The 144179-nt window shown below is 41.1% G+C and overlaps 2 protein-coding genes across 2 annotated transcripts in view; one reads left to right on the plus strand and one right to left on the minus strand.

The window, feature by feature from the left end:
• GALNT2 (polypeptide N-acetylgalactosaminyltransferase 2) overlaps positions 1-15178 on the plus strand; it is a 90238-nt gene extending 75060 nt beyond the window's left edge. Inside the window, exons 11-16 of the mRNA XM_041468830.1 lie at positions 3282-3408; positions 6846-6938; positions 7138-7221; positions 8961-9087; positions 12717-12836; positions 14059-15178. Of these exons, the coding sequence (XP_041324764.1) occupies positions 3282-3408; positions 6846-6938; positions 7138-7221; positions 8961-9087; positions 12717-12836; positions 14059-14214 (707 nt within the window). The 3' untranslated portion in view covers positions 14215-15178. The remainder of the gene's footprint in view (positions 1-3281; positions 3409-6845; positions 6939-7137; positions 7222-8960; positions 9088-12716; positions 12837-14058) is intronic.
• A 14111-nt stretch (positions 15179-29289) lies between these two features.
• On the minus strand, positions 29290-98121 carry PGBD5 (piggyBac transposable element derived 5). The gene is made up of 7 exons (XM_041468865.1): positions 97410-98121; positions 70915-71342; positions 62914-63048; positions 51831-52011; positions 44908-45105; positions 38654-38759; positions 29290-37182 (listed from the first exon to the last, which is right to left on the minus strand). Exons 1-7 carry the CDS (start codon positions 98095-98097, stop codon positions 36987-36989), a joined length of 1932 nt encoding a protein of 643 aa, XP_041324799.1. The 5' UTR covers positions 98098-98121; the 3' UTR covers positions 29290-36986.
• Positions 98122-144179: the final 46058 nt, after the last annotated feature.

The raw sequence follows: 144179 nt of genomic DNA on the forward strand, positions 1-144179 counted from the left end.
ACTAATGGTTGAGAAGGCATTTTTTCTGTAAGTCCTTATTTTCAGATGTTGACATGAGTGAGATTTAGGCAGGAGGGAGGATGCACAGAGAGAAGTTGTGCTTTAGCCATTCTCCTTTGACCTGGTGGTTCAATCTGGCATTAGTAGGTTTTTCTGGCTATTTGCATTACTGCATTATACAAAGGTTTTTTCCAATTAAGGCCAGTACATTTGTTTTAAAACAAGAAATATTTGAAAGGAATGGAATTTTACACCGCCTCAAGTAATTAATTTAGTTTTTTGGGGTAGAGATATATCTCAGACATTCCAAATAGTGTGTTTTAGGAATGCTTCTAAGCATAGAAGCTTCTCTACTGCACATGCTAGCTGCAAAATCCTGAAATACCTTGAACTTGTAAAAACCCACGAGTATTCTGAGTTACTGAAATCTGCATATGCATTAAGCATATGCTTGGCCTACAAAGAAATGTCTGCTGTGTGGAGACATGGTAACCAAATGTTTAATGTTGCTGTAACACACTAAAAAGTTGGAAGTGGCGTTCCTACAGTCCTGTCTCTGACCGTCCTATGCAGTACTCAAAGAAACCCTATGGGTATTTTGAGCAGTTACATTGCATGTTTCTGTGGTCTTGCTATTTTGGCTGTGTATTGCTAAATTATATTTATGCAAACATAATAATTTTTTAAATGTCCTGGAAAGTGATTGGATAAATTTAATGCAGCAATACTCTTTTCACTTTGAAAACCACTTTTGCCACTCAAGCACTTAAATATTTGATTAGTTACAAGTGTGTTCTTGAGCTACTGATTTTTTTTCTGAACACTTAGCAACTACTTTTATGCTTTGGTAATTGAAGCCTTGATAGCAGGAAAGGGCACAAGCAACAGCTCCTCTCTCAAGGATGCCAAGAGATGTTTGTTGTTCCTGCTGTATTCAGTTCCTCCCCCTCCATGGGAAGAAAAAGACGGAGACTTAGGGGTGCCTGAAAAGCAGGCAGAAGGCAGCTAATGGTTTCTTCCTAGCTGTCGGACTAATTGAAGATGAGTAAAAATCACATGGCATATGATTTAATTGGCAATAAATGACACATGCACCAGATAACTGGAAATCTGTGATGTGCAGTTTAAAATTCAATGTGCATACTTGTTGGGCCTTTTTACTCTCAAGTATAGCTCTACATCAGGGGCTTGGTGTTGCATGCAAATAAATGCTAAATGGACTAGCAAAATAATTCTGCACATCATATTCATTTATAAAAGCTAGATTTTTTTCCTTCAAGCATGTACAGAGCAGCTGTTATGAGGTTTTGTTCACATGTCAGCATGAATTTGACAAATTTTGAGATGAGCCTGCAGTATTTTCTCTAAATTGCCCAAATTACCATGAAGATAGGTACATTCTCAGCCTGCTCCTAAATGTAACTGGTAATGCATGTGTGCTGTACAAAAAGTGGAATGAGATTAGTTCAATCTCTTCTCCAACTCAGAAACTTCAATTCTCAGTATGTTTATGATGCTTTCTGATAAGCTTAGGAGAATTGGAGTACACCAGAGAACTGGTGGACCATGAAAAGGTTTGGGTATAATTTGAAAACCTAGGCTTTTCTTACTAGTTTTCCTAAAATCAGGGAATAAGTAAGACATTCCTTGTCTTCTATATTGATGACACACTCTAATAAAAAAGAACAAATCTGTTACAGGAATGTAACTTGATCTCGTAAAGAATTTTTGATGTGCTGCTTATGCCTTTTTGTTTAAAAACTATGTCCATTGAACTTGCTTCTGGTAGTAACATTTCCTGCTGTTTGAGTATAACAAAAGAGATGTCTTAAAGCCGTTTGTGGGATTGTTTTGAGTTTTAGTTGCTGTATATTTTTTTTTTCCATGCAGGCTTTAGAAGCCATGTTGGTGCAAATAATTAGTTTGCTCCTTCCTATATTCTAGTCCTTTGCTCTGTTTCCCACTGAGCTATTTTGTATAATGTTCACTTTTTTTGAGATTCTTCACAATCTAAGGTGCTGGAAGGTGTACAAAAATTAAAACTTAGTTTTGCCTGTTGTCTTACATGAATACTGTCAAAGACAATGTTATCATTCATGTTTTTGGAGTATGATCTATCTATATCTTGAACTGTGTTGACTGTCTAGGATTCATGAATATGGCCATCAAGAAGAAAGGCAGTTGACTTCCACTGTCAACAGCTGAAATCACAGCATCTCTTTTTATTTACTTTTAATTTTTTCTAAATTTTCCCTGGATGTACAATGAAGATGACTTCTTCTCTAACTTGTGGTTGTGGGGTTTTATGTTTGTTCTGGTTTTTTAATATTTAATTTTTCAAGTAATTCTGCTATTATTACTTCTATGTATGAGGAGGGGGGCTTCTGAGGGAAGAAGGCATGCCACTTAGTTTGTCATAAGAAATAGACACTGACTGTAATTTAGAGCTGCCTCTTTTTTTTTTTTTTTTTAACCTATGTAAAGACACTGAATGGTTATGAAGAGGCTTGAAATTAAGGTTATCTGGTAGCAGCCATTGGACTAAAGGGGGAATCATCAAAATTCAAATAGTGCTGCTGGAAGCACCCTTCTTATTGCAGTGATTTGGAATTAATGTGGAAAAGTTATCTCTCCAGGTGACTTCTGCCATCAGAAGTTGAGAAAAGTTTTAGACCTTTGTGTCATCACTAGCTGGCTCAGATCATTAGTTTGGCTTAGAGGTGTACTGTCCATAACCTTTAATTTGCAGAAGTTATGTTTTTATTTGTCTATCCTCAAGTCAACATTGACTTGATATAATTCCTCCCACTGTTTGGGAGTGTTTGCTTACCTGCTGTAATAAGTTAACAGCTCAAATCTATTGGTTATTTTAGTTTGCCTTGATTTCACTTATCTTCAGTTATTCTATTTTCAGCTGAAAATTTTTGTTATAAACTAGGTCATTGATTTATTTGTTAAATGTACTTACTATTGTTTGCTGCTCAGATAAAGCAGATATACCTAACCCATTGGCAAATTGCAGCAGGATTTATGGATTTGGACAACACTGGTAACTTCAGATAAGGGAAGATACACATTTTGCTTCCAAGATAGTATGTTTATTTCTGCTGAGCTTGCAGAATCACAATTGCTTAGATAGGTCTTTGTTTATGCTAGAATTTATTTTAAAAACTGTCCTGCTTGATCTTCTCAACAACAATCACTAAAAGTCTTCTCTGTAAATATAATACAAGATAACAGTATTTTATGATGTTGGTCTTTTGTTCCTGTTTTTATTTCAGAGATCTCATTCAGAGTTTGGCAATGTGGTGGGAGCCTAGAAATCATCCCTTGCAGCAGAGTGGGTCATGTGTTCCGCAAACAGCATCCTTACACGTTTCCTGGCGGGAGTGGTACTGTGTTTGCAAGGTGAGTGCTGAATAGCAATGGTTTGGATTTCCTCAGATGGTCAGCAGGTGGCAGTAATTTCATTTTAGGGATCTCGTCTTTAGAAAAATTTGCAATATTATCTATCATGGTAAAATATTGATTAAAGAGAAACTGATGACTGAGTCAGAGATGTAGGTTGAGAGAAGAACCTGTGAGCTGAAAGAGGGAAACTTCTGGTGGACACGGACTGAAAATCTGGAAAATAAGGAAGTGCTTATCTTGACATTTCATTAATATTGTATATTTGATTTTAAAGAAGGCTTTATTTTTAAAACTGTCATAAAACTTCATTGTGTAGAAACAGTTTCATTGTTCACTAAAAGCCAGAATACACTAAGTTATGAATATGCTTTGCTTGCTTTTCATTAATACATGATCAGCATGTGAGACACAAATGATTATAGAGACTGATTTCAGTATTTATGCCACTCTGTTGGCAGCTTGGTTCTCTATAATATTTGCTTTTCCTATGCTATGTTTAAAAGTGCATTTTCTGTAGACCTAAGAAATTGCAGTTTTAAAAGCTTAGATTAATATGCCTGTTAATTTTCCTGTTGGTACCCATGCATAGCAGTAGCTGAAATACTGAGCTGTCTTCTCAGTTTGTCTTCTATAAAGTGCTATGAACAGCATGTTCATAAGTGGTTTTGACTTAATATAGATGAAAGTATTGCATGAATGTACTGAGGGCATTTTGATCAAGGCTGTATCAGTTGTAGCTGAAGAATCACTGTAGATTTTGGTTTAGAGACTTGAACTTGATGCTCAGGGGGCTGGAGAAGTGCAAGTCTTGGCTAAAGGTTCTGTGGGCTAAGAGCTGGAAATAAAATTGTTAATTTACACTTGAAGGGATATGGAGCCCAAACTCTGTTTAACACAAAGCAACACAGAGTGCAGCTGTACTTAAATTCGTAAGAATGTACTAAGCTGCTGATATTTTTGGACTCATGATTCACTTCAGACTGAGGAATCTCCTTAGGGTGTAGTTCTTCCCTTCCATGATGGTTATGCCACCAAGGTGACGTTAATGAATTTAATATCTGCTAAAATAGTCACTGTCCTGTTTTTTTCAGTATAGTAAGTACTCTAGTATTTTTTTCCCATTCTTAGAGATGTATATTTTATGCTACAGTGAAAAATGAATAATAGTACTTATGTGAAAACAAAAGCTAGCAATGAAATGTACTCAGTACATCACATCTCTGTTCAAACATTTATAGTGTGCATCAGGAGGGTTGAAAGCTTTACCTTTTCAACTGCATTATGTATGCTTAGGATGCAACTGGTGTAGTTTAATGAGGTTTTGAAATGGCAGTGTCATAACAAGGAGCATGGTTAATAAAAGCAAATAAATGCATGAATATACTGCACAGTTTTCCCACTCCTGCAGCTTTTCCATCTTTGGGGTGTTGCCAAGATACAGCTTTTCTTGTGCTGTAAATTGCTTTCTTGGATGTCAAACCAATATAATGGGATGCCTTAAAATCAATTCTAGTAATGAGAGAATGAGAAACCTTAGGTAGTAGGATATCCTTGTAATACAGGTGTTATAATACACGTGTGTGGGACCATGGTGCCAAGAAGCTTGGTGCATGGAATCTGTGCTGGTGGTGCAGTTGGGACGCGTTGGCTTATGCCATCGTCTGTCTCTTGGCTGTAGGCAGCTTGTTCTGGACTCCTCTATTTTAGCTGGCTAGTCAGTATGCACTGCCTTTTGGCAGCCCAGACAGGTTGGTAATTTTGGGTGAGAGACTGGGAGCCCTGTTTCGTGGGAGGGGAGACCACATCACCATGTCCTGGCTGTGTGATGTGGGCAGGGACAGCTTGTGGCCAGCAGGATTTGTGTGACCAGAGCTGCCTTAACACAGCACTCCAGCAAGCCTTGCAAGCCCCAGTCTGCTACAAGCAAAGCTGCCTCTGATCTGTCAGTGCTCTGTTTCATTAACTGGCTCAACATTAAGTGCACCCCATACTGTGTTCCTCAGCACCCTGAGTTCTTTGGGGCCTTAGCAGTTCAGGCAGTTCTCAGCATCCACACAGTGCCCATATTCATGTCACAGAAAGCCCGAGATGTTCTTCATCCATGAGTATGGGCCAGAGGGATACAGGCAGGCATTCTGGCCTTGAAAGTGCCTTTGGAGTCATTAAACCCTGGCAAACCAAGTAGTTCCTTTCTCACCACCAAAATCTATTTGGCCTGTGGGCAGCCAAGCTGGTTGCTGAGCAGACAGGAGGGGCTGAGTGACTGACACACAGGCCTGAGAGACTGCAGGTGAAGATACATTCACATAGCTTCTAATCTGAATCTAGTAGGATTTTACTTACAAAAAATTAAAGGAATCTTTGCAAGAAAAAAATCAGTCCTCAAACAAAAAAATTATTCAGGTCTGTCTTGTGAAATTTTTATTCTCCACATCCTTTTTTCTCAGCAACCTGCAAGCCTCCTCACTTAATCCTGATTACATTTTGCCTTTTGAATTGGAAAATCGTATTAAAGAAGTTTTTGGCTTACTGAGTTCACTCCAGTTGCTTTAGGTGAACTTTCTGCCAAACGTAAAATAAGCTTCAGAGCATGGCAGTTGCAAGTGAAATAAGACTTACTTTTCAAAGCATTGAAAAATTGTGAACAGTACAAGTAAATGAGCTCTACATGTAAGCCAGGGGAGGGAAAAAGCCATTGGACCATGTAGCAATCCAAAAGGAAATTTGAAGACACCCATTATATAAATACAGGAATTTTAGTTAGAGATGTGTTTGATTACAAGTAAAATGTTTGGCTTAGGGGTTTTTCCACATGTATTAGAATAATCGATCTCTCTCAAATTTTAAAACATTTCCTCTTACCTCAGCTACAGAAGACTTGTTTCATAGCCTAAAGTATTTTGACAGCTTGTGTCTTTTTGGAACTTTGAATGCTTTACTGGTAGAAATACGGTGAAGAGTGAAAATATCTTGCCTGTGTTAGCATATTTGTTTTAAAAATGTAAAAGACATTTTTAAAATATTGCTAGTTGTTAAGGTTTTTGTTTTCAATTAGCTTCCTTTATCCAGGTGAACACTCACTGAATTTGCCTTCTGTCAACTCACTCTTGTAAAAAGATCAACCAAACATCAACCTAATAAATTCCATGAAGTTTGCGGAAAGAACTGAAAGATGTGTGTTAAATTCTGGATGAAAACCTGAAGCAGTGATGAGTGTGGAAAAGATACAAATTTCATTATAAATGCATTGATTTCAGTTATTTTACTCTAATGGTTTTCTATTACTTGGGTCTTTTATAAGGAGTCTGCTGACTGACTTGAGGCCGCTGACTGTGTAGTACTGGGAAGGATTAAAATCAATCTGAAGAAAAATTGCATGGTTTAATTGCACCTAGAGAAAATATAACCCATGTGTTTCATATGCTTGTCCCTAGAAATACACGCAGAGCAGCAGAAGTCTGGATGGATGAGTATAAAAATTTCTATTATGCAGCAGTGCCTTCAGCCAGGAATGTACCTTACGGCAAGTAAGTCACAAGTGCTTCTTTGCCCTATTTGTTTATTCTTCATGACATAGCACCTTCCGAGGCGAAAACGATACTTAATCTGATGTTGTCTCTTTAACATATATTCCTACAGTTCTACTGTTCTTGAGTTTTCTATGTATTCCATAAAATATATGTAGACAACAGCCTGACTCTGAAAACTCCTTTTTTTCTTCTCTAGTATTCAAAGCCGAATGGAGCTCAGAAAGAGACTTAGCTGCAAACCCTTTAAGTGGTATCTTGAAAATGTTTATCCTGAGTTACGGTGAGTTTTGGCTGATACAGAGTTCATATGGAGTTTTCTTTTTTGCCCTCCCCAGAAATAATTGGTTTCTCTTCCTCCATCCTTGGATGTGAAGGATGTGTTTTACTTTTTCTGTGAATGAAATGCCTCATTCAGGTTTATTTGCTTTTTTTATTAGTTCTGTTCCTAAAAAGTAATTTTTCCATAGTTAGCTGCTTTTTCTACTCGTGGCAACTACAGCTGCAATATTTGAGAACGGTGTCCAAAGGACTGAACTTACCTGAGCCTGAAGCTAGTCTCCTACAGAAGTCATTTGCTCAAAAGCACATATTCTGTGTCCTGTTGTCATACCGTTAAAGCTTTTGCCTATGCCTAAGCCCATGTCTAGTTAAGTGAGGAGACTGAACCTTCTTGCAGTACAAATGATGACATTCAGGAGACAAAAGGGCCTTGTGTGTTTGGCAGACAAGGGTAGATGTCTAAGGCTCTGAGAAGCTGAGTCTCCTTTTCCTTCTTGTCACTGAATAATCACTGACTTCTGGGAAGGGCTGAGAAGGGGGAAGTCAGGGATGACACTGCAAACAGTTTTTGTAACATGAACATTCTAGCTAGTGAGAAATCCTTGAAAAGAAATACTTTTTGAAAGGATAGAAAGATTTTGGTTAAATAATCCATTAAGAAGTATGTTGGTCAGATCTGAGGCCACTAACTAGCCTGTCAACCTAATACTGGTGGTGTAGTGGTGCAAGATAACTGTGTGTATCATGTAAGAATACTTGAGGTTTTTTTCCTGGAGCCACCTCATGTCAGTGGTGCTAGGTAACTGCTAGTGACATACAGGCTTGAGATGCAAAAGCAGCACCAGCTATTACAGCCCCAGTGCAACATGTGCAGAACCATACGTACTAATGAGTCTCATAAACCAGGATGATACTGAGGAAGTAAGTTTTCCTTTATTTTCTCTTAAGAGTGCCAGAGGATATTTGGTTTTGTTTAATCTGTGAGAAAAAATGTCTCTCCTGGAAAGTGTGCTGCTTATAAGCATTACTTACATGTAGTGTTGTCTTGTTCTGTCATCCCTCATGTGCTCATTCTGCTGGGTTGAATTATTATACTCATATTATAGTCTGAAGTTCTTAAAGGCTCTGATATGCCCTTGTTTTACTGTTCAATGTGAACTCATGGGCTCTACCCACAACTGTACTGTGCTGAATGGACTTGCCTAGGTGCTTCCATGCTAGGAGTGTACTTTATGTGCAACCATTAGAAAATGGATATCAGAAAAACTTTGATTTTTTTTTTTTCCAAATTCCTAACCCCGTTTTTAACGTTTCAGTGAAAACAGTGTAAGAAACAGGTAGTGTCCTATTTCTGCCACAAGCTATGTTGCCTGAAAAGACAAAAGGTCTTGATGAGCTAATTGATGACATTAAGCTTTGAGTCACTTTAAATGATAAATCTTTAATTTGATTTTTGTGCCAAGTTTCTATGTTCACCCTCCTTCTCTGGTACAAGTCTTCTGGTACTGTGTGTGTGGTAAGCTTGCAAGTTTACTCATGCTTGATCAATTCATGATTAGATAATTGCCTCCCCTCAAAAGATGATTGAGATTTTCAGATGATAGTCATCACTCATCCTTAACCTCTCATCTTAAAAATACTCTGAGTATTTTTACAAACAAGGAGTTAAAAAAAAAATAAGAAAAACCTGCCAAATAAACCCTGAACTGAATCAAGCAGATATTTCTGGTTTTGTTTTAGGGTACCTGATCATCAAGATATAGCCTTTGGGGCTTTGCAGCAGGGTACCAATTGCCTTGACACTTTGGGCCATTTTGCAGATGGTGTTGTTGGAGTTTATGAATGTCATAATGCCGGGGGAAACCAGGTCTGTATGCCATTAATTTTGCTTTCTACAGTAAGTCTTAAACAAAAGAAAGAAAGTGAAGCTAAACTTTTAAACTCAAGCAGTTACTGTGTATTGATGAGAGAGAGATGAATCTGAACCAGCACATCAGTTGTTACAGATGGACTAAAAAGCTTATCCCTCAAATATAATTTTGCGTTTTCAGGATTAGAATCTGAGCCCAGAGATTCATTCAGTGAGCATCACATTATCCTCTTGCTTTGGCACTATTAGTATGTGCTTTTGCACTAGAGGCCATAGCTTCCTTCCCAGGGGTTTTGTACTTGCATAGAAAGATTTTTTCAATGAAATGGTGTGTTTGATTTTTTGGGGGTGATTTTTACTTAAGAAAATATTTAGGTTGCATTAAGCATATGGCCTAAGATCACCAAAATAAAAGAATGCTTTGCTGTATTGCACTGTTAGTCGTTTACAGTTTGCAGTAGTGGAGTATAAAAAAATCTGTCATAAATCCCCATTTGGCTCTTCTAGAAAACAGTAGTGCCTAAATGTTCACTCACAGTAAGGGGGAGTATTTTAACAAATCCTTTCTAATCCTACTCCTAAACTAATTGTAAATGTGTCAGATCTTTAAATGAGAGCATTAATTATTTCAAGGAATCTATTTATGCAGTTGTGACTTAGTTATCATTCATGAAATACACACAGAGGTTCTCACTGCTTGGTGTGCTGCTTTGTCGCTAAATCCTTGTCAGATTAAACCTGACTTTAAATCAAATATAATATTAATGTGTCAAGTACAGCTGTTAAAATGGAAGGCTGACCAATTAAAAAATACTCTTGAATGAGTGTCAGAAGTTTGCTCTAATTTAAATTAGAAGGGGAAAAACCTAAAATAAGATGAAACCTAAAATGAAGTAATTTCCTGGAAGATGTATGATGGCAATTCATTCAAATCAACATGTGAGAAATGCCTCCTTTCCCTATCATTAAAGAGAATTTATCAGGGGAGGCTTTTCCCGTTACCTTTATGAAAGTACCCTCATCATTTCAGAAACCACAGTGGGGTTTTTGGGAGAAAGGGCAGACGTGTCACAAGTGCCTTGGAGCAGAAATCTTAGAATTTTCTGCTGATGTTGTGTATACTTTGTAGACACACAGTTATCTTTCTCTTCCAAACTCCCTTCCCCTGAATCTGACACTCTTCTTTCTATGTTGTTTTTTCTGTGGTATCGACCTTGACAAACCACAATGCATTTGCTCTGAACAAATACCTTTGAGAGGACATTCAGACAGGTTAAGAGGCAGAATGGGTCAAAACCAGGTTTTATGTCCAAGTAGAACTTGTATTGGGTTGAAAAGAAATAACAGCATGGGAGGAGAGGGATAAAGACCACAGTCTTTAGGTCTGTACTTTGTGTTTGCACCTTATTCTTATCAGGAGGTTTTTCAGGGAGTTAAGGGCATTATAGGCTGTGGCAATGTTCTATAGCTTGAAGAGTGTACTCTGTCCTATGTTCAACACAACTTAAAATGCAAAACCTAAGTAAAAATGGGATTTCTGCCCCCCTGTTCCCCCCTCCTCCAGGTTGGTAGAACTCAGTGGTAGTTGTGTACCTCCAGAGGGCTGAATAGCTTGTGGCGTGCTTGACAATATGCAAATATGCAGGGTTGTGATAAAGAGCTAAAGGTAAAATAAAATACACTTAAGTTCAAGGGGAAGGTTTCAGGTTAGTTTGTTTACTAACTTTTAATTTCTGATTTGACACAGATTTTCTCAGATATTCTGAGTTTTGCATAAAGCTATCCAATTTCCAGCCTGTGCCCTGAGCATATACACTGCTTGCAATTTTTCTTCTCTGGTGTAGTGGAACTTGTTCCATCTCATCTCCATTACAGTCATAGTTACTGATCTGTGGAGGAAAGTATCTATACACTGAGTCTTGTAACATGGGAGGCCATAATGTAGATGTTTCCAGCAACAGAGCTTGGAGCTTTCATGAAGCATCTGTACTTTGGCTTTTAAAAGTGTTAACTTCTTGCATAATTTCTGTTGTGGCTGGGGCTCATACAGCCTTTTGATGGAAGGGTGAAGATGTATAACGCAGTAGTTTTCAAGGCTCTAACTCTGACTGCAGAGTTCTCAGATGCAAGTTTTGCTACATCTCTGGTAGTATTTTCTGCTATAAATCTTAATGCCAGGGAAGAGTTTGGGGCCATTTGTAATTCCTGATAAGCTCTGAAAAGAACTTGCTTCATTCCTTTAGGCTAAAAAAAGTGGCTATTAATATTTTATTATACATTAATGGTTCTTGTTGACATCTTACAAACTGGACAGAACTGAGAAGGCAAGTAATTTTGCTGTCCTCTGAGTTTAACATGCTGAGAGTAAAAGGAGAAGTTATCAGCTAAAGAGTTCGGAGGACAAATAAAAGGATACACAGATTTGTCCTGGCTTTGCTTTGTTTTCCACAGTTGTCATCATTCTGGCATTTGCAGAATACAGTATTGATCCAGTGGCTTGGGACCTGTATGATTGTGATTACTTGTAATCTTTTGGGTTGGAAATTCTGTCAGGGTTCTGAGCATCTCTTCCCGAAGAGATTTAATAATTGTTAAATCTGCTGAGTTTCAAAGTAATTATGTTTATTTTATTTCTGAAATATTTATTACATGCAAAATAACATTTAAATGTTATTTAACATCCAGGCTTGGCCCTGTATGTCTAAGGTTTTGTATTATACAACTCCAAATCCTCTTAAGTTGCTTGAGAGAAGCTAATCATGCCATTTTAAGTAGTTTATAAGCATGATTTGGATCATTAGCCTGGCTTTAATCAAGTGGCTTCTTTCCTCAAAGGATAGTTACACAAATGGAGACCAGTGTGGATGCTGGAGACCAAACTTGAAATGAGAGAGGCATATGGAGAGAGTCTGAACATCAGTGCAAGATCAGGCTCTGTGTGAAAAGATGCTGAGGTCAAACAAGCTGGGCAGCAGTACACAGAGAACAGCTTCTCTTTGCTCTCTGTTTAAGAATTGCATATTTAAGTACATTTAGCAGAGATTCTGTTGTACATCATGCCTTGGATGGGAGGGAACATTCTCTCTATCCGTTTTGTGTACTGCTTTCTGGTGGTCTTTATTGTATTAAGAACTGCTGTTTCCTTGCTGTGGTCCATGTGCTTTGTTCAGTGTGTGGGCAGGGTGGCCAGTGGTGTTGCAGACCAAGCTTTTAGGGATTTTATGTATATAATTATATATATATATATTTACAAATGTAGAAGTCCTTCCGCATAGAAGAAAGGGAAAGGTGAAATACAAACACACACACACACACACAAAAATAAACATCTGACTAAGCATTTGGAGGAATATCTCCCGCGGGCCCTGTGTGACTGCCCGCAGCGGCTGTGTAAAGCCAGCAGAGGGAGCAAACAGCAAGCGCAGCCCTGAGCTGATGTGGGGACACTGAAGCAATTGGAATTACTGGTTGAAGTGGACTTTTCATCTCCTGCTCTGTGGGAAGCAATGAACTGTTCTAATGCCCGTACATAGCTATTTGCAGGATTTTAAGTTGGGCTGTATAGGCAGAGGTAGCATGTGTTAACATACACAATTTTGTACATTTTTGTTTCTTCCTTTTTGTAGGAATGGGCCTTAACAAAGGACAAGTCAGTGAAACACATGGATTTGTGCCTTACTGTTGTGGACAGAGCTCCTGGTTCACTAATAAAACTTCAGGGCTGTAGAGAAAACGACAGCAGACAGGTTAGTATGTCATAATTGCACTGTGCAAACAGTGGGGAAAACAAGGATGGTGAATAAATAATGCACTGGTGACCTCTCATATCTTCTATAGGCTCTACTTGTACTGTTTTGTGTTTGTGAAGCTAGGATTCTTGATGTCATAAGGGCAGAATAAGCTTTATCCCAACAGGGCCTTACGTAAAGGTTTTACCCGCTGATGTGTAACAGTGTTTAACTGCCTCCTCTGTCTTCTGAAACAGTTTGTATATTCCACAATGTCTTTTTGAAAGGCCTTACTCGGTGAAGTTTGAATATTATGTATGCTGTTTCTCAGAAGAATGTGGTTTGGCTCTCCTCCTTTTCAGTTGTGGCCTGCTTATAGCAGACTAGAAGTCCTTAAATTTATTTTTATCAATGCAGCATTGCAACTTCATCTATTTCCCATGCCTGAGGAAATTCACATTTGCACACTCATACCATCTTTTTGATCTAGTCATAAAACAAATCATCTCTTTCTGCTCATGAGTCATGAGTTCTGATCATCTGCCAGCTTCCTTGCTTCTATATCTGTTTTTGCAGACAGGTAACTGAAACACTGTTTAGTGATGAAGGAAGGAATATTCTTGCCACTCTTTGGAGGAGGAAACTAAGGAAGCAAGATTTTCTTAATAAGGTTTACAGGCATAATATGGTAGACATACAAGACAAATCACCCCCCCCATCTTTTTTTTTTTTTTTAATTCTATATTTGGGATTTATTCTGTCCTTGACATCATCTTGGAAAAGAACTTTTGACAGCACAGATTGCTTATCTTCTGTAGAATTGAAAGATGTATGACAAATTCTGGATTTCTGTAGAGCTGTGTATAGTCAATGTACTTCTTGCTTCTTTATGTTCAGTATTGTAGTGGTATGTGAATGGATTTTTCTCTTTTTTTTCTTCAGACCAAAGGTGTCACACAGGTAACAGGGTGAGACAGTGTATTTGAGAAGTTCTGAACTAGAGGGAAATGTGTTGGTGTATTCTGTGTCTTGCAGAGTGTTAGCAGAAAGAACAGCTGTTCTGGCAAGGCTTGCCGAACTTAGACTCGTGCTCAAGAATCATCTAAACTGCTCCTATTATTGCAGGTTGGACACATTTCCAGGCACAAGCCAGGGAAGCTTATGAAGACTTCAAAGGACATGATGTAGAATTCTTCCTTTTCTTACTTTTCCAGGTTAATAACTGTATTTTCTCTTCCAGAAATGGGAGCAAATTGAAAGCAATTCTAAACTGAGGCACGTTGGCAGCAACCTCTGTCTAGACAGCCGAAATGCCAAAAATGGTGGTCTCACCGTTGAGATCTGCAATCCTTCTTTGTCACAGCAGTGGAAATTCACACTTAATCTGCAGCAGTAGAAGGACTTATAAGCAAAATGCTGTTTCAACAGAAAAACATTGGGCAAAGTTTTGATTGAATTACTGATGTATTTCTTAAAACTTTCCACGGAACTTATATACCTCAGTATTCCACCTTTATCTGAAAGTAGAGTGCTGAAGCAGACACCAGGGATCCAGGGGACTCGGAGCACTGCAAAGATGTCACTGAGCATTACTTCACAGGAAGAAGGAATTGTGCTGCAGACTTCAGCTGTTCCTTTCTGTCTTCAGCTACTACTTGCACAACAGATAATTAACTGTAGGAACAACTGACGTATTGTAAACAAAAGGATCTGAAGAAACATCTGTGGGGAACAGTGTGGGAGGGAGGGTGGGCAAAATTACTAGGAGAAGGTCATTTGAAAACTCCATTGGAATAGAAGTCATGATTTGTCATTTCCAGAACCAGAAGTGTCATTTTGAAGTTCCTTTTTTCTCTCCTGTGTGTACTTGGTAATTTGAATATGAACTTTTCTATGATGGACTCTAAATATAATTATATGAAAGTATATATATTGTCCCAATGATTTGTATCAGTTTTCATCATCCTATAATTATCAACAAAGTGATTGACATATGTATAACCAGAAATTGGATCGGAGTGCTAGGAGAGAGAAACTCTGAGGGTGCGGATTTTGTGCTGCTGGGTATGATGTCCGTGCTAACACTGGATGCTTTTGCTTTGCAAACTGGATCTACTTCTTAACACTTCACCCTTGCTGGAGATCATGAAACTAAGGAGGAGAAAGAAAATAGCAGAGGAAGTAAATGCATCTGCCCAGATGATTGCTTGGATTGTTTATTCCAGCTTGGGAATTCATCACCTGTGCTCTGGATAACTTTAAACCTGTACTTTATATTTGTGTTAATCATTTCTGTAGTACTTTGTCTTTAAAATATTTCTTCCTTTGTTACAAAATTATATAAACTGCACAGAACTTTTGTGCAGGTGTATTGATTCAGCAGAGTTTTATTCTGGGCCCTAATGAGGAAAAAATTGTCTCAAACTCCCCTTTTGAGTTGCAGAAACAAGTTAGAATTGAAACACCACTGACAACAGCACAAGATCTGAATTTTAATTTGCAAGGATGAGCAGCTATGTAATATCTCTGAATTGCACTTGCTTAATTTATACACCTACTACTGGGGAATTTTCTTCCATTTTGTTTCTTTAAATATAGATTTTGAATTAATTCAGGCTTGACTCTGGGAATCAGCCTGGATACCTGCATAGCCTATGTGTTTTTAACCATAGAGCTTGTGCATTTTGCAGCTTTGGTCCAGCTGATGTCATTTTTATAAATGCTGTCAAAGGTAACCCCAACTTTGACCTGTCCTTTCTTATGTTTGCATAGACTATATACTTTTTATTAAAACAAATGCTTCAATGAGCTTTTAAAATGAGAAGGAAGGTAAAAAAGTATTAATAAGTGAGACAGCATTGACAAAAATTGGTGCAGACATGGAATGCCAGGAAGTGGTTTTGGAAAGATGGATCTTGGGAAAATATAAGGGTTGATCATAAGGAGATGAAAAACATCTGTTGTACTGTAGTATGCTGGTACAGTTCCCCTCTTTCTTTGTCCTGGAAGTAGAGTAGTTCCTGATTTTTTTTTTATTTTCCCTTGTCTGTACCTATGCATCAGGTGTAGAGATGGTACTCTCATGGGCAAGGTGGCTTCACTCACTGTGCCCATAGATACCTTGTGTGTCTCAAGTTATGACCTGCAGTTACCTGCTTACCTTTTGGATGGGGCCCTTAAATCCAGTTTTACCCATCCATCATCATCTGACTTTTTTTATAAATAAATAATACTTTTTCTCTGCTTATCCACAATCCACTTTCTCCAAAACTTGCCTGTTTTAAAGGCCAGTGGATAAACTTTCAGTCTCTCCCTGTAGCCTTTTAACCCAGCTGAGAACTTGAAGAACGTATTTCATAAACATAGCAATAGATGCCTTCATGTTTTGGAAAACCAATGCTGAAATATGAGCTTAGCAGCAAACCATTTGTTTGAGGCTTTGGAAAACAGAATTTAAAAGGAAGTTTAAAAAACCCAACCACTCAGCTTCAGCTGTGGAGGTATTTCCATTCACAGCTTTCATCTGATTGAGGGTGGTACTAACTGAAATCAGAAGCTGCAAATCTGAATATTGACCTGCCTCTTATCTCTGAATCAGAATTGCTAGTAAAAAGAAAATTTTAAAAATCCATATTCCATTGTGTTAGTTTATAATGACTACAATATTCAAAAGTAGGAACATCTTTTCAGTAATTCCCCATGGATGTTGTGCATAGGGGTTTTAATATAGGAGCTGTATGCTTTTCTTTGAGAGAACAGACAAGAAGTAGTATCCTTTTGTTATGTTTACATGACAGTGTGCCAAAGTTACTTACTGTGATTTTAGGGGTTTTTAATGCTGAAGAAATTAATCCATTTGAAAGATAAATTAAGAGCCCTTGAAGCAAATTGTGATGGAGTCTCCTGAGAACTTTTCTTATGTCTTCAGAACAAGAATGGTGATACTGTTTATTTTGCAGATTTTCAAAACATAGTTTGGAAACTGTTTTTTTCAGTTGGTTTGAAAAGTCTGCTGTACAGAGCTTGTACTTGTTCATTTTATAGATGGAAACCATCCTTGAAAATTTGTTTAACTTAAATAAAGAAGAACGCTTTATAGATAAGTGTGTGCTGGTTAATAGAACTGAGTAAAGGCAGTAAAAGTCTGCCTGGAGCTTGTAGGCTGAAGTAGTTTTCAAACACTTCATTTCACTTGGTTGCTTCATAAAGTTCCTGTTCTGTAAGTGTGTATATGTGGGTGTATATTTGTGTTTATGAAAAGAGATTTTGTTTGTGTTTAATACTATAATTCTGAGGAAATTGTCATATTTTAGGAGCTGTGTTACACTGAGGAGAGGGCTAATGCTGAGTGTATAGTCACCTGAAAATATGTTGTCAAGGCACTCCCGCTCCTGTCCCTCTGAGTCTGAGCTTCTGGAGATTCCCACTGTGCCCCTCCTTTGCTCCCAGCAATCCCTGTGCCAGGGCCTTGTGCAGCTGCAGCGCTCAGCCCCTCAGGGTGCCTGTGCTCATGGGCTCCTGTGGTCTCCCTCCTCTCTCTTGTGCAGGGTGGGCACTCAGGTGCTGCATGAGATGATCTGATGTAAATATGAAAACCAAAAAATACTTTTTTTTTTTTTAAATAAAGTTTTTTAGGGGCAAACCCTCCAACAGTCTAGTTTAGAGAGCTTGCAAATGAACCTGCACCAGGATAGCTGCGTAGGGAGCAAATTCCGCTTAGGAGTTGTGAAAGGAGAATTTTCCTGCTGCCTTTAGAGGAAATGAGGATGCCAACAGGGCAAGGCCTGGCATCCCCTTGGCAGAGCTGGGGTGCAAGCTAAGTGGGCTGGAGATGGGACCAAAAATTTCATCTGCAACCTTCTGTGCAGCCTCAGAAATGCCCCAGCTTTTGGGGCACATCATTCTTTCCCACTCCATGGCATACAGGGCTAGGTTCTTTGTTCCTGGTCTAAGAAACTCAGCTTTGCAGTCAGCCTCAAGGGCAGGATCAGCCAGCAGAACCTGCAGAAGCATCAATAGGAAGGAATGAAACATTTCCACTCTTAATTGTACTGACAGGAAGAGTTTTGCCTAGCAGCCTGGGCTACTGGGAAGGGAGAAGTCATGGATGCAAACTTCCTCTGTGGAGCAGAAGTCAGTGACTTTCAAAATCTAAATTAAATCAAGGAAATAGGTCTTTAATATTAATGGCTGACAAAAATAAAAAGGCCTTGTCAAGCTGCAGTAAACAAAAGGAACAGTTTTCCATCTGCTGATTGTATTTGAGAATTCAAATGAGGATTCTCTATCTTAAATGCCCTTTAACACCTGGAAGCTGGCAGGTGATACCTAAATATAATTACAATAGGCTTCTGGCAATAGAAGCTTTTAATCTAATCCAGTGTTAAATGTAGGAGTCTGTTATGTCTCTGCCTAGAGTCTTCCATGTTTCCTGTGTGTACAGTTCTCAGTTCACTTCTCAGTGTAAGTAGCAGGACTGAATGAACCATCCAGCAAATTTTTGCATTGCTGCTGACCAAGAACTCCCTTATTGCCATGTTACCTGAGTACATAGATTTGAAAAAAAGTTTCCTGTTCATTTTCTGAAAATTCAGGTCATGCTTTTTGGCAGTTTTTTATGCATGGGTTTACTCTGCTTGCTTGTCGCTGTGCATAAAAGCAGATATCTTTGTACTGGTTTTATAAGGGAATGCTTAAGCTTTACTCTTTTTGGATTTAAAAAAGCATTTGAAATCCTGATTTTTCAAAAAGATGCCTTTCTGTATTTAGAAAGGAAGCTGAATTTTGGAAGAGATAAAAATGCTGCTACCTGCTTGAGGTAAAGACTGTTGTCTTGTTTGAAGTGGATCCTGTAGAGCATTGCCCAGTTCCATTCTGGGGTATTACTGCCATAACCTTAGTTGTTTTAAGATGTTTAAATTTTGTACACAAATACCAACATCTCCTTTGCCTTAGGTTTATTTTAAATGTAGATGCTGTATGAATTTACATGGCCACAAGTGGGACACAGGCATCACCTGTGTCCTCCTTCAAGCATGAAACACAGTGAATAATTTCATAGCAATAGCTTCTTACAGATTGCTCTAGCAAGAGGCTTGTTCCTCTACAGAATCATTTCAAGTGAATGAAGCCACTGAAAAAAACTCTGGGATAATAAGCAATGATTACAGAATGAGCACAAATATCAGGGTTGCAGCTTTTGTTAGTCTGCACATTTTATTTACAGCTTAGCATCCACTAGCTATTTTAAGATCTGCTAGTAATCAAGCTTAAAAATTGGGAATAAACTCAGTCCACAGATGTTCTCTCTACAGCCCTCCAAGAGGTCTGAATGAGTGCAAAATCGCCTTTTGATTTGGTTTGATTTCTTGCAGCACAGCAGCAGGTTGCTCTCTGTATGCAGGATCTGTTTGATTTCAAGTTCCTGTTTCTACCCAGAAGATGTTTTTAATCCAAGGACTTTTTGAGGTACTTTTTTTAATTAAAAATGTTCTGGAAGTAGCAAATAGCTTTCTGTCAAAACTGTATTCATTAAAGGTCACCTTGGTAGTCTGGTAAAAACAAGGTTAGAAGATTACAACCGAGGGTCTGTTGTGCTCTGGTAATGTGATCAGCACCACTTCTGTAAAATACTTTTCTCAACTTTTGTGCCACCTCTCTCCCTGTGCAGCAGGTTGTTTTTGAAGTGGCCAGGGGTAGATTCCTGGTGGCTGCTCCATGCTCAGCTGAGCCAGCCATTTGTTGCTGCTGACAGGGAAAGGAATGCAGATCCTGCCTCTCCTCCCTTGGGATAGTGTTTCTGCCCATTCCGTAAGACAATATAGGGAAGGCTGGCAAAAACAAACAAAGAAAATAACCAACAACCCAAGCATAGAAAGTGTTGTCACTCTTGGCAACTGAAAGCTCTTTGAGCTTGGCTTAACTAGACCATAAAATCAAGCATTATATTTTTGTAAGAGAGACTGAGGTGAGGGATGTTCTGGTTTGCCTTCCAGTTGAGATGCCTATTATAACAATAATAATAATAATGACTTATGCCAAAACAGCCTTATTGCTATATCTAAAGCCAGCAGCACCTGTAGGATCAAGAGAGGAGGAACAGGGGTGAGAGAGACAAAAAGATTTTAAGGTTTGCATCAAGGTCTTGGTTTCAACATAAAGCCAATGTTTGACAGGGAGTTTCCTACTAGAAAGGGTTATAACACTTTGGTCTAAACAGTCTGGAGCAATAAAATGCTGCAGTTTGTGCTTTGTGTGGCATGGAGCACACCATACTGGTGTTAGGCTCTCTCTCAACTGGTTTGAGAGTTGTATGAAGACATTGCTTTTACTTTTCCTGTTGAATGAGTTATTTGACAGAGGGGGGCATCTTCAGGTCACTGATGAGGATCAGAGCTTCTGTCATGGGAGGAGCTTTAAAAGAAAATTACACTCTCACTCTCTTCTTGGTGTCTCAGTAGAGAAGCTTAAAAAAAGTGAAGTGGAAGAGAAAGGGGTGCAAAGTGGGAGGGTGTGGAGAAGGAAATGAAGAGCTGCAGCTTAGAATCTATTTCCAAGTCAGTAATTCATAGTTTAAGGAAAAATGAGATCAAGCTATCCTGTGCTCTACAGCATCAGCTGTAACATCTTCAGCAGTGGTATCTGTGCCAAGTGCTCAGCTTCTGTCTGGATGTGACCTCTGGGAAGAGCTCAGATGTAAAAGACTGGCTGAATTTTCAGAAGTTTTTAGGACAGTTAGTTTTTAAAAATAAAATTTAGGAAGTTTAAACATCTTGAGAAACAGATTAATTTGAGAATTAGGAAATCTTCATCTGATCTAATTCTCCTTTTGCCAGCTCTTCCAATATAAGTTTGTTAAAATGAATAATTGCTTCCAGGCTGAATGTCTGGCTTCAACTGCCAGCCATTTCTCTGCTGATTATGTTTAACTCCTTAAACCATTTTTTCATAGAATCAGAGTTCCAGGAATATGATTCTCTCATTTCTTTACTTTTGTCCATACAGACTGAGCCCTTAAACTAGGTGAGAAGCAGGTGTTTCAGGTCACACTTCGCTACAGCTCTTCCCTGAGCTGTCCTCAAGGCTGACAGAGGGCTGATGAGGGCTGAAGGTCCTCCTCTCAACTCCAGAAAAATAGGATGGGACCCCTGTGGTTGTTACTTGTGTCAAATTCCCACTGGTGCTTCTCACTCACATTGTTCTTGGGGTTTTGTTAGAAGGAGAGCCAGGCAGTGCTCTGAATGATCCTGAGGGCTGTTACATCTTCCTCAGCTTCCAGCAAATCCAGTGTGGCAAGGCAAATCAGTGTTGGGCCTATAGCTGTTTATTTTTCTGGATGAAATCAGAGAAGAGAACACTGCTAGATGTCCACGAGCAGTGCTTGTAGGCAGCTGGTCAGAACTGATACTCTTGAGGGCCTGTCAGTTCGCTCAGGGAACATCCCAAAAATTGATTGTGCACCTGGGAATCTCTGTGGTTCCCATTTTACAAAGCAGGATTAGATGCTGGAATGGATCAAAGTATTAGCACATCATACTCATTAAATCTTAAGAGGGGAAAATGGAATAAGGAAGATAGGCAGCTCAATTATAAGCCAAGTGGCACAGAGTGGATGCCAGGGACCATTTCTTTCCCTGCTAAATCTGAAGTCCTTTATTAGCAAGGAGAAGGAATTGTCCCATTTTGAGCTAAAAAGGCAGGGTGCCTGTACGAGAAGAAGTTAGATCATGAACAGTAAGTAGTATATGGATAGGGAGTTAACTCATGCCTGTTCTTTACAAATAGTGAGTGGGAAGACCAAAAAAGAAAAAAAAAGAAAAAAAAAAAAAGTTTCCAGGTACAGGTTTAGGACAAAAGCTCTTCATATTGTTGAAAATTACTCCATGGATGTGACAGCCCTTTCAGTGGAAACCAGGGCTGTAAAACATGTAAATGTATAAACATGCACTGGGAAGTCTCTATGCCTGAGATTGATGGGAGCTTGAGGGGCAGGTGGAGGTAATACTGTTTGGTTTTAATTCCATTCCTTTGGTCTTTCCTTAGGCAATTGGCTACTGGGTTATTAAATCCTTTGGTCCATGCTGGTTCACGTTTTCCACCTGAAGTGTCCTGAGGCTGGACAAACACATGGATGCACTGAGCACCTTTGGAGCACAGCAGGCAAGAGAAGAGAGTGCACCAGGAACGTGCCAAGGGATGGTGCCAGGTGAGCACACGCAGAAGGAGTGAGCCAGCAGCTGGTATTTCATGTGCAGGGTAGAGAATCCCACCTCCAGCTCTCATCTCAAACTTCATTACTTTCCTTGCTACTTAAAAAATGGCGTCCTCATCCTCTCACAGAAAATGTGAAGAAGTTTCTGGCTGTTTTTTTATGTTATAATGGAAAATGGCTGCAGACAGTTTTTTAATTTCATACTTTCACATTGAGGAAATATGGGGAAGAAATGAGTCTGGAAAGAATTAGTAAAAAAAATTAATATTGTATTTTATTGTGAATAGCATTTTAGTACCTTTGGGGACCAAATTCTACATGATTTTAAGAATATTATTTCTATCCATAACTGCTACAGAAGTCTGCCTGTAAAATTTGCATTTTCAATAGTCTCTTAGGTAGAGGATGGCATCTTTGACATTCTGGTGTCTTTTCATTGCATGAGTCCCTAAGGACAGTCTTTAAGAGTTTCTGAGGAAAACAGGTTATATAGAGTTCCGAAAGCATGTCATGGGATTCACAACTAGCCTGGATGCAAAGATCTTTGTGCTGCATTTGAATTTTGATCTTTGTTAGCAGTGCCTGGGAAAGGCTTATATGAGCTTCTGGAAATCCTCACTTGGCACAAAGGAGGTCCTGGTTCAAAGTGGGGCACCCTGGGCTCCATTACTAGAGAAATTATGACAGAAAGGGCAGGTGGCTTTTGCCCCTGGGAACCCCTGCACTGTGGGATTGGTTGAAACCAGCCCTGCTGTTTTGGCTCATGCCAGTACTCTGGTACTTCTGTGATCCATTTTGTATGGATTAAACACTTCTGGTAATGAAGCTGAAGATGTGCCCAGCCTGTGTGAGGCAGAGCTGAGCCTGGCAGGAGTGAGCAATGCCCCTGTAGCAATGACCATCACATGACTTTCCAGAAAGAATAAAAAAAAAAACCATAGGAAAAAATTTCACTTATATAGATTTGGCCAAATAAAAAATAAAAAGTCATTTCATGGGGGACACAAAGGGTAAGCCCAAATCTGTGTGAGTGAAAGGTGACCCTTCAGCCTGCTTGCTTCAATTCTGCCTTTGCCTGAATACCTGTATTGGCAGAGGCATCGAGTCAGCCTGGCTCCCTGTGCCCGCCCAGGCTGGAGCAGGAGTAGTCACAAACAGTGCTACTGCTCCTCCAGAGCTCTCTCTGTTATTGTGCTGGTGCTCTCTGGTGGGGCAGGGGAGGTTCCCTGCCCCTCACAGGAAAGATTTTGGGAGAGGAGTTGTGCATACAAAAGAAGCAGTCTGAGCCTAAGGTATTCCCAGAGAAAATGCTTGTCTGTGCAGGATGGATATTTCTGTGTCCACCTAAGCATCCCACCTCACTGCCATTTTATCTCTGGGAAATGTCTTTCCCTTTCCCAGCAGATGGACTTGGCTTCCCTTGTGGGTAGGATCAGAGTCATGCATCCTGTTGGCAGCTCTGCTTTCTTAGACTGAGTGCCCTGGAGCATGAATTTCCTTAGGAAAGCCAGAGATGGCAGCAAGACAAGTTTTCTGCCGGTTCCCTTGTTCCAGTTTTCTCCTTTTGGCAGAACAGGATTGGATTTTCTTTCTCACTGTTATTATGGGCTGCAAAGAACAGCTCTTAAATTAGCCCTGAGGAGGTGGAAAAGTAGAGGAATCACAGTGGGGAGTTTGGTCTGACACATGTAATAATACCTGATTCCACTGATGAACCCTGTCATAGGCACAGCCCTCTCCCCAGTTTGTTTTTGTTGTTTTAATTAACTTTTGGCAGCCATGCCAAATGCAACTCCTGCACCTTTTCCCAACCACTGCTGCAATGTTACAGTGAAGTTCTTTGGCCACAGCTTGCCTTGGGAGGATTGGTTCCATCCAAGGAGCCTCTGGTGAAACTCAAGGCCTGGTGGAAAGGTGCCTAAATATCCCCCAATAGTGACCCTTTATCCCCCTTTCCTAAAACACTCCTGGCTCCATCTTCTCCCCACTGCTTTGAGCAGCTCAGAGTGCTGTTCTTCCCACTTCTTTGGGACACTCATGCACTGTTTGGCTAGAGATGCTCCTGCTGAGAGGGCAGAGTTGGGCTCTTCAGCCATCCAGTGTGGATGTGCACCCAGGGGACACAGATCCGGCATGTGTGACACTGGCCCTGTCACCAGAGCCTCTGAAGGCTGTCTGTCTCCAGGCGAGACTTCTCGTCAGCCCCAGGGACTGTGGAGCGGTTGCACTGCTCCAGCTTGAGGGGACAGACACCCCGGAGCACCTAAGCTGGTGGGGAGGGGAGGGAAGGCAGCACACAAACCCCATCAGTGCCCTGCAGCATCCTTGGGCAAAGCAGGATTCAGGTCACCTGCCTAGGGAGCAGTTTGTGCTCTGCTGACTGCCTCTACCACACAGATAGAAGTGCTGACAGGAGAGAAGGGCAACTTTTGAACCTCAAGTATACTTAACTTCCCTTAACTTCAGATAAAGTGTTATGGTTTGCTTTCAGTGAGGGAAGGGAGCCTTGCAACCACCCATCTTTACAGAAATCTGCCCTAAGAAGGTGCAGCTGCTCATACATTCCTGGCTGCTTCAGCCTTTGCATAGAGCCGCAGAGAACAGCAGCCACATCAAATCTCATCCACTGCGGATTTTCATTATCCACATGAAAAACTGGGTTAAGCTACCTCAGGCAAAAAGAAATCCTGCAGGCTATAGTGAGGCTGTCATTGCTAGAGAGGCTCTGTCAGCTGGGAAAGGGCACTGCTTTCGTGCAACAGTGAACCTCACTGCATTATAAATAGCTCCTCGTTGTTCCGAAAGAAACAGAGGAAATGCTTTCTCACTCCCTTTCTTTTGCATTTTCTCCTTTCAGGTAGCATAAAGGCCATTTGGTTATTTGCAGCACAGAAGCAGAGCTGGCTGGGACCAGGGCCATAAAACCAATGAGACAACAGGTAGGGTGAGCACATGGGGAGAAGAGTAGGGTCTGGCACGTCTGGTGGTTAAACCTGATGCACAGGCATGAGGCAGGGTCCCACCCACAGGAATGCAAGACAGCATTTCCAGCTCTCTGGGGTTTGGGCTGTGGCAGGCCAGCTCCCTTGCAGCCCAGTTGTGTTTGGCATCTGCTCTCCCTTGCTCAGAGGGAGCCTGGTCATCAGCCCTGCAGGCTGCTCTTTGGGAAAGCAATCAGGGAAGAGTCCCTCCCAGTGCCTGCAAGCTGTTCATAACCCATGATTTACCACTGGCCTGCTGAACCACCAATCTATATTGAAATTTGGTGGTGATGCTACTGGAAAAATCACGAGAAACAGATCATATATGCTGGCATGTGGGAAAAAGTTCCTGAATTTGTTTTGCTTCTCACACATGAGCAACAGAAAGTTGTTGCTGGCAGCCAGAGTCGACTTGAACGTCTGTGCTTGGTGTGGGTTTGTGTGTACTTGCCCCAGGCCAGGGGAGTTTTTTTTGTTCAAAAAAGCAGCTTCTAAAATCACTGTATTGCACCATGCATTGAAATTGGCTGCTGTCATCTCAGGCAAGAGAGTGCTGCTGTGTATGGGTGATTGGTTTAAACTGTTTATGGCCAGTTTGTTGCACTGGCCAAGAAAGGGCCACAGATGTTTAACAGCTGGTCTGAGTCCTCCTGAAGTACCTTTCAGATCCTCCAGGGTCACCTCAAGCTCCTGGCTGCAGTAACAGGTTTTCTTCATTAAACGTGCAAGTATTTCTTCTATTTTAGTAAGTTTATTAAACCTGACTTGCAGTATTTAATAGCACTGCTTGCTCAGCCTGGCTGCAAACTGTGGGTGATCATCCATGACCAATTTCATAAATACTTGACATTACCTGGTGTCTGAAAAGACAAACTGTGGAACTCTGCAGTGGCACTTTGCAAATTGCTTTACTGAACAGAGCAATGCTCTACCTGTTCAATATTAATTACAGGACAGGAGTGAAAAAAATTGTGATTACCTGAACACAGAAACAAACTGCTGATGTTATGCCGAGCTACTTGTTGGGATGCCTCTCTTCCACCCAGTATCAGAAGTAGCTATGGGTTTTAGGTGGTGGTGAGTTGTTGGGCACCATAATGGAGAGGACTGAAAAAAGATGAATTGGGATGTCAAGGAGAAGAGCAGCACACATATTCTGGAGGAGCGCCAGCAGGTACAGAATTACAATTTTCTTTGCAAGTGTTGGATGGGGCCTTTCCTCTGTGGCTGGGTGCAAATACAATTGCTTATGCTTGCCAGTGCATATGTCCAAGATATAACTATGCTTATTAATTCATGTGTTTGTCTTTGTCTCCAACAGTTTCAGTCCGAAAAGGCTGGGATACTGATAGACTAGCAGGCAATGAACTTTTCCAGTTCCTGAGAGTGATTTGCAATTTTTTCTAGCGTGGCTGCCAGCAGATGCTAGTCTTATTCCCAGCAAATAAATGTCTCTCCCCTCCCTGCTTTCCCTCAAAATTTTCAGTTTTTGGGGGGATTATTATTTGGCATCATTTTAGCTGACTCTTTCTAAATTTTGTGTATCCAGGAGAGATGGGTTTGCTGTGCTGTTTCCTCAAGGTTTGCAACAATGTTGCCTTTAAATCCTGCCTTGTTGCCCCTGGGGAGTCTGAATCTGGCAGCAGGAATATCTAGTGTGTCTTTTAAGGTTGCAGTCCAGCCCTGAGCCATAGAAGTAGAAAAAGGAGCATGTTTTGGCTTATTGCACCTCGGTGTGTTCATGGAGGTGCAGTTGGTACCAGCTGCCTCCAGGCCAGTCTGCTCAGGGGAGCTGATTCTCATCCAAGTTTGTGGATTGCCAATTCCCCAAGAATCTGACAACCTCTACTGCTGCTGCTCTTGCTTCTTTGATGAAGGACAGACTGCAGATTCCCAGGCAAAACCTGTGACAGGAAACATAATCTGCAAAAAAAGCCCTGGTAAAATACATGAATCCCATGCCAGTATCACTGGTGCAGGTGCTCCTGAAGAATCCTGCCCAAGCCCTCACCTGGGGAAGTGGGAATATCAGAGAAGTGAGAGAGGTTTCTGGTTTCTCAATTCCCATCATCGTTTGTATATTGATTTCTTAAACTCTCATTCCCAAGACAAAACTGTGACTGTGCTGTAATCTAAGGGAACTGCTGCATGGAGACTGTCTCTGAAGAGAGAGGAGATGGCTTTGCTTTGCAGGGGTCAGATGAGATGCCATTCATTACTGCCTCTGAAGTGCTTTTCCAAATCTCGGGTGGGGGTGCTTTAGGAGAGTCTGTGCTTTGACTTGGTGCCAGCTGGGGGTGCCCTTCTCTGCAGTGTCTGTGAGGCAGCAGTTTTATTCTCTCTGTTCCTCTCTGGAGACTGAGGGACAAGTGGAATAGGATATTGGAAAACACTGCAAAAGGGCATGTTAAGTTTGGCTTAATTAATAAAGACCAGGTTTTTGGAATTAATTGTGAATTCTCCTGAGAATAATCTCACAGGAGATTAAGTTACTGTAGGCCCTGGCCTGATCTGAATGGATGGCAATGTTGTAAATGACAGCGCCAAGGTAACGTGTGTGTCTGTGTCAATCAGATCCTGGGTTTCATAATTTCATAAATTAAATTCCTTCTTTTATTCAATTAGTTTGCTAAAGATGATTTGCATTGCTTATTGTACCTCTGATGGTGTGGCCTGATCAGACACAGTGTTAGCTCTGGTCGTGGCACATCCAGGGAACAAAGTGCTGTGCTGCTGGGGGCGACTCTCCAGCCATGACAGGGAAAAAGGAGAAATCCTCCTTTGGTTTATGCCCCAGCTGCAGTCTCATCTGGTGTGTAGCTGGTCTCGCTGCAGGGGCAGTAATCCTCTCCTTAGGTGCCTCCTGCTGTGTGTGCCTGGGGAGCGATGCAGGGAGGCACCCGTGCGTGGCTGTTCCCGTCTCGGGGGAGCCCTGCCCTGAGCCAGGGCGTGGTCATGCCGATCCATCACCCTGATGATGCACCGACACATTTCCAGCCTCTGCACTCCTTTGGGATGAGCCAGTCTCCACTCTGAGCTGCAAGCACGCACGGTGGTTTGATCGCTTCTTGAGCATGGATGTGATGTCTCAGAGTAGAAACCCGTGAGTTCCTCCCCTGCTGCTCAGCAGTGACTGCTGTAGTGCAAAAACACACAGCAAGGAAGAAAAGGAGTCTTGTTTCTTGTGTGAAGGGGACAGACGTCTTTCAAACCAGCATTAAGGGCTGCCAATGCAGCTACTTACATGTTGCAAAGATTTCTGAGATCTTGGCTGTGTTGAACAGCCAGAATCTCTTGCCTCTTCTTTTGTGATACTAAGCAACTTCAGAAAAATAGTCTCCTAGGGACGGGGTCCATAAAGACATCAAATAGGTCAAGGGTCTTGTTGCTGCTTGCTTCTGTTAATGTTTTGTTTTCCCTGTAATTCTGGCTTTTTCCTGGCACAGCTTAGGTGCAAACTAAATTCCTTCATGTGGAAAACACAAGATGCTATGAAGAAACACCCTGAGCAAATCAGACATGGCAGCCCCACAGATCCTGGCCAGAGGTCAGTATTGAGCCACACACACACCTGGAATGCTGGGCAGCCCAGTCCCAGTGGAGCCTTTGCAGCCACGGAGAAATGAGGGACACAGCCCAAGGCATGGGGAACATCTTGGCTGTTGGCAAGACTGACTGTAACTTGTGTGTTCTCCTGCAAGGCTTCTGCTACCTTGGTAGGGTAAGGTTTAAACCAGGTCCTAGCAACCTGCTGGCTTGGAGCTGTGAAACAGCAGCCATCTGCAGATCACACGTGTCTGGTTTTGCCTGCAAATGCCACTCATTTGGCGTGCAGGTCATGGGTTTGGTGGGCACCACTGGTGGTACAGTCAATGCTCGCCAGGAGCCGGAGCAGTGGGGACAAAAGGCTAGTTCTGTTCAGCGTAGATATTCCAGAGCTGGGACAGCTCTCCCTGTCCTTGTGTCCACCCTGCTCTGCGGTGTCTGGGAAGCGTTGCTTGTCGGAGTCAGAATGGCATGGCAGGGGGAGGCAGTGGTTCCCTTTCCTATGTCTGTGTGCCAATTACACTGAAAGGCTTTTTCAAGTCAATTTTAAAGAAAATGTCTCTGTCCCCAAAGGCTGGACAGAGATGGTAGGTTTATGATTCTAATGGTCTTAGAGTGTGAACCTGTAACTTATCTTGCAGTATATTCTCTACATCCTTTCACTTAGGCACTCAGAGCATGACCAAACATCTTCCCCACGTATTTCAGAAAACAACAAGACAGGAAAAGCAACGGGTAATATATCTGACTGTATTTCAAAGTTGTTGATTGTAAACAAACTTTGTTGAAGAAATAAAATCACATGACAAGATATCAGAGTGATACTATAAATAAATTTTGTTATTGTTGCCACACTTCACATTTTTGGAACTCGGAATTCAGCTTATGGTGTATAAAATTTGTAAAAATTTATTGCAAGCGTGCCTTTGTGTAGAACAAAACTGGTGTCACAAAAGTAGTTCCCTGTCCCATGCAGAAACACAGCTGTGTGTCTCTTACTGTGAAGAGGTCACACACCTGCATTTCCTGAAAGACTTGGCTGTTATAAAATTGGTCTGAGAAGGTTTTTAAAAAGAAAAAAAAAAAAAAGTAATTTGCAGTGTATATTTTACCTCTGTAATTTATGCTTTCAACAGAAATCTTTAGAATTATAAAGAATATGGAACTTTGCAACAGAACCACAGTTGCTGATGGTGTGAGCACAGCCCAGTGGTCTTGAAAGCACTCAGCCAGCTAAGGCCCATCTTCGCAATTGGAACTGTCACTGCATTTTATGGAATGTAAGTTGCACACATTGAAAAATAAATGAAAACAAAATGTCAATGGGGAGACTCCTTCTCTGGAATCCCCATTGTTCCTGTTTCTACTGTGGTGCTTCCACAGTCTGTAGCTTCCATGCTGCGCTGACATGCAGCAGTGCTGTGACTCCAAGGCTGATGACTACTGAACACATATAGCCTAAGGAAAGGCATGGAGTGAGGCCAGGGATGTAGCTAAAGCAGGGTTTGTGTTACTCAATCAGCTGTGCAGACTGCTTATGTTAAACATCAGCCTTTTCTTTTAATTCAAAGGCAGCAGGAGAGGGGGGTATACATGCTGGAATGACGAGAGTTAGAAGGGATCACCTGGCTCCTCTCTCTCCATCCTCTGAACTTTCCTCTGCCTTCTCAAACTCATTGTCACCTTGTGTCTGTGTCTACATCCCTCCATGCTGATTAGCCACACCTTCACAGGACCAGATTAATTGCTGGCATAAACCTGAATTTTGTTATCTCTGATATTACCCCCAGACCCCATGGGATCAAGCTTTTTTTTATTATTATTTCAGTACTGAAATGCCAGGCAAATATTTGGTTCATATCTAGAAGAAAAATCCAGGTTGCAAAATAAGTCGGAGAGACCTGCAAACAGTTTTCCATCAAATGAGCAACTATGTTTCACAGAGACATGCAAATTGTTCAGCAGTCATGTTTTGCAAATGCCTTGACACAGATTATTTGAGAACAAGACCACAAAGTTACTTTGACGCAAGTGGGTTGGGGCTCTGGACAGCTGAACCTAGTGCACTGTGCTTTGCTTTTAAATTTCTAGGCTTTTTGGGGGGAACTAGTGGAAATAGGTCAAAATGCTCTGAAGGCCAGAGCACACTGTAAATATTTGAAGTGTGAAAGCATTTGCCAGAGTGTTTATTTTAGAAACAGTGTTGCAAGGGCTGGGAGCAAACTGCATAGGCCTGGAATTTTCCCTTTCCTAGAAAAACTTCTGAGACCATGAAGTTGGTCTATTGACTATGAAGTCTGCTTGTCCAAGGAGCTTGGATTACAAATTGTGATCTTGTGTCTCCCCAGGATTTTTCCCCAGTCAGGTCCTACACATCATGGTCCTACAGCACAGCACAACAGTCATCCAAGGTTGGGTGCTTTCCTGGGTCAGGTTTTTGCACTACATCTCATATGACCACCCTGACATCCCATACAAGCAATTATTACTTCAAAAGAGTGATACAAAAGGGATTTACCACTTAAGGCCTTTTAGTGATACCTAACAGCTGTTCACCAAACCCATCAGAGTGAAAGGGCTTCAAAAACAAAGCAAAACACAAAGAAAATCCCCAGACCCTGTCAAAGGTCTCTCTATGACAGCAATGCAGAGCTGAGGAATATTACAGCCATGCCAGTTGGAGCAGTGGGTGTGGGGCTGCTGAAACCTCTTTGGGGTCCACCCAGACCTGCTGGGACAGCACTAATGGGGCAAAGCAGACAACACCTTCACAGTGATTGCAATAGGAACAGCCTGCAGAAACAATACCCTGTTTAATCTGAGATCTGCAAAATAGCAGAAAGGACCAGCAGAGCAAGGCTACAGAAGTAAACTGAAGGGCCAGCTCTGTGTTGTCAACCCTTCCAGACTGACCAAGAACCTGCAGGATGCTTTGGATGTGCTCTAAAAGCAAGGAATGAGGGAAGCAAAGCAAAGTATGAGGCAGAAAGCTTCTCCAGGGTTAGACTTCCAGAGAGGCAAAGCTGTCACTGAGAAGAGGAAGAAATCCTTTTTACAAAGCACAGCTGTTCTCAGCTGTTTCCCAACAGTGAGGTGATGATATGAAAGTGTTTCCAGTTCATGGTGCTTCTGGAAACAAAGGTAAGTTTAGGAAGAATTGTGACAAGAATGAATACATATCAAGTAGCACTGATGACAGGCTTGCTTTAGAGTAGATCATGTGATGTGTTGGTACAAGTATCCTATTTAACAGCAGGCCAAATATATACCTGTTTTGAGTTTAGAGTTCCTTGCCCTTGTGAAACTGTGAACAGGTCTTCAACACTTCAATATTTTTCTCAGCCAGACTGACATGAGCTTGTTTTACAAACAACCAATCTTACATCAATCTGAGTGCAAAGGAAGTGCCATGGCAAACTCCGTAACAGAGGTGGATGGAAGGTTTCATATTCTATCTAAGCCTCAGTGACTTTTCTTAACTCAGTAATTATTTGTCTGAATTTCACACTGTTTACTGGACAATTGCAGAGCTTCAGATTTTCCATATATCTCTTCTAAGTTCCTCAGGGCTTGTTGGGCTCCTAAGTTTTACCAAATTTTCTCTTACCTTTAGTGCAATTTAGTTTTAACTCATGCCAGCCTGTATGAAGGAAGTTCTGCTGAGTCCCACAGCCCTTACTTAACTTAGGGGGGAAATGATATTTGGCATCCTTCCATTTCTAGTTAGGAAAAGTGCTTTTGAACAAGAACCAAGCCACTGAAGACACAGAACATGGCCTTAATCAGCAGGAGTGCAAACTTCACTTTACATTTCATCACCCCCCTTATCTGTGCTGTGCCTTGGCGTCTGGTAGGAAAGGAAAAGCTTTGATAAGCTAATGATGTCTCATGAGTGCTGAGGTTGTTATAGCACTTTGCAATCCTTGCTTGGAAAGTACCAGAGATGCACAGAATTATCAGAGCAGCATAATCTCCCAATCCCCCCCTTCAGTGGAATCAGCTCTACCACAAGGGGACTAAGGCATGGAAGAATGAGATACTGGAGGCTTCTTTCACTACTCACTAGCTCAAGACAGACTTCTAAATAACTGTTAGAAAGAAAGTAACATCTTTGGGGGAAAAAAAAGGCCACAGAAATAGATCTGGAGGTAAAGAACAGGAATGCTATTTTTGAGTTGCTAAATTCAATTTTCTCTAGAAATTACCTGAAGAAAACAAAGTTGTACTTCTATAAATTATGATTCCTAGACTACTTGTATATAGAAAGGTTGGGGACAGAGAATAGAAACAAAAAATGGAGATGAGATTTCTTGAAATTGTGCCCTATTGTCAAGTGTACAGATGGGCTGAAGTGAAAAGTGGCAGAATTCCTGCAAGCCCTTGAAGCATTTTGCAATGGAGACAACAGTGGAAACCACTTCCCAGTGGCTTCTAAGCTCTGGTAAGTGTGGTATTACACACTGGGAAAAGAAATGTTTTCCAGGAATGGATTGTGGCAAAACAGACATTTCCTGAAAGTACTGTGCATAGAAGGTGGTCGGTATGTCTTACTGATAGTCTCAGTTCTTTGAAATAAAGTTTGCATACCATGAACAAGTAATTATCAGTTTTTAGAAGTACAGTTCTAAACAAGTAAGTATCAGTTTTTAGAATGTCAGTGAAAATTCAATTCAGCAGGAGAGAAAAGAGCTGTGCTGTGCTCCCTTCATTACTTCAGTGTAGAATTTCTTTTTTTCTGAAAAAGTTTAGTGACATTCTTCTGTGACTTGGTTGGCATTTTGACTGCATTTTACCTACTGCTAAGTTCTCAGATCTCTTACCCAGATTGTCTTAAGGCTACAAACTATAATTTCACAAGCTATTGCACAATTAGACACACACACACACACTATAACGAGCATCCTTGCACTACTTTGAGACTTTTTCCCCCCTTTAATCAGGGAGAGGCTTTAATGTTACAAGCAGGTGGGGAACCAAATCTGAGTAAGCCAGTTTACAGTAAAGGAATTAATCCTGTATAGGCTGAGCTGCAGTTGACAAACTTTAGCCATTTAAAAATTATCCTATATCTTCCTTAATTACTTTGCCTTGGTTGTAGTAACAGAAAAAGTGCAAGATGCTTTTTCAACAAGGAGAAATCTTAACTTTCCCCAACCCTATCCACTTCCAGTCAATAAAAGGAAAAGATGAGGGGGAAGAGTAATCTGTACATATAGACTACACTTTGGTGGCTTTTGCTTGTTGGCTTTGAGAGCCAAAATTCAGGCATTTTGTACATACAAATATATATTAATATTTTTGCTTACTTATGGAATGTTTGTGCATGATAAGAACAACAGTTCCAAATGATGAGGGATGTTTAAGGCTAAGAAAATGAAATTCATTGCAAAGCTATAATTTTGTTTTCATTTTTCTCCTTTACAAAGGAGACTAAAGCATCTTCCCTGTAATAGTCAGCCACTGTGTAATCCCCCATCAAAACCAATTCTAGGGAAAACTACTCAGGACCTAGTCCCTGAGGCAAAAAGCTAGGATCTCATGATTTGAGCTCAAGTAATCCGCATAATTAACTGCATACATTGGTGAAAAATTAAGTATTTCAAGGCCTCAGGCCTACAGTCATCCAAAAAAAGAAAAGGCATTGTCTGTATGGGATGGCCTAGCTCCAGGCCTTTAAGCATACATAGTTATGTAACAATTGGCCAAGGGCTCCAGATTTATCCCAGGGGCTTACAGTGTAGCTGGAAAGTGGTCTGCCTACTCCTCAGAAATGTCAAGTGGCTCCAAGGTGGTCTTGGAAACCATCCCATGTCTGCTGGGGGCATGGGTATGCTGCACATAGCTCAGCATGGCATGGGAGTGTAAGGAAGCTGGACTTTTCATTTAAGCCATCCCATCAGTAAAGTTCCAGCCAAACTTTTCCTTACTGCCCCAGTTTCAACTACCATACAGATTTATGGGATATAATGATCTAGTAGCTACACTTCCTGATCCAATATAGGCTGGCATTGTCTGAAGTAGGGAGCAATAAGAACACTATGTGAAATTTCCTGAAAAAAAAGAAAAATATAGGTTTATATTGCTGAACATTTATCATGCTTCAGGCTAGCTGCTGTCTCCCTTTGAATACTTACAAGACTGACAATAATCAGCTGTCAACCACACTCAGTCTGAAGAGGGGTGGTCTCAGTTCTCTGCAGGGTCAAGAAATTTTGAACTCATCCTTGGGTTCCTGTGCAGCTTGACATTGTCAAGGGCTAGAGTGGTTCAAACCCACCCCCTTCTTTTGTGGTTAGGAGGCCTCAGTGCACAAAGTTTTGTCCTTTCTCCCATGTTTCCTGGGTGGAGACCTTATGGACTGAGAAGTGAAAAAGATGCTTAGGAATCCCACTGCTGTTCATTGTGCAGCTGGCAGGCAGAGCAGGATGTGTGGGGCAGGCTCCAGGCTGTAGCACAAGCAGAACCACCATGAAGTCAGCCATGGCCATCCCCTTCTCTCCTTGCAACCAGGTGAGATCTGCCTCTAGGTCTATGCCAAACAGTAAGACTTTGGTGGAAACAGAAAGGTGTCAGTGCAAGGACACTCCATAGGCTTGTCATTCACTTACTAACCCCTGCTGGATTCTTCTTCTGTTATTATTTACATGCTATGCACTTGCATGTCACAGAATGATGAAATCTGAGGCGTTTCCAAATTCATGTTGGTTACCCTCTACTGCCTCTTGTCAGACAGATGCATGTAACCTGGTAAGATTTACACTGATAAATCAGTCATTCACCCCCAGATTCCTCTTGAATCAACTTGAGGCATTCTTTGGGAGTAAAACTTTTCAGGCTTGGGGTCCTCTAATCAACATGGTTTTCTGCCCTGTAAGTTAATGCAATTCTGTTTGTGCCCATCACTGCTAACCTCCAGAATACAGAGTTTTTTGATGATTGAGTTGTGGACTAAAATCAATAAAGTGTAAGAGGGCAGGGTAGTAGTTCCCCTCAGTATTGATTCCCACGTTTCAATCATACCTCTCTCTCTCGGCGCTGTTTTGTGAAACTCCAGTGGCTTTCAGATTCCACGAGCACTAAAACATGGCTTTGACCACCAGCCATGGCTTTGACCAGCTCACAATGATGCTTGTCCTCTACAATGTCACTCAGAACAGGAGAACTCTTTGGGCTTGCTCTGTTTTAGCAAGGTTTAAGGTTGGTTGAAACTGGACTTCTTTCCTTTTCTAAGACACAATGCTACGTTATTTTGCTACACATGTAATCTGCTTAATTACAACTACTGTGACAAGCCCTGAACTCTACCAAAAAGAATTCCTACAGAACACCCCACAGTGATAATGGGAAACACTTGGTTATTAGTGACTTTGTTTTTCCTGTCAACTGTGTGCCAAACAAAATTCTAAAGTTGACCAAAAAGGTCTTGACAGTTACCAAAGAAAAAGCAATAAATTATTGTTCTTAAAACTTTAACAGTCCATTACATTAGCTTTTTAAGCAACATTTAAGATACAGTTGAAATCAAGAAAAAATATAGTTGGTATATTTTGATTTCTCACCTGTACACTGACCGTGGCAGTTAAGATGTGAGGCAGTATTACTTACTGGTTTACTCACTGTTAATTACAGTAATTAACAGTAATTAATACTTACAGTATTAATCACTGTTTGTGTAAAAAAATGTTTCATCGTGGTTAAAAAAGAAAATCAGTATTTGTAATTTGTAATTTTAAATTAACTAATGTACTTGGTTTCTCCTACTTTTCCTGTGTTCTAACTGGGATCAAATTGTTTTATGTTACATTAATAAAAACAAAGGGGGGAAAAAAAAAACCCACAGAAAGATGATATCATGAGTGGTTCTCATTTCCTGGCTGCCTGCCTGTGAAAGTGGTGTTTGTCCAGATGCCTGCTGCAGTGTCCCTGCGCTGGGCTGCTGTGCCTGTCCCGGTGCAGGACAGCAGCGACGTCTGGCGGGATGGCAGCCGCGCTCAGCCCACGGTGCAGCCGCACAGGGACAACTTAGTAACTCCAAGGAAGGGGCAGAGTTTCCTGTAACGCCCGTCTAGGACTGCTGAGCTGTGCCAGTTTCTGACAAGCTCTTGGCCCAAGAGGAACTTTACAAGATGACCCTGTTCAACAAATAGCATTGAGATGATGCTAATTTAAGTCTGTTTTCAGTGTACAGATTCCCACAGGGCATTCGCATTCACATATGCAATTTTGTGTCAGCTTTTCCAGTGGCACTTTCTGCACGAGATGTTTACATCCAGCTGATACTAGGAACAAAGTTTGCACCTCTCTAGTGGCATCGCTTGGCATTTTTGGATGACAGCACTGGTGGTGTCACAAGTTCCTTGCTTTGCTGCTCCAGGTGTGGTATCTTCTGCTTTCCCGCCAGCCCCTGCCTACGCCACCAAGAGCAAAGCATCAATGGGTGGGTGAGGTGTCCTCCAAGCCCAGAAGCTCCTTTACAAGTCTTTCACCAAACTGTGCACGGCTGTACCTTGTCACATGGTAGGCCTCTGACATTTTGTAGAGGATGTAGGCATTATTTATAGCGATGCTGATGGCAAACCAGAACACTTGTTGCCAGGTCTTGTTTGGTTTGTGAGAAATGAAATACCTAAAAGCCAAGAAAGGAGGGAAAAACACTGTTCAGCCAAACAATTGCAGCTGGGATGCAAGAAATCACCCCAGACAAAGATCCTGCAGTCCCAAAGGAGAAGCAGACATGGGACTTCATGCCTGGTTCATTTAAAGAAATTTTGTACAATGTATCTGACAGACAGTAACGGCAAATTTGCACAATTTTGGACATTTCTGGTAGTATGTAAAAGAGCAGACCTCCTTGCTCTCAGAAGCAAACTTTAGCAATAATCTCACCTCTGTATTGCTCCATGTAAATAAGAGTACTGATACATATTCCTTGAGCTCACCCATGACAAATATCCTTGTGATAGGAGATGTAGGGCTGAATCCCTTCAATTTGTAACTAAAAAAAAAGCCTCAGTCACATTACATTGCAGTTTTGGGAAGCTTGCTGATGCTTCTCCTCAGGTTTATTGTGAGCAAAGGATGATTGCTGCTGCTGTCAACAGTAGGTAGGAGGATGTGGGGGTAGAGCGAGAGCGTACACTGCTGGTAGGTGGACCACAAGGCAGAACCAGAAAGGACTGACATCTTTATATTTAGGTTCTGACTAATTCTAGGACTGCCAGAATATTCTCTCTTCTGTCACAAAATTTCCCATTCTCCCATTTTCCTATTTTCATTTTTTAAGTAACCATTTAAATCTACTACCCCAGCTTTTTTCCGCATTGATTTCCTCAGACCAGATCCCAACATCATTCTCCAGCGATGAACTCCTCTTCTTTCATATATTCTACTGAATTCTTGCTGCCTTGCCTAGAGCTGGCTTGAAAAATCTCTGCTGCTTTTTCTCTCTTCTCAATTTCTAGTTCTTGAAATCTCCTGTACCTCATTGCTATTCCCACAGCCAAGCTTCACCACTGCCATTCTTACTCCCTGCTGTTCTTCCCAGCTACATTAAGAGCTAACACTGAGGACACCAACTGGAATTCAGGAGCCAGAAGTTCTACATTCTGCTCTTTCATCATGTAGATCAGCTTTACATGCAGAACTGAATGTCTTTTTCCTTCTGGCTCCAGGTGACACAAATATCACCAGGACAGATTATCAACTAAACATCAGCTACTGCTAGAGGTGGAGAGCTGAGCTAGCCTGAGAGACTTGTGGGGCTGGTAGACCCTTGTTGAATTCTCTATCAGTCTGCTGGCTCATCCTCTCATCACGTCTTAAAAGTAAATTTATAAGATGCAAAGGACCTGTGTCTCAAAACTTCTTTTTTTTTTTTTGTCTGATGTATGGGTAGATAGAGCCAAACCATCACCAGCAATGCAGTTCTTGCTTTGTGCAGAGCCAGCATCTGATCTTTGATTTAAACAGAAGTTCTGTCAGAGATTCAGTGAAAGCAGCATTGGGCCCTCAGATGCAGCTCAACATGAACAACTCAAACCTTGCAGCAACAGAGAAGGTGTGAAAGAAGAACACACAAACATGCACATCTTACTTACTTGCTGTATTTATCATCATATTTGCAGATATAGCTAAGGTGAGCAGCAAAGGCTTCAACTGCCAGTGGGCATGGAATTTCTCCACTTTTTCTCTTAATTATAACTCCTGCATCAATTAGAAACATAACAGTTTTAAACTGACATCATAATTCTAGCAATTGAAAAATATGTTTTCTACATATGTCTTATAAAATAAACATTATTGACAGTTTTCCCCCTAAAGCTGGAAAGTTTTCTGTAACAGAGACGCTAATTTGATTTCTTTTCCCACAGGTAGTACATTGAACAAGTAGAAGGCGAAGAAGAGGGATCATTTTTCAGTTGGAAATGAAAAGGTGTTAGACACAAACATCTTTACCATATATTCAAAGGAACCCACACATTCCTGTAGTCCCATAGTAGCCCCCTACAGACAGTTTCTCCTTTTTTGGGCCACAAGAAGTTGTGGTCACCTCTGGAGCAGTAACTTGCTGTTATATGCTTTGAATTCTGGAGGTCCCAAATTAGTCCCGTGAAATTAAATCCTTTGCTTATCTCCACCCACGGGGCCAAGAGCAACATCACCTTCTCTTCACTGGGTGCCAATTGACACAGAGAAGAAAATACAGTAAGAAGGAGCCAACTGGCTGAACTCAGTAAAGACAGAAGTGAAGCTGGCGGGTGATTGCGATCTCTCAGAAATGAAAAGCAGCCTGGTTCCTGCTGTGGGGAGCCAGCACTTAGAAGTACTCATAGGTTGCTCACTGGAGCTGAGCACACATTTCTCTGCCTGCAAGTGCTGCTTCCTGTCCTGCCTGGTCAGCTGGCTTGCTAATTCAGCTCATCATGGGGGATGGCCATCCTGCCTACTGCAGAAGTCTGTGGAAAGTCAACAGGCATCACCCTGCAGCCTTCTACCAACCACTCTTTGCACAGACAGGTGCTAGAGCAGGTTACTCCAGAAATGGGCCCCATTCCTACATGTGGTCTATCTTTGACCTGGCCTTATCCAACATTACAGCACTATTTGTAAGTCCAATGTCCTTCTAAAAAACTCCCCTAGCTCTTTTCTGATGTATTGCTCCCTGTAGGAAGGAAGGGTGGGTAAAACAAACTTAGAGCTTAGGAGTCTGCTCCCTAACTTTTGACCTTATGCCCCCACAGGTTTCAGTTGTGGGCTCTCCGGGAGCCCACATCTGGAGCACCACTTACTCCATGGCTGTGGCACACTGCCTAGCAAGGCTCCCTTCTCTCAGGTAACAACACTGTTTTGTCCAGGTCTAGAGAAGCACAGGCTTGGTTGCATCCTTTCTCAGCATCGTTTCAGTACTGGTACAATCCTCAGCTTTCTCATTTCTCAAGATCTCCAGAAAACTTTCTTCACCTTCCTTCTGCCAACTCTTTTACAATCAGCCTTAAATGCTACTCACGTTTTGATTACAGACTTCACCATTTCATTTCTCCAGCTGGAAGTCTCATTCCATCCATTATCTCTGTCAAGCCCCCTGTGCTGTCCTAGCTTGCAGGCTCTATTTTGAAGCTAGTATGCAACATACTAAATGTCTGTTACAGCTGAACCATGCAGAAATTTATTTGGGGTGTTTAAAGTCTGAGTTTTCAAGAGTCCAAAGTCATATTACCTCTGAATTGTTCAATACACTTTCCTTTCACCTCTGCCTCCACAAGCGGGGTGTAAATGTAGCCCAAGAAGTGGGGGGGAAAACCAATCAAACAAAAAAAAAATTCTTCATTACATTCATGTAATTATTGTAGTGTGGTTTTGGTTCTTTTAATGAGTCCTACATATATCTGGCTAGCATGAGGTAAAAAGAACTGATACACCACCAGCCTGCTGCATTAGTGCTGCAAAATCACTTGCAATCTCATCAGGGCAAGTCAGGGAAGGGTAAGTATGTTCCTGGTACAAGTGTCATACAAAAAAAAAAAAAAATCACCTTCTTTCTCCTCTTGCTCTCTTCTCTGTCTTCCCCTTCTCTTCCTCTGGAGAATTTGTGTTTTCTTTGCCATTTGCTTTGTATTCATAATCTTTAAAAGAATGCATTGCAGTGGCAGAACCATATACTCTCTATCACTTTCTGTTATATTCCCCATAACAGTCCCCTGTTTTGAGAACGTAAATAGCTTTATAGGCACACTATTTTTAGCCTTTCCTAGGCTCGTTTCACAGCCACAGCCCACCTTCCATGGGAAGACAACAGCCAGATCTTGGTCATTCCTAGCTGCAGGTCTCTGTGGCACGTGGTCCTGAGCCAGCTGACTCATCAGCACATCCGATGAGCCATTTCCCCTCCTGGTCCTCCCACATCATTGCTCTGTTCCCATCCCTGGCTGCACTCCAGGGAACACACCACCTGCACTGCAGCCACAGCCTGCCTTTGCTTCCACGCTGGAAAGGGTGCCGACTGCCAGCCTCTATCCTGTCGCCATAGAAAGGCATCGCCTTTTGGGTTTGGCAGTCTTTCAACTCTTTTTTCTTTTTAATTTAAATAATTAAGCTGTATGCTTGTGAAGCAAAGCTTGAGAAATACTGTTGCCCTGTTCTTCTAAATTCTTCTAAGCCTTCTGATGTTTACATTTTTGTAATGGAGTTTCTCATGCACTTTTCATGTAAATAATGATTGTTTTGCATTCCTTTCTGAAGGAGGAAAGAACTGATAGACTGTTGGTTTGACCAGTGTGGTTGGAGAGGGTGCAATTTCATCCTCCAATCCATGGTCACTTTTGGAATTCTATAAATATCGAGGTCCGGAAAGAGATGTGCCTTCTTTTACCTTGGACATCTCAGCATAGTGAGTATCATTCATTTAATGTTATATTGTGACAAAATACTACCTCAAATGAAACAAGCCAAAAGACAAAGGTTTACATATGTGTGTTTCCTGAAAACACTTATCCTAAGCCTATCTAGAATCATGTTTTTTTAAAAATGGGAGTCCCACTAATACCAGCACTTGCATCCATCTTGTCAAACCCTGAGATTTCATAACAGTATAGAAGAAGGGGCATTGCATGATCCAAGTGCTATCTCGCTTTTTATCAGGACTTTGATTTCTTACAGTTCTTTATTGGAATTGCCGACATTCAGTGTTGTACAAGGTCTGATGATTGATGTCTTCCCATTGGGGTCCTCTAGCCCCATCCCCAGTCTCACCATACTTGGACACAACCTCCTGACTGTAGCCTCACAAATGACACATAGAAATGGTAAGTTGAAACCCTAAGCTTATCCATTCTGAAACACACTTTTTAACATCATGCTTATTTCCCCAGATTTTCCCATTCTGGGCCAGTATCACAAGCTGATTTTTTCAGGAAACTGGACTGTCACCAGTCACCTGTCACTCCAGCTTCTTCCGGAGTGAGAACCACACAGAGACTCAAACAACTGCTTTATACAATTGTGATGGCTCCACAACATCTCCCATCTTCTCACAAATCACTTCTGAGATCCTAACACACCATCTGCAGCTCTTTATTCCTTGCATATATGGCCCAAACTCTGTTTTCTATGCTTAGTTATTGACTCTTTAGCTTTTAAGTAGAGCTAGTTGGTGAAGAGCACCTGTGAAAGTTCTTCTCAGAAAGAAGCTACTTAAAAAGATCTTGGGTTCAACAGTTTTTTGCTGAAGATGTTATTCTGGGCATCCTACTGTGCAGCTAGTGAGGTTGCTGCCTGCTCCATCCTGCTACATATGAAAGGTAGAAAAAAATTGCATTTATTTCTGGAACACAATAATGGAGATGCTAGGAAAGTGGGCATCAGATCTAGAGTGAAAAACCAAAATGCAGCTTTGTTCCACAGATGGGGAGATTTGGACCAGTGCAAGATGACTTGCTTTAGCTTTTTAATCTCTGGGGGTCCCATTCTCTTTTGAATTCTCACTTCTTCTGTAATACAAGCACAAGGAAAAAATAAAAGCTTAAGAGCAATTAAAAATCTGACTGGATTTTGTTCTAGGCAGAAACTACATACTCGATACCAGAGTAAGCAGGATATGTTTGCAAGACCAAAGGAATTAGATCCATCCTCGAGTATCTGAGATGATGTATTATGACATGCTGGTTTAAAACATCCATAATAAATAACCCGCTGCATCTAAGAATAGTATTCATAGATCTGCTCTGACAAGTGTACTGCCCTCCTGGTGCCTCTGGCTTGGGTGGGATTTGCACTCCAAGTACAGGCAAGATTTACCTTCTTGACTTTTTAAAAATTGCAATAAATAGTTAATTATTAGCTATGTCCACCTCTTTTCTCATCCTAAGTGTTCTGTTGACCATCTCTTGACTACTGTTTTTAAGGTTTCTCTTCATGGTCTTCTCCAGCCCACACACATTTACACTCAGCCAAGTCCAAATGCACTGTGCATCACCAGACAATCAATCCCACTGGCACCAGGCTCTGTCAACTACCCTGTGTGGCTTTTAACCCTATTTAAACACCTCCTCTCCCATGTAACATAGGCTGAGCATGTCTGTGCTACAGGCCTGTCTCAAACAGCACAGATTTCTCCTCTTCCTCCTCTATATTTACATACCTTAGAGGAGACTGGTGGTCCAGCTTCTCTTGAGTTGGTTTAAACTGTCTTTGCTGCACTGACTTTAGCAATGCCAAATCAGAGGCAAGCAATCTGGTCTCTTGCCTTCCCACCAAGCTTCCATCTGTTCCCATGTCCCTGCTAGAGACTCTTTGCCTAGCATCACACTCTAAAAAACCAGTCTCTGTTTTCTGCTCTGATTCACAGTGAACTATGTCAACTGTGCCTGCCAGCATTTGGTGAGCAATGAGTTGGGAAAGCCTTGTCCATCACACATAAAGGTCATAATCATAAATACCTTACACACAGCACCTACAATCCCATCTATGCCAAAACAGACCCAAGGTCAATTACAAGCACAAAAGCTCACACCTCCATGTCCTGCTTTTAAAGGATGCTGCCAGCACAGTCTGCTTTTGCTCCTCTTTTTAACAGGGCAATTAACACTGATGTTTACAAACAGAGTATTTTCCTAATATTTATGAATTATAACCAAATGCTCCATGCTAGTCTATAAAAAACAAGTAGTAGTTTGCAGCAATAAGTCTTGTCCAGTTAGTGCTGCCAAATTACCTAAATCCAGCAAAAAACACAAGGAAAACAGCACAAATCCTGATGGTGAAAGTCCCTCATGGGAGATATATTGCTCCAGAGACTGGCTTCAGCAGGGTGTCATACTTCCTTGTCACAAATATTTTCAGCATTTGTGCTCAGACATCAGTCCATCTGAATCACCAAGTCCTCACTCTGCTACGATGCCCAGCACAATTCCTCGGGATCAGCCATGCTTTGCTAAGGCAATGAGCCTTCAGGCAAGGCACTGAACAACACACTAAGTTAGCTTTCTCAGCTTACCATACAGTAATTCCAGGCCTTAGCGTTTTCTAATCTCTACACACATGTGAGAGTTGCTTGGGATTCAGAAAATTAGTGTAGAAGATGCCTTTGAACTGGTGGCTTTGTATTTAAATGCTTATGTTATACTCATTTGCCTCTGGCAGCTACACATGAATCTCAATTATAAAAATTCTAAGAAACTGAAACAACTTTCTCATTGAAAAACTAATTTCAAGAAGTTTTAGTCACTGCATTTTAAAGAAGTTTTCCAATGTTCTTCAAACCATCTTATACTTTCAAAAAGAAAAATATTTCAGTAGCAAGAAGCTCTCTGTAATTATCTGAACTATCCAAATTATCTGTTTTGGTTTCTTTTTATTGACTGCCAAAATCAGTTTAACATACAGCAGGAAACCTTAATCATATCCACTTCTGGCAAAAAAGATACTTGTTTGTGACTAAGTTTTTACTAGATAAGAAAAATTAATTGTAGGATCTGCTCGGAGTTCAAAGTACCTCCTGACGTTTATTAATTTTTCTGTTGCAGCAATCCTACAAGATGCTTTGCAAATGGGGCTAATATTGTCTCATACAGTAATCATCTTCCTTTCTCTGACCATCAGCAAAGATATAATCTTTATACCTTAAAGGATAGTGCCTCGACCAGCCCAGGCAAGGAGGCTGCATGGGAAAGAAAGAAAGAATAGCTGTATGAAGATACAAAAGGGAAGTAATCACTACAGCTACTGTTTATCTAGGCTGTATGATCAGTTACAATCAAGCTCTTTGTTCAGGCTTATTATCAATCTCAATGACTCACTTTGGCTTGTGACATAAAGCATGTGCACTTTTGAGATGAGAAGTAAGAATATTGCTTACCTTGTTGAACTGGAGAATAGGCATTGGTCAGAAAACGAAAGTGCCCTTTATTGTACCAGCAAATCAATGACATGTTTCCCTTCATTCTTATTCTGTACTGTCCTCTGGACTGTGGAGTTGCAGAATTGTTCAGCATGGATGGAGGTAGGCCTGTGCAGTCACTCTTCCTGGTGCTCAGCAACCCACAGCAGTAAATCTCTGCACATGAACAAACACATTCCCTATTAGCAAACCATTGCATGGACCCAGAGAGCAAAACCAGCAGAGCAAGCCTGAAAGACCTCTGAAAGAACTTGCCCTACAACGTTCTAGTCCAACAGATATGTCAGCCAGCTGGTTTTCCTCTGTAATACCAAAGATTTGTGTCCTACAGACCAGTGCAGAAAGCCTGATCTCTTGTTGAAATATATTGAGGCCTCCTGCACTGTCACGATGAAACAACAGGAAAAATAATTCAGGGTATTTTCCTAGTGGTAACACCTACAATCTGTGTTTAACATTACAACATGTTTAAAACTGGTCTCAAAAATTCCCCAGTGGTGATATGCATTATGGGACAAATTGGAATTTATGATCCAAGAGAGTCTTGGTTGTTTAACTGAAACAATAAAGTTTGGAGGGAGCAGAGAGGTAGGGAAAGCTATAGCATCTCAGATGTTAACTGAAATAAATTCTCTTACATGACTCCTATGATGCTTTTAGTTGCAATAGTTTAATCTACTGCTTCACTGTGCTTCCACATTCTTGATTTTTAGCTCAATACTCCTTGCACCTGCATCATCTGCTTTGCTAAGGAAATCCTGCTTAAGCAGCTAAAAACCACTGAAACCACTGGTTGATTTTAAAAAATGCATATGCCAGAAGGATGGAGAAGATGGAAATTTCTGTGAAAACTGATTTTAGGGCACTAAAGCAAGCACTGATCTTGTCCTGCAAAGACACCAGAGGCTCTTGCGGGAGACACAGTCTGTTGCTCACAGCTTCTTGGCCTTTTCATATGTGAGAGGCAATGAATAAAATCTAACACAACAAAATGCATATCAATACAGCCAGGCGGGCACAAACAAGGCTTGAAAACAACGTTAATAACAATGCTTGAATTTTTCATTAGGCTGTGAAATACTAACAGCCTGTTTCTGTTAGTCCAAGAGAAGCAGATTTTCTTGATCAAATTGTTCCCTGACTAATAGAAATCTTGGATGGAAATTTCCATGGTCTCCCTCAGTTTTGTGTTAACCCATTTGAGTAGAAAAAAACAGTGGGCATGGAAGCAGGTGACATCTGTGCACATCTTGTGGTGGTTTAAAGCTCATCCGTCAGTTAAGTCTGCTTGATCAAATTTTTCATCATGCTGAATTTTGCATTATATCCTTACAGTGAAAATACAAAGTCAGAATGCAGTGTCTGGCTTCCCCTAAACATGTTACCTCTGCTCTTATGTTTCCATAAACATGTTACCTCTGTTCCTGGATTTCCATTTATGAGGCTCTTCTGCCTCTGTCTTTCTGGAAGCACCTAAGCTCTTGAGTGCAGCCTTTGTCCTTGCCTATAGTGATTGGCATGCTGAACATCCCCTCAACAGCTCACAGACACTACAGGAATACTAATAAATTAATTGCATATACTCATGGCTTGGTCCAGTTGCTGTGGGCAGATCTACAAAGAGCTCTTCCAGCAGAAATTTAAGACACTGATGAGAGAAGAAGGTCAACCAACACAGCAATGGGAAAACTCCATTCTCAAGGGAGAAACCTGCACTCCACCAGTTATTTCTAATGAATGAATCAGTCCCTGGAAATCTGTAAGTTCCTTCCACAAAAGAAAATGAGAAAAGCCTGATGACAACAGGCGTACAATCATTATAGAGGGAACTGCACTTCCAGTGGAAACTTGATTTTTTATTTTTCTTTTAAAAAATTTCTTCTGTTGCTAAGAGGTCCCCAAATAGTGTAGGTCACATACCTGTGGACTATGCCATTAACAAAGCAAACATTAAACATAAAGCTTTCTTCTAGCCAATATTAAGATCTTCTTGCTTTGATAACAAGCAAACCTGAGAAGAATTTCCTTAGCTGCCCAGAGTTAATTACTCATTGAAATGTGATACTTTTTCCAGGAGGCTGCAATGGAATAAAACCAAGCTAATAACTACATTATCGTGCTAAAGCTTCAAAACAGCAACAGCCATCTTTGAGATCCCATAATAATTAGTCGTAGCCTTTCCATTTATTGTAGCAATAACCCTGCAGAAAACTTCCAGCAGTTGTTCCACTCTTCCTGTAGAATAATGAGAACCATTTTCTCTCTAAGGAGCACATCGTGTAGCCTTCCTGCTGCACAGCCTAGAAAAGGGCAGCACTTCTGCAGATTTACTAGCATCTCTCATCATGGATGAAACCCTTAATCTGCTGTAGAGGTTTTTAAAACCACCCAGTTACTATAGCAATAGAAGCAATAAAAATTACACCCATCTGGCTTTATGAAGTTTTTGTGTGTAATTAAATCAGAATCATGACAGGTGTTTTCTGCACACACAGAAGTCAGTGGAAACAGTTTGTTCTCTGGTCTTCTTAAACTGTAGGTGCAATATAAATGAATACACCCAAGACAGTTTAGCAAAGAAGAAGTGTGGTATAGTCACCCAAAACTCATTCCCAGAGTCTCCAGCCTCCAGAGAGCTTGTGCTGAAGCCTGTTTCACCACATCTTCACTAGTACAATTCACAAAGGCCATCAGGCTCAAGCTAATTCAGGCAAAAATACACATTCTGCAATCATTTATCCTGCAAGCAATGCATTCTGCTAGGTCAAGTCAGAGCTAGGAAACCAGGGTGGGGCTGCTGTGGGGAGCAGAAGTGAGCTTGCTTTAGTCCATGTGCTGGAGTTGCAGGATCCTGCAAAACTTGTGGGAAAGCCATGGTCAACCAGGCTGCAGTTCTTGCAGTTTTGCCAACACCAGCCCCTCTGCAGAACAGAGCCAGCTGCTCCTGCTGGTTCAGAACATGCAGAAGAGACTTTCAGGGATCATATGCTTAAGGGAAGCATGGAACACAGGGCTTTAGAAGGTTTTGTCCTCTATAAAGGACATGCTTAGAGAGGGAACAAGGGATGTGACTATGAATGAATGTCACAGCAAATAGCAGTGACAGCTGTCTGCTCACAGAACAGAGAATCTGGGGCATTTCAGTGCAGGTTTCCAGTTCTATTCAGAGGCCAGTGAAAGAAATTTTTTGTATGTCCCCTGAAAAAAAAGGTCTATTCAGGTTTTGATTTTGAAAAAGATCAAAATGCTATCTTATTTTCTGAAGTTTTCTCAGCTCTTGGTATCTTCACATAGGTCTTAGAATTATGTTCACTGACATTCCTTTATATTACAAGCCACTCTATTGTCTCCTGTGGTACAGTGAAGGTGCTACACCACAGGCTCTCAATAAAGAGAGAGCATTATCGTCTTTAACAATAATGCATGTGTGGGCTAGGGTGAGGAAAAGTGAATGATAGTTAAGATTTTACAAAATGTTTTAATAGGATCACAAGGTCCTATGGATTAAAGAATAGTTTTGGCTGAAAAACAACTCAGGAGGTCTCTAGTTCCACCCCCTGAGAGACAGGTGAGCTCTGAAGCCAGACAGTGCCATTCAAGGCTTTATCTTTTCTGGACTTGTAAACTTCCAAGGACAGAGACTGCACAACCTGTCTGGGCATCCTGCTTCACTGCCCTCAGGAAAAATCCTTCATCTAGTCTGAACATATTCTGTCTCAGCCTAAATCTGTTTTTTTTTTTTTTGTCTTTCCACAGCATATTCTGTCTCAGCCTAAATCTTTTTTTTTTTTTTTTTTGTCTTTCCACAATGTACCACTGTAAAGAGCCTGCTCCATTCTCACGATAGGGTAGCAAAAGGCTGCTGTTGCATCCCCCCAAAGCCTCTTCTCAACCTGAACAAGAACAGTTCCCTCCCCATAGCAGAGTATATTTGTATACAGAGTATACAAATGTACTGGAGGCATGTTGTCTAAAACTGTAGGAGGCAATAATCACCTCCCTTGATCTACAGGCTACACTCCTGTTAACACAGCTTGGGACAGTGCTGACCAGCTTGGCTGCCAGGGCATGCTGCTGACTCAGGTTCAGCATGCTGGTTACCAAGACCCCAAGTCCTCTCCATCAAGAATTTTCAAAGGAACTAATAGAGTTTTAGTGGGTGACTTTCCAGATTTTCCAGAACTGCCTTCAGCTGCCTTAAAACTTTCATGTTCCCAGAGAGTTTATGGTTTCCAAGCATGCATTTATTTAAATATTTCCCTATTTCTCTGTTCATAGTCATGAAACCCCCAAATAAAATAAAGCAGTTAAGATCAATACCAATTTCTTTTTGGTTTTGGCTCTCAATGGGATCTTTCTACCACTGGTCCTGATCTAGCCTAGAAATGGAAATCTTCTTGAACAAAAAAAGTAAATTTATCAGTTTAAGAATGGGTCTTGAATTGTCATGAGCACCTGAGCATAGATACTTTTCTACAGGCTCTCATGACATTTTCTGGTCATGGTGTCGCTCTGTTCAGGTTTAGCTGAAGTCATAGACCAAAAAAGAGTCACACACCAAAAAACCCCAACATTGACTTCATTGCTGAAGGAGACTCTGTGGTAGATCAGGAGAGATCTCTCTGTCCAGTACAGGCTTCTTTGCTTGCCTCTCCCCAAATGTACTGCGAATGCAGCAGGATCCCAGCAGGTGCTGGGAGTACACAATCTGCTTTGCAGCAGAGTCAATAAACACCATCTCCTTCAAGGCTCTTACTGACTTCACCACAGCTTGACATCTCAAGCATCTCACCTCTCCCAGTGTCTCACAGTCCTTCCAGCTCAACATTTCCTTGCAAAACCTCTAAGCTAGCCCCTAGCAGCTTATGGCAAATGCAGACAATCCCACTGTCTTATTAAACAGAAACACTTTTCTCCCCATGATCTTCTTTATGTAGGAGTGTCATGCTATATTGCAAAGTCAATAAACCTGCTCTCTTAGTGTCCACCCCCTATCCACCTCATCGCTTCACTCCTAGAAAGGTGACAGTGTGTACCAGATCTGAAATTTAATTTTGGAGGCAGCTGTCACAGATTATAAAGTCTCATGAAGCTATATAACACATCATGAACTAAAATGAAATCTCAGTGTTGCATTAGCATATTTGATCAGATAGTAAGTCAAAATTACATGCTTTTTAAAGACATTACTGAATTTGTTACCTGCTAGAAACCATTAATTTGAATAATCTGTGCAATGTAAAGCCTATGAATAATTCAACTCTGTGAACAATTTGAATTATCTGCAAGTAATAAACATTCAGCTGGTTTAGTAGCATGTATCTTTTTCACCAGGGTTACTGACCAAATGGATCATGTCAGATCATCTTAATCCTTCGCTAGCTGAGCATAGAGGATGAACTCAGTCAAGCTGTTTGTCTTTACATTTAAACCTTAACATTTCATCTTAGGTACAAAGAGCATGTGTGTTACCTTCTGCATTTTTTTAAACGCACATTTTGCATAATTGGTTTGGTAGTCTTAAAAATGTAATGCTTACAATCAGCTGAGAAAAGCCATCTAACAAAGACAGATCTCTGCTCAGAGGAAAAACTCCAGTATACTATAAATATGCTCTACTCCTTTCCCATTTGGCTGTTCGCAGCATTTGGGAAACCATGGTTCTTTCATGAGGTATGCAGATATTCCACTGTAGCCAGTGAGCTTCCAGCTTGCCTGAATTAATGTAGGAGCTAAGTTCTGCATGGAGCTCAACAGATGCAGCCCTCGGCGCCAGCACAGTCTGTAGTGCTAAACTACAGCACTGGTGCAGCTCACTGATGTTCTCATTTTAAATGAGAATGAACATATTGTCTCAGCTCCCAGACTTTCCCCCTGCTTTGGGCCACGTTTTATTAATATAATGGTTTGTGTGGGTTTAATTTTCTGCAATGACAAAAAACCCTCAACTTGGCCAGCAGTGGTGTGTCAGCAAACAGCCTCGTAGCTGTGATGCATGATGGCAGCCTCCAGCCTCATTGCTGGGAAGGATCTATTCCATGCACTACATCACTCTGAAAGGCTGTGCTGACTGAAGAATGAGACCAGAGTGATATGAAATGACTTAGAACTGACTGGCAAGAGTGCAGGATCCTGTAAATTGCAGGGGAGTCACAAGTCCTCAGCTTCGCTGAAAGCAAAGCAACACGTGGCTTTTCCATGCTCAGAGTGAGGAGGCATTTGATGGAAAGGATGACCTGTGATTGCTCTTTGCAGTAGCAAGAGACTTGCTTGGGAGAGCTGTATCAAGGGACATTCCACTGATAAGTATGTTTTTACTAATGGAGAGGTTTTTTTGTTTCAAAACTAAAATCTGTCCTATCAAGGCATGTTGATACTAGCAAAAATCCCCCAAAACAGAAAAAAGCAAACTTTTCTAGAGCTTCTGCAAAGGCATAAAATGTCCTCTAGAGAAAACACATCTTAAATAGATATTAAACCAAAAAAGAATTCTAAGGCACATCTCTAAGGATACATCCCATCCTTCATCTTTCACAACAAGAACAGAAGAATCATGGGCAGATAGGAAATTCCCCCGGTCACATAACAGATTTTACGTCACATTTCTAAGTCAAAGAACAAAAGCAAGCACTTTAAATAACCTTATTAAAATTGTTTTTACATCCTCATTTTGAAGATTTAAGAAGGAAGATTTAAAGAGCAACTTAGAAAATCTTCTGCATAGTACCCTCTCAGAATGAGAAGTTTTCTTAGACATGAACAGCTTATCTATACAAGGAATTGAAATAGCAGTGAAGACTTTTGGAAATTTTTTTTAATTCAGTGGCACAAGGCCCCTAGGTCAGCTGACATTAAAACCCAATGAGTCACCCAATACACACCTTGCTTCTCAAATTCTTCAAAGAGATTCAGGCTGGTAATGCTTGGGCCTGTGAAGATGATGTAGTTCTTCCCAGAGGCATTCTGACAAAGGCTTTTGGCCACCATGCTGTGAAGCTGTGGTTTGTTCTTCAAAGCATCCAACCCATCAGCACCACTCCCTTCTTTGAGATGGACATAAATCTTAAATGAGAAATGGTAAGAAAAGTCAGAAGATTATAAGGAATCTAGAGGGAGCAGATGCAATTCCCAAGACACCTGCACAGCTCAACTTGAGACAAGCTGGGAAGGCAGCAGACACTTGTTATAAAGGCTAATTAAAGTCCCTCTCAAGGGCCTGTTGCTTTTAAACCAATTCAGGTTATCTGGCACAGCTACTGATAAATGTGGCATACTTCACCTCACTTCTGAGGCTCCTGTCACTGTTGTGCAGTTTGAAGATTGTTTGCTTGGGGGAAAAGACTCCAGTCATAACTGGGATTACATGTTATACTGAATCTGCATAGGCTTCATTGCTGCCAGCAAAAGGAGAGCATGGGAACTTCAGTTTCAAGAAAAGCCAGTGTAAGATGACCAGAAGGAAATGACCCATTACCTTTACTGCATTAATATTCAGATTTATTTCCCATTTTGCAGTAACCATCAGGCTGTGACACAAGTGTGTGTGCACCTCCAAAAATGAGCAAAATGCACACCAAACCAGCCAGAACACCCTCATCAAACTCCCCAGGCACAGTGCTAACGCTTAGATCCTTTACATACATTCTGGATTTGGAAGCAACCCACCAAAACAATTTGAACCATGCAGAGGGAGAAAATGTGTAACCCTTCATTTGTACGCAAGCCTTCTATTTTATTTCACTGACAGTATTTTAGAAGCACAACTTTCACCCTAGTTCAACTAGGCATCCAGCCTTCATCTTGCTCTAAGAGCTAGCAGAAATAACTTGCTGGAAAGAGAAACAGGAAGAAGCAAACACAGCACTCTGTTACTCAAACACTACTGTAATATCATGGAACTTGCAAATATTTAAATAAACAAACAAATGCAAATTTTCAGAAAAACTTGCCCAGGCCTGCTTTCATGACTTTGCCTCTGAAATACTCAAATCTTTTATGAATTACCTGTCAAAGAAGAAATTGAAACTTGTTCAGTATTCAGGGGCAGGGAAAAGTAATTCTGCCCTGATTTTTGGAGTGATATATCCACAACTTTGTTAAATTTGTTTGAGAATTCAACCATGAAAAATATGCATCATTACTTTTCTGTATAGCTTACTTCTCTTACCAACAGACACTGTTGCAAATGAAAATTCATAGCAATCCTCAGAGAACAAAAATGCTCATGTTTGCACTAGTGCTTCCAGTAATTTGTAACTCAATGATCTTAGAGAAGAACAAAATTCAATTAAACAACATTCTCCCTATTTTAGATGGTGCATCTCCCAGCACTGATATTCTGTGTAATATTCCCTAGCAATTCATGCATCATGGAACAGACCTCAACAGAATGTGTTACATATGAAATTTCTGGGAAATTAGAAATAATTTGTAATTTGAAGGAACTGACATGCTGAAAACAATGTTGGTGCAAGGACAAATGCACACTAATTCCAAAAAGTAGAGTGTATATTAAAAGGAAATCTTAAATACACCATTTATCTTAAAAAAAAAAAATTAAACCCCTTTTGTTGATAGAAACAGCTCTCAGATGAGGACAAAGGCAGCAACGTTTGCAGACTCCCTGATTCTGCTCCACTCATTTTTGATGGCTGTCAAATTTGTGCTTTCTCCAGTTCTAAGACTGAGGACTAGCTAATTATGATAAGTCATTTATGTTATTAATCAGGGCTCCAGAGAGGCAGTGGAATGTCAAAGAACAGATTGTTCCAAACTTACAGCAAAGGTATTTTGTGATTATTGGCAACAAAATTAAGATTAGGTTACTATTATGCCAGCACAGAGACCACACATCAAACCCTCAAAATCTACGGACAGGGCAGTGGAGACAGAAGACTCAGACAGATTAGTTTTGACCTTGCATTAGCAGATGAGCTGAAAACAAAGCAGGAACCCTCTCTAAGTCTATAAAAGTATCTTACACCTTACCTTCCCATATCCAGTAAATCTTAGAGTCTCTCCTGCTCCATGCTTGCTCCATGTTCCTTGTAGAGTGCTGCCTCTCCAAGGGACAGTCCTCTGGCACTGCTGGTGTGCCAGCTGGTCCCTCATTGTGGGCTGGTTTGTGTCTGCAAGCAGCTCCTTCCAAGAGCATGCCCACCATGAAACTGGCCACTGAGGTACCACTGCTTTCATATGAAGATGCTGCACACTTCACAGGTTTTATTAGCACAACTCCCCGTGAATCTGGCTGTGAATCTCAATCCCCTTGCTCTGTTCAACTCCCCAGTGCCCATTACTCAAATGTCCATACCCACTGCTGAACCTTTCCTCCTCCTCCACCAATGTTAAATATTCTTTCTCCTTGGGCACTTCCTTACCTGTCCAAAACCAGCCTTTTTTCTTGGCACAGTATTTCTTGTTTTGGAGAAGCATCATTCAAAGCTTTATCACACCCAGCTTTATTGGGATGATGGGTGACAGCAGCACAGTGTTGGAAGGCATAAAGGCTGCTGTGAAACAGTGGCTGTGTACAGATAACTGGCAAAGGCATGGCTTCAAATATCTTTGCAAATGCCCAGGATTCCATATGGCCTTCATTTTCCCTCATCCAACTTATTTCATTCTTCTTCAAGCCATTAAGATCCTACCAACTGAAGCCCACAGCACGCCCTGCCTTTCTGTAATGCATTAGAAGTGTTATTTAATAGTCAGAAATCTGCAGAAAAAGCACCAATTTCCAGAAATTGGCTGTTAGACCTTCATAGGCACAGTCAGAAACTGCTCCCCCAAAGTGTTTGTTAAACCATTCACTAAACCTTCTGGTTTGTCCTGGGACATTAGAATTTTGTGTTCTCTCCATGTGCACCAACAGCAACATATCTTCAGAAGTACAGGCTCAACAACTGTTGCTGGATAACAGATGGGAGCTGCTGGCAGCAAACATCCTCTGCTTCTGTGCAGGACAGCTCAAGCAGTGCTTCTGGAATATCTGCAAGATCTCTTTCACTGTCTATCTTTTCTAATGGCAACTGATACGTTTGATCTACAGCACCAATTGGGAAAACCTGTACAGATGTGACATCATCTGTCTTAGGAGGTGACTGTGGGCTGAAGATATTTAACATGCAGTGCTTTTCCTATTCATACCTCAATTATTTGTTGTATATCTGTTGTTTATCAGAACAGCGACATGCTCAATTGTGCCTTCTCTCTATCTGTGGCTGCCCTATTGCACCAGATACTTTCCAGTATGCTTTCATTACCTTCTTGTGGAAAATTCATAAGGTTTCACAGAAACTGAGTAAAGAAACTGAACACTTAGGAACAAAAGCTACATCTTGACTGCACATTTAAGAGAATATGCCCTAGAAACTGAAATATTGGTGATTCTGCTCATATTTAAAGCTCAAATGGCATATTGAAAGCACTTGTGAATAGCATATCCCAAATACTCCACCTTCATACATAATTGAAGCACCCCAGGGTACAATTCTCAAATGAAATAGATGACATTTGGGAGCAAAAAAAGGGCAGAGATAGTAATAAACAGAAGGAAGATTTTGAAAGATATATAGTGCAAAATATTTCACAAAGGGCACATCTTAAACAACTACAAAACAGAAGCCATGTTTTTAGATGACAGTTATAGAAACAAGATAGTAAAGTAGTAATTTTTCGATCCTCAATAGCTATTGAAAAAATAACTTTATTTTTTTTCTACAGGCTTCACAGCCCACCCACAACTCTGCATTCCTAGCACTACTTTCTAGATCATGCCTCAGTCAGTCTTCTGCTCTCATCCTAAACCTCAACTTTAACTGCTGCCATTACCAACACTGCTGGGAGATTCTCATCTCCAGTTCCATCCTAAATCTGTTGCAGGTCATACTCTCTCCTTCTTTAATGATCTCTTCCCAGACAGCTCTTGTCTAGCAAATTCTGGCACCAGTGGTGCTGCTCTTACTGAGATCAGTAAGCCCCATTTTTTCAAGCCTCTCTTCATTCTTTTCCTGCTACTCTAAAGGCTATTTTCTAAAGAACAAGAACTGTATGCAAGAACAAGTTTTCCCAACCTGCTCCCAGCTAGCTCCTACTGTTCCTTACAAAGCCCTTTGCTTGGTCCCCTTCTTTTCTCCCTCTGCATTCTATGTTGAATGATTTCAATCTGCATTAACACTCACAGATGCAGTGAACATCTTTGTACTGCAGAGTGACAAATATCTGTTCTGCCTGCACATGTTCTTCAAAGTTTCTAAAAAGATCTTTGTGAGACTGGCAAAATGATGTTGGTAAAGTTGACAGTGCAAGTCAATATGGCTTAGAGTTCTTTGCTTTTCTTTCCATGATTTCTTGTTATTTCTTCGGCACTCAGGGCACTACAACATATTGCCTGCATGGGCAGACTGACAATCCATGGGTCAACAGCTCATAGATCAACAAACACAGATTTGACTCTGTACCTTCTCCCAGGCAGCCATATCTAGATCAGGTAGATTCATTTTCTCTAACAGCTCCACATAAATAATTTCCTATTCTTTCAAATATCTAAGAACTGCCTGGCTTTCCTCCCAATTACTGCAATCATCCTTCTTTACTTTGGCCTTGCTGCAATGTATCTTGACATCCAGACAGTGCTTCACCCCTCAGATCACTTGCCTAACCCTTTGCTTTGACCATGTCAGCCTTCTTTGCAACATCAAAAGGAAATGGGGCTGGAAAATGGAGACAGGCCTTTATGGTCTAGGTTTCCCCATTGATCTCCTCCTGTACCATGTCAGTATAGTGACTCCTGCTCGCACTTGCCCTGTGAAGCCAGGTATCCAACATCCAATGACACACAAGCCCACATTTGCCTCTTTCCATGCTGCCCTTCTCCTGCCTGGTGGGAAATCACTGCCAGAGCACTTTACTTTTGCTCTTCTAAACCTTTCCTAGAAAGGATGCAATCCCCACAATGCAATTGCTAACCAATGCATTGGTCCTGCTTCTTCTTAATGCTACTTTTCCAGGCTCCCTCTGTGTAACTGGCAGCCCAGCTCAAGTCCATGACTGAGGCTTTACTCTAGTGCCACACAATTGCACAACATTGGCTCAGTTTTCCTATGAAAATTACAGATGAGCTGTGAGGAGGTGTGTAAGTGAGGAAGTGTAAGTGGGAACGTATGTAAGTGATGCAAGGCAAGAGCAGTATAAACTATCAGAAGTGCTGTAACTATCAAGAGGATAACACACAGCAGCTCAAGGAGGAAAATACATAAAAAGGGTGTAAAATCTTAAGACAAAAGCAAGTGATGACAAATCAGTGACATCAAGGACCTAGCCATTTCCAAGGAGGAGCCACAAGGCTCATGACTGCCCGGCCCATGCAGGCTCACCAAGAGTAGGTGTATAGTGGTGCCTAGCAGTGTGTTAGTCCCAGATCTCTGCCATGTGCACTATCCAAGAAACACTGCTGCACTCAGCCTGGGCAGCCAAAACGTGTCTGAACTAAATAGATTTGCCGTAGGAAGCTTAAGCCTCTTGCACTTAGATCCTAAATTTTCTAGGGCAGGGATTCTTTTTTTTTAGTTCTGCTTATTGCACCCAGCACAAAGGAATGGGATCCATGAGGAGCATTTCTATGGCAAACCTATTAAATGCACAAAACAGAACACACTGGTGCTTTTAGTCTCCTTCCCCAAGCAAAGTTGCACTGAGAAGAGCTGCAGAAGGGACACAATTATACAGGTAGTTTTATTGTTATAAACTCCAAGCAGCTCAGATAGGAACTAAAAATAACTTTCATTCACACTTGAAAATAGACACTAAAACTGTGAGCTGTGAGAGATCTTTGCATTAGCTCACATTTACGTTTGGTTTCCTATTCATTTAGAAACATGGTAAGATTGTAAAGTCCATAAAAATGAATAGGACTGGCCCATCATACATCTGCAAAAATACCTTTCCAGTTAACACTGGCAAGAGGATAATTGACTTTTAACTAAGATCCGGGATTCTCAGATGCTGACATTACAGAACCACATGCATTAAAAAGCCAGAGCTGGGTGGGAGCCAGAGGAAGAAAGTAGATAGGATTTTCCAGTCACCAGTGGCTGACAAAGAAAGGTGATCAGATTTCCTGGGATCCCCTCACAGACAAAGCCTGACCTTGAGAACCTCCTCAAAGCAGCTGCTACATCTGTGTGTTCCAGATGTAACTGTTCTAGCAATAGAGGAATTATCAGGGCACTGTTTAAAGAAATGCAAGGGCTCAGACTAATCTCTAAACAGAACTTAAATAGGCTGAAATACCAACATTTCTGAGCAGTTTATTAAACAAGTGCACAGATGGCTAACTCTCCTGCAACTCTGACCTTGAAAACAAAACTGACTCCAGATTTATTTACCCCTCCCTTTCCCATTGACTGAATGCACTTATGTGGAGTGTTCTGAAATTATAAATTCTTTGGGGCACAATCTCAGTTTCTCTAAATTCTGGTAGTTCTTACTCTGTAAAATCAATAAGGTTATGAAGTATTCAAGCTCGCTGTAGCTACCCTGTCTGACAAGAACTACAGTATTTACTACAGAAGCATGGTGTTTACATTGTTTGTGGGTTTTTTGCTGTCACAGAGCTCTGCTACTGATCTGTGGAGCAAACTCAGACATCTCCCTTCACTGAGACTTCTGCTATTTGGGAAGAGAGCCCTTTCTCACCCTCTCAGCAGGGCTTACCCTGATCCAGGTTTGACTCCTTAAACACAGCTGTCATGCAAATCACTGTTTCTTCAGGACAGTGACTCAAGATGCAGAGACTCAGTAATTTTCCTTACTCTGCTCTGACTCATGTCTTCATGGGAAGCAGTGGAAGGTGGAAACTCACAGTCCCAGCACAAGGACCTAAAGGACTTCATAAATCTGAGTAACATATTTCACAGGGATATTCGTGAAAATGAAATGCATTATTGCAAAAATTTTCTGCCAGGGAATAAAAGCAAGTGCACAGCCCATATAGTCAAGGGCAGGGAGGAGGTGTGGGAAGGGAAAAGTCTCCAGTATAGCCTCAGAAAATAAAATTCATCTCAGTGAGTAAGAAAGGATATACACATTCATAAAGTAGTTTCTTCCTCACCGTGATACCAGCTTTTTAAGCAAATAATAATGTCTATGAGTTAATTCCATTACTGCCTATCAGAATGATTAATATTGCCTGACTCTCCTTTCGCAGTGTTCTCTACCATCTATGTACTGTCCTTTATCTTGTTAATTGATGGCTCTTTGGGTCAGGGGCTATCTGAGGATTACATTTGGCCTATGGGTCTGTGATTCAGGATGAGGCACTATAGGAATACCTTGTTCTGCCAGCTCTCCATGTGCTGGGGTTCACCAGCATCCTGTGCTTCCTTCTCCTGCAAAATGATCAGAAAACCTTCTTGTGCAAGAGGAGCTGTGCAAGGACTAGGCATCACTTAGTAATAATTACTTATAACCATGTTAATTCCTTTTGAGCCACACAAGAAGTGCAAAGAGAGAGCATGATATGTCCCACCAGGAGAAAATAACTGGCCCTGGTAAGGTATTTGGGTATTTTCTTCATCATTTTTTGATGAGCAATATTGTTATATCTAAAATGAGAAATAGTCCTACCAATTGTATTTATGAACCATTTTTATAATCAAGTGTTCCAGATTTTCAGAGAAGAAGAAAGAAAGAAGAACTCACAAAAAAACCTGACACAGCTGGAGTTTTGATTTAAATATACTCTAAGCAAATACTATAAGAAAGACTTCTAAGCTACTTCAATAATTTAAACTGCAATCAAGACATTAAAATATTGGTTTTAAAAGTGTCTCAGTGGTAAGTAGGGAAATAGAAGTGCTTAGTAGTATGTAGGGAAATAGATTAGAAAGAAAAAAGAAATGCAAAGAGAAGGTGGAGCAGAGAGGGACACCGGAAGATCTGCAAGCTGTTTGTTGTTCCCCCTGAATTAGAGAGAAAGAAATGAGAAGGCTCAAGCCCTCTCCCACAGCAGCTGCTGCCACCTTGATGTCCAGTGTCAAGGGCAGATGAAAAAGGCAACAGTATCAGGGGAGTTTTGCCATCTACTCTGCCAAAGTCAGCTCTCCTGGAGCCCTTCTGATCCCTCTGAGAGGTTTTGTTCATGTTCCCAACTGAGGCAGACATATATTTACATTTGAATAATGTGTCCTTCCTGCATGTTCCCACTTGGCCAGCTGACCGTGAAGAGATGCTCAGCCAACAAAGCTATTCACTGCAACAAGATGCTCTGCTTGAGATTTTCTGAAGTAGAGATATAATCTGAAATTGTGCAATCATCTTAAAACAATTTAATGTCAGGGTGCAGTCAAGTTATCTGGAGTACAGAAGACAGAAAAGTAGTCTAATATTCATACATAATTTATATTATGAATATATAAGCCTATGCACCTTCTTATGTCCACAAGCAGCACTTGAGCTTTATTCCATTTTTGTTCCATGAATCGCTTAGATTTTTAACCAAATACCATTTCCTTAAAAAAGTAAATGATGAGCTATCAAAAAGAAGTATTTACTCATATCCAAAAATCTGATTCACAGTTTTGTTCACAAGAACAAGCAGGAACAGGAATTTGAGGAGTCAAACAGCTGCAACTCCTAACATTAACAAATGACCTGTGAGCTGCCAATCAGTTTACACAGTAACTCAGCATGAGGCATATCCATTTTTCATTAGGAAAAACCAACCAATCTTTTCCACTGTAGGAAAAGCAGAACACTGGAAAAACTGAGATGTCTCGTCAGACGGATTTTTTTTTTTTAACACCAGGCTTAATTCAGGATTGGAGGACATTGTTTTTCACCAGGAGTATCACAGACATCTTGAGCTTCCTCTTGTCCCTGAAAACCTGTCATATATAGGTGTCTCCTCTCTTCTCTCTGGGCATACCTTTTACAGATACATATTATTCAGATTTTGGAAACTGAATTATCCTGATGGACATGTTATAGTCCTATTTTATCCTGAATAAAAGGATCTCAATCATCATGTGGAAGCAGTGAGGGAGAGAATTCACCCAGGCAGTATTACAGAATATGCATATTTTGAAGGTTTTTCCAACAGTTGGCAGGTGCTAGACAAGTCAGTCCTTAACTATCAGACAACAAGTCCTTTCTTCATGATGGCAGCTTCACAACAGATGGAAGAAAAGGTGTGTACATGAAGGGGAAAACATTGGATTTATTTCAGGTTTAGATCAATTTTCTGTCTTTGTTTAACACAAGAAAAAAATCAAAATCTCTGTTTTAATACTCTAAATACACCAAATAACCACCAAAAATGCTTTGGTTTCTGCAAAATGGCTTGTAAGTGTGACATATAAATGAACACAGCATTTCAATCATATCATAACTGAAGTTTCCCATCCTCCCCAGATCAGGTTTGTCCATTTTAGCATGAATGTATATTCTTTTTCACTGTTCCCTAAGGTCCCTTTCACCCAGTCATTTCAGCATGTTGATAATGACAGCCAAGGCAAGGAATGAAAATAGAAGGCAGCTGGTAAGATAATCCTGGACGTCATCCGGAGGCAAGTGAAGCATGAGCATCTAATTCATTAAGGGAGTGGGAGGATTAGGGTGACGCTGAGCATCTATTCTGTTTAATTTGACATTCCATTAATTTAGTCTCTCAGTGGACAGGACAGGAGGTGCAACATAATTATAGCTCAGAATCTGAAACCTCTGGCATGCCTGAAGACTTATTAGTTTTGTGGCAGTTGGCTGGGGCAAGCGTGGCAATAGATGAGCAGACTCTGTGCTCGCTGTACCCAATACGCTTCAGTAATAAACTGCATGTAGGACTGGTGAAGTTCTCCTTGGAGATCAAAGACACTGCCTCTATATAGCAAATGACTTTCCAAGAGCTTTGAGAGCAGAAACTTCCAAGGATGCCTCACAAGGTGAGTCTATTTTGTGTCAGACGAAATAGCTGCTTTAAAACCTAAATGGAAGAGGTAGGATCCTAAATTTCTTCTCAGAGTGAACAGCATTGCTGAAAATGCAAACCCCGTTCCCAGTGAGTCTCTTTTCCTGCACAGCTACTCAAACAGTCATAATGATTCACCAGCCAAATCCTGCTCTGAACCAACGTTCAACTGCAGCAAATCCACAGGCCCTGTTCTGACATGTATTCAGCCTTAGCAAGCAGCGTGTACATCCTACCTCTGCATCACCACTCTAGAACACATGGGATGCAACGTTTTCACAGGAACTCTTGGGAGAGAGAAATACTGGAAAACATCTGCCCCCTCACCTCTATGTATCAAAATAAATGACCAGATTTTTCAAGGGCTCTCAAAATACATCAGCTATTGGGGAATCTGAGAATTTGAGAAGATGTTCCCAATGCCTTACAACAATACAAACAAACCCTTTAACATGTCTCTCACTCCAGCTGACATCTCACCTTGAAGTCACATTAGATTTTATTTCTTTGATTGAGAGGTAGATGTGTGAAAAGATGTGTAATACGGGCCCCCACTAATATGTTTCTCACAGAAAAATTGATATCTTGGTACAATATTGATTTAGTCTATTGGACACCACTGGCTATCACAGGTGCAGTGTTATAGAGAAAAAATCTGACTCATTAAAAATGACCTAAGTCACAGTACCTAGACATTTAGATAAACTTAGGATATACAAACAGACAGAGTTTTTAACTGCATTTCAGTGTAATTAGCTGAAGGCTGGCAGCCAGATGGACAGTATTAGAGACAGAAACTCTCAGTTAAATCATATAGCAAACAGAGCATCAGGAACTTGTCATCACTGTCCATCACATCTCGTATCCGCAGGAGTCAGAGGCCTCATTCAGACTGCAGCCCCAAGCCAGGTAACCAAGAGAAGTGACTGTTACCTTTGGTCCTGCAATTTAAAGACCCGCTGGAACTGAATGAAGACATTTGAAGAGGTAAAACCCACCTGGCAGATGAAACCAGTGGATGAGCACTGTCGAACCCAAAGACTGAATTTCCTCTTTTTCCTCTTGCGCAGCTCCCTCTCCGTACAGGTTGCAATGAAAACAGGATCCTCATCTATCAGGGGCTCATGTAGTACCTGCAAGTGGCAAGAAAAGAGGCAGGAAAAGAAATGGAAAAATACATGCTCATTAAAAAAAGGTGCTTTAATTGCTTTTAAGGAAATACAACCCTTGCACTGTGCTTCAGTGCAACCCTTGCACAGTGCAACACTTGCACTGTGTGCAGCACCCCAAACAAAGAATTAAACCCATTTCTGTTTGATGCTACCATCCAACAAAAACCAAAGCCTGGCCAAGCACACCCCATTATGGATAGCTGCTCTACACATAATTTGCAAACATTGCAAGGAACAGCTCTCACTTCTTACTATCTACTACAGCTCAACATCCCTCCAAAATGATGCAGGGGATGGGCAGGGAGAGTGGATTTTTAGCAGCATCCTCCTCCATGCTTCTTCATAAGCTTCATATTGTTTGGCAGAATGTATTCCACCCAAACATCCCCTACAATTTGTTGTAAAGTATGTCCCTTGGTTATAGCAAAGGAAAACACATAATAAAGAGAGAGAGAAGTTAAGGGAGAAAAAGATGCTTTCTGCTGCCACTTGAGGAGGTGGTGAAGAGACAGAAAATATTTTTCCTAGCAGCAGCAGCTTTAGGGAAGTCACTCTTGCCTCAGGAACTGAAAAAATTGACAAAAGGAGGCAAGGATAAACCACCAGAGGCAGGAGTAGAAAAAGATAAGACAGACTGGAGCAAGTAATGAAGACCTGTGAAAATGAAGCATTCAAATGATGTAAGTGGTTCCCTGTTTCTTAAAACTGTTTTGTTACACTTCTCTCCATTAATTTAGCAGCAAAACTGAAGTGTGATACTGCTAGGTATCACACTGTGGAACTCACCTATAGAAAAGTACTAGTAGCTCCCACAGCTCACAGGCAGCTGTGCATAACATACACACACCTGAGTGCACAACGCGCAAGTTGTTTAGCAAGCTACTTGTGAATGTACAAAGAGTTGCAAACTGTTAAAAGGTCTCAGCTGATGCATGCTGGCCAAATTCAGACACGTACATCTAAATCAGAGCAAGTCTCTGCAGGCTCCCCTCCTTGTACATGCAGGGAAAGCAGTCCCAGCAGGCCATAATTCATACCCTCATAAAGACGTGCAAAGTAGTCAGATGGGTTATAATTTAAACGAGTCTGTTCTTTTCCCGTGACCATCCCTCCAGGAGACAGGCTCAGATACAGGTATGCAGAGGCTCCCCCCCTCAAACAAAGCCTTTCCACACCTGCATGTGTGCTACTTTTGTGCACATCTGTACAGTCAGTGGCAGAAATGAGAACAAAACAAAGCCGCATTAAACCTAGGAGCGACACTTGTAGGAGAGATGTGGTGGGTGAGTAGTTAAGAACCAGAGATGAGCAGCTGCTGGCCTCCTGAACACAAGATGTTTGCTGAACATCACTCTGTCAGCCCGAAATAGGCACCCGTGCCCTCCCCACGCAGTGATGGCTGCACACTGTCATTTATACGCACTCCACTTCTTAACGACTCATGAAACAGTCACAGGACCATCTGAAAGCACTCTTGCAAAATGTTCAAATTATACACCAATATGCCAATGTGAGCAAGGAGAGCTGCACACAAAGCTATTTGTTCTTCCAGCTGCAGCTGCCCTGCTTCCCCACTGAAGCCAAATCTTCCTCCCTCAAGCTCCACACAGAACACAACCCTTCCTAACTAAAGGCCGTAAGGGGCATTTCCTGTTTCTGCCTCAGAGGATTTTGAACAGCATTTTGCAAATATTAAACTTGCCCTCATTCACTTTTCCCTTTCTGCTTCTCAAGTGCAGGGGAAAGGAGCACATCCTTGGGATAGGGCTGGATACATGGTTAAGGATTTCTCAGCTTCTGGAAAGGCTCTCTTACCTTCCAGATCCCATTGAGTGGTGTGGTTCCACTCTTATAATCTCCTCTACTGCAGTATGGGGAGCAGCAGAAAGGAAAGGCTGTATAAGCATCACCTTAGGACACCTTCTACCCTCTGTCACTAGCTTCTTTCCCTCTGCACCACAGCATCAGCTCTCCTCGCAGCAGCTCTACTGCATGCTGTTTACCCTTCACACTCTTTCTGCCTTCTATGACACAGTAAGGCCTGTCAGTCTTACATCTAGAAACCAAATCTGAATATTTAAAACCACTCTCCATCTTCCTATTTTTCCTGCCCATGCTCAGCCATGCCTTCCCTCCTTTGTTCCTCTGTACTGAATTTAAGTAATTTCTCTGTAAGTTCCAGCTCAACTTTTGTGAAGAGGGAATAAAAATGTGAACAGACTAGGGAAAGATCTGCTGTCGCTGCAAAGACATAAGAGTCTTTGTCCCCCTTCAGAGAGTGGGGGACAAGGGGTTTTCACCCCTCCACATACTGCTTCAACAGCTGTAAAGAACTTTGCAAGCAAGGCAGTGTATGGGCTGTGCCTGCCCCTGCACTGATGTGGTGTTTTTAGGACAAAAGTTAGCCTTGTTGCTACTGGCCCATCCTATTAGTTTGGTCATCTTCCTGTATTCTCAATTTCCTTGCTCTTCTTGTAATCTCAAATCCATCTATTTGCCAAATCCCCATGCAAAGTTATATTTGCTCCCTCTCTATTCCCCATTCGTGCTGTTGCTGCAATGCACACTTTTACAGGAGTGAGCTTACTGCCTCCATGGCATATTCTTTCCTGCTTCTCATCTTCTTTGATAAAAATCTACTTTCAGGCTTAATTGCTCCTACACGTATTCCTGGCTGCCTCTTCACCATCTTTTTTTCGCTCCCCAAGTGCTCCCCCTCTTTCTATTCTGACTTCCTACATACAAGATAGTTTGTGGATTTCTTCATAGAAATCATCCACATTTTCTTCTCTCAAATTCCCAGTTCTCTTCAGATCTTAGAAGCTCCTCATCTACTTGCTTTGCTCCCCCACTGCCATCACACTGCTTTCTTTTATTTTCTTTTCTTCCTCTTCTTTATAGTAATCCTTATCCCTGATAAATCTACCTGCCAAACTTTCACTCTTTGATTTCCCGTCAATACGTATTTGCACTCCAAATGTTTCAAAGACAAGACTCCAAGATGGGACTCCATCAATTGCTCCATCTCACAATGTCTTTCACTAACAGAGCAAAACAGCCACTGTCAGGAGTGCCTTTCTTTATTCTCTGTTTTAGACTATTTCCAGTGCTCTTGCTCTTTCCACACCAAAATTCCACCCATCCTCTCTCACAGAGCCCAAACAGCCTTGTAGACAAAGCCTCAAATCACTAAGCCTTTTGTACTTGGAACTCCTGGACTCCATATACTTAGACAATCACCCAACATATCCAGGAAACATCTCCCCCTGAGCTCCATGGCCATCCCCAACACAGGCTGTCTCCTCAGCCTGTCTCCTGGAGAAGGTGCTTCAGCTTGCCTTGTCTCTGGCTTTTTGTGGGTACCATCCAGTTGCAGAGGCCCCTTGGTAACTGTGTCTGGATACACAACCAGTCATTCCTCCTGCAAGAATAGCTCGTGCTTCTGCCTCTCTGCTCCAAAGCTCCTTCTGTCTAATCTAAATTCTCTTGCTGGTGTCTGACATCTCTGCTTGCATATCTAGCGGCCAGTTCTGATTCCATTACACTGCATTTAAGAGCATCTCCCTTCCTTTAAGAACCCCTCAGTATTTCCTTTTTTGGTCATTGCAGACGTCCCTGTCCTCCTGCTGCAGATATCACTGGCTAGTGAATCTGAATGTCAGTCTTTACCTCCTACTTGCAAAATCTCCTCAGCCAGGCAATGCCTGCATTTTCCATGCTTTCTGAGTAAGAGCTCTAAAATTTTAGAGTAACAACCCACCCACCCAGACAAGTTTACATCCAAACCCCTCAACCATCCTGCAACTGTTTTACTCAACATAAGGCAATCTTCTTCTACAGACTGCTGCTGGAAACCCATTTTCCTAGTCCATCACACTGACCACATAATTTTTCTTTATTTCTCTATCATAGTTCTTCTCCAATATATCAGACAGATACTTTCTCTTCTCATTTTTGAAGTCCTGCTTGGCCTATCCATATTTTACAGCTCTTTGCTGCTATCATTAAAAGCAGCATAGCTCCAGTGAGCTATGATTCCATGCTCCTCTGCCCATTTCTTCAGTCGCTCCTCTGCCCATTTCTTCAGTCATCAATCAATTCTCTTAAAAAACAAGAAGTCAGTTCTTACAGCACTCCATTACCATTAGGTAATTTAAAAATAGCAATGAAGTTTCATCATTTTCTGTTGCCAAACTCTCCCTAAAATCTGGCATCATGAAAGGATCAACTGGCCAAGAACTACAGAACATCAGAAATTTACCTTGCTACTTAATATTCTTATTGCTCCTCTGTCTGTCTTTCTCTTGCTCAACGTCTTATACTTGGCCAGCGTTCTCTGAATATTTATGTATTTGTGTCACTCTCACAGAAGCTCTAAGACAGAATGATTCTCATTTGGGACCAGCACCCTTAACTCCTAAAGAATCATTTTGAGAACAGGAAATCTGAAATATAGAGGTACAGCACAAGCAAGGTCTTATAATTTGAAAATACCCAATATCAAATGAACATTTAAGCATGAGGACAGAAAAGCAAGTTGTTTTTGCTCTGTGTTTTCAAAGAGGCTGTCATCTAAAGCTGTGAGCTGTTTTGGAAGAGCTGTGTTGAAACTGCTTAGCTGTTCCCTGTGATACGACCAAGAGTGAAACACAAAGAAGCTGCCCAGTAATTGGCCAAAGTTGAGCACTGTGCCCTTGGAGCAAGAGGCTGGACTCACATCTTTCTTTTTGCCAGGGGATTCACTCCTGCTGGAGATAAGAAGGTGACTGTTCCCAGCTGATATTTCACTGCGCAGATGCAAAACCGTTTGGTTCCAAAACACCAAAGAGAAGGTACTTTAGAGGGAGAGGGAAGCAGAGAGAACCTAGAGTTATGCTCCTGACCTCTCCCATACCAGTCAGGGACAGCCAGAGACAGCAATCCTGTCTAGCCACATCCTGCTGATGAGCATATAATACCCAGCAGGCACAGAAGGAGATTTGAGCAGTGATGTTATTTTCCCTGAACTCCTCTGGTTTCTGGAATTCAGTGTATATCCTTGACAGGTGAGTACCCTTGAATTTGTTGCTCTATACCTCCCAAGTGCAGGCAGGATATCCTCCTCGCCTTCAGGCTTGCAGACAGTAGCACAGCTACAAAGCTAAGTAGCAAAGAAATAACACTGCTTACCAGAACAGACCCAAATCACCACCTCTTGTTGCTCAGGAGGAGGGATAAGATACAGAGGATATTCCTGTCATTTTTGTTACCAATTAGAACATAATTTTTTTTTAACTTCAGAAACTACAGCTAGCACTGCTGATGCACAATTAAAATGTTCTGGACTTTCAATTCCTTCATAAGCTGGAGAGTAATTATTTCCTTTTGTTTGCTCAGTATATTTAGCAAAATAATTATAATTCACTAGATTGTCTTCTTTGTTTTGGTATACTGGCATAGTTCTTTCTCCCTGTTTCCTTTCATAGCAACTGTGGTGTTATTTTTTACAGGCACATTTGGGTGGGGGAAGGGGTCACAGAGAAATAAAAAAAACCTAAATATTTTCTGACATAAGTTTCCCTTGAAGAATCTTTTCTAGTTCTTGAAAAAGAAAAGATCAAATCCATAGAAGAAATAACTGTGAAGGCAGATGTTGTACTGCCTGCTGGATGCAGATTGTCCCTGCTTTGTCCACAGGGGCGAGTTAAACATGGCATCTTCCTAATCTGTGTTCTGTGATTCCACACTGCCAGAGGAAAAAAAGCCAGTAACAAGCCTACCCATAAGCCCAAACGGCCCTGCTGCATTCAACAGGAGCTGTGATTTATCTGTTTGATGCCACTTACAAGAAGGTAGCATAAAGCTTGTGGATCAGCAACAAGCCGCCCAGGTACCACAGGTTTCATGTTTAAGATACAGATGTACCTTAAGCAACAAAACCATTCTGAACTTGGGATTTCAGGTATCACTGATCACAGAAACCTGGGCCCCCCTTTCCAACTGGCTTTCAGAGGCAGAACTTCCAAAAGCCCATCTAAGTGGCTCTTTCCCCTCATCTTTCCATTTGTTTCTGTGCAACTGGCTTATTATTTTAAATTATTTCTGGTATTTCTCACTGGGCATTCTGGGTTTGATGTTCACTGCAGTCTGCATTCAAGACAATTTGCAGGGAGAGGTCTTTCCTGCTGTTTTGACCAGATGGGGTCCCCATCTCTTGAGACAAGTAGTGTGCTGACCTGACTGATGGCACCCAGGAGGATGTCACGCACAAGGCTCCTTTCAGGAGGAGGCCTGGAACATCCCCCAGAAGCCTACTGGAGGTATACTAGGGTATTTTTAACAACAGATTCAAAACCTTATTCTTTCTCACAGAGTTATTTTTGAAGCTATATTTTAGTGCTTTTTGTTCCACTCAATATCACTGAAACATGCTGCATAGAAATCACTGACGTAAACACTGACAATGAAGCAGAGAAGTGGAGGAGGAAGGAAGAAAATTGGGCTGTCTCTACTTCTTCACCCTCATTTTTTTTTTGAGTAGCATCTTCTTACCAAGCTCAGGATAATAATACATTTTGCTTGTGAAGATTTAGATGTTTTGCCACTGCAAACAGGGCGCTGAGATTTTGTCAAGTTCGTTCTCAAGCTGTACTCGGAATGGGGAATGGGAGAAAAGATATACATGCAAATAAAATCTTATCCCTTAATGAATTTGCACTCACAGTGTGTGCCACAGCACACCATTATAAGCATTTGCATTAGACACAGTGATCAATTTCTGAAGGCTTTATCTTCTGCCCACTGAAGTCAGCAGCCATAAGGATTAGATTTCATATCTTTAAGGGAGCTCAGTCCCAACAATTCCATGTTTCTCACTGCCTGTTTTGTCTTAATGGAAACATACCTTGCATAGCTTAGTGAGAACACTTCCCTCCTCTCTTCTCTACCTTAACAGCTTTTTAGGCAGCTGTGTTCTCATGGGTTATATAGGTATGATTTTTATTGTCTATAAAATAAACTGTAATCACTCGCCTTTTATTTTAGTCACACTTCAATGGATGTGTAGCATCTATGCCTTCATTAATTTTGTACAGTGGGCAAAAATGGGATGCTTCAGAAGGGAAAGAGGAAGAAAAAGAGGACTGTGGACACAACACCCTTTTCAAATGTCTAAGTGAAATATTTATATTCTGGAAATAGAGAATTAATTGAAAAGTTATATCAAGCAGTAGCATATTTCATGCTTATTCCTTTTTCTTTCCAGATTTCTGAACACGACCAGTAGGCACAGCTTCAAAGCAGATAATTTGTATTGAACAAAGTTTAAATAGATTACGATGAACATTAAAAGATTTTCACCTGTCCCCCTTTCCAGTCATGAGGAAGCAGCAGTGTTACTCGACCACACAGTAAGCACCTACTGCTAAGGTCAGGGACAGTCACTCTAGCAAACTCAACTCCTCCCTGCTTCCCTCCAGCCCAGCTGCACCAGCTCTGCCCTTTCTACCCTTGCACAACCTGCAACCTCCCATCCTCAGGACAGCAAACCCTACTGGTACCAGCCTCACTGAGAAGTGTCCAGGCTTGTTTAGGTCACTAAAGCAAACAGCTCCAGCTCAGAGAGCACCATTCCCAGTGAAACCTGTTTGGTGCCTGCACTGACAGACACTGATAAGCACTCGCACAGGACAGTGCTGCTTTCTCTCTAGCTTCATGGAGGCACTGCAGCACAGTTTCACACTGGCAAGCCACAGCTTTTCCCAGGCAGCTGTGCTGTGCACTTTCTGTCTCAGAGAGACAACCAGGGCATACAGGTCAGATGTTCCCTGCCAACACCTTAACTCTTACCTGGGCTTGTGAAGGTCTGAAAGCAGAGTCAAAGCCATTCTGCAGAGAGTCCAGAAAAGGCTGGATTTTGTAGAGGCTATGCGTTGTCTGGCTCGAGCGGAAGGCCACAATGTGGAAGTACTTCAGAATCTTCTCAAACCTGGATTGTGTCATGATAAGTGCAATGCTCTTGTTGCTGTAGAAGCCACTGCTCCAGATGCTGAGAACAGACTCACAGTGGTGGATGCTGGTTGATATCATGTAGCCTAAGAAGGCCTTCATTTCTGTCAAGGTGACATCAATCCAGGCATCATCACTACCAAACCTCTCCTGGTATTTCTTTGCATACATGTTGGTTTGGACCACCATATTCTTCAGTACATTGTCAGGGACAAAGAGCTGAAAAAAGTCCATGGCACTGGCAGTCAGGGGCATTTTTCGTGTTGGACCTAGGATAAAAGAAGGAAAGACAGACACACTCCTGATCACCACAAGGCACATCCAACACCAGAAATTAAAAGCATGATTAATTTTCCTCATGCAAATTATGGCATGTACTCATTGCTTGGCAGACTTCATCAGGAAACGTCCCCTTCCCCTCATATTCTTCCTCCTATATGATACTATACATTCTGAAAAGTTTCTCCCTCTGCTCTCCATGCTCATTACTTTGCAGCATGCAGGCCTGTGAGACAAGCAGGCATTTTATTTCTCCACTTACACATTATCTGCAACTTTTATACTCAGCAGCTGTTTTGGACACTTTCTGGATAGTCTTTTATTTGTCCATATGCATGTCAAAGCAGTGCCTTCCTCCAAACAGCCCAGAAGGACAATGTGAGTCCTCCAGAGACAGCACCACCCTCATCCCAGATGACATAATTCCTAGGCTCCAGAACCTGATCCCACCTTTTCTCCTGCACCTCTAATTCCTGCCTAGTTCATTGTCATAATTCTGTGACTTTCATATCTGCCCCTGCTCCACACCATCACATACAAGTCTATGTGTTTTTGAGTTTTATGCCCCTGCCACCACATTGGAGTTTTATCCTGCACTCTGATATCCTCAAGAAAGCACATTACCAGAACAAGTCACAGCTACCATGTGGCTAGTGTTACTGTCCCACATCTCAGGGAATATTTTTAGCACTATAATGCATGCAGTGGTCCTCTTCCTCCCATAATGTAATAAGCCTTGCAGTCCCATGCTGTGATTACTCTAGCATTTCACTGATTTTGCACCTTCTCTGCCGGTTTCAACTACTCCATAAGAGGAGGGTGATAGAAACAAAAAAGTGGCTCTAAGGGCTGGCAGCACTGTATCAGTGTTACAAGGTCAGCCAGTCAGACACCAGATTACACTAAACTGAATTAGGAACATCAAACCCACAACATCAGGGATGCAGACACCAGTATTTACAGCCACTCTCCTCTAATCCCTCCCACAAACTAATCAAGCTCCATTCTAAAAGTAGTAGTTTTCATGCTTGCACCTCATGGTAGTGTTTTAGTTACCAGGTAAGGGCAGGGAACATTCTCTATTCTACAGAAGCAGTGAAAACCAATACCCAGGGATGAGCAGCCTCTTCAAACCCAGCAGACAGGGGAGCACTTAAAAGAAACTCTACACCCCTGTGAAAAAGACAATGTCATGGGTATAATCCCAAACCAAGAGCTGGATCCAAGAAATACTGCACCTGAGTGCAGCAACCTTCAGCCCTGGGACTGTCTGAAACACTCTTCCTAATCAAAAGGAGAAGGCATACAGCTTCTCATTTGGAGTTCTGCACAACAAGAGCGAGTCTTTCTTGCACTACAGGGCTGCCTGGACGTCAGCATCAGCTCTTCCACCTGCACCAGAGCATGAGATTGACCATTGCAAAATCTGGCTCTGCAAAGATCCACTAGCACATTGCTCAGATTGCATTCTCCAGCACCCCTGTATCTCAGTTCACATTCCTAGTTACAGCAACAACTACAGCTTGCAGAAGTTTTCCATGAAACAGAACTACAGGGAATTACACAAATACTGTGGTTGGATTTACTCTTAAGCCTTAATATTTGGGTGCACTCTGGTGACCTTAACCTACCAGAAGGACAGCAAAAATAGCATCAAGACTTTGAAACAGTAAACCTCCAGATTGCAAAGAATGCCAAAAAAGCAAACAAAACTGGACTTTTTAAAGTAAGTGCAGTGGGAAAAAACCATCTATTTAAAGATTGCTTTCCAATTTTTTAATTTGTGAGATTGAAAAACTTCCAGTTGAAAGCATATTCCTCTTTATTGCAAGACCAGGAGAAAGAGCCTTGCACAAACCATGCTTTGGTAAACACAGAAAATTACAGTTTAAATGATAAAAGGTTTTCATAATCAAGTGAAAACTATGGGGCTAGAATAGATATATTTACTTCACCTTAAGCGCTAGCACAATAATAAAGCTGCTTAACAAATGTTTTCTTCTTTTGATCAGGAGGTTTATTTTCTGCTAGCACCAGCTAGCACTGTTATAGCTCACAAAGATGCTCTACACATGATTCTGTATCTTCATTCTTCCCCATAAATCAAGTTTTTATATTCTACGGTTGGTATGGCTTTCTGATAATGATACATGGAACAGAGTATATTCCTAGTTCTATATGAAATCTTGAGTAACTATTGAACTCAACTCCAGTGCTCAGGCAACCTTCCAGGTAGCACACAGAGATAGTTTTTAAATACCTGGCTCCAGAAGCAGAAGCTGGGAGTAGGGGTAATGTTATAAATCTTGTCTACAGCAAACAAGAATTCATAAAACATTTAGTCTTACAAAGTGAAATATGTTCATCTTGAGACTCTTGGATATGGACAATAAGTACATGCTGGACTCCACCTTCAGGAAGGTAAGAGCAGTCAGCAGCACAAAAAATGTAATTTTGGTGTAATTAAATTTTCAGCAGCTGCACAAGTTTACCTTGATAAGTGATAATGGAAACCTGACAGGTATACGGGATACAATAATCCTTCCTTACCCAGCAGTCCTGCTCCAGACACAGACAACCTGCTACTTCCTCTCCTTCCTGAAATAAATATACAAGCTTTGTATCTCATTGGTCATGCAGAACCCACACAGCTCTAAAAAAGCAAGCTGAATCACTTTCTGACTCAAACATCAACATAATTGTTGATTAAATAAAATTATGAAAGCCCCTGTATAATCTCATTGTCTTAAAAAACAGCCTTTATTGGCAAAGTGAGCACAACCGATTCATAATTTACTGATATGCAATATAACAAGAGCAACATTGAATTTCAGTAGGAAAATAAGTGAATTTTTAACATTGAGTTTTGCACAGTTAATGACCAGCCTAAAATATTTAAATATTACTTTCTAAATACACAAATATATCCCACAGAGAGAGCCAACTGTCTGCATAAGGAATTTAAATAGCTAATTTGTACTTTTAAAGGATTTTTACATTGACTTAAATGGCATTTACTCAGAAAATACAGATAAGAAGAGTTCAGTGTTTCATACATGCACTGTTTAGCTTTCAACTAACTCTTTCTCAGGCAAATGAAAGAGTGACTTTGTCTAGTTGTCCATTCTCAGAATGATTATATAATTATACTGTACATAAAATTCAGATTTTTCTCTCTCCTCTGCCATAGAGTGTTTGCATGGAGAATATACTTACTTTTACGGGGTTTCTTTAAAAGCCAATCAGGGTTTCCAATACAAATTACAGAGACAAAGTGCAAAAGCACTCTTGGAGTGTCTGAACATGCAGCAAGACCAGTATTCCTTGCACAGTCAGGACAGGGACAGAGCTCTACTGAGTAACCTCTGATTGGGCAGCACATATGCCAGCACCAGAACTCTGGGCTTGCTCTAATGCAGGATGTGGAAAATAACAAACAACTTGTCTTATGATACAACCTACACACACAAGCTCTTCTTCCTTCTCCTTCTGTCTGCCAGCAAGAACTTGCTTGTGCAATCCGCAGCAACCACCTTGCAAGTCATTACAGCTATTTTGACTAGTTGGTTCAATTTTCTCTTTTGCACTCAGAAGGAATGTCTCCCACAAAGAGACATCTCCATTTCTAAGAACAGTCTCAAAATAAATGAAAAACCTAAGCATGAAAAGTCATTTGTGTGTCCGTACTGGCGACTGTGAAGCAAAAGCTGGCACCTCGCCCTTGGAGCGTGTGCATTGCAGAGCCCGTTTTGGCTCAACTCGGCTCAGGGCAAACTGCAGCTGCCTCGCTGGCTCTGCTGTCTAGCAAGAGAGCAGGCTGCACACTCAACTTCTCAGCAAACAGACCCACTGCAGAACACCTAGAACAATTTAAGAAAAAGTTCAGGATGAACAGGCCCTGCATGTCATCCTACAATCTCTGGTCTTCTCTTTTGGATGGGTCCCCACTGGTAACATTCTTCCCCCTGCCTCGTTCCCTTTCTAGTCTTCCTTGCTGAGCAACACATTAGGAAAAAAATAAGAAACCCAAGCATAAATGCTTTTTCATTACTTAACTGGTTTGCAGAATTAAGTAATTTGAAAGCATTTTTAAAAGGTTCATGTATCCTTTCCCATATTTTCTGTTCTGATTTCCAACCTGTAATTTAGTAGCTCAGAGTTCACAGACTCAGAATAAGGGATGGACAAAAGACAGAAAGTTTCAAAACTGACTGCAACCTATCAGTGCTTACAACATAGTATACAAATCTTAAGAAGGTCAAAAGCATCATTATTTTGGGTAGGATAAATCAGATACGTAATGAGAAAATGCAGTGAAAGAAAGTTCTTTTGCTCTGCTGAGCAAAAGACTCTGCTCTCATTCAAACTGCAGTCAAGGCCCACAATAAAATATCCCATTACTCTGACAGGCTCAGCTGTTACCCTGTGTATAATAACTCAAATTGCACGGTTTGTAAAAAAACCTTGTGCAGAGCTAATCACAGCTGATTTTGAAATTAATGCAAATTAATTAACAGCTTGGCAGACCCCAATACTTCCAAATCAGGAACAGGAGTGGTAGAAGTATCAGTTCAAGAATTTAGAAGTAATTTTATTGTCTTCTTTGAGGAAAAATCTAACAATTTATAGCCACCACAAGAATAGCACATTAAGTGTACTATATGCAGATACATACCTAAGAAAAATCAATCCAGAAACTTTTTTTTTGGCCGCTGGGAAGTTACTTCTCCTCCTTTTGAAGGTACAGCCTTCAAAAACCAAGGTTTAAAAAGCCAATTAATTCCTTTTTCCTAAGTCCAAGCAATTAGAAACTGTTTTATATTCCTGACAAGTTAGCTTTGCAAAAATGCACAACATGATTTTTGGGTCTTATTTAGAGAACATAAAAAATGCTGACAGAAGCCTTTTGTCAGAAAATACTCAACCATCAGAAAAATCATGATGTCTTTATGGAAGGTGTCAAGTAATGAAATGTGACAGACAGTTAAAACAATTTCTCATATTTTTCAATGTGTAGGGATCATTATAAAGAGCCAAAAAATAAAAAAGGCAAGAAAACAAAAAATTATGTTTTAGTATTTCCCAAGTGAAATTTTTCAGAATTTCTGTTCACACTAAGTTTCCTCATGCAACCTTTGGAAGCACTGGAGCTTATATGGCTTGCCAGAATATCAGTCTTCATATCAGCTCTATGCTTAATGGCCTGGAAATGTACATCAGACCATCCTCAAACCATAGCCAGTTTGACAGCATTACGACAAGCCTGTCAAGACAGCTTGAAGTAAGTTCTCTTAACACTTCTTTTCTGAGTTTTATTCCTGTTTATTTCAGAGACTTCTCTCCTGTAGGAACTGGGCAGCAAGCATCCAGGTTTTTAGGAGATTATGCTGCATGTTTTTGTTCATCTTCATTATAAAAAGCTACCAAAGCTCCAGTGACAGGCCTATTTTGCTAAGTCAAAGGCATCATCCTAATTTATACTAGCTGTGGTCCTGACAAGTATTTTCAGCAAGTAGATGTCTGCATCTGTTATTTTGCTAGACAAATCTTAGCTTCCTTTAGGGACTGCCTTGCACAAGAATTCAATATACATGACGAAAACATGATCCATCAGTGGCATTGCTTGGCGTTGAGAGCCAGCTTAGGAGGAGGCAATAAAAAAAAGTCAACAACTACCAGGCAGACACTCTTGGCTTAGAAAGAAGAAATTGGACATAGTCCTTCCAAAGATGGTTTTTTTGTAGACTATAAGGGCTCACTCCCAGCAGCCCATGCTACTGGGTAAGTTTTTGCAAGGTTACCTTTACAGAAACTTACTTTGCACCCTTGCGTGGGCACTCAGTAGCCGCACTTCTGCTCTTCATTTAGTTTCAGTAAGTCTATTCCAAGCTATTTAGCAAAGTGTGATTTGCCTGCACTCTTCCAGCCTTATAAATAAGCCTTTGACAATGCCTCCACGGCTGCACGTAATAACCATAGTCAAAAAATTGTTCCAAACAGCTTCTCTGAAAGGCCACTTTCTCTTCCCTCCCCAGCATTAAAAAGGATTGTTTTCTTCACAGCGTCAGCAATAAAGCGATCCACAGACTGCCATCTGACTTTTATCCATAAAGAGCATTAAGAGCTGCGTCTAGAAGCAATCCAAGGACAAATGAAAGTGGACTGAAAATGAGCACAGAGCTGCTTCATGCTGACTCTGGTCCTAAGAGTCCCTGGCCTCCACAGCAAGCAGAACTGAGTTAGTGATAAATTGAGAACTTATTTAGAAAATGAAACAGTAAAATTAATGAAGTATTTAGCAAACTAAGGAACTTCCCGCAATTCATCTTGTTTCTGTGCTGTGTACTGGATCCAGACTGTCATTCAGCTTTTTAAAGCATTATAGCAAAACCCTTAAGTGTAGTGGGTCAGCCTGGCATAGGTCAGGGATGAGTAATGCACTTTTCCACCAAACACTCCTCCCCTGATGCGACAGTGACCTTCCAAAGCCTGGGGTGATAACCAAGGCACCCTGGCCATTCCTCCTCCATACTGCCATGTGCTGGCAGTTCAGCCTGCAAAAGGTGAAGAACTTCAATGGGGCACTGAGACTGAGATACCAAGGGTAAATAATTTTGGCGTTTCCTCAGTAGATTACCTTGTGTGATAAGACACTGTAGAAGAACAACTAAATTTTGGAGCATTTTCAAGAGACCAAGCAGGCAGATCTTACACCTTTCTCATTGATCAAATGTATGTTGTACCACCAACAGTACTGGTCTGAGAATGAGAACACTTCAGATATGTTGTGGCAGTCTTTCATGGAAGTGTGCCTTGTTGTAGATTTAAGCCATGGTAAAACACTGTTTAATTAAGAGAGTATTCCTTTGTGTTTACCATCATGTTTTAAAACTACAAAGCTTTCAAGCTGTAACAAGTACAAAGAATAAACAGCCCACCGCAGCTGATGTTGACACCTCTAATTATATACTTAATTTCTGTGGTAAGATCTTACAATCTACCAATTACCATTTTTCTAACATCAGAACCTCCCAAAACACTGGTACAAGGTCTTAGGGTTAAAATAATTTACAAAAGCCAAAGACCTTAAAGCAGCAGAGTCAGTGCTGAAGTAGTACTGCGTTGTATCAGTTTACATAATTCTTTGCACATTATTTGGCTGTGGGACTGCTCCTCCTCAGGGGAATTCCTGCTGCAGCAGCTTTCATGGCAATAGTCCACTGCACTCTTTTGCCACTGTAGTTTTCTATTAACATTTTACTGCACTGCTCCTGGCAGCCCAGCTGACATTGGGCATATCTAGCAGATTAGAGATGACCATTGATGTGCTGACTTTATACACCACCTGTACTACAGTTTTTAGTAGATCACATAGCAGCTACACATCTGTCTGTGGGCACAGCTGTGCACATTTATGAAATAACTGTACAAAGCAGCATGGATAGTTTTATGTCAGCACAACTCCCATTACCAGCAGGGTGACCTTCATAACTAAATCCCAGAAGATTGCTTTGGGATGGTTCTATCGGGGGACTTCTCTCCTGCACTGGTAACTCTTGCAGGTGCAATCCCACCATCCTATCTTTCTTTTCCAGGCTCCTGGTCTTTTCTAGTACACACTGAAAGGTAGGGCTTTTGTGTTTGAAGGAGGGAAAATAGCCTGTTATTTTCCTGCCTGATATATTTTCCAAGAAAATCATCAGAATATTTAATTTATCTTTTGTAAATAAAAGTCAATAAGTCAATGTAAATGACCCAACTAATGAGAGACTGAAAGCCTTCATATCAGCTCCCACCTTTTACATACAACACACACATATGCCATTGAAAAAGGAACCTCCAGTTTTTTAGTAAGTCTCACAAAGAAACGGCTTTCTGTTTTGTTCAAAAATTAGTTATTTAAGAAAAAAAAAAAAAATAATACATCAACCAGAAATGCAGACAGTTCAGTAAAGCATTGGAGACAACCTTATAATGCACGAACACTAATTTCAGTACAGAACCTCCTAATGGTTCATCTCCATCTCACATGAGCTAAGGTAGCTACAGTACTGGTCTCTGCAATTACTTCCCAGGAGCAACAGGCTCTTCCAGGAGAAGACAGGGAGTAGTTGTTAGGGTAAGCACATAGTCCCCAAATTATTCAATGCTACTTCTCACAAACAGATGTGAGCATCTATTGCAGCACCCACTTGGGAGAGGGTGATCAGCAGGGTGATGCTGCAGCTCTGCTAGAATAGCTCAAAATCTGGAATCTGCCAAGGAGGCTGGTGACACGAGCTGCATGGGGATAATATTCAGGCTTTTTCAAACCTGTTTCTTTTAGGTTGTACCAGCCTCCCTTGGATTTTACTGTTCTCTGTAGGAAAGCATGCACTTGCATTTCTAGGTGAGTTTCATCAACTGCCCAGGAAGAAAAGTCTTCTCTGCTGTCATCACCCCAGATTGCATCTGCACTTACATGCCTACTTTTAAATTTTCAATTCCCTCACTTTATATTCTCCATGTTTCTCCCCAACACCATCAAAAATCTTGGGACAATCCACATGTTCTCTGCATTAGGCTTAGAGACAGATGAAAATCTTAATATTTTTTTTAGGACACCTAAGATGCAAAGTGGAGATCGTGTATTTTAAATCCTTGCTAGGCTCAGGACTTCTTTACACATGCACAATATCACTTTGTGTGCTTTCTGTTTTCTTTCAGATCTTTTATTTCTGCCCCTGTTGTTAGACTGTCTTTTTCCATCCTTGTTCTGCCTGCCCTAAGAAGTGACCGTTTCTGCAGGCTGTTTGAACATCTCAACTCAAAATAGGCAAGCAATTGGAAAGTTCAGTAAATTACTTCTATATACCACATGCATCACAATCCCTAATCCTCTTACCACATATAGGATACATGACACACTCCAAAGCACTCCAAGTGCTTAGGCTTCCTAATAACTCTTATAAACCCACAACTTGTCAGTTTTAAGAAGTCAGTGCACTTCTTCAACAATTAAGAGTGGAAGAAAAGGCAGCCACCTGTGGAAAAGATGGGATTTATTACTTGCACTGCCTGTGTTAACTTCAGGGTGACACAAACGTGTTTACAAGTCACTGTACCTCTGGAAATGTTTCCAGGGAGTTGCATCTACAGAGAGCAAGCCAGAAACACAACTCGGAGCTAAACAGCGCATAGAGTCAAAGTGGGATCCTCAGTGGCACAGCACTGCTCACTCTCAGCAGCAGCAGCAGTCCCTCAGCAGCACAGTACCACTCCTGCAACCCCTGCCCAGGTACCACGTGCAGCCTGCGGAACTGCTCGGCTCCCAGCAGCTCCCACCGCAGCCCAGCCTTGCTGCACAGCTGGCGGGCTCAAGTGCAGCAGGAACCCGGCCATGGAACCAGGTTTGCAAAGGAAAGCATTGTGGACTTTCCCCCACAGCCTTTCAGGCAAGATGCTTGGTCGCTCTGGAGCCAAAGTCTACCTCTTCAAACACAGGCTTAGTGCACTGTATTCTGAGATACAGGAGGCAGGGAAAAGACTGGAGGTCGCCAGACAGGTTACTAGTAGCCATCCAGAACACCAGATCACAGCTAAACTTAGAGGTCAACTTGTCCAGGCTTCTTGCAGGCTGCCAACATATGAACCATAAAAGCTGAAAGATCTCATAAGAATTAATCACTGCAAGAACATAGTTTATGTTATGAAAGGAGAAAGTATCTTGTATTTCTCATCTTGGACCTAGCAGCAAGAAAGATTTCATACAGCAGAGATGTTCAAAGAACTTCATGGTGTGTTCACATTTTTAAAAAAGGGAGCCGTCCACTTCCTAAGCTTTCTGGACCTAACTGCTAAAGTTGGTTTTATATTATAGACAGATTTGTTCCCTTACACAGCCCTTCCCGTTCCTCAGCCATTTGTTACTATGTTCACAAAGCTCTCATTTAAACAGCATTTCTTTCCATTAATTCTTTATGTTGACTGCCTCATAAAATAAAATTAAGTAAGAGATCTACTGTGAAACTCCATCAGCTTCTTCATCAGCTTTGATACAGCTCCTTTCCTGCTCACTGTGAATGGCCCTGAATAGGTAGCATTTTACCTTCCATTAAGAATTGTTTACATGCCTCCCTTAAGGTCCAGATTCTATAACCCCCATTGATGTTTTTAGTGGGAGGTAAAAAAAGCTTTCAGATAATTATTAGCAAAACTGGGCCTAGGGTTTTTATAGCCTTGTGTGAGAAAACCTCAAGCCTACTAGGCAAGCTAGAATGCTATTTATTTGGGGAGGAGAGAGAAGAGAGAAAGCAGGTGAACATACGGCTTTTTATCTGGGTCATACAGCTACATCTGGGTCTGGTATCATCCCTGGGAGAGGGGCTCAAACCACTTAACAGAAATTCTCTTTCTGGGCCTGAACTGAAGCAGTTTGGCAGAGCTGGACACAAATGACCACAGTCCTGCTTTCCAAGATCCAGGCACCGTCTGCTTGGTGGTCATACATGAACTTTTATCAAGATCCTTTCATAGGCCTTAGGACAGTTCTTTCCAACATGGGATGCTGCACAAGACAATCTATTGGGACAATCTACAGCAGGAAGAAAACATTTTTCTCTGCTGCTAACAAATAAAAAAAAAAAAAAAAAAAAACCAAAAAACTAAACAGTGTTAATTTCATCTTTATCTCATCCTTGTTGTAAAATTAGGCGACCCCAACTCTGGGAATGATTGACATCTGACTCCAAGGCTTTGGAATGCTGAACACTCACTTTATAAAAACTGTACATTATACTATATTAAAGAGAGATACTATACTACATCACATTTACTTACTAATTTCTAACTGACTTCTAACTGAAAAACTCGTGACTCTCTGCCTTAGAGTCCCAACCCACACATGTGGATCTAATTAGTCACTTCAAGTAAACAATCTCTAGAATACATTCTACACGGGCACAAACACCAGAGCAGCAAATGAGACAGGAATTGTTTTGATCTCTGTGCTTCTCCAGGAAAAAACCTGAGAGAGAAGTACGTCTCTCTCTGTTCAGAGAGTGTAAATGTCACACATCCTGGTTAAAATTCTGGTTTTGTGTATGCTTTATAATGTACACAGTGTATTAGTACAGTAGTGCAGGTGTATCATCTATAAATAAATAAATAAATTTAGGTTGGGGGTATCTGTTGAGAAAACTTCCACTGATCGGGGTGAATGATCAAAAACAATTGGGGAATACTGCCTTAGAGCTCTCTAGTAACTGCACTCAGGACTAAAGCAGCCTAGCAGATACAGTTCACCTTCTTTTTAGCAGAGAGCTCAATGTGCTCAAATCCAACAGCTTCAGCTGATCTACTTGTAGGTTTTACACCAATATAAAAAGGAGTAATTTCCCTTTGTTCTTAAAGAAAACTGTCTTCTTGTAAGAACAGGAGAGTGGTGGTATCAGTCAGAGGTCCTTCTGCATTGCTATAACACTTCTCATGTCACCAAAGAAATAGGTATCATTCAAGTCATATGTCACATATCACTAAGGTAGTACCACCTATGCATACACTGATATGCATCTCTGGATTCAAAGAATAATGCACTATATTTACATCCCTCAACACTCCCCTTTGAAAGTTAATTTGTGTCACTTGCAAATCAAAAGGAGGTGTAAGAGCCTTGTGTTTTTCTCTAGCAGAAATAGGTTTCTAGAGCAGACACTCATTTTGCAGTCAGCCATGCAAATTATTAATCCTAAAAGCAAGACTGAGGCTGTAATATGTGTCGTGGCAGGAAAAAAAAATTGATTTTAATACAAAAATCCTTTGTAGTCTATCCTGCAGCCACTTTGTCCTCCCTCCTGGGCCTTATGACCACCACAGATTTTGCTCACTCTTTGCAAACCTTAGCAAGCGAACTGGAACTCATGTTCTTCAGGAAGCATGGATTTTTCCTTTTGATCAAGGGATTAAATGTTAGCTCCTACCACTCAGATCTGATACCAAACTTTCCGCTGCTGTGAGAATATGAAGCAAAGAGGTCATACTTTCAATAAAAATCAAAAGAGATGTCTTTTAAGAATTTTTGAGGCTACAGTTTGACAATAGTAACCTCTTCTAGGGTCTTTTCACTCCAGCCCAGCAGAAACCATTTGAGGCAGGTACTTAACTTTAAACTACTGTGATCAAATGATTCTTAGGCATCAGTGCAACACTACCCTGAAGTTCATGTTTTTGAAGTGAGATTAAACATACTTCTTCTAGCCTAGGATTGCTCCAAACAAATGATTTAACGGTATAAGTATTATAATGTCAAGTGATGCAGTCCATAATAAACACAGAAATAACTGCAAAAGAATGAATATTGGCAAGTATAGTACAGAGTCCTTGAAGACACAGCAAAAGAGGTGCTTAAAACTCTGCTGAGAAAAAGCTTTTTTTTTTACTTGTATTCAAAAACTTGCTGACTTTCTCCTCCCTCTTCTAAATTACAATCAAGGTAGCTAACAATGACTCTCTACAGCAGTAGTCAGAGAAAGTAAAACTTAAAATAAATCTTTGGGTCTCCTTTCTTTAGGAAGCATTCAAGATCCACCAGTATGTAGAACACTGACTTCAGTTAGCCTCAATGAGGAAAAGAAAAGCAGCAACTACACCAAAACTGCTTATAAAAACCATAACATTTTGCTTTCTTTATAGAAAATATCACTGGATTTTGGTCACATCCTCCTGCCTCTAGATCCGACGTCTGGCAAATAAGGGACTACAGGATACATGTCACAAAGTGAGTGAAGAACCAGACACAGGAAACACAATCTCCACTCCTACCAATACAGGTGATCGAGAAAGGAGAATATTCCTTAAATGCTTGTTATAAAGAATTGGGCCCATTACTCAGGGCATTAGCCTCTAAAACTGCACTGGTTTCTTCTATTAGGCAGTAAGAGCACAGATGCATTCACAACTCAGACACAATAAAATGCTAACTCAAAACTCCATGCTGGGGCAGCTAGCACTCCTGAAGTGCAACCTGCATCCACAAAGAAGACTGAATAATCATGGGATAACCAAACCCATATGAACTATCAGATCTGAACACAGATTTTGTTGAGCTGTATACTGCATTCCTGCCAGCTTTTTAATGCTACGTTAGATGCCATGGTGGGTGTGACAGTTCACATATGGTATCTCCCACAAAAGCAGATCTGGAGCATCAGCTATAGCAAGCTGGGTGAGCAATGTAGTCAAGAGCACCTGGCCAGAATTTTGTTATGTTAGAAGTACCAGCTATTATCTTTATGTGACACTGTGAGGCAAGAACAGGCAGAGTCTGGTTTCACATGACCTCACATCTCAACATCAACCTGCTTTTTCATCACAGGAGATGCTGTTGGAGCTTACAGGCTCTTCTTACTACAAATGTGCTGTCTAATAAGAATTGAACTCAAGTGAGCCATCTTTCAGCAAGGGCAATTGAAATGGCTGTCACCCCATCAGCTATCTTCCCGTAAGTTAGGTAACAACTCAATATCTGGAAGACCTTTACCTTCTCATTCTACAAGAATGGACATGGGGCAGAGCAAAATTGCACAAAGCCTGGCTTACTAAGAAGCAAAATCTGATGAACTCCTGCCCCTGACTACCTGCAATTTTAACAAGAACAGTGGAAACATGGTATCCAGCAGAGCCCAGAGAATAAAAAAAAAGGAAGTTTCATAATGACTAAGAACGAGACGTTAAAATGGGAAGTATTGGTAGAATCTATGTTAAGATATAAGAGAAACGTTCGTTTTTATGACAGGAGAAGATTTTAGAAAGCAAAATACAATTAGAGAAACTAAATGCTGCAGCACAGAAGGGCAGGTTAGAAAGAGGTTATAGTACGGATTAAAAGGATTCAGTAGAAACTGAAAGCTTAAAAGCAAAGTTTTGAGCAGCCTTTGTTACACTTATTTCTTGTTCCTTTTCTGATTAAAGTATTGTGCTAAAGGATTCTCCCTTTAGCTACCCATTTCAGCTTAAAAAAAAGAATCCCGTCACCCTTTTATCTTAGGAAGAAAGCTGACATTAGAGCAACTGGCAGTGCACTGCTTGATGTCAAGCTGCTCCAGGTCAGTACTCAGACCCCTTCTGAGTCAACCTTTCAGCAAAAAACCTGAAGAAAAGGCATGTTTTTTATTTTAACATCTCACTCACTCTCCTGCAATATATGTCCACAAAATGCTATCAAATGTTTCTGCTTCATCATACAATATAAGTGGCTGCTTTTAGAAAAAAAAAAACTAATGCTCACTTAGTTTCTTTTCATTGATTCAGGGAGAGATAGCCAGCAGCCAAAAAAAAAAAAAAAAAAAAAAAAGTTAAAAACTAGTATAATCTCAACAACAGCATCAGATTAACAGTGTCAAGTTTTCATATTTCTAGAACCATTTAATATTCAGTACCCACTTTGACAATACCAACTCAAGAATATCCATAGCTGACTTTTACAGCCATCTGTCCCCAGAAAGCAATTAGGTGCGTGCACTACTATTTGCACTCAACATAGTTCAATGTATTTTGATTTTACCCGAGTCTAGTGGGATTACAGGTTTTGGTACTGCTGGCTGAACTCACACCCCTCTTAACCAGAAACAGCCATGTCTTGTACAGAAAGGCATTATTTCATTTTTTTACCAGGATATGGAATTAGAACCAATTTTATGCTCAGAACACTATCAGAAAATACTGGGCTGATCATCCTACTAGACAGTACCTGAATTTATTGGCCAAAATAAATCTTAAAAACCCATATTGAAAGTTTTTTCTCTAATTATCTGCTGAAATCAGGCACAATCTCTTATTCTGCAGAAAAATTATATACAACTGACTTCTAGAACAGTCCCTTTTGGGATAGCATAAAGCAGTTCTCTTATTAGTTCTCTTTAGCAGAGATAGTGACATATGAGTACCTTTGAACAAGGAACTCTAAGACTTCACTGGGACACCTGTGCAATTTGTGAACAAAGAGTTGATCCTACACTGGAAAAGGCAGAAAACTACTACTAGAAGTAGAGGTTTAATCTTGCAAGGAAATGTTGTGAAGAAATATGATACTTTCTTATTTTTAGCCTTGGGAGAAAAAATAAAGAAGAAAAAAGAGAAAAAGAAATAAAAAAAAAAGAGGGAAAAAAAAAAAAAAAAAAAAAAAAAAAAAAAAAAAAAAAAAAAACCACACAAGAAAGCTAAACAGCAAATCTCTTTAAATATACTTGAGGTAAATATCAGGAAAAAAGAATATGTAAGTTCCAAAAAGTAGTATTTGAAGATGCAACAGTTTTGCAATGCTCACAAAGAAGTGAAGGAACAACCTTCTGATTCCACTCCATGAACTGAAAAAATATGCAGTAGACATTCTATTGTTCTTTCTTGCCTGGACACCTGTTACATGATCATCAGTTATTGCAGGTGTTTGCACCATGACTTGGCTGAGCCTCTTCCAGACCTGCACTTGTCTTCCTCCATGTATCTATCCTTATGGTCTGCAGAGGGTTGTGTTGGGATTCAGCTGCAGGGAAGCTCTTTATACCTCAAGAAGTGTGATGAACAGAGGAAAGTACTAACCCAGGCACCACTGGACAGTGTACTGCCTCCAGAGTGTAGCCTTGCCAATATCACAAGTCTTTGGGCAGTGTCACATCAGACATGCTTAACATAAGCAGATTAGTGCTTTGAACACAAAGGAGTCTCAGAGTAAGTCATTTGAGTAGAGATACAAGATTCATGGACACACAACTCATTACCATAGAAGTGAGTGTGGAAACATCACCCTAAGTAACCATCAAGTCTGCCTGGGCTACTTTCTGGGACAAAGGGAAGGAAGGAGTTTTGCCTTAACAGTCCAGGCAGCCTTCTGCAAGCATACAGCTCTTTCCCACAGGCTGTACAAGCCTTCTCCCCACTCCTAAAGTTGACATGGAAGAGGCAAGTAGCAAGTCCTTCACATAACACTCCAACATTTAACCTGCCACTAAGCAGCTTGCTAGTTTATCTTAGCCAGTCTAAAACAAACGAAAAGAGTGCTGGAAGGGACCTTAGGAAGTCCTTCAGTCCAAGGCCTCTATCCACATTCAGCACACATACTAGGTGTCAGTCTGCTACAACAGATATAACAGGTTAATGACACTTTTCTAAGGTTTTCAAGGATGCATTTGTCTTCTGCACCACTGTACTGTCTGAGAGTTTCTATCATGTCTGATTCAATTATCCAACGATTTATACCCATTATTCCTCATATTTAGTTTTCAGAGCAGGTAAGGCAGATAATTCCTTTTCCTATAATAGCTCTTTTACTTACCCATATGGCCCTTTGGCTTAAAACCAGAATACTAAAAGGCAGCCAAGTTAGTAGATTTTCTGCTTCTGTCCTTTCTCTTCATATTTAACTACATGCTTCTCACCTGGTTTGGCAACCCAGATTCTCTCACTTAAGTGGCAAAACAGCCTCATTTCAAGTCTTGTATATTCCATTTGGATGTTTGCCTTTTCACAACAGTGTGACACTGAGTCACATTTGTCTGGTGGTCAGCTTCAACCATCAGTTCCTTTTCCACCTAGACAGTTCTTCCCCTCCATTTTCCACTTCTGCTGTTAGCACTGCCTTCACACTAAGCATTCCCCTCTTGCACCATGCCATTGTGTTTCCTGCACCAGAGTATTTCAGGCTATCAACAACCTTGGAAATTCTCAGCTTGCTCTTCAGTGTACATGCAATTACTCCCAGCTTCATGTTATCTAAAGGTTTAATAAACAATCTCAAGAAGTCCAGCTCCATTCAGGAATGTACTTTCAGGTTCTTATTAAAAACAGAAAATAAAATTAAGTGCAATTAAAAATAAAAGCAAAAATGTCCCATCAGAATATTTAAGCTTTTGACAGATCTTTATGCCACACATTTTTGGAGATGCTAGGCCACATGTATCCAATTCAAATACAGACAAACAGGCATTTTCAGTAATAACGATTTTAGTGAGAATACCTGATGGGGATTAGATGGTATTTATCCAATCAGATATTTCTTCATCTGTCTGCTTCACCCCACTATATATTTTAACAGTCTGTAAGATCTGTTGCAACAGATGTAGTGTAATGCAACGCACAATATGAAACTCAGAGCCAGTACTGCAGAGGTGGTTCCTACCCCAATAATTTGTCTCCAGTTCATTGCAGAAAACAAAGCAGTAAAGTCTCATGGAACACAGTGACCATAAGGGGCTTCCACAAGTATCAGCTGATTCCTAGCTTTCCACAACTGCTCCACATATCAAGACCCCCACAGGCTTGTTTCATACACAAGACACATACACCAAAGGTAATCTGAACCAAAAGAACTTGCAGGGCACCCGTGAAACCAAGGTAATGACAAGACAGCACTATCTCCTGTAGTGTTGCATTTTATTTAAATGGTATGCTCTGTCTCACTCCTCCAAAATGTATGGTATATCCCAGGCCTGTGGTCCTGCCCTGAACCATCATGTATCTGTAATCCCCTTGGCCCAAATCTGATTCCGTGCCCACTTTCAATCCACCTCTTAAACCGTGCCAGCAAGACCAGTCGCTCTCTTAGACCTTTGTCCTCTCTTAGCCTTCCTCCCCTCTTGGCCCTTCCATCCCCTAGGCTCTCCCTCCCCCTTCTCCCGCAGTAACCATGCTGTTCCTGGGGATGGGACCCCAAATAAACCCCCATTTAATTAGCACCCTCAGAAGCCGTGTGGAGTCTCCTTGCCTGCCTGCTGCTGCTAGCAAACTCACAGCTTAGGGAGTCCTCCGGGGACACCCCGGGGTGCCCCGCCCCAAAAACAAACCTCAACAATCTCCCAGTCACTCTGTGATTCCCAGTACCACTGCACTGTGGCAGCAGCCAGGCTCTCCATGGCTGACAGGAGGGCTGGCTACCAACAGCCTGTAGGGACAGGGTACAGAGAATCCACAGCCAAGGGGAAGTGAGCTGGAAGAATGGCTCAACTGAGCACTGACAAATACCTTCTGAATGTGGTTTTTTTTTTTTTTTTTTTTTTTTGGTGGAAGATCCATTACAGAAAGTCATGGCTTTTGCCAAGGAGCTTGTTTCAAGGAGCTGCTGCCAGTGCCCCAGTGTCACCACCATGCCTGACTGGCCTTGCCTGGCCCAGTGCTCCATGAGAGCTCCCCAGGGCCATCAGCCCCCATCCCAGCTGGGCCAGACTCCAGCTTGGCACAGCCCTGCCCTCCCATGGCCCACATCCTGAGCCAGTCTCACCCACCACCACAGTGCCCGGGGCTGCCTCAGTGCCCTTGGCTGCAACTGCCCTGGCTGGGGTGGCAGAACAGCCCTGGCTGCGACAGACTCAGGGGCACAGTGGCAGGGGGCTGCTGCAGAGGTTGGACAATCTCTTAGACCGTCTCTGATGTCAGTTTAAGTGTGAGTCATTACCCTGTAGTACAGAAGCAGATGAACAAAGGCCTTTTTTGAGAGTCATTCTTTATTCATCAACTACAACCTCATCAAGTGGAAAGACCAAGATGTCATCTACCCTAAAATCCATCGCTCTTTTCCCAAGGGCGAAGATTTCTGATACACTTGAAGACATACCCTTAAAAGAAAAAAATGAAGCTACTTGCGACAATGTTAGCACCATGAAAATAGCTACAGATCACTCAAATGCAGTCCAAATCTTAGAGCTTTATTTCTTTTAATCTCAGAGTCAGTGACAAGAGGGAATTAATGCAGATCTCAAAGTATAAACCTTCAAACATTGTATTTTTCTTCATCTCAAAACAACCACTAACTACATAAAAGGACACGTTTATGAGTAAGGAATAACTACAGTGGCCAAAAAATGAGAGACTTCAGTTTAAGGAGGTCTTTTCATCTAGTGATCCTTTTCAAAAATGCAGTCCAGAAGGTGAGAACCCCTTTGAAAGGCTAAATAAGAATTTATATCCACATATGTATTTATATCCATAATGCAACATATCCAGCAAGACAGATGTAAGAACATCCCACATTTTTCAAGATCATCTTGGGAATCCCTTGCCCTAAACCAAAGCTGGTTCATTTTCCATTGGCTGCTGCAGCACAAGGATTATGAGCCACCACCCTGCCCTCTGGGGAGGGAGCTGCCATCCTGTAAGTGCTCAAAACACCTAGGAATATGGCACTTGAGAATGTAATTTAGTTGTGAACGTTGTGATGGTGCTGGATTGAGAGCTGGACTTTATGATCTTAAAGGTCTGATTAAGTCAACCTTAATGATTCTGTGAATCCGAATGTGTAAGTTTCAACACATGTAGCCTCTTCCAAGTAGTTTTCCTGAGCATGAACTAACAAGACTACCATTGTCCAAGCCCTCTGTCAATAGGGTGCATCCAGCAGCAGACAGCACCATGACATCAATGGGAAGAATCACATGCCCACAACTACATGCCGACCCCTAGCACTGCATACCTACAGGTGCTCCCTACTCAGATGTTAGCCATCACCTACCTTTCCAAAAAATGCAGAGATGACTGTATGCACTGGATAGGTAGACTTTCCACAACAGTGAATTTTGTAAGTAACTTTAAAGAAAAGAAAAAAAAATTCTCATTTTTTGCTTGAATTTAATCTTTCATACACACCCACCACCCTGCCATATGTAATCAGAAATGATTCACAGTTATAACAGCAGCTGCTTTAAATCTTTTTCTGCTTTTTCTTCACTAGAAATAACACCTTCATTTTTGCCCACTGATGGGCTTGCAGTACCTTTTATGTCAGTCCAATAATCTTCCTGTCCAACACACAATTAATTGCCCCTCTCCATACAGACACATACACAGTATTCTTCCTCTGTGTATCCCTCTCCAACATGATTTTGGCATCCTTACAGTGTGCCTCATTGACTACACTTCAACTTGCCCAGTTTTCAGGTGCATAGTTACAGCTTTGTATTGCTTGCTGAATAGAAGTTGCTTGGATTTGTTCTTTGTCCTTAACACCATGTATGGTTTGTCAATACAGGTCATGCAAATCCCTCATGTTATCCAAGAAAGCAGAATCAAAAGCATGTTTTCTCTAATGTTACATGAACACCTTCTTCAAAGAAAATAGTCCAAGAGTAATTTATACAGACACAAAATCAGCTGTGGAGCTTTCCAAGCCTATTCTCCTGTAGTCTGTCAGTCAAGGAACTCTGCCTTAATTTTTAAATTATCTTTTCAGGTATGATTTCATCCATTTTCACACAGAGTTAACATCCTGTTCTTTAAAGAATATGAAGAGGGAGCTTGGATAAGCTCCTAGAAATAATGTCTTGCTATAAGGAACTGAGATGTCAAATGACAGTATCTTCATGCATTTGTATTAGCCATGCATTCCTTTTGAGTTAATCTGTTGTGTTTTCTAATACCATGCCAAATTTTTGGCAGTACTTGAAAGAATGAGGTATTTCAGTGATTATTACCTCTAGTCAGGATGTGTAACTGTATCCATGATTACCTACCCTTTTAGAAATACCTTGTATTTCCAAATTGCTAAATCCATCTACTCCAAAATTTTTGAAGCTTCAGCACAGGAGGGAAGCAAAACTCTTATGAGCACTAACATGTAAGAGACATTTCCAGTTTGTTTTAAATCTAGGCCATCCAGGACAACTTCCTGTGACCTAGCAGTCAATGCAGAGTTTTTGAGTCAATTCCACCATTAGCATCCTCATTAGACTGAGCAGAGAGGTTGATTTCCTCTCTAGGCTGACTTAAAGGTACAGACATGAAAACTGTTTGCTGCTCTGTTTCTGAGATGTGGACTAAAGGACATTAGTATCTGTAGGAACTGATCTACTTTAAATGACCCCATCTACACCTACAAGGAGAAAACACTCATTTTATGCAGTAACACATCTAGGAGCAAATATGTTTTTTCTCTGTAAAGGGCTAGGCAAATGTCTATGGAGAAGACACTAATCTGCAGTGCTTACAGACTTTCCTGTCCCAAGTACTGAGTAAAACAGATTCTCTTTATAAAAGCAGAGGAAAAAACAGTGTTGGTTCTTTTTTCCTGTAAAGTCTATCTAAATACCAGGTTATTCCCCAAATGCATGTTTAAGGCAGAGGTATGAGCAAAAGAGGCAAGGGAACATGGCAAGATAGCTAAGCCGCACTAAATTTTTTAATCAATAAGGCTGTCATATGCACTTTGCTCTCTCCAATGACGATGGAAGCAGGAAAATGTGCTCTAAAGCCATTAAAACATGTCCTGAAAAGCACATGTAGATGAATTTGTAAGATGTATGAGATATGAAGCCTTTGCACAATTCACTTAGCAAAACTTCAAGACTTTAAGGCATCCTGTAAAGGCTTTGCAAAGTAGTAATGTACATCTTTGAGATGTATTTATCATATCTCCCTGAAAGTGTTGTGATACTGTCATTATAAGTAACTTCTACATAGAATGCAAGAACAGATTATATAAATATGCATTCTTTCCCAATATTTTCCATGGTTATGCAAGTCAAAAGCTGATGACATAAATAAGAACAAAGCATATCAACATCACTTTATCCACTTAGAGTCAGAGAATTTGGGCCAGATATTTCTGAAGCAGAATCTGACATAAGTGACTAAGTAGCTTTCATACTTTTCTTACTCTAGAACTTTTAAATGTCGACATCTAGTAAAATGAAAGCCTTCAGATTCTACTCAGGATTTGAACTAAGAGCTCCTGCACTGTTAGGTGGTACCATGTACCACTCTTTTATGGCCCAGCCTGACCCAAGAGCTCTTCCTCCAGGCTCCTTGCTGCTGGTATGCTGCCTTCCCATCTGACTGTCCATGCCCTTGGGAACAGAAAATACTAGAAACTACTTCAAATATTTGCTTAAACTTCTTCAGTGTGGCAAGATAGCTGAACATGGTCTTATCAGCTTCTTCCTGAGAGCATTCTGTTAGACAGCAGCATGTTCTTCAAAGATGGCAACTTATGGCACACTGTTTCAGAGAAACACTCTAGAAGGTCATAAAAGCTATTTTCGCTGTCTAAATACAACTTGAAGAGGATCTGCTATGCTCTTTCAGCAAGGAACATTTTTAATATTTTGTCCGTAGGTCTAGGCTTAAGAACAGGGTTTGGAGGGCATAGAAAATGAAGGAAATAGTAGCACTAATTGCCTCTATCTTTGAGGACTTCAACATTAACTTCTGCTTAGATTACCCTTCTATTTCTGCCACCCTAAAACAGAACTCTAACATAGCAGCCTAACAGTAAGAAGCGCTCTTACATGCGAGGTCAAATTTTCTGGTTGCTGAACTATATGGATAAAGGACGATTGGATCCTAGGAAGAAAGTTACCCCAAATCAGGAACATCCAGCTGCAGCAATACCAGGATATTCGCACATCCAAAGACCTCCAAAAAAACAAGAGCAGAAACAAGAGTGCCTCTGTGTATTACACAACAGTTCCTGGCAAGATTACTGAGCTAACAAGGGAAAGCACCACTCAGAGCCACCCCACTCCTAAAGAAAGGAAGAGCACACCAATTAAGTCTGAGGCAGGAGTGACCAGAAATGAAGGGCTTAGGTTGAGTTACTGACACATACTGGCTTGTAATAGTAGTTGCTTGCTCTCTCTCTCTCTCCTTTTCAATTATGCTTTCCCTATCCTGGCAGCAATTTGTTCTCTTATTCTTTCTGCACTCTACAACTAGGTCAAAAAGCTTGGATCCAGCATTTGATCATGGATGACATCTTTTTAAACACACATATTGAATTACCCATGGACCTGCTGTAGCCAGGTGCTCTTTGTGAAGGAAAAGTATTTCAGCAACTGCCCCAAGACCTCCTATTCATTTCTCACATCCCAGTACCTCAGGACTTCTATTACTGCCTTGATGTTTGTGACAGACACTTGTTTCCTCAACCGGATTTCATTAGAACTCTTCAGTGCTACAAGTTACCAGTTTAAAAATCAGGGTATCAAATCATATGGTTGGGAATTTTCTCACCCACCAAAAGAGTGATTTGCAATATAGTTTAACAGGAAATAACACAAAGTGGCAGCAAGCCATCTGTTCTAACCGCTATGTTCAAGTTCACAGCTATTCTGGATTTCAACAAAGGAAGTCACCTAAAACTATTAACTTTGCAGGGCTTTTTTTTTTTTTTTTTTTTTCCTCCCAGGGCATCTAAGCACCCACTATTTTTACTAAATGGAACAGGAACAACAGGAAGTGGAGATCCCTGAAGAAGAGGCAGAAAACAAAAAATCTGGGACACAAACAGCACTGTGTTGCATAGCTATGCCAGTCACTTATCTTCTGGCACAGAAGTCAAGCCAGACCTTTCCCAGTTTGTCAGAACCTGCACACAAGCAAGGCAGCAACACATATATGCAGTGACTGACTGCAGACTGAGGACATACTCAACCATCTAATACACTGCCAACAGCTTCCAGCACATCTGGGTCTTGAGTGTATTTCTGGGATGAAGTATCAGTTAGCCCGTCTGTGCTCAAGATTAATTCTAGGGATGGATACAATGCTTTTTAAAGACATAAGTTTAACATTGAGGCTGGGAACGCAAAGGCAGTAGTAAGCAATCTATTCAAAAGAAAAAAGGGAAGGGATGGTATTTTCTACTTGTAGGTGAAGAGATCACAAGCTTTATAAGTGGCTCTTTATTTTTTCTCTTGGGAGATTTAGCTCACTCGTAACTAACTCAAACTTTTTCCTCCTCCACACACTCCCCTTCATGAAGGCACAGTCTCCCAAACCAAAGAGCTTGACACCAGCTTTGACCCTAGTCTGATCAAGAATTTATCTCCAGCATCAATGAGGCTGAAGTCTGATGAGACATTTGTCTCTTGGCATCAGATGATGTCAAGTACTCACCCCCAAACAAACCTTGAGATTTTGACCAAAAGGCCATGCTCCAAAGTTTTGGTGCTAACCAGAGGTAACTTCCATCTGGGTCTCAGGTAAACCTATTGTTTTTCATCTCAGAGCCTAAAAAGAAAGGATCTTACATCCAACACATTTGAACTGAGAATACAGTTTTCTTGGTGCTCTATCTAACCCTGTATTACTTGCTTGTATTCCAGAAGGGGCTGAAAGACATGCTGTCACTGCAAGGCACCTCAGTGGAGACCTTTTCCTCAACAAGTATAGATACAAACTTTTGTGTCAGAATGAAGCAACAATGGTGCCAGCACAAGTATGTTTAGCATGACTCTGATGATGATATCTGCAAGGCCTAAAGCCAGTCAATGTACAAACTAGATTTATAAGAGTCCAGTTATATACAATGCAGTTGTTTCCACAGCTTGGAATTTGAGTAGTCAAAAATAAAAATATCACAGATGGTACATGTTTCCCACATATCAAATCACAACACTACCTCAACTTCTGCCAAACCAAATCACCATTCTATGAAGAGCATGCAGCATCTATCATCATCATCACAATCAACACAACTAAAGAGCAGAAGTAACCTCTTCTGCCTCTATTAGTGGAGGAAATACTCACAGCAATATCCATACACCTTCCTCAAGAGACATCTGCATTGTTCTTGTCAACCATAAATCTAACTCCTTTATTTCAAAGGAAATATGAATACCTGAATTAACAGGTCATCAACTCAATTCCTTTCCAAACCAGTATTAAAGCACTAATCCCAGTTCTGCCTGTGTTAAAAAGGATATTACTATAAAGCAATAATACAAAGTAATAAGCCAACAAAGGCAGGTAAACTAAATGATAATCAATGCTGAAATATTATCACATCATGAAGCTTATAGTCCAGAACATCATCTTAGATATGCTTATGAATAAGAACCTTCAGCAGAACTCCAGAGTTCTTTACAGAGGCACATAATAAGGATTTTTAAACATTTAACAAGGTTCAGCTATTTATAGTGGCAAACATAGCTCCTATTTGCACATCTGTCAGAAATACAACTGAACTTTCTCTGGGCTCTAGTGCTAGTTCTACATTCCTCCCGAACCATCCAAAGCCGCTTCTTCAGATGGGTTCCTGCCTACCCCACTGCACAAATTTCAGCACACTACCCTGAGTGCAGCAACACTCTTCGGCATTTACTTTTAACAGCCAAATGAAGGAATTAAATACTACCAAAAAAAAAGAAAAGCAACCTTAGGACAGGTAAACTGTCAACTCAATTGACAGCAATCATGCTATCCTATTCTGAGATGCACATGTTGAATTTTACATCCCAGCTTTTCATAACCATTAACCTGCTCTTGCAGTGCCTTGCTGCTCTGCTACACAGTCAACTTGGCTGTCGAGGCCTGCAGATCTATTATATGTTATAATGGCTCCCTCGGCAAGCCAGCGGTGTAACTTGCCACCCAAGCCACTCCACGAAGATCGCAGTGCTATGCACTGCTGCTGTAGGTCGCGCTGTGTCATCTCACCACTCTCTTCGTGAGAGATTTGGCCAGATTCCCTCTGGCGAAAAGCCACACAAGGAGGGTTAAATTTAGGGACGGCTGCATAGAAAAACCTGCAGCCAGGGGGAATCCCAGTCCCAATCCCAGAGCCCTAGTGCACAGCGCAGGGCAGCTGCAGTGACCCGCAGCGCCGTGACCAGCGGCTTTCCCCACCTGTGAGTGGGGACGAGGAGCCAGCCATACACCACACCGGAGCGGAGCCACGGCGGGGGCCTGGACACCCACCCTGCTCGGGGAAGCGCCTGTCCTCATTCCGCGGGGAACCCTGAGCTGCCGGCGGTCGGGGCACCGCCACAGCCCGCCGGGCTGGTAATGCCTGTGACTAAGCACACGCGGCCCTCCCGCTCCCCGCCTCGGCCGGGCTCTCCGCACCGGCGCGCCCAGCCAGGGGCACCAGCGGCCGGACAGCGGGACCGCTCCCGGGAAGGAGCCGGGCAGGAGGCACATGCCGTGCTCCCCCCGCGAGGCCCGGCGCCGGGCAGCAGCCCAAGCGGCAGCCGGGCCCGTGTACGGGTTTCTCTCCCGTGACCCGAGCCTCGGGGCCGCGCTCCGCGCACCCCACGCTGGCATCCCCACGGCCGCCCGGGCCCGCCGCCCCCGGCCCCAGCAGCCCGCTCTCCTCGTACCGCTGCCATCCTTGAAATGAGGGGGTGGGACGTCTCGCAGCGACCGGGTCCATCCCCCCTTCTCTGCTTCCTCCTCCTCCTCCTCCTCCTCCATAGGGCCGGAGCCGCCCGGGACGGCGCTGCCACCGCAGACTTGCCGCTGCCGCCGCCGCTCCGCCGGGATGGCCGCCGCCCGGGGAGCGCGGCGCCGGGCCGCCCTGCTTCGCGGGCTCGACACCGCCAGGCGCCCCTGGTCTTCCTCGTCGTCGTCCTCGTCCTGGGAAGAGGCGGCGGAGCGGGAGTCGGCCGAGGTACTGTAGAAGGGGTTCCCGCTGCTGTCCTGGCCCGACTCCCCGAAGACGTCGTCGGAGATCTGCAAGCTCTCGTAGCGGGATCGGGCCGCCTCCAGCAGCGATAGCGCCTTCCTGCGCGCCGGCCCGCCGCCGCCCTCCGCCATCATCTCGGCCGCCGCCAGCAGCCGCCCGCGCTCCCCTTGGCCCGGCTCGGCCGGGTCCTGCGGCCGCAGGCAGCAGCCCAGCAGCAGGAGCGGCTCGGGCACGGCGGCGGGCAGGCACCGAGTAGGGGAAGCCCCACCGCCACCGCCACCGGGGCTGAGCCCTGCCTCCCGCTCCCGCCCGCACCACCCGCCCCTGTGTGTGTGCAGGGACATGGGGGGAAGGAGCCAGCTCAACATCTCCAAGTACCACATCCAGCCAATTGCCGCGGCACTCCGCGCTCGGGAGGTGGGGTTATATGGGCGCCGCGAGCCAGCGCGGGCCGCCCACCGCCCGCCCCTCGCCCGCCTCCGCTCCGCCCATTTAAAACCACAGCGCCGGCTGCCGTGGGGCCACTGCTGCGCCCCGGTGCCGGGAGGGGGTCTCTGAGCCCAGCGCTGCTCCAGCTCCCCGGCCTGGCCCCGGGCCTCGCCCCCGGTCCTGGCCGGAGCTGTTCGCCGCCGCGGTGCTGAAGCGGTGCAGGACAGATGCAGGAGCGCTGGCTTCGGTGCCTGCGGGTCCCTCAGTAGAGCCCGCCCTGCGGGGAGAGGCTGAAGGGCTCCCGCGGTCTGCGGGGACAAAGGCGCCGAGGTGTTAACCCGCTGGGACCGAGCCCCGACAGCGTGGCCACACAGCCCGTCATGCAGGACAGCGTGAGCGGTGGGGCCGTCGTGTCGCTGCCCCAAAGTAGGACGCAGCTCCAGCGCCGGAGCAGCCCGTGAAGAAAAGCGGGGAAGGTGCTGGAGCACAGGTCTGTGAGACACCTGGCACCTGGCAGGCCCTACCACCCGGCTGGGGCTCCATGGAGACTTTGACTGGCCTTAGGGGACACACACATGCTCCTGCCTGACCAGCTCTCTGCAGGTGTGGGGCTCAGCGCCTCCAGTGCATACTTCGGTTTCTCAAGTGAGTACAGAGTGAAGTGGCCATTCTTCCAAATCGCCAGCAATTTAAAAGCAATATCATGGCACAAGAAAAACGAGGGAAGTAAAAACACCCGAGCCCTGACTGGGTTAGTTAAACATGATTCAGAACTATCCCTGGAGTCATCTAAGGATTTCATACAGCAGCTGATGCCCCTGGTTGTGCAGCAGTCAGAATGGTCTCTCTGATGTTACAGGAATGTTTGAAATCTGATCAAGATTTATTATTTGCTGTTGGGCATCCCACTGTGCTGGTTACTGTACAAACACTTATTAGGTCGACAGTCCTTCCCTCCCTTATCAACAGCAATAGCAGCTATTGAGCCTACCCTTTCACAGCACTGCTTTCAAAATAAACAGTAATCGGATTCGGGGGGGGGGGGGTGCAGCTAATTTGCAATTTTTGATGCAAACTTTCAGTGCAGGTTGGTCCAAAGATCTGTTAGTGCTACAGATTTAACAAATTTTATAACACTGAATGTTTCTGTCTTTTAAAAAGGAAGATTAATGACCTTCTGATGATTCTCAAGGACTCTAGCACAACATGGAAAATTATAAAAGCTGGACTGTGTATGTACTTAAAAGACCAACCTTATGTTCTACTCAGATATTTTTTAATTGCAATGGCTTCATTAAAACTTTAAAGTTCTATATGATGTATACAGGAAAATCCAGAGAAAATAATCCATCTTCTGCCTACTTAAGCAGACAGTGTATTTTGAGGGCTGAGATTTAAGTTTCATTTCTGCTTTCAAAATGTCAAAACTGTCTTGCTGATTATGTTAAAAAATCTATATGTTTATATACAAACTTTGTTTTAATTGCAAGCTCAGCCAACTTAACCTGTGAGTTGAACATTGCACTGTCTTCATTTCATCTCACTGGTCACCAGAAATCATAGCTCTGTAGGCCAAGCTATCCTTTTAATTGATCCATGTCACCCTGTGTCTTCAGAATACTGTGATAGGAAGGCACGAGTGGATGTCATAAGAACCTTTCTTGCTGATAATGATGAGTGACCATCTTGAACCTCATGAATCCTCTTTGCTAGGTTGTGATGTAGAAAGCCACAGACTCTTCTTCACAAATGTTGTCCGTTTTATAGCTGTTCTCATGAAACAAAAAAATAGGGATGGCCTTTGTTGACCTTCTCACAATGGTTTTTAAGACTGAAAAAAGCCACTTTAAATATGTTGACATGTTCTTTGTAGTACAGACATTGAAACAAACTTTTTATTTTTATAAGAATGGAGGTGTCCATCCAGGTGATGTAGAATTCACCTCAGCATCCAGGTTCTATGGAAGTGTCCATGGATGGACACCATCCATGTCTCAAATGTCAAATGTCTTCAAATTTGCTGATTCTTTTCTGTGAAACACAACAGCTGGAAGGACTGCTTCAAAGCCCAGGACAGAAAGAGAAGGTTTTTCAGAATGGGCTTCCAGTAAAATAATGGATGGGAACTGTCCAGAGACCGAAGAAGCCCACACAGCCCTCTCTAGCTGCTGGTTGCAGCAAAGACAGTGTCTCCCAACTCGTGCATGCTTTGCGCCAAAAACAGGCTCCCATCCCAGCTGGCTGATGCACACTGCCAGAGCCTTCCCACCTCATGGCCAAAACTTCAATTTTCATTTTTTTAAGAGAGTGATGCACACAAGAGCTCTGGGAGGAGACCACTGCATTGATGGACGGAGGTGGGACTAACCCTTTCATCTACCAATCCAACATGACGTTTTAATGATGGAGTCTGCTCCCATGCACCCACATGCAGGTTTTGTTGATGGAAATTTCCCCTCTTTCAGCATAGTCTATACAATGACAAGTCCTTCTTCTTCCTGTCCCACAAGCAGAGAAACTACTTTAGTCTCTCATGCATGCATGGGAAGATTACTTTTCTCAGGCAGGACTATAGAGGTTCCCACACAGGGCTGCATGCCTAAGGTTTTGGCTTGCCTTATGGTCTAAGACTTAGCTTTTCATATGTACCCCTCTGACCATCCACAGAAGCTGCTGATTGGATTACTGTAACCCAAAACGAGTTTTCTGGATTGTGAAAATTGCCATGTATGACATGCTAGTAGTCATTTGATCCCAAATGATTGCAGAGGTACAGAGATATGATAGATGGTTCTAAAAATGGTTACGTAAGTTTACTGGGTTTTTAAGAACAGTCAAGAAAACCATCACTAGGGGTGGTTTGCAGTTGAAAGATCTAATTATATAAACCTAATGGAACGTTATAAACATAGCTGTGTTTTCTCTTTAATCACGTAAACTTGTGTTTAGCTGCTAGAAAACACTACTGGAGTAAATGGACTTTTGTAGCCATGGCAACCTGTGGTTCCACTTTTAATTTGTCTACAGAGAAAATGTAGTTTTCTGGTTTTATTGCAACAGCAAAGATGCCTTCTGCACACTCCTTCTGACCCTGACAATCTTCATGGTTAAGACTGTGATAGTGGGAAATATTGTGTTTCTCAATTCTCAGTAACTTATTTTTCACAGTTAACTCTTTGAGGAAGGGTCTTGTGGCATCTTCCACCATATTTACGCTGTCAAACCTTGGCCTAGATCCAACAGAATATTGACATTTCTGTCTCCTACCTAAGCTTCCTCACTCTGATTTCACAGAGTTTGTAGACCCAAGCCGTGGTGTATGCCTGATCCTTTCATAACACAAATACACCAAGATGGAATAATATTTAATCAGATTATAAAATTATTCTTTTCTAATAGCTTGTTCTGAAAATGCAGCCTGTAATCTGAATTTCAAACTGTCTTCCATCTCAAAGCCCCACTAAAAGGAGTCAGAGTTGAATTGCTTATCCAGGGTGAGGCCAATAGGCTTCAGTTCCCTCTTCAGTTATTGCATAGCCTCAGAGGAACAGAAAAACTTGGGAAAAAAGCTTCATCAAGACTGAAAACAATAATGAATTGTAGCCAGTGGATCATTTCCTCCCAAGCCCCTGAGAAGAGGGTAGGGAGAGACTGTCCCATCCCTGGCAGAGGTTATGGATCAGTCTGGTTCTCAAGTACATCACTGTTTGGTGTCCCTACTTTTCAGGGAAGAAAGCTCTATGACCACAGCCAGTCCTGTTACAGTGCTCTGCACACCCTCCACAAAGGCTTCTGTTCCATGTCTTGCTGCATGGCACAGGGAAAAGGAGCTCAGCAGGGATTGCTCTGCCACTGTCCTGCCCTGTGAAATATACTGCTTTCTGCAGGTTGTTGTGGAGCTCTTTTTCATCCACCCTGCAACTCTCCTGTTGGAAGTAACACTGATAATACATGTGGATTGTGGTTTTTTTCTTTTAAATTAATTAAGTATTTAGAGCACATGGCATGTTGAATACAATAAAAATGCTTGTCTAGGTATTTCTTTTTTGCTTTCTGTTTTCCAACTGCTTTGTGTTGTTTGAACCCTGTGTTTCTTGAATTGATGTTTAACATTTCCCAAGTATGATGTTGACCTAAAACTCAAGGAATAAAGCAAGCTGCTGTTTTCACAAGAGAGAAATGGAACAAATATGTTTTTTTTTTCTTATAGTATGAGAGGGAGAGATGATTTTTGACTCTTCTAATACTGAAGCAAAAGTGCACTGAAATTTAAAATTTAGAAGAGAAATTTCAGTGCTTCAGTGATGAACAGTTTTCATTTTCACATTAAGAGCCTTTTGAAACCACATTTTTGTGCATGCCCAGTACATTTTTAGCAAAAGCTGTATTATGAACAAGACTCACCTAAGCTCCAAAGGGAGAGATAAGGTGTGTTGCTCATGCATGCATGAAAAATCAGCTGTTTAATCAATAATTTATGGAGGGTCCATAGGGTGTTCTGCAATGGTCTGCAGAAACCCTTCCTTCCTCTGTGGTGGGGGTGTGGGAGAAGCTAAATGCAGTTGGCCAGAGCAGAGCAGTGCTGTCACTCAAAAATCAGAGTGCTGTAGGGCTGAACTTGCTTTTCCATTGAAAACCATGCAATTTTGAAATGCACTTTTGGAAGGGCTGACCCCATGCACAGTAAGACAGAGCCTCAGGGGAGCACTGTTAAAGGTTGCAGTCCTTAAGCCACTGCTCTACAACAGCCTGTGTCCCCTGCAGTGTAGATCAGGTTTAGCTTTTGATCAGCGTGGGAGCTGAACCTAGAAAGTCCCTGGGACTGATAGTATGGAACCATTTGGAGGCTCTTTGTTTAGCTAGTTAATTCTATTAAAGCACACTACAGGATTATGAAGTTTGCGGGGCTTGATGCCCAAAGTTAGTGATAAGAACTTAGTTCCTTGTGACCTACAACTCACAGTCAGGTCTGAGAGAACACTCCTTATCATGCAAATCACGCACGCAAAGCTACCTGAATTTCTACCATCTACAACCCTGTTGGCTGCAAATTATAATTTCAGATCCTATCCTATATTTGTTCATTAGCTCAGTAAAAACGTAATAGGATTTTCAGGGAAAGCCGTTTGTGGAAACACATAAAGTGACTTGAGAATGGGATTCCAGCCAGGCTGGTTCCCAGTTTGCTGTTTTGCATAGTATTTGCTTTGCCATGGCCATCCTTGCTTTATCACCACTGGTCTGCAGGTTCCCCAGTTTGCTTTTTTGAGATTTTTCTTGAAGGATGCCTCAGGTGCCAAGTCAGGTGCCTGCCTGGGTGCATGGGTACAGCCATATTCTGTCCATTTCCTCTACACACTACGCTGGCATCTTCCCATTGCAGCTCAAACTAGAGGGTTCTTCAGCTGCAGAATGTGCTCATTCTTTCTGAGTATCAGCTTGTTAACTTACTTTTCCAACACAGAAGTAAAGTAGTAAAATCATTAAATAGTGCAAACATTAATCTTCTACAATAAATATTTAATAATTGATGATTCATTTAAAATTACCATATTATTATTATTATTATTAGAACATTAATATTTAGAATAATAATATAATAAAATTAGGATACAATGTTATTGAAAAGAGGGCCCAAATATGCAATAACATTATGAAGACCTCTTCTTGGAGAAAGAAAACATAACTCATGAGTAGGTAGATGAGCCATAGTGCCCAAAACCAGTTCCTCGAGTTGTTTATCTTTATTATCTACCATCACTTTATTTTTCTATGGGAAAATGCATTCTGGTTTCTAGCATATTTTTTCTAAATGCCCTTTAAATCCACCAGGAAATACAGTACCCCATCTGGCAGTTGCCAAGATGCATTGATTAGCTTTATCTAAATAGGCTCCAATACATCAATAACCTGTGCTAAACCTTCTCATAAGAGATTGTTTCTTTCCTATTTTCTTTTTTTATTGTTCTAGTAACTTGTCAGACAATTTTAATCCTATTGAAATAGGTAGTCCTTGCAAAGCAGTACAGGTTAGCAAAGTGAGTTTAGACTCATGCTCTGTTGCATTTCATCAGACACCAAACAGATTCATTTATGTTTTGGTTAAAAGCAGCCCCCTTCATCACATTTTTTTAATGGGATTCAGTTTCTTTCCAGAGGGGAAAAAAAAGGCTGAAAAGTCAAAAAACCTTCTCTATAGGGTGATTTGAATCACTTAAGGATCTGAAAAGGAATCACATCTTCCCACAAAAACAGAGTAATGTTAGTCATAGACTGTGGCAGATGTCTGTTAGTCACCACTAAATCAGGAGAGTTTACCCACTCTGTTCAATCAGTGCAAACATTAAATAGATCAGGTCTCAATTAGCTGTAGCAAAAGAAGTCTTTCATAAGTCAAACTTTGATCATAAAGGGGGGCAATAGTGTGTGAGGGAGCAGGGAAGAAGAGTGACAGATTATTTTCATTAATAAAAATAATTGTAAATCTCAAAAAAACCTTCTCTTTGACATCTGCTCCCTGCCATGGGAGATAATTTCTTTTTCCAAGCAAAGGCTGAATGTTCAGCCATCACAAAATAAGTGGGTTTTGTTCTTGAGGGTAATTGAACAGCTGCAGCAGTGAATGAAATGTACAAACACTTCCCAGCTCTCAGGATTTGGCCCATCAGGTAGTCCTTTCAGGGCATGGAACTGGCTGCTGGCTCAGCACACTCAGAATTTCTATTCTGAGATGCACCACTGAAAGCTACCAATTCCAGAAGATGAAGTCTCTAAATAGCTTGTAATGTTGTTAGAAATAGGATATTTAAAAGACATCTGGAAAAAAATGTTTGTGATCTTCTGTCAGAAATGGCTTTATTTTCATGCCAGTTTTTCTCCAAATATGAAGTCAGGATTCAAAAGAGGAATATTTCCAAAGAGTTGTCAAGATAAAAATCAGATTTTTTTTGGTACTGCGAGATGGAGAAAACTAATAATTGAAATGCATTTTTAGAAGTTCCCTCTATGTAATGCTGAAAATAATTTTGCATAACCAAAAGAAATAATACTAATTGGCTTATTGTCAGATTTACATTCTCCCTTTGTTGTTTGTGTAGGTTAGGCAGTTTGGTTAATGACTGTTACTTTCATTCAGATGGGCATGCCCTGACAAACTCCCATATTTCTTCATCATTCAGCGACCTTGTTGTGTGTTGGGTTGATTACATTTCAAAAGAAGCTTAACATTTTATTTAAAAAGCCTGTTCCAACTGACTTAAGAAAATGTGAGAACACTGTTACGTGATGGAATCCTATTCTGAGCCCTTTTGTTTTTTTTTTTTTTTGCAGGGAGATGATGTGGTCCAAGAGGCTTTAAAGCAGTGCTGGTGACCAGATGCAGTAACCTTGAGCCAGAAGGCTGCTCTCCCATGTGTGCTGTGCCATTGCTACATGGTGGATCACTGAATGGATCACCATTGCAGAGAGCTGCTGGCAATGCCCCAGCTACTGCACTGTCTTCTTCCTGACAGCACCAACCTAGAGGTTAAATCCAATATAAGAGCTATAAAGCCACTATTTCTTGTTGCGTCTCAGTTTATTGAAGCTCATTGTCTCACATTGTGGAGCTGCTTCCTGCTCACTGAGGCTTCATGGTAGAGCAGTCTGTTTCTCAGACCTTGGAAGGTCTTCTAGTGGCTTAGCTTAGGGATTGCTCTTCTTAAATCATCAGAGACTACTTGTAGAGATCAATTCTGTCTTTGTGCTTATTCTGTCACTGGTCAAACACTCAAGCTGTAGTTTGTCTAGAGATTTACCATGGTTTTTCCATCAGAGCATTGTCCAGCTATCAGAAATCTACAGAAATTGGGCAAAGCACATAGGCCTGGGTTGGAAGAGGCACCTTCTATAGTATCAGGATATCAGCCTTCCCCATTGTCTGCTTTCTCCCAAAAGGGACAAAGAAAACACAATTTTTTACATGTTCTTTTTTATATATTAAAAAAAAAAATCCTGCTAGGTGAGCACAGTTTTCCTGAGTTTGGTTTTTTTTTTTTTTTTTTTTTTTTTTTTTTTTTTTTTTTTTTTTTTTTTTTTTTTTTTTTTTTTTTTGGTTTTTTTTTTTTTTTTTTTGCAAAGCTATGTCTGCTGAAAGCAGCAGAATGTTCATGGAAATTCAGCTAAGGCTATAAATCTATCTGTGCTTCATGTGCTTAATTTCATGAGGCAGATGAAAAACCACAGTGGGTAAAGGGGTAAAGGGTTTACTAAATTTTAGAGGGACATTGATATTTGTCAGGTACTTAATTATTACTTTTTCAAAGTTAGTCTGTAACACAGAATCTAGTATAAAAGAGAAAGAGAAACACTTCTGAATGCCAGCTGAGTTATTGAAGCTTAAGATAGATATTACACAAAACACTGCAGCTGCTTGCTGTCAAACTGTTCATTTGTGCACTGCAATGTCTGTTTAACTTTTCCTCACTTGGACCACCTGCCTTTTCAAAATGTTTTATGTGTGAGATAACTCCCTGGAGGAGATTGCACAAACAACTTAAGGAAATATGGTGTTATTCTCCTGATTTAAGCAACAGCTTCATTTTCCTTAATCTTCTCCATTTTGCAAAACTATTGCCTGGGAAATGTGCTTTCATAGATGATACCTTCCTTTGCTGACTGTAGGCTGAGGACACACACTGGTCCCCTGCATTTCCTTTGCACACAGCCCTGTATTGATTTGTCTCCCATTTGGCCCACCTGTCTCAATTAGGACCAGTGGGGATTTTTGTCACTGATTCAGCTAAGCATAGGCTCATGGACTTCATATTCCTTGTAAGCTTTCCCTGGTAGGACATTTGATTTTAGGAGTCTTTTCCCGTGGTGGCTTGCTCTTTCTCTTTTGTTTTGTTGGGTTTTTTTTAAAATCCTCTTCCCCCTGACATGCTCAAATATAGAAAAAAAAAATCACAAGTTAATATCACTCCCTGGTGTGTGTTTGTGGAGCAATGAGGAATCAGGGACTGACTTATGTGACACAAAAAGTATCTTGTAGGTTTTTGGATTTATTGTAATTACTCTTAAAAAAAAAAAGTTGCATGGCTTGATTTCCCCTCTGGTCATCCTTATTAGTGAATTGCTACTACTGCTACAATTGCAGAGGGAACATTCTCTTTTGACTGTGATTCCTTACCATTAAAGAGGAGAAATCATGCTGCTCTGTTGACTCAGCCTTTCTTCTCAAGCTGTACTGCAATTACAGGCATGGTCTGAACAGCCATTGAAACACCAAAAAATGTCCCTAGGTAACTCTGTACCTGTCATTCCTGGCGCTCCATTTTCCTAGGTAACCCATGTCTTTGCCTTGTAGAAAGAAGGCAAAATCTGGTTCATAATTTCTTCCCATCCTCAGTACTGCCACTAAGTGTCTGACAACTGTCTTCTCCAGGAAAACTTCCCATCCACACTTGCATCCCGGATATCTTTAACTACTTCAGCACCTACTAACAAGGTGATACCTCAGGAACACACTGACTATTACACCAGTCTCCCAAAGACAATTAGTCTTAGCAGTACTTAAAGACTGATATGTAAAATATGTTGCTCTGGAGCCTTGAACTTCTTAGTAAAGTAGGTATTTGCTGAAGGCAGCTGCAGTACAAGTCAAACCAATTTATTTAATGTAGATCAATAATTTGATATAATTATTTTCCAAGGACACTTGGCTTATTTTTGAATGTTCAGTCATTTCATAGCCCCAAATATACTGTATGATGAAAGTAGCTGGATTTATACTTTTAAACCATCTTTGTTTAATTTCAACTCCTTTTCTTCAAAACAGAGACTCTACAAAGATGAGCAGAGGTCAAATTGTCAGCTGTTGGCTGTAACACTCTCCCCTTTCTTCTAGTTCAGCAAGCTCAAATCCCATAAATCTCCTTGATCTTGAAATACACAAAAGCACACTGAAATCTAAAATAAAAGCTTGGGCATTTAGCTGTCTTGAAAATGTACTTCCAAATATATATTCTGCAAGAATTATCTTACAAAGCTTGTTAAACAGACGTGTTCAGTAACTGGGCACCTTTTGTCTGGTGGTTTAAGTAAAGAGACATTGATTCCACTGAGAGAGAATAATAAGGAAAGACTACTGACAAAATAGCTGACTGTATATATGCACTTCTTTAGGAATAAGGGCATACATATGATTTTCTGTAATTGTGGAAAATCATGGAATCACAGAATAGTTAGGGATGGAAGGGAGCTCTGGAGATCATCCAGTCTAACCCCCTGCCAAGGCAGGGTCACCTCAAGCAGGTGACACAGGAACATATCCAGATGGCTTTTGAATATCTGCAGAGAGGGAGACTGCACGAGCTCCCTGGGCAAGCTGTTCCAGTGCTCTGTGACCCTCAATGTAAATAACTTGTTCTTCATGTTGAGTTGAAACTTCTCGTGATTTAGTTTATGGCCACTGCTCTTCATCCTCTCCCAGAGCACCACCAAAAAGAGTCTGGCACCAATGCACTCATATATTAAGGAAAATCTGCCTATTTCTTCATCACATAAATGTATTTATAATTTGCCACGTCAGTGAATGATTGCTTGTTCATGAGGATATGTTTGCAGCAGGTACTGAGATCAATCAATAGGGTAGGCCAGATAATCTGGGGTGGTAACAGTGATTCAATAGTATTCAGCCTTATCTGATGACCTATTAGCCTTATCTGGCCATAAGATGTATACTGAACATGTTGGGGAGCTCCATTTGTCAGTGCTCTCCTGTGCCTTGTGTGCAGAATGGGAAGCAGCACAAAAATGCAGGCTTGCAGCCTGGATCCCATGAGACACTAACAAGATCCACCTTATCTGTGCCCCTTTTTTCTTCACAAAGGCTCTGCCACATTCTTTGAGAAAGACACTTCAGGCACAGCTGAGAGCCAGCTGCCAGCTGCACGAGTAGTTCCAACAGCAACAGGTGGCTGGGAGTGTCTGGGTGCACACCCATCTCATGTTAATGAAGAGATCAGTGCTGCCACTGGGTGATGGGTCTGTCAGGTTGCTTGACACAGAGTGCCAGATGCCATGCTCCACTGCCACATGGATGTCCTGTAACCAGACAGATGTTCGGCCATATTTTTGTGCCTTCCATTAGAAGCATCCCTCTCTGGCATGAGCATGAAGCCTTGTTTCCATAAAAGCTCTTCTGGTCAGGATTTCAGATATCTCCCTCACTGTCATACCTTTTCTGCATTAACTCAGAAGCAAAATTCATTCCCTTGATCAATGCTGAATGTAGAGTGCACCTACCCATCTCTTATTTCTCCTATTTTTGTTTTCATATTGATCTCTGCTACCACAAGAAAGTCTGTGAGATGGAGGCATGATATCATGAAGCTGGAAGATACAGTCACATTTCTTCATCCCTGGAGGTATTTTTGGCAGTGTGCAAATGCTAAAAAAGGATGAAACCTTAGGAAAACCAGTTGATGTTTCAGAAGTGTGGCTATGATATTTTATGACAAATCATTTGCTAGGATTTTTCTCTTCTTCTAGCTGAGAAGCTTCAGAAAAGAAATGTAAACAGTTAACTATTTGATGGCTGTGGAATGTAGTTTAGACATTGTTTACCAACAGGTGCATCTGTGATTAGTCCATGTTAGTTGTTTCCAATTAATGGCCAATCACAGCTGGCTCGGACTCTCTGGGAGTCACGAGCTTTTGTTATTAATTTTTCTTCTGTCCTTTTTAGCTTCTGAAAGATCTTTTTCTCTCTATTCTTTTTAGTATAGTTTTAATATAGCATTTTAATATAATATATATCATAATATAATAAATCAACCTTCTGAAACATGGAGTTAAAATTCTCGTCTCTTCACTCATCCTAGCACCCTCGAACATCACCATACAGAAGACTTATGCAGTAAAAGTGTAAGTCATGATGTGGTTTTAGGACAAATCAATACCCAGGAATTCCTGTGAAAGTGGTGAAGGACATAGGAGGATTACTGTAGGAATGGTGTCCTTCGGGAGGGGAAGAGGGAAAAAAAAGGAGTCCCAGGAAGAGGGAAGGAAGCAAAATAAGAATAATCATGGTTAGGAATTTTCAAAAACAGATGTAACTATACCTTTCTGTCTAATGATCTTGATAGGCTTTATTTCCATCACTTTTCTGATTCCTTTTTGAGCAAACTTGTACTATCATCTTTCTCAACGCCCTTTGCAGTATGTTGTGGCAATGAATTCCACAGTTTAAGAATAGCTTGTGAAGCATTTCCTTTTTTTTAACCTGTCACCTGATCATTTTATTTGATGTATCTCAGTTCTTGTACTGTGAGAAAAAGTCAGTAATTATTCCTCATTCATCTTCTCTGTGGTAAACATAAATTTATACATTTACATATTTTTAAAATATTATTTAATATAATTTTGTATTTGTTCTAGTTTCACTATATCTTTTTAAACATTGATTATTCAGAGCTCAATGAAGTTTTCTAGGTGTGAGTGCATTACAGACTTTGGCAAAGACTTATTGACATTTCTATTTTCTACTTCTTTCTTACTATTTTTTTGCCTTCTGCTTTCCTATTTCATGGATGCTGAAGAGTGAACTGTGGTTTTCTGGAATTAGTCAGAAAAATAATTAGTTTCTCTTTCATGGATAATAGTTGATGATTAGAGCATAATGAGGTGGAGAACTTCAGAACTGAAGTGCTTTAATCTCATGAAATAACAGAGACAAAAGTATGGAAAAGGAAACAAGAGTGCATATAATCATATGAAAATATGTAATCCAAACTTTTTCTTCCTCAGCTCTTCCTCAGGAAGAACAGGTAGGTGTATGTGAGGAAGCTACAGGGAACCAAGTTGCAGTGAGAAGTAAGAGATGACCAAGATGCGGACCATAAAATTTCTCTTTTCACATTTGGATGAAGTAGACATTATCAGTGAGGCATAACAGCATTTACTGTAATTCCTGATGAGGACAGAAAACCAAAATGCCACCATTGTGAAAATGGTGGCATTTCAGTAGAGACAGGAGGAGATGAAAAGGTGAGAGAAGAAATGATGTAGCTATTCAGCACACAAGTACACCAGGGACCAGTTATCAGAGGGGCCCAGGTGCAGCTTAGGAAGATGGGGGAAGCAAGGAGTGAATGTCAGCAGCTGGTAGGATAAACAGTTTCATTCTGATTATTGCACTGCTGCCTGTATTAAGCACACAGTACCACTAACAACAAATGCAAAACTAGAAGACAAGTCCCCAGTTTTCTTTCTGCTACTTTTGAAATTGTGAAAATATTAAAATAATTATTTTGATTAAAATTTTCCTTGTGTTTGTTGACAGGTTATTTACATGTAATATATGCATTTACAGCCATTGTTGCCTTAAGAGGCTTCCAGCAGTTCTGTCTTAGAATATTTAATATGAAAATTCATGTGCTCCAAACATTATTAATCTTTCTTGCCATTATGGGATTATGATGCATGCTTTTGCTTTATGCAATCTGAATAGTTTGATCCTTTCAGTCCCTTACAAGGAGATGACCATTGGTCAAAGAGGTATTTATATTTCCCTGTTCACCCCAAGAATGTCTAAATTCACCTGTTTTAGCCTGATTAGTTTGGAAAAAATTGTTACTAGACAGAATGAAGGCTGGAAGGTTTCTCTCTCTAGTTATAAATCTTATTTTTCCTCATTTATTATTTTTAATTAAATAATTGATTTGGTTTTAGTTAGTTACTCTTGGTTACTTTGCAATCTAGGGAAAACAATAAATCTTGGAAGCCTGAAGAAAAAGGAACAACTGTATGGAAATAAACGTATTTTTTTTCTTTTTTCTTTTTTTTTTTTTTTTTCTCAGATATCTTTGCCTTAAAATAATTGTTCAGCATAATGTAGCAATTTCCAGAATGGTCAAATCAGTGAATTACAAAAGAATATTTGGGAAATGTGATAAATGTACTCATTAGCAGACTTAAATGGGGGAAGGGAGCCAGCACCAAAGAAAATAATAGCATCTTTGGAAACTGGTTTATTCTGCCCTCTTATATAAACAGGTTGCAGTGAAAAAAAGCAGTTTCTTCCAAACAAAAGCAAACACCACACTGTTTTCCAGAAAAATGCAGAATTACAGCAGGTTTCCCCAGGGTTTGGAAAGTATCGGATTTGTCCCACTACTTCACTGAAGGCCTTGCACAGAGATAATGAATGGCCTTCACAGTCCCCTGATGGTGTCCTCTGGGCACCAGAGACAGAAAACTTTACAAGAGAAAAACCTATTGTGTCTTGCTGGCAATCTGCCCCCTTTCCCTGTGGTGACAACAATAAAGACAACTCGGTGGATCTTCATTGAGGAGCACCAGGCTGCGTTGGTGCAGCAGTACGTGCTTGAGCCTCAGCAGAGCTCCATGCAGGACAGCTGCACTGGGCTGCTGTGTGCTCGGTCCTGGGGCCACACTGTGCACCCAAAGGAGATGTTTGGTACAGGCTAAAGCATCCAGCAAACCTGAGTATTTCTGCTCCCTGTGTATGTACGTCTGTGTAGGATGAGTCTGACCTGGTAACCCAGCCAGCTTCCATATTTAACAGGTGTTGTAGACAAACTTTTTGATACCTTGGAGCACTAGCCACATGCGCACTATTACAAATGGCAGCAAAACAGCAGAAAAAGTCTGCCTACAACTCCTCCAGTGCCTGGGGTCAGACTTGGTCTGTGTCCAGATCAAGAGGCCATTACACTTGCAGAAGCTCCTCTACACAGGCAGAGACTGTGGAGAAATTATGATGTCTCTTGGGCCTCCATGAATTGGAGTGCATAAAATAAAATGCTAGGGAAAAATCTAAAGTTCAACACTTTCTTTTCCTTAAGACAGTTGTGTTTCCACTTCACTTGTTATTTAAATCATGCCTTGACTACTTTTAAAACAACCTCTTGCACAGCAACTGCATCTCGTATTCTGATTTCAGTCATCTTCTCAGTCAACTAAAAGCTAGTGGCTGCTGTTCCAGGAGCTCACAACCCTAACTGCTGTCCCTGCTACTGAGGAGCTTGCCCTTTTTTCCACATAGATACATTTGGAAATCACAGCACACTTACATAAAATTGTTTTCTTCAAAATACATGATCCCTCAAGAAGTCATGTCAAAGACTTAATCAGTGTGAGAAACCACATCATCCTGAATTGCTCTTCAGTGTGGCAAAAGTTTCTTCTAGGCCAACCCAGCAAAAAATGTCAAATCAGACAAGGGTTGTATTAATTTTATTTGGCAGTTCTCTGCAGAACATAAGAAGGCAGACCTCTGCTCTATATTTATTTTATTGGAAGGAGTAGAAAGCTTGTCACAGATCAAAGTCTTCCAGCTGCTCTCTTGGGAAGGCATCACTCCTTCTGCTGGGTCTATGGAGCTGTAAAAGCATTGGACGTACAAGTAATAATAAATAATATATAATAATTACTTGTGATTACTTTCAGTATTCACCTGTTTGTACTGTATAAGGTAAATTTTCAAGCAGAGTGGTTTTTAAAAATGTCTGCTGGAAATGTGGCTGCAAAACTATCTATATACCCTTTTTCCCTAAAAATGTTATTTGCCCCTCCCCATATTTCACAGAAATATGCCAATGTTTTTCCCATGTTCAACAGCGAACATAAATAGCTTGGGTTTGTCTTGTTTTGATAATTTAATTTAGGTTGCATTGTTTTCATTCACATAATTTTGACTCATTAAAATATTAGTAATATGTTATATTTATCAGTACATGTACTAAATATATTTATATTTTATGTTTAGACTTTATTGTTTTAGTAGAATCAGAATAAAGTATTTAACACATAAATTAATTTAAATTCAGAATTTAAGCTTTTATTGTGGTAAACAAATTTTATTTTTTTGATACAAAATACAACCTCTTTTTGTAACTTTTTACTACCCACCAAAAGATACTGAAGACCAGGCCAATTTTTATCATGTATTCTTTCTGCAAATATTTGGAACTTTCTGAAAAACTGCTTCTTCCCAACCAAGTCTTTACATTTAGGACCCTCATCTGCTGGGGAGCCTCTGCCTGTGGCTGAGAGGCCCCTTCTAGGCTAAAGCCACTTATCGTCACAAAAAATGGTAAGTATTTATTTTTAACGTGTTCATTGCAAACCTCTTTGACTTGCATGTCTGTCATTTTGGAGACTGGGTGCAGATACATCTAATAATAAAGAAAAGTACAATCCCTTACACCTACAGTTGTCTGTTTCCCTCTCCAAACATTGCTGATGTTTTCCACATTCCAAAAGTTATCATATGCCATAGAATGAAACATCCAGTCCCTGTGCCCCCTACACCATCTCTGTTAGTCCATTTATTTTTAAAATTATTTCCACATCTATTCAATTTCAGATTTGAATACAACTAGAGCCTTGATTTCCTGTTCTTTTCTGTGCCTATAATTGAAAATCAGAACTCACTTCTTTGCTCAGCTCCAAGAATACTGAATCCTGAAAGAACAGAAATTAAACTGCAAAGAAATTTCTGCATATGGTCACCTTATTTAACAGGGATTCAGCTTTTTAATAATCCGTAGGGTGATTAGATAATTAAGGAGCAAGGAAAATGTGAAAGTGCAAACAAAAAATTATAGAGACCAATTACCAAAATGAAACAGACTAATGCACCCTAAGATGAATGATGCTTACTTAAAAATGGTGTTTTATTGAATCAGGGGAACTTGACCTATATTGGAAACAGAAGGAATTATAGTGATTATGTTGGGATAATGTCAGAAAGCAGCTTGGCTGCATTATTAAGCTTGAAAGAATCAGCTGCCACTATAAAATGCATCGCTAAACAGACAAGGACAGTAACAAATTATCCAAAGGAAAGTGAGGGAGTTGAGAGGCCATTTTGTCACTGCACGGTCATTGTGCAGGCATGGATCATTCATCTTCTGAGGACAGCCCAGGGAGGTGGGGAATACCTGTGCTCTCAGGAAACCAATCAAGCCCTGGCACAAGGACAGTGTGGAAGGATCCTATCTGATCCTATTGAAACCCAAGCAGCAGCTCGAAAATCAATGTAGTTAACAGGATGCTGCAGCTGGATCAAGATCCTTCGGGAAGAGGCAAGTCCTTTTTACCAACAGGGACAGTGTGTGTTGTGCTGTTTGCCATCTTGCTGTTTCTAACAAAACAAACAGTTGCATGCAGATGTTGTTAGTTGAAGATGCTGAGAATACAAATACAAATAAAAAACAAAATAGACTCGCATTAGGTGCCAGGGTGAGAGGGGCAGTTACAAATGAAGATTGTTTCAGTCTTAGTTATACCTTTCTCACCCCTGCAATGCTAGTGGAGCTGCTCAGTTGTGACTAAAATTAGTATTAAAGCTGAGAAAAATGAAGGTCATAGCAGGAACACATATGTCACTGTCATCTATACTTGCCATGGAAGTGTCTATATTTTAAAAGTTAATATTCTTGGGACCAAGAATGCTAAACCAATAAGCAACAATGGAAGAACATGCCTCAGGCCACCTTTTGTTTTTTAGAAGAGAGATGCAAATGATGACAACTAGTTCATGGGGATTTAATGTGCCAGCGTGCACGAGGGGGTGGAAGTGACCTGATGCTGCCGTGGAACAGAAGATGGTTGCATGACACAAACTCATCTTCTAATTACCCAGATGTTACATAAAAAGTAACAGGTTATTGATGGATCATATTTATTTAGTGAGAGATCTTCTGGAAGTACTGTACAATATAACCACAGATGTTAACATTTAAGAGTAGAACTTGAGACTGGGCTTGAGGCTTTCAGCTGCAGAAATTTGCCTGATGCTAATTTTTGCTGGAGGGCTGAGAACAGCCTATGGAATTCACACTGGAATTTTTAGACCTTTATTGTGTTTTCCTAACTACAGGCCCATTCTCTTCTGTTAGAGAGGCTCTCATGGGCTTGATGCGCCATCTGTAATTTCCTCGTGGTGCTGAACTTTAAGACGTTGGTTTCTTTCACAACTTAATCAGAGTCTTCTGGGAAAAAAAAAAAAAAAAAAGACCAGTACAAATATTCATCAGTGTTTTGAAACTAACTTATGTGCTAAATGCAGATATATTGATCCAGATTTTTAAAGAAAAACCAAACAAATAAAAGAACTTGCTCTATCTATAGACCAAGAGGTGAAATCTTGGGATTTGGTGGGCTTTGGAGGTTGCTTATTTACTTCTTTAGACTTTTTAAGAAAGAAATTTCATTTTTGCTAATTTTTTGTTTCAAAACCTTTGAAATATTTCCACACAATTGTCACACTTACATTTCTCAAACCAAGGAGTAATAAACAAGTGTCTCAACATGGGGAAATTCTCTAAACATAATAGAAATATGCTGTAATTAGAAAAATATTTTAATTGGATTTTTTAATCAATTTGAAAATTTTTAAGGGTAAGAAATAATTGTCAGAACTGACACTTTCCTGCAAAAAATTTTGCCTTGAATGAATCTGCATTATTTCTTAAGAAACCAGCTTGCTGAAAATTACCTTGATTGTCCAAAGCTTCATTCAAAGCTGATGAACATGCATCACAGGTGTCATCCACCATGATCCTTTGATGCAAAAAAGTTTTATCATTTTCAGTAATGAGTAAATTTGACACAAGAACTCTTTAGGAGAGTTTACTTCCATGTAGTCCCTTACCTTAATGAACATATTTTCATTGATAAAAAACTCTCTAAGGAACTCCATTATATGTTACAAATTTTTCTTACTCAATTCAAAGCAAAAACACAGTTTGGATCAACTGATTTGATAGGGAGAGGTGTTGAAATCTGATTTCTCAGTCTCATCCCTATTTGACTTTCTGAATTTAAACTAAAACAGAATATCTTTGGCTCTCTGACTTCTTCAGCTGTATGTAATTTAAGACAAATCAATTTAGAAATTAGATTAGATTAGATACAGCTGGTTGAGTCCAAATATCTCTCTTAAGTGCTAAAGCATTAATTCCACTTGGAAGTGAATTTAGACCATGTGAATTTTAGAAAATGCCAGTAGTTTACAGTGGAAACATTCCAATAGAAAAAAGCTAATTTTTAATGGTGTTAGGTTCATCCAAATTTGGACTGATCAGGCACTCAGCTCTGTGAAATGCTAGACATGAAGGTGATCCCTCTTTTGATGACGAATGTCCCTGGGATCACAGCAGCATGCAGGAAGACAAACAGTAAGGAGCACATCTTCCAGAGAGAAGGGATGCAGTCAGGAGCACACACATCCAGAGCTGCTCCTTCGACTGACTCTGGCACATTCAGGATCCTGTCCTTGTTTGTAAAACTAGAAACACAGAATTATTCTTCTGTTCTTTGGGTAAGTGGTGAGGTTAGTTTATGTGCATTTATTAAACATTTAAACAGTGGAGGGCCTGCCATAGCTCAATGTTTTATAAAAACTACAGACAAGGGTTGTTGCAAGGTAAAAACAAATCTTCATCAAGGTCAGTATTTTAATAAAAACAATTCATTAATATCAAAAGTCAAAATCAAAAACAAAAATCCTTTAATGTAGCACTTCAGTGGGTTTTACAGGTAGTATTTTTTTCCAGATAATATATCCAAAAGTGGAACATTTGAAACTCGCTAACCAGCACTTACCCTGTATTTACTTGTTTGTTCCTCTCTTTGAAAGGTACAGATGTGGCATACTATGAAGTGTTAATTCAAAGCTGCAGTGGAAGCTGTAGTCTGTGACAGTCTCCAGTGCATTACTCAAGAATGTGTGGGAAAGAGAATGTCCTGCAAGCAAACACACCAGTGTTGCCCTTGGATTACAGTGAAAATAGTTTTATCATCTGCAGATGTGGCCCTTTGTTTTGAATCACATGCTAGCCAGGAGAGTGAGCTCTGCACCTGATTGCACACCTTTACTGCTCCTTACCAGTCGCTGTAGCTGGCCACTGCCCTGTCTGTACTTGATAAAGCACCCAAGTCATTCAGTGCAGAGGAAGCAAAGATATCCTTCAGTCATTTTAAGGTTAGAAATATCTTCCTGCCTTCAAGATGCAATACAGAGGTAAAGCTGATTTCACCTCACTTTGATGTCAGGCATATTTGAGTGTCTGTTAAGAGTATCTGTCCTATTTCATTACTTTGCTTCTTCAGCTTCTCCCTTAATTGTGTATGTTTAAGGAGAACATGGAGGAAAAACTCAGTTCACTAGGTCTTATAAATTCTTTGCTTCTAAGCAAGACTGTAAGAAAACTGATCATGCTGAGCTATAGATCTACTTTTTTTCATCAGAGGTTCCAAGAAAATATGCTCACACCAGAAGCCTATGAAAAACCTTGAAACCACCATTTGGCATCTGTCTGAAAAGACACTGATACTGTGAATGGATGAAAGGCATCACAATGTGAGGGGCACACCAGGTGGATTTTTATTGCATAACTTGGAGTTGTTTGTCAATAATTTCCTGCATGACAGAGATAGTGCTGGAAAATGTTAGGAATGGTGTGAGAAATGGTATTCACTTCTAAAAAATTTAAAAGGTTTATTAAAACCCTATCAAAAATACAACAGAAGACTGAATAGAGAAAATATTACAGCACTGGGAGCAGAGGATTTTCCCCACCACACGCTCATCCACACAAAAGAGGTTTCGCCTTTTAACCCTTTAGCCCCTCCCAAAGTTCTGTCCATCGACTCCCTCTTTGCTGTCCAGTGGCGGTGTTCACTTCCTTAAATCTTGATTGGAGGTCAGGTGCTGTCATAGTAAAAAATTAACACTCCCAAATGTCCCAAACCCACACCACCCCAAGATAACACAAGGGGGGTAAAACATAAGTCTATAAAACTTCTCTTAACATATATGATATAACATACATGATATTTTCCTCTTAATTGTGAGAGTCAGCCATCACATTACCCATCTATCACAGTGTCATGTTTGTCTCTGGCACACAGAGGGAGCTTAGACATTTTTGCTTCAAACAAGAATTAAGAGATCACTGTTTCTCCCCATCAGTCTGCTGACTTAATACAATTTATGCTCAGGTTCAGCTCAAGGGCTGATCCCAAGAATCACCTCCGTCCTGCAATGGCCATGCATGACCTAACCCACACCCAGTTTCCTTGGGGAAACAGTAGCTTGGGAATGGCTGGCAGTATGGGTGTTTTTGGGTGGAGCTGTCAGTCCTAATGTCAGTGGTGGTCCCAAGGTCTCCCCCAAAAGTTTGTTATTGAAAACTGGGCAAGGCACTTTCAGAAATGACACCAGTTAGTTGTGTTCCCAGGGGCACAGAGAAGTCTGGGTCCTGCAGCAAGTTCTGTGCCAGTGGCAGAGTAAGATGCTACAGTGTGAGAGGCCCTGATGACAGGCTCTCAGCCAGCCTTGGCGACAGGCAGGGGCCTTTTCAGGGTGCTGTTGTATCTCTCAGCCTTCCCCTCCCCTCATCTGTTTCAAGTGAATGTGTCCCAGAGCATCAAACAGAGCAGCAGCCTTTTCCTCCCCACTTAGATGATGATAGTTTCCACCCCTCAGTGGCCCTATGGGGGCAAAAGCAAATCTACGTTTTCAACAGATATCAGAAAAAAATGCATGAGAAATGTTCCATGAGAAGTGTTCAGAATATTTGTCTGCATATTGAGACCAAAATAATGACTGGGTCATGATTACCAAAATCTGGAATTTTTTTTACCTGCTTACATAACTTCTGCTCCTAGTCCCTTGTATTCTTAGGAGATGTTGCTGCAGAAACATTAATCCCAAAGGTAAATGCTAGCTATAGATGTTGGACAGTATTCCTGAGTGCAGGAGCCAAGGTGGGGAGGAAGGGGCTTTCACAACCTTCACCACTGTTTCCCTGCCGCTGAAGTGGCCCCGGGTGTGCTCAGTCCCCGCGTAATTCCGAGCAGCTGATGGGCTGCCCCAGCTTTCCCCTTCTTCGGATCGTCCCTATAGTCCCGTGGGCCCCACTCCTTCACGGAGCGGCCTTGGCAGAGCCATCCTTTGCTGAGAGCCACCCCAGAGGGAGCGGCCCGGCTGGCCCAGCCCGCTCTCCCCGGCAAGGCCCGGCGGAGCGGCGGCCGCGGCCCCCGGCTGCCATGACTGGCCCGTCTGTCGTGGTGCCATTAGCGCCACGGGAGGAACCACTCCGGCCAGTAAAAGGCATTAGCAGAGGTCATTAATGAAAGGTTCTGGGTATTCTTAGAAAATTGTAGCATTACTGGGATGTCTTGAAATATTTATTAACGTGGGGAATTATTTAAGTTTGAAGATTTCTCTCATTATCTTACATCTATTTTTATTTTTTTTTTAGCTTGTTGCAAGGCTACCAAGCAGGCTTGTGAGGAGTCCAGCAGTGGTCTCTTCAATGATGGCAAGTGCTTTTAAAAAACATTATGGTAATATTCAGCTAAATGCTGTCTGTCCCCCTAAAAAAGGAAAAATCACCATGAAGAAAACAAGAAAGTAGCACAGATAGGAGTGTTCACTGCAGGAAACAGGCTTCTTCACTTTATCTGTGAATGTTTCTCAAATGCAAAATCAAGATGGCTTTTGAGCAAAATTCTGGTGATGAACAGTCCCCAGGCTTGAAAATAGGTAGTGCGCTAGGCACATGAGAAGGCAAAATCATTGTTTTCATCGTGTTTCCTATTACTTGCCAGGGATGTTTCAAAAGAAAGCAAGCAAGCATGGTTAAGGAACTGGTATTTGGGGCAAATTTTGACCTAGTTTTCAAGATAAATATCTAATATTCATTTGCAGTTCCTTTGTAGGTGCTGATGAGTGGATGTCACCGCATATGAATACTCTCTTTAGAGACAGGAAACAACTTCAGATGCTCTTCCCAGCTACTGTATTTCACATCATTTGGAGCTATGACCTCCTCTGTAGACACTAATTATGCCTGCCTACAACCGTAGGCTGGAAAAGTGGAGAAAATATACAGAATCAAGTTAGAGGAGGGGTTTTCAATCTGTGTTCTCATAGTTCATGTAGAATCTGACTCACAGAGGAAAACTGCTACCAGAAAAATCGTCTTTGAGGCTTGTATACCCACTCACACCTCCGCTGAGCATTAGCTCACTCAGAGTGAATCTGAGCGCTGATGGGTGAGCATTCATGTTTAAATTGTTGTTGCAGCAGTGGAGAGGTTGTTAAAGTCACCTGATGAAAGGGAAAATGATGATAGCATTCAAACTGATGAGCAGAAGTAGGTGATTGGCATAAACAGGCAAAAGAGCATTTGTCATTCGTGTACTATGCCTGGCAGAAATTGCTGTGTGGGTGTGTAGCTTTGCTTTTGCTTGTTGTGGTTGTCTTAGCTTAAGTCAATGATTCTGCTGAGATAAGTACCTGAAATGCCAGGGGCAAATCAATGAAGGAAAAGGCAGGTACCTAAATCCCAGAATCGAAATACATCCCCAGTGTAATACCTCACAGTTACAATCTAGAAAGAAATTGGCAGTTAGTTTTGAATAGAATGTGACTTGCATGGAAAAAACCATAAAAATGTAAGAATTTACTGCACAATAAAAATAGTCAAAGGTTATTGTTGTTTTTAGCAATCAACTTCATGATTAATCATTTACCTTCCCTGTATCTGAGAAAAGAAAGGGTGAGAGGAGTGAAGAGAGATGTGAATAACCCTATAAGCATGAACTTCAGAAATTTTCTCTTAAACCTGACACATTCGTTCTTTTTGTCAGCAGGGGAACTCATTGAAGAAGGAAGGATATCAGGTAATAATAACAACAGTAATATTGAGAAAAATTAAATTAAGGGATGCAGAATCTAAAACATATATTGACCATTTGAATCATTAAGGGAACTCTAAGGGGCTCAAAGCCAGAGGAAAAAAGTAGACTCAGGATTATACCATGCAAATCTGATACTACATAGCAGTTTCCTACTAATGCAAGGGAAAGCACTTCATCATTGATAAGCAGAGTGCATCTATGTTAGTTGCTGGAGTCAAGACAAGGACTAAATTAACATTCATGTTTGCCATGCACATCCCAAAATTAGATCAAAACCAAGAGAAAGTGACTTTAAAAGCTGTTTACAAATCTGTATATGTGACTTATAAACATTTTGCTCAGCCACTACCTTCAGTGAGAGAAGAAACAAAGAAAATATTGTTAAGATTTCTTCCCTAAGTTATGTGTAATTATCTATAGAGGTGAAGAAGTTTCACATTATTCTCCTGTTCATTTAACTAGGGTTCCTCATGTGACTAAGGGCTCATTGGCAGGAATAAACATTAATAAAACCTGCCCTTGAAATATCTTCATGCTATTGACAGATGGATTTTATTATTGAAGTTTATTAAAAATACCAGATATCTGAAACTGGAGCATGGTTGCCTAAATTTCATTAGATACATATGTAACACAGTAAGTGCATGTCCCTAGAAGAATGTCAGTGTTGGAAGCAGATTTCTAGATACATTTTTCCTTTGTATAAAGGCAAAATGTATTTCTTTATTTTTGCCATCATTATTATTATTATTACTTTTCTTGTTGTTAATAAAAATGTTATCCAGAGTTTCCTACTGAAGTATGCGTGCATAAGGAAACTACTACGCTGTTATCCTTTTTTAAATAAATAAATAAATAATAAATAAATTATGTTCATTTTGCTGTTGTCTCACTGCAGATTTTTTATAGGGTATGAGGAATTAAGGAGCTTTTAGATGCTAAACAAATTAGTCATAGGCTACCTTGCTTTCATATTAAAGGGAGAGCTGAGACACCACTGTGGAACACGCAGAGTAAAAGTGAAGCTCACCACTTCTTTCAGGAAGCTCTGGAAATGGGTTATTATGCTTTCTTCAGCTGGAAATGTGAAAGGTTTCTAAGGTTTCTCCTTTCTTCTGTTAAAATTTTATTTTTATTCTTTTTTTCAAAAAAAAAAAAAAATTCAAAACTGCTGCTCCTGTTGTCCTTCTGCACAACATCCTATGGCCTTGGGAAGATCTTTCTCTGAGTGGTCTCTGGGAACGACACTCAAGTGTCTAAATGGAGTTCAACTGAAATAAATATTAAAATGCCCATAATTTTCAAGGAAAAATCATGCCTTCCCCACAATTTTAAAATGCTACAGAAAGCATACCAACTCCTCTAAAAAACTGTACATTTCCTTTCCACCTTTTAAAGGGCTATAGACAAATTAATATTTTCTGAAGCCCCAGACTGCGACAATGCCATTTTGAGAATGTGTGAGCAGTTGCCAAGGTGAAGCTAGACTCTGACAAGTTGGGTTATTACTTTGAGGAATGTGTGTGGCAGCTGAAGAAACTGTCTAAAGAGAGCTGCTGCCTGTCCTGCCTTGGATGGTCCCTGCAGCTTTTCTTGAATGTCTAGTGAGACGGTGGTGGCATGGAAGGTCATGGTTCCCAGAACTCCAGAATGAGAAAAGAGACTTACAGCTGTGCTCTTGAAATGAAACTGCAATTGAGACAAGAGGAAAAGTGAAGTGAAAAATGAGGACAAGTTGTAAACTCTCAGAAACTAATTGGCACCTCAGCCAACTTCATTCACTAAGGCATTGCATAAAACCAAATTGCTTTCTCATGAAAATACTGAGGGTTTTTAATATCATTCTCCTAGGGTTTCATCCCTTCTATTACTTTACCCCTGCAGTTTTATTCTTTCCTTCTCTCTGATAATTGACTTTCTGTTCGCCCTTTTCTCTCTTAATTCAAGCATTTTTGCTTTTCTCTGCCCCTTTTTTCAAACACTTAAACTCAACATTCCCCCCCCCCCCCTTAAATAGTCACTGTTTCAAGCATCCTTTTTCCCTCTGCTAGTTTGACTTTCTCACCTTCTGCCATCGACTAATTCACACCCTCCCACACTCACCCAAACGCAAAGTTTTTGCCTGGAAATCGTGAATGAATGGGTGATGGGTGGGAATGAAAGAGTATTCCCAGAATAGGTGTCTTCAACTCCAGTCATCAAATTCCCAATGAAAATTGATCAGCAAATATGTTGGGATAAAGGCAGAGAAGGTGGCAAGGAGGTTTTTGGACATCTATTTACTAAATTGGGAAGCTGGGGACAAAGATGCTCAAGACAAAGGTTTTGCACTGGAAATACAGTTTACTTTCCAGTTAACTCTTCAAGCTAATAACCCTCTGGGAGTTTACGATAGTCCGAGCAAAAGACACACAGACACACACTGTATTTTCTCTGACATGGAATATTTTCTGTTATCTGAAATTTTAATTAAAGTCATCCAAACTAAAAGAGTTTTTGTCTCTGTGCACAGCATAACAAAAGCCTCCACTAGCACAGCACAGCTGCACATAACAAACCCTGTCTTTTCATGCAGCAAAAACATTCCTTCAATGGTCAACCAGGTACATTTCTGTGATGATGCATGAGAAAACTCTACAAAGCAATGCCAACTCTTTCCCCCTATAATTCTGTCAGTCACATAACTACACATACAGAAGGAATTTTCTGATATGTGGTTAAAACCCTGTCTCAGTCAACTAAAACATATATTTTTTAAATAAACTCAAGTTTCCAGTCAGCCATTGCTTTGCTTCAAATAGATCATGTAGTATTTTTGTTTCCTTGCCTTTTTAAAAATATGTGTTAACACTGCAGAAGGAGCAGTTGGAAATGTAAGTTTGGAGAATAAAAATACATTTGATAAAATACCACAGTTCCATTATTGAGAAGGACAGCTTGGTGCCAACAAGCTCCATGGGCTCTTACAAAGATGGATTAGGCATGCAGCACGTACAAAAAGCCAAGACTGGGGAATGAAGAAGCAACTGCTAATATTTTTCAAAACAAATTTTCAACCTCTCTCTCAAAATGATGAAATGTATAAATTTGCTGGATCAGAGGTAAGCAGTGGCATAAAGACAGAATAGAGTAGGCTGAGTGAAAGATCTCACCAAGCAAAATAGTGTGTCTTCAGTCATTAGTGCAAGCCGGTTGGAAATGGGTTTGCTGGTGGACTGTGAATGATGCTTTCCCTCCTATCCAGTCAGTCTTTGGCTTCTCTGATGGCACCTTTCATCACTAACAGACTGAAGCAAAACCAGTTTAATGATCTGTCTCCTCAAAGTTTATTGTGGGACAAAACCAAGTACTGTTTCTCCTCTGAATTAATTGCCACCCAAAGAGGAACAGTTTCTAATATGAAAATTTGGGACAAAATACCATCCATATGCACTAGCAGGCTTGGTCATGAGAACTGGTCCAGGCATGGAGGAGCCACCCAGAGGAAATTCCGTGTTCTGCTATTTGAATGACTGCTTGCAAATAGAGGTTCATAATGTACTCAGATAGGCCATGAGATGCTAATAAGTCTTAAGGAGCACAGCCCTAATCTGGATTTAAAATGACAATCAAATCGGAATGAGACATACAGCATGTCCCTCAAGTAATCTAATTCTTTTTCTGTGACATGATTCTAATATAATTCTTCACATTCACATTGCATGGCTTAATCTGAATTAGCTTTCTGAGCAAGACCTGATATGGGCTGATCATTTAGCCTCTCCAGCTGATTTTCTCTCAGACAGACCTCATTTTAGGTTTCCTTAATACTTCTGCAGCTGTTTTGTCGTGACCTTCAGCAGCTCTATCTTCCTCCAGCTGATCCAGCTGCTTTACTTCTGTAATCTGAATCCCCAGTTTTCAGAGGCTGCTGCTGCACTGCTCCTTTTTGTGTTTTCAGTCAGTTCTCACAGAAAGCTCTTAGACAAATATAGTCATCATGGCACGGAAGTAAAGTCATTCTTGCATTTAAAATCTGCTAATGACATAGGGGAAAGAAGATATGAACAAATGGTCACTTTTCACAAAGAAGGGACATTGCTGCTAAGAATCCCAAAGATAATGTTCTCAGACTTGGGAAGCAGTTACAGACAGCTAAGGAAGGTCCTTGTGTAGGTGAAAAACCTTTTGTGATGATTAAAAATGGTTTAGTAAAATCAGTTCTAAAGCTGACTGCAAAAAGTGTCTGAGTGATTTCACAATGTTGAATAGCTGTGATATAAAATAGCAGGTGAAACATAAGGTTAAGACCATTGGATCACATACAGGAAAAACACTTCTATGTATACATGAAAGTGAATGAGCTCTAATTTAGCTGCTGACATTGGGGGAAAAAATAACAGGAATCACAAATAGAAACCATCATTAATTGGATTAGTACAGTGTGTCCACACTTTTTCTGAGAATATTTTTTCCATAAAAGATGTGGACAAAGGAAAGTCTATTCAAAGCTATGGAAATGGCTCAGAGCATTTTAACTTGGAAAAGAGATGACTGAGAGAAAATATGATCAACATTTATGAGATTATAATGGCTTGGAAAAGAACAACAGATCTTCACAGCTTCTTATAATGTAATAATAAAGGTGCACAAAACCAAAATAGCCAGCAGCAAATAGAAATAATAAAAATGTAAGTGCTTTTTTTGCACAGCAGGTAGTGGAAGCATGTAACTCTGTGTGGGAGGTTAGGTTAGCATGTAACTCTGTGTTAGGGAGACAAAAGCAAGAAGGGGTTAAAAAAGCCCTGCTAGATTTATTCATTAGTGTGGAAGTTGGCCATGGGATGTTTAATAATTTAATGTCCAGTTAAATCTTGGAGGTGAAAAAAACCTCCCAGTCCAAAAACCTGCAGCTCTTCATGCTGATGCATCAATAAATAGAATAAATATTATTTCATATTTGCTGTTTTTCTCAATTTCTGCTTATAAGTAGCTGGTATTGGCCAGTGTCAGACACATGATGTCAAATTAGAGTTGTTTTTATTCTGACTTAGTACAAGCACCCTCCTCTAATTAAAGTTAAAAGGTTATACAGAAACTGTTGATCAAAAGCATCTTTATGCTGAGAATGGAGACAAGTAAACACAATCTCTAGCTCAGGTACTTTCAGTATGGAATTAAAGCAGCCTCCAAAGAGACAATGATAATTTTTAAGTGCAGAAATTGCATGTCTAGTGGAGAACCACCCCCAAAAAAATAATCTAGGCAAGGAGGAATCTTGTTTAGATCTTCTGTTGCTCAGATATGTGGATGTGGAGTTAATATAAGCATCTCTGTGAGCCATCCTGCTCAGGGCAATTTTGTGAACCAGCTTCTATGGTCAAATACACTGCTGCATGAGGGAGGAGCTGCTGATGATTTCAAATGAGCTATAAATAAACTGAAGGACATTAAATAAACAAGTCACATAGAATCATAGAACAGTTTGGGTTGGAAGGGACCTTTAAAGGTTATCTAGTCCAACCCCCCCTGCAATGAGCCGGGACATCAACTAGATCTGGTTGCTCAGAGACACATACAATCTGACCTTGAATGTTTCCAGTTATGGGACATCTACCAGCTCTCTGGGGAATCTCTGTGTGTTTTACTACCTGCATTGTGAAAAGTTTTCCTTATATCTAATTAAAATTGACCCTCTTTGAGTTTAAAACCCTTGCCCCTTGGTCTATCACAACAGACCCTGCTGAAAAGTGTCTCTTCAGCATTCTTGTAGGCCATCTTTAGGGACTATCAGGCTGCTTTATGGTATCTCCAGAGCCTTCTCTTTTCCAGGCTGAACAACCCCAGCTGTCTCAGCCCTTCTCCACAGCAGAGATGCTCCAGCCCTTGGACTGTTTTTGTTGCCCTCCTCTGGCACCTGCTCCAACAGGCCCACATCCTTGCTGTGCTGAGGATCCCAGACCTAGGTGCAGCACTTGGGTGAGTTCTCAGGAGCAGAGCAGAGGGGCAGAATCCCTCCCTGGCCCTGCTGCCCATGCTGCTTTGGATGCAGCCCAGGGTACAACTGGCTTTTCTGGGCTGCAAGCACACATTGCTGGGCCATGTGCAGCCTCCCATCCACCAGCACCCCGACGTCCTTGATGGATGTGATTGAGATTAGCAATTCTGAGGAACAATAACAGATTCTTGTGGAAGAAAAATAGAGCACACACAGCAACGACTTTGCTAACAGGCCAGGCTTTGTATCAGGTGTAGAAAGCAGATGGCAACAGAAGGAAATCTGAGCTACATGTAGTAGTTGCCACAGGCATGCTCTGAATGCAATGAGCCAAAACTGCCATAAGAGACAAAAGCTGTTTATATAACTCCATGGAGAAGAAAAAGGAAGCAAAAGATGATCTGAACAGGATGTTGCATTTCAGGACATAAGGTGGGAAGTGTTAGTCACAGCATTAGGCATGCATGTCTTTAATCCAGCAAGAGGAACTGTCTGTGTAAAGGCATTGGCTTTACTTTCTAAAATTGTCTGGTACACTGTGTTTTGAAAGGGTGCAGTGAAAGTTCATGAAATGAGACTTTGAATGGTGGGGTATGTCAAGTCAGATGGAAATGTTCATCTTTCCCTTTGCTACTGAATCACAACGAACAACATCTCTCTGAAGTTCTGCAGTCTGGAAATTTCATCAACTACCCTCTTATGAATACAAAATCCAGCTCAATTCTATTCACCCAAAGTGGTAGGAAGCCACAACTTTTTCTGGTAGCAATGCTACCAGAAGCTTGGAAATTGATGAGGTTTGCAAGTGCTTAATAATAACAATAACAACACCAATACCAATACTAATATTTTTTCAATCTGACAAAATGCAAAAGCATGTGACAAATAAAAAGACAATCAAAGCATCGGATTCTTGGTTTTAAGACATTTATTTCAAATATTTTATTTCCCAAAGTTTAGTATCAAATCAAGATTTGAAGGCAAGAGCTACAAAAATTGTCCAAAATCTGACAACTCTTACCAATCTTATTGCTAACAAACGTTCAGCTTGGGGTATATTTATAGACCAGCATTCTGAATCCAGCTTCAATCCAGCTGATTTTTCAGCTTTGTTTAGCTGATTTGGTAGAACTGCCAATGGTATGTATACAAGCAATCACCTGGTGCAAGTTATATTAAAAATGTGAGTTTGACCAGGATATCAGAACTCAAGAAGAAAATATTTTCTGCCTCATACAAGGACTAATCTGATGTCTTTGGACTTCCAATTGTTGCAGAATGCAAAAAGAAAGAGAGAAAAGCTCAGCACCTCTTCAGCTTCAGAAATCCGGCTTAGAAAAATATGGCTTCAGTGAGTTTGTTTATGTCATGACTGTTTTCCTCCATTGTTAATAAAACTGAGATGTGTCTCTTGCAAAGACAGTGTACCCTTTAGCCACTTATATAATTCATTGTGCTGGTTTTGACTGTGCTAGAGTTAATTTTCTTCCCAGCAGCCAGTACAGGACTGTGTTTGGATTTGTGCAGAATACAGGACTGATAACACAGAGATGTTTTTGTTATTGCTGAGCAGGGCTTACACACAGCCAAGGCCTTTTCTGCTTTTTATATTACTGTGCTGTCAAGGAGGCTGGGAGTGAAAGGGAGGTTGAGAGGAGACACAGCCAGGACGGGTGACCCCAACTGACCAAAGGGAAATTCCAGGCCATATGGCATCATGCTCAGTATATAAAGTGGGGGTAGATTGAGAAGGAGGATCCAGGAGATGGCTGAACACCCGCCTGCCCATGGAAAGCAGTGAATTAATTCCTTGTCTTGCTTTGCTTGCATGCATGGCTTTTGCTTTTCCTATTACACTGTCTTCATCTCAACTCATGAGTTCTTTCAGTTTTACCCTTCCTGTTCTCTCCCCAGTTCCACTGGTGGGGAAGGGAGTGAGTAAGGAGTGAGTGAGTGAGTGAGTGAGTGAGTGAGTGAGTGACTGACTGACTGACTGACTGACACTGAGTGGGGCTTGGTGGCTGGCTGGAGTTAAACCATGACACCCATAAACACTTCAGAGAAGTGAGGACCAGTCCCTAAAACTGTTGTGGCTTTTCTCTGGGTTGTGTGCCTCAGACTGGTCCATCAGGTGCTCTTTGTTCACTGGAAATGAGGTCTGAGTCTGTCATAAATTGCAGACTGGGAGTTACCCAGCCAAAGCAGGTCACTGATCACAGACCCCAGGGAAAAGGTATTTTGTTATTTGCTATCTGCAGAGGGAGCTGGAGCTAAGGGATGTGGGCAGCATTTACAGAAGCAGGAGACATTCATCCTTCACAGCGAACCAAGAGTGGACATGACTGAACTGATGGACGAGAATGAGCCTCAAATACACATTGGACTGAGGGCTGAGGAAAGAGATGGAGAGGCTCAGGGTAGAGTGACAGCTTTTACACAACTCATCCTCCTACACAGGAGAGTTGGGATCTAAGCCATTGACAGGTGGATTCATAAGGCACTTCTGGAGTACTGCTCTCAAAGCAGAAAGGAACAGTCACCTTGTGAAGCTAACATACAAAGCCTTCACCAAAAGATGTGCCACTGCATTTGCAGCTCACAACACTGACTACAGTTGCCTCTTGAAAGGGTCAAAATACATATAGAAGTGTAGTCTCTCATCTTCATCACCAGCAAAGCCAGTCCCCTTTGCTGGCTAAAAAATAGATCTTTGCTAACTAGAAAAATAGATCTGATGTACTGCACCGCCTTGCAAAACTGAGAAGATGTCACATCCCATCACAGAAACAGTGGGTTCTTAAATTGGATAGGTCTCTGAATAAGACTGAGGTTTCCAAGGACAGAGAACTGCTACCTAGGTTAAAGAAGCAGGCAGGGTTTTTTATTTGCTTATGTTAATAGCAACATATATAATAATCCATTAAAAAGGCTTTTCTGGATGGCCCTGGTTTGTCAGATGCCATTCTGGAATTTACTGTTCCTGATGGTGAACATCAGAGAAAGCTTCCCTGTGGTTTCTTTTCTGTTATTGAGTATTTGACTGGCTTAAAAAAAAAAAAAAAATCTATTTGTGGCAGTCACCCAGCAAGGCATGTTTCATCCTAAACAGCTAAAGAGTTATATAATTATAGTCAACAGAAAGCAGTCTTATCTGGGAAGTGTCAGGCAGACTTACTTACAGGCAGTGATAGGAACTCAGTCTCTGCCACAATATGCTTTTTCATGTCTCTTCTCCTTTTCATTGCTTTTTCTTTGTAACTTTGTGCCCTGATTTTACATGGGTTGGATTAGTTCATTATTAGTCTTCTGTAAAATCAGTGTAGCCTCTCAACTAAAAATACAGATTAAAAGAAAAAAAAAGGGTTTGCCAACAAAATATTAATGTCTTGACAAGACAGCTAAGTGTGGCATATGAAGGCAGCTTTCTTTGGCTACCCAAAATAATTTGTACAGTAATTGGCTTCTTTCTCACATTTTTGAAGGTTGTATCCCCAGTGCAGTGCTATACAACTGACGATTTATGCTTCTCATAAAAGAGAGGTAACTACAGGAAAAATAGTGCCTAAGCCACACTAGGGGGAAAAATGGCTAAAACACAGCTGCCAGAACTTTCTTAGGCCACTTCATTAAAAATAAAGAGGTGAGTATACTGTAACAAATCCTTCAAATCAATAAAGCCTAGGCCTCTCACAAACTGCAAAGTCACTGCAATAGGCAAAGCATGGAGAAGATATTTCCCTAGGTAAGTGTAAAATAACTTATACAATGCAATCTTCAGCGATTGTGGAGGAGGTGTTTTTAGTAGCTACATTGTCCTAAAGGGACACCACAGCTCTGGATTTTGGCATGCTGCCCTTTGAATTTGGGCCTGTGTGTGTGTTGAATTGCGAGATTATACCCTCTGCCTTTGAGAAGAGTGGGAAATTGTAACAATAATGGCATGTCTTCAGCTCTTTTTCCAGGTGGCTTTGTGAGTGACTACTTGAGTGGACAGGGCGGAGCATGGCTGGTGGAAGTGCCTGTGCAAGTGGGCTTCGGCCACGCAGCTGCTGGTGTCATCTGAACCTCTGCACACCTTCACTGTCAAGTCCTGGGTATGGAACAGCTGTTCAAGGCAGAAACATGCAGGAGTGATGCTCTTACCCACCTCCCATGCAATGAGAGGAGCATTGCAGGTCCTAGGAAACAGAGGAACTATAAGGCAAACAATCATACACCTTTCCCTCTCTGTGAAACAGAATGAAGTCTAGATTATTTTCTATTCTGGTTGTCAAAGACACCACCTGTAAGAACTTACACAGAATCTATGTCATAGGTAAGAAAACATGGTTTTTACATCAGCAATACAATTTATAATGTGAAAGGGAGCAAAAAAGAAAAGAAATAGTACTGGGTAGTGCTTTCTTGTAGCAACAAAATTATGCTAAGACAATAGAAGATAGAGGTGTAAGAAAATGTTGTCTTAGCAATGAATGGATGAATAATCCCCATAGCTGTTCTTTCAAAAATTCCCTAGCCAATTATTTTACAGAGGTTTTTATAAAACGAAACCTGTTCTGGGTGATGTACTGATCCTAGGGTAGTATGACAGCTTGCAACAGCCACAAGCTACCACCAAAACAACAGGGCAGTCACACTTCCCTTGTCTGTGATATTCTTCTGGGGTCAGCATATGGGCCCTGCTTTCCTGAACATCTATCTGCATCTGTGCCTTGCTATGCTCAGAGTTGCTGGTCATTAAACCATGGTTTAAGAAGAGGAGGGAATGAAAGACCATGGCATTTATCATCCAGAGATGAATGTGCTCTTCATGGAACTGCTTCATGTTGGGAATAAATTCGAAGTTTGTGGTTTTGAGGGAGTGGTGAAAGAAGAGATTGAGAAAGTGGAGAACAAGCCAATCAACCTTTCACATTCCCTCAGATCTGGTGGAATGTCTCCAATCCCTTTCATTGCGACTCGGGTTGACACCTCAGTGGTAACTCCCAGTGCTCTGTTGTTGGCAGACTTCTTCAGAGTGGCTTGGGTGGCTTCCTCCTAGCTTGTTGACTGGCTTCTACACTGTGCTCTCTGCAACTTAATCACATGCTGTCAGACTCTAATGGGGATGCTAATGAACTAATTATCATCTATTGGTAGCTGATCTTCCTGGGAATGCAAGTGGAGATGCTCTTCACATATGTCACTAGAACAGTCCCTGCTCCCAACCTAATCAGAGATTTTCACCTGTTGTTTTTTTTCGTTTTGGCAAAAACAAAGTTGGGAAGGGATACACTACACAGTCCTTCTCACATCACAGATCCCAGTAATGTGCATCCATCAGTGGGACAGGCAGTTGTGGGGAAGAGAAACAGAGGATCAGCCACTTGAGTACAGTCATGAACATTCCATAAATTATCCTAAGTTGGGCTTGATCCCTCTGGTAACAAGCTTTAGAGGAATTCCTCTTGCCTATTGGCCACAGCAAGAATAATGAACTAAAAGCCTCATACATTAGCTACAACAGAAAAATCAATTGAATGTAAAAGGACTTCTTAAAAAATTGATTCTCAGGTTTTAGGCAAGATGCAGCTTGTCCAAAAAAGCAAAAAATGGAATGGATATTATCTTCAAGGGAATACTGGTACTGCTGTAATAAGTAAGACATATTTACTAGACAGTCTGGATGTCAAAATTAAAACAGCTCTGGCTAATTCAGAAATTAGGAAACATGCACAAGGCCTACAAATGAACTGTGTCTCTGCAAATATAAAAATTAGCATATGGGACAGAGCTGCCAAATTCCAGTGTGTGATCTGTGCTGTGGAATAAGACACCAGATATGCCGGCCACCAGTTCCTGATACGCTATTTCTATCTATAGCAGAAATGGAGAGATTTCCCTTTGTTAAAATGGATCTTAAATCCGTCTCAGAATCCACTGGGATATCTAGGATATTCTCCTAGGAATGTTAAAATGAAGAATTGGAATGGAAGAGTGGAGAGAATAGGAAGAAAAAACTGTTGGAAAACACGTGAAAGGGAAGGCAGGAACAGACCATTACTGCATTTCACAACATGTATGTAGGCAAGAGATACACACACAAAAATAAGTGAAAAAAGGCTACATAAGGAAAGAAGATAACATTTCTATTCTCCTTTCTCTCTGCTTTCTGAGAATATCAGAGGGACAAGGCATTAGTCCTATTAAAAATTCGGTTGTAGAATGGACAAATGTTGTAGGTATGTCCCCACTTGAGGGAGCAGTCAAAGAATGACTGTGTGGGCTTTGCATGGTTTGAACAACTGATGGTTTGATAAGAAACGCTGGAGATGCCCAGCCAGCTATGTGATAGCTTTCAGGTCAGGGAAGACAGAAAAAAAGTGATGAGTTTTGGTGTAGTTGCCACTTTTGAGTGTTATGCACTTCTGCATAACAGTCCTGGACAGGACTGAAATTTGTTAAAAATGTGTTCCTGTCTCCTATGTTGCAGTGTCCTATCAATCTTCACGGCAGTTTGGATTCCTGCCAGAGGTTTGCCACATGACTTTGAGGAAAGGACAGTCCCAAAAAAAAATATTTTTAAAGGAGACTTTACATAAACTTCAGGAACAGTTATTTTAAAATCAACTCTAGTTATCTGCAAATAAAGGGTGTCAATAAAGTGAAAATAGTAAATAACATTTTAAACAGTAGATTTTAATATTACTAAATAAAATTCTATTTTTTCCATGTGATTAGGTTTTTACTGAATTACTTTTTTACTGAAATAAAATGGGCAGGTAGGGAATTGGTAAAGCTGCATGATACTAGAGATCAGTTCTTTGGTTTATCATTGGTCTATCATATCACAGCCATACACAAACAACATTACCATTTCTGTGCTTTGGTTTCCCTATGAGGTAAGTAATAGGTATTTCTATTAATATAATCATGATTTCTTTAGAGGAGTGAGATGAGGCTTAAATAACACTAAGAATTTTAAGATCTACTGAGAGTAAATGCTAAAAAAATTTCAAGTGTTGTTACAGTAAATGGGTTTCCAGAGAAGACAATCAACAAGCTGAGAGGAAACAGTAAATTATAAGCCTCTTGAATGAATGGCCTGACTTCTCTAGATGCAATTAATCCAAATAAGTTGGGACTATTTATTTGCTTTCTCTTGTGTTAGGATCACAGCTCATCCTTTCTGCTGTACATGTTATACCCAGATTCCCTGAGCTGCATGGACAAAAGGGTGAGGGAAGAGGGGGAACTGCGCTGCCTCATCCTATGTCACACAAGCCAACCACATGCCAGCTGAGCTGTCTGAGCAGCTGATGTCCTTCCATCTGCAATGGCAAATCTGTGTTTCCTCTCTGCATTGAAGCTGTGGGGAAAAATAACTGGGAGAAAGTTCCAAAGGGCAGGATTGTGCAGCGTTTATTACCTTGTTGCATAACACATTATGTGAGTGTCTGAAACACCGAGTTAAGACTTATCTTGAATTTAATGATGCTATTGCCCCGTTCCATAGCAAACTGCAGAAATCACTAATTATATCTCTTAGAGGCCAAGCTATTCAGCTTACATAAAAGAGAGACTGGAAAAAATAATTACTGTTAACAAGTGAACTGAAACTATTATGCAAACTTCCCCAGTGAGCAAAAGCTGGAAGCCATAATCTGAATGAGATGGAGGATAATAAATAGCAAATGCTGATAGAGCATTTGTGTCCTCTTTTAAAAACAACAGGAAAACAAACGAAACAAAAATCTGAGAGGTCAGTGCAAGAAATGCAAGCAGATATTTCTGTCCTAGGGTCACAAAGAAAAATTAGGATGCTGATGAGACACTGCTCTCTGCAAAGCCCCTCAGTTCAAGGAACAAATTACATTATTGCCATCATCCAAGCTGGTTGAAGACCAGTTCAAAGTCTGCTTTCCCTTTCCCATGCTATCTGCTTCCAGCTGGCCCTGTCAGTTCAGATGTTTTGAAGAAAATTCTCCTCCTTCTCTGGTGAGGAGTGAACGTATGCTGTAAAGACTAGCCTGAAATAAAACTGGGCCATCTGCCAAACTTGGATTCAGAGCTCTAAGTTGTCCTAAAATAAACACATTTACCTTTACCCATGTGGTGAGAGTCCATCCTATGACTGTTTTCCTCCTTTCCACCTCTCCCACCTCTCTTTACTCACCTCCAGTGCACCACTCCACATTGTACCTGCTTCCCAAGCCTCACCAAGGCTTTTACAGGACAGTGCTGATCTAACATGGCCTCAGTGTTTGCATGGGGCACTGCAGAAGAGATCTGGGAGCTGCAAACCCACCACATCCCACAAAGAACACATCTATTGCTCCAGCATCACTAATAATTGTGCTACAGTGCATATCAAGCTGTCTTTCCTTCCAAAGGAAAGGGACCTTCAATATCTTCAGTTAAATTCTCCAAGCAGTGGTTGCTGCAGACGGCTGGCTCGATAGAATGAAGGGTCTGGCATGTGGCAGGGTCCTTATAAGCACAAGGCTGAGATAGTCACTGGATCTGGCTGAGGCTGGGTCTAACTGTAAGCCTAAGGCTTGATCTTTTGTTTCCTTAATCAATATTTTGGCATAAGAAGAGGTTTTTTTGACATCTCAGGTTGCTAATTTGCTTTGAGGCATCTGAGTCCCTTTGAGTATTATCTAGGGAGAGATTTCAGCGAAGTATCTTTCAGGGATTTAATAAATATTCCTATATTTCTTTAGACACCATCAAAGACAGAATGTGGGGCCAGCTGGGCTGTCAATCAGACTTTCTGTAGCAACTGCTTTAATCTTAAAAAAACCCCAAAACCTGAATTAGAAACATTTTTAATTTAAAGAGGGGACTAGAGAAAATATTTTAGGACATGGATGTTGCAGAATGTGAGAGAGCTGGGACAGCAAAGCAGAACGGAAATTTTACCTGCCATACTTTATGATACAATGGGAGAAAATAGCAATGAGTTTTATTTGTAGCAAGGTGACCCAAGGTGCTTTCATGGCTGAACTCACAACTTGCACAAAATAGTCATGGTTTAGGTCTATGAGTCAGAAATAAATTTAAACCCTGTATTTTTTATACTGCCCGCAGCAGGAGCTTCTTTCTTCTGTATTCTCCTGTCCTTGCTGAGTGTGACACTTAGAGCCTGTGATCTGCAGGACTTCAGAGAAGAGAGGCAGGTGTGATGATAGCTTTAGTCTATTTATATCTACTCAAAATGTACTTTTACCTTGAAAATTCTCCCAGGCTCTTTTCTCTCTTTATCAAACAATGTCATTGCTATGGATAACAACATACTCACTTGGGAATCACTCACTACAGCCATGTGAAATGCAGCTTATGAGACTTCAGAGGTGTACAAAACCAATCAGGCAATGGAGGTAGATCTAAGGTACCTGGTCAAGCGGATTCAAGCTGTGAACAGCAAGGGAAATTGTCATCACAGATCACCAGATGACTCAGCACTGCCAAGAATTTTGAAGGCAACATTTTAGAGGTGAGCTTCAGAAAGGCTTAAAATATTACAACCTCACTGTTTTCCACATGAGTTTCTCTCATAATTGAAGCAGGAACGATTACTTCCTTTAAGTTCAATCCACTTTCTTTGGCATTTCCAGATGTACTATAACTCTTCCAGGTCCATTTCCTGTGATTCCATTACCTCAAATGCTTCACACAGCACTCTTGGGCATCTCAGCAGCTTCTGCATATGGGATTTAGTAAGATCAGACCGCTCTGGCTCCTTCATTATTTTTCTACCTCTGTTTTTGCTCTCTTGCTCTCCTTACCTGAGATGCAAGTATTCTAAAATGCAAAGTAACACTCAATAGGCTCCGGGGCTTTCCTCAATGCCACAACTTTTTAAAGACAGCAACCCAGAGAACACTCTCAAAAACACCTGTAAGCCAAGCTTTGGGTTGCACCCTGTATCAGGGAGGTGTGCAACTCTGATCTCAGTCTGAGAAGTTCTCCTAATTTCTCTAACTGTCAATCAAATATATATGCCTCATCCCCTGTACATGGCCCCAAGGATTCATCCAAGTACTGAAAAACAGTTGTTGTCCACTCTGCCACTTGGCTATGACAAAGAGAAATTAAAGAGGAACTCAAGGAAACAAGTGCTGCATTGTGAGACTTGTAATGAAAATTACCAGCAAACAGCAGGTGTGGGAGCACTGAGCGCAGCTGATATAAATGCCTCCCTCACACTGGCAGCTCCCCCACAGTGGGGTGACCCATGGGTAGCTGGCTCTGTCAGTTTAGAGAAAAGCCACAGGTAATATTGTGGGCAAACTAGAATCCTGCCCTCCATCCTGATGTTTAGCATTGGTCTGGGGTGCCCCAGCAGAAAATTCCATATATCCAGTGCTCCTCATGCAAGATTTGCAGAATAGGACCACACGTATTTTCTTAGAAAGTCGGCAATGCTAGTAACTTTGATCGGTAAGGGAGGAGTCGGAGTTCCACATAACAAAAGATATTTAGCACTCCTGTTTCTAATCAATCTCCATCTTTTCCATATCTCACAGGAACTGTATACTCAAAGACATTGGAAAAGATGAAAACACAGTTTGCATTTGAAGAACTGGGTCAGGCTGGGCATTGCCTTTCTGGCATAAAGATTTATTTTTTTTTATATAGCAAATGGTGACCACTTCATCCAGACAAGTCCTTTTAATCTGTATAAAGAAATCATATCTTGCCTTTAGTCTTCCCCATGACAAATTTAAGCTTATTGGAGCGATTTGTGTTCTTTACTGCACAGCAATTATCGTGCTGTGAAGGGATGGACTTAATGACCAATCAGGTAATTTCTATTACTAATTTCTTTGCATATATCTCGGGAGGGTGCATGCTAAAAATTCTTTTTAATAAAAAGAACTTTTTTAACCCAGTGCATATAATTACACCACTGGTAAAGCACAGATATGTCCTACTTTTTAAATAAATTACTGCCTTGCTTTTCAGATGCTGAATGTGGTCCATTTTGTAGGGATCTGAGTCATAAGAAGCCTCAAGCATGGATTTTAAATATGCAGTCCCTTAAAATGTTGTAAGTTATCTAAACCAAAAGCTCCATAAAACTAGTTGATTGAAAAATTTCATCTGCAATTGCAGTATCTTTCTATACTGCAGCTGACGCCAGAGAAAAACTTTTTTTTTATCAAAGGCACTTGGCTGCACAAGTGTCCTGACAAGAACCATTTGTTAAGATTAGATGGCAGAGGACAAGCAGAAAATGGTGGAATCAACAGAAAATATGAGCTCATGTCCAATCATTTATTGCTGTGTGTAAATTATTTGGTAGCCAAAGTGAGAATCTGACAAAACTAGCCTAAGGACAGAATGAAGATTAAAAATCATGGTCTTGTGGTTTGGGGTTTTCCCCCTCCTCTCTATCTATACAGCATTAGACAAAGGCAGTGACTTGCAGCCCTATGTGTAGTTCAGGATACCATCTGTCTCAGGTATGGTCACTTTCCACTCAAAAATTTTTTTCTTGGGCAGAATTAAGGGATCTCTCACATTTGCCTATGATTTCTGGACAGCTGGCATTATTTCTCACTAGCTCCAACCAGCCTATTGTATGTCTGGAACACAGGGATATTTCCTCAGAGCATCAGTAGATTAGATCTGTAGTGCTTGGCCTGCAGGAGCAGCACATGGCCATGTGGATGGTGTAGCTGTGTGCTCATGACATGTACCATTCTCAGGAGCACCAGCTGATGAGCACATTTCTACATGGTCAGGAGATGTGTCGTATAAGAACTGAATATTCTATATGGCTTTTAGTATTTAGCTGAGTCTTAAAACTTTAGGAGCATCACCAGTGTTAGTTTACCAAATCTAATACAGAGCCAGTAAAATATTCTGAGCATATTGAAAAAGATTGGTTCCCTGTGACGAATCATGCTGACACTCACCTATCTGTGCATTAACTGGGAACCATAGTATGACAAATACAAAAAAGGAATGACACAAACATTATTTCTATGAGTTCTTGAAACTGTCAAGATGTGCAGGTTTTCCCAACAGTATTTGAAAAAGGAGCAGAGAGAACTTTCTCCTGGTAATGAGTCAAACTTGAATCCTTTAACTACAAATGTATTTTTGGTGATTTGAGGGCAAATATAACATTTCCTGATATAGCTGCATCAGAAAGATGCTTTAAATGACTTCTAAAATCCATGCATTTTTATCTTCTAAGAGTGTATATGAATCTGTGATCTGCACAGCACTTGAATTAACAGCTCCCTGAACCTGGTCAAGACACTGTGAACATTGCCAACAGAGAAAGTTCATCAGACACAGTATAAAATAATGGAAAAACCCAGACCATTCTCTTTCAAAATCACCTTGTCATGGTGCAGAAGATCTTTTGTGGAGAGATGTCATGCCAAGTTAACGAGAAGTGTCTGCTCCGACACCTGCTATCCTTAACAAGTTGACATGCTGTAATCATGGAACAGTCCTGGGGTGGAGCTGGGGAGGGGAAGGAAAACAGCACCCACGGGGCAGCCAAGTCAGGGAACAGGTTCTGCCAGGGGAAGCCAGGCAGAATGTCTCACTGGCCCTCTTCCCTGAGAGCTCTGCCAGAAGACAGCTTTAAATCCACTCTCAACTGATACATCGCCCTCCCCTGCTGATCCTATTTACTTCTTGGGCTGGCTCCCAGCACCTAGCAGTCATGAGAGACTGCCAGCACTTCATGATGCTGCTCCCACTCCCACAGGAGAAGTGGGAGCCAGAGGAAGATGGGACGATGAGCAGATTTTGGCCCCTTTGGCATACAGCAATAAAACTGTGGGGTTGTCAGGGAAAGGAAGGATTTTGCCAGGAAGGGAGTAAGAAAGATTTTTCATTTCTTATTTCCACTTTGTTTCTGATCATTTGCTCTGTTACAGGCTAAAGTGCCAGTGTGTACTTCAGCACAGAAAATGGGAGGCTGAGACAGAGCCTGATCTCACTCGTTGCTAAGAGAGTAACCTAATTTGCAGCAGATGGTGTTTATTGTTACTTCCCATCTGCATGAGGATTAAGAATTCTTCTCAGAAAAAGAAATTATGCAGCCTGACAGCATCCTGGTAAGAACAGGCAAACTTAATTCCAATCAAATACGACTTTTATGAACCTTTGGGTAAGCTTAACTGAAATAAAGTTTAAGAATATTATTTTTTAAGGTTTTTTTTACTGAATTTTTTTTTTTTAGTTAAGGATATTATTTTTTTTTAAATAATGTCACTTAAAGTTTCTATCTGTGCAGAGTAACTTTTTTACAGGCATGTACATTAAAAAATGTACAAGTAAAGAGTAAGCACATTGTCTCTGATGAAAAAGTAACTTAATGTCAGAGCTGAGATTTTTATGCTTCAGCTCCCCAAACCTTAAACCAGGATACAGTCTCACAAAGGACCTGATAGCATATCTTGTAGTACCTGTCCTTGGCCCCTCGCACTGATAAAAGAGAGCTATGGGTATGGTGTCTGTGAATGATCAGTCCCTTAAAAGCACAGAAGTCTCTCTTATGTTCAGCACCCATTGACTGACTGTGCCTCATGGAACAGCACGTCTTTTTGTGCACATTAAAAAACTAAACTTTTTTTCAATTCATATAATCCATCTGAAGTCACAAGAGTTGTGCCAAGGTGGTTTAGTATATTGAGCCTCATTAAAGTCTGCCTGAGTTTGGTTTGTTACACATACTGTAAAATTGTCACCTTGAATCACTTTCAGTGTGCTGGGCTTTAATAAGCACAAAAATATTCACATGACTACAGCTTAGAAACCAGGATGAAACTTTAAAATGGAAATGATAATGGACAAACCAAAAAATAATAGTATTCAAAACAGAGATAGCAAAAAACCTTGAAGACTTAAATGACAATTTGGTCAAATATGTGTTTATTAATAAAAGCAACTTGCCCTTAACATGTGTGCCACTCCCCAAACTGGAATGGTTATCCATTGATGCCTAAATCTATAGTAAAATCTCTCTGTTTTCTTGCTCATATATTCATTTTTTGATCGACATGCCCTCTTTTCCTTCCTGCATTTTATGCCCTAGAAGAAAAAGCAGAGTCCAGCTATTTTTCTGCAGTTTCTGGGAATCAGGCATCCCCTGGCAGATGGCTGGTGGTGCTTGAGAAGATCGCCTGGGTATGTCAGGAAATTCGTGGCATTCCAGTCAAAAGGAATGTGTCTGAGGCCAGTGAAGCTGACCAAACCCCTGCCTGGACTGCAGCAGACAGCATCCCTTGCACAGTGGCTGCACAGCTGATCTGTACATTCACAGCAAGTCTGAAGCAGCTGGGCTATGTCTGGTATCTGGCATGTGCACTGCATAAATAGAAATCGCTCTCTAGGATTTCTTGAAGAGAAGTCTAGAAGTCCTACACACATCTGTAACAGGTATTGTAGGGGTTGCCAATTTAATGCAAAATTAATTCATGACAGCATTAGGTCATTTGGTATTCTTGAGACTTGCAGTGCAAAAGGCACAGCAGTGGTGGCACTTATATGGGGTTGTTGGCCAGAAGATGCTTTGCCATCCTAAAACACATTTATTAAAATCCTCAGATGTGTATTTTTCCTTTTAATTGGTTTATACAATAATGGCCCATCTGAGCCTTTTTCATTATTTCCTCTGTTGTGGTGTTGCTAGGTGGGCTTCACATGTGTAAGTACAAGATTATATGCAGTACCCGTGATATATGCACCACAACTCACACATACATTTTCCCATGCAGAGTTTCTCTTCCAGCTTGGTTAGCTCAAACCTCTTAAATGAAATGTGCAAAAAACTTTGCTGGCTTTGTTCCTCAGGATCTTATAACAGAGTATCTGTTTGCCACCTTAAAAATCATCAAGTTAAACAAAACTTGGCAAGCCCAACCAGATCTCCGCTTACTGCATGCTAATAAAATTTGCTCCCATTTCAGATGGAAATGCTTCTCCTCCAAATCTTGTGCTCTTTAAATAATTTTTTACCCTTCGGAAAAAGTGCACAGATTTCTATGTTTCTGTGAATCATTAGTGACATCCAGTGGCTAAAATGCTAAAAATTCATAATTCCTATTGTCAAGGGACACCTAAATTTCCATCCCTTTATCTAAGACTTACCTATTAGAAAAAGGAGAGTGGTGAAAAATTCTATTCCCCGGCTCTTCCAAAACACATTGTGGATTTGATTAAATCCCACTGAACTTGCAACATACAACTGTTATCTTTCCTTTGTGATAATTACAAGAAACTATAGAGCTCCCCTGAGGAACCATTGAGCTCCTTAAGAAATCAAATGGCTGAAACCATGCCACTTTCAATCAAAACACAGATACATATCACAATGCAAAACTAACAAACAAACGTGAAAATGCTGAGAAATACAAACCAAATAAAGGTAAGGGTTTCACCGGGTAGTGTTCCAGGCAGGGGTGTGCGTGGCAGAATGAGACATGCTGAAGAAACTATATGGAATGAAAGAAAAGGAACAGCAGTGATCTTCTGGACAGTCACAGCATTGCAGAACTACAGAACTAAAGAATGTTTTGGCTTGGAAAGGACCTTTAAAGATCATCTAGTTCAACTTCCCTGACATAGGCCAGGACATCTTTCACTAACCCAGGTAGCTCAAAGCCCCATCCAGCCTGATCTTGAACACTTCCAGTGCTGGGGTATTCACAGCTTATCTGGAGTACGTATTCCTGTACCTCACCACCCTCATTGTAAAAAAAAATTTCTTCTTTATAGCCAATCTAAATCAACCTTCTTTCAGTTTAAAATTATTGTTCCATATCCTGACAATACAGGGCTTGGTAAAAAGTCTTTATCCTTCTTATAAGCCCTCTTCTTCAGACTGAAAATCCTCAATTCTTTCAGCCTTTCTTCAAAAGAGAGGTGTCCAAGACCTATGATTATTTTCATGGCCCTGCTTGTGAATAATGTAACCTTGATCAAAAGTTTAACAAATATTTTTGGGCAAAGCATTAACTAAAGGGGATCTGGCTCTATAAACCAACACAACATTGTGCAGTTGTTTGAATGTTCTGTCTTAAATTGTAATTTCTTGTAGTAAGCACATTATCAAAGTAATAAACAACTCTGCCATTTGTTTCCTCTCCTGATGGGAATAAATTGATAATTCCTAACTTTTGGGTAATAGTCTACTGAATCAGGTATCTGCAGTTATCTCTGCTCCAGTCTTGCTACTTCTGTAAAGCCTGGGATATTACTGAACTCCAATTAGCCAGTTAACTCAACAACTTAAAAGAAATTTTCAGGTTAACTCAAAATAATTCCATTTTGAGAGCTTTCCTAACTGTCATTGTGAGCATGTCATGAGGAGCTGAAGGTGGA

The sequence above is a fragment of the Pyrgilauda ruficollis genome, unplaced genomic scaffold (genome assembly GCF_017590135.1).
Source record: "Pyrgilauda ruficollis isolate IOZ18807 unplaced genomic scaffold, ASM1759013v1 scaffold101, whole genome shotgun sequence".
NCBI lineage: Eukaryota > Metazoa > Chordata > Aves > Passeriformes > Passeridae > Pyrgilauda > Pyrgilauda ruficollis.

Coding starts and splice junctions, on each gene's coding strand:
- PGBD5 (XM_041468865.1), bottom strand. CDS start 98,097: ATGTGGTACTTGGAGATGTTGAGCTGGCTCCTTCCCCCCATGTCCCTG. Junction 52,012..62,913: donor CCACTGGTTTCATCTGCCAG/GTGGGTTTTACC, acceptor TTCTCATTTAAG/ATTTATGTCCATCTCAAAGA. Junction 45,106..51,830: donor TGAAGAATTTGAGAAGCAAG/GTGTGTATTGGG, acceptor GTTCATGTGCAG/AGATTTACTGCTGTGGGTTG.